The 140805-nt window shown below is 42.0% G+C and overlaps 11 protein-coding genes and 1 long non-coding RNA gene across 25 annotated transcripts; all 12 read right to left on the reverse strand.

Moving 5' to 3' along the window:
- Positions 1-7583: 7583 nt before the first annotated feature.
- On the reverse strand, positions 7584-11895 carry LOC115175885 (zinc fingers and homeoboxes protein 1-like). The gene is made up of 3 exons (XM_029735496.1): positions 11545-11895; positions 8072-10857; positions 7584-7806 (listed from the first exon to the last, which is right to left on the reverse strand). The coding sequence occupies exon 2, from the start codon at positions 10729-10731 to the stop codon at positions 8086-8088; it is 2646 nt and encodes an 881-aa protein (XP_029591356.1). The 5' UTR covers positions 10732-10857; positions 11545-11895; the 3' UTR covers positions 7584-7806; positions 8072-8085.
- Positions 11896-12509: 614 nt separating this feature from the next.
- Positions 12510-28267, reverse strand: LOC115175886 (ATPase family AAA domain-containing protein 2). 7 transcript variants are annotated; one of them, XM_029735497.1, is made up of 29 exons: positions 27872-28266; positions 27530-27624; positions 27205-27254; positions 26888-26987; positions 26498-26570; positions 25347-25422; positions 25128-25253; positions 23807-23924; positions 23506-23523; positions 23276-23368; positions 22556-22664; positions 22306-22421; positions 21827-22001; positions 21482-21570; positions 21209-21368; positions 20983-21073; positions 20459-20773; positions 20123-20240; positions 19835-20021; positions 19387-19572; positions 19050-19185; positions 18739-18935; positions 18260-18419; positions 17818-17940; positions 17050-17190; positions 15983-16546; positions 15321-15445; positions 15018-15146; positions 12510-13243 (listed from the first exon to the last, which is right to left on the reverse strand). In XM_029735497.1, the coding sequence occupies exons 1-29, from the start codon at positions 27983-27985 to the stop codon at positions 13211-13213; spliced, it is 4017 nt and encodes a 1338-aa protein (XP_029591357.1). In that variant the 5' UTR covers positions 27986-28266; the 3' UTR covers positions 12510-13210. The 7 variants fall into 7 exon arrangements, 6 of the variants coding, with proteins under 6 accessions (XP_029591357.1, XP_029591360.1, XP_029591358.1 ...); XM_029735500.1 differs by lacking the exon at positions 15983-16546 and having other exon boundaries at positions 27872-28267; XM_029735498.1 differs by lacking the exon at positions 23506-23523.
- A 3782-nt stretch (positions 28268-32049) lies between these two features.
- LOC115175888 (zinc finger protein 239) lies at positions 32050-35870 on the reverse strand. 2 transcript variants are annotated; one of them, XM_029735504.1, is made up of 2 exons: positions 35568-35870; positions 32050-34314 (listed from the first exon to the last, which is right to left on the reverse strand). In XM_029735504.1, exons 1-2 carry the CDS (start codon positions 35752-35754, stop codon positions 33425-33427), a joined length of 1077 nt encoding a protein of 358 aa, XP_029591364.1. In that variant the 5' UTR covers positions 35755-35870; the 3' UTR covers positions 32050-33424. The 2 variants fall into 2 exon arrangements, with proteins under 2 accessions (XP_029591364.1, XP_029591365.1); XM_029735505.1 differs by lacking the exon at positions 35568-35870 and adding an exon at positions 34622-34725.
- Positions 35871-37264: 1394 nt separating this feature from the next.
- LOC115175889 (uncharacterized) lies at positions 37265-38584 on the reverse strand. The gene is made up of 2 exons (XR_003872118.1): positions 38460-38584; positions 37265-38252 (listed from the first exon to the last, which is right to left on the reverse strand). It is a non-coding gene; the product is annotated as an uncharacterized LOC115175889 (long non-coding RNA).
- An 11367-nt stretch (positions 38585-49951) lies between these two features.
- LOC115176126 (class I histocompatibility antigen, F10 alpha chain-like) lies at positions 49952-51351 on the reverse strand. The gene is made up of 3 exons (XM_029735960.1): positions 51344-51351; positions 50572-50780; positions 49952-50391 (listed from the first exon to the last, which is right to left on the reverse strand). The coding sequence occupies exons 1-3, from the start codon at positions 51349-51351 to the stop codon at positions 50093-50095; spliced, it is 516 nt and encodes a 171-aa protein (XP_029591820.1). The 3' UTR covers positions 49952-50092.
- A 995-nt stretch (positions 51352-52346) lies between these two features.
- Positions 52347-63712, reverse strand: LOC115175891 (major histocompatibility complex class I-related gene protein). Of its 2 annotated transcripts, XM_029735510.1 has the most exons (12): positions 63362-63711; positions 61321-61593; positions 60879-61172; positions 60434-60718; positions 60098-60217; positions 59762-59815; positions 57765-57800; positions 57081-57119; positions 56477-56527; positions 55634-55672; positions 55476-55526; positions 52347-52810 (listed from the first exon to the last, which is right to left on the reverse strand). In XM_029735510.1, the coding sequence occupies exons 1-12, from the start codon at positions 63414-63416 to the stop codon at positions 52797-52799; spliced, it is 1311 nt and encodes a 436-aa protein (XP_029591370.1). In that variant the 5' UTR covers positions 63417-63711; the 3' UTR covers positions 52347-52796. The 2 variants fall into 2 exon arrangements, with proteins under 2 accessions (XP_029591370.1, XP_029591372.1); XM_029735512.1 differs by lacking the exons at positions 55634-55672; positions 56477-56527 and having other exon boundaries at positions 63362-63712.
- A 1518-nt stretch (positions 63713-65230) lies between these two features.
- On the reverse strand, positions 65231-79405 carry LOC115175890 (H-2 class I histocompatibility antigen, Q10 alpha chain). Of its 4 annotated transcripts, none has more exons than XM_029735507.1 (14): positions 79217-79405; positions 77575-77847; positions 77172-77465; positions 76784-77068; positions 75974-76093; positions 75693-75746; positions 75308-75352; positions 72965-73009; positions 71991-72041; positions 69474-69512; positions 67877-67927; positions 66822-66857; positions 66552-66629; positions 65231-66060 (listed from the first exon to the last, which is right to left on the reverse strand). In XM_029735507.1, exons 1-13 carry the CDS (start codon positions 79278-79280, stop codon positions 66553-66555), a joined length of 1434 nt encoding a protein of 477 aa, XP_029591367.1. In that variant the 5' UTR covers positions 79281-79405; the 3' UTR covers positions 65231-66060; position 66552. The 4 variants fall into 4 exon arrangements, with proteins under 4 accessions (XP_029591367.1, XP_029591366.1, XP_029591368.1 ...); XM_029735506.1 differs by having other exon boundaries at positions 66822-66860; positions 79217-79404; XM_029735508.1 differs by having other exon boundaries at positions 66822-66860; positions 71991-72035; positions 79217-79403.
- A 3148-nt stretch (positions 79406-82553) lies between these two features.
- Positions 82554-87861, reverse strand: LOC115175892 (LIM/homeobox protein Lhx9). 2 transcript variants are annotated; one of them, XM_029735513.1, is made up of 7 exons: positions 87274-87861; positions 86854-86986; positions 85768-85970; positions 85365-85473; positions 84229-84358; positions 83937-84151; positions 82554-83753 (listed from the first exon to the last, which is right to left on the reverse strand). In XM_029735513.1, the coding sequence occupies exons 2-7, from the start codon at positions 86977-86979 to the stop codon at positions 83382-83384; spliced, it is 1155 nt and encodes a 384-aa protein (XP_029591373.1). In that variant the 5' UTR covers positions 86980-86986; positions 87274-87861; the 3' UTR covers positions 82554-83381. The 2 variants fall into 2 exon arrangements, with proteins under 2 accessions (XP_029591373.1, XP_029591374.1); XM_029735514.1 differs by lacking the exon at positions 87274-87861 and having other exon boundaries at positions 86854-87167.
- Positions 87862-87924: 63 nt separating this feature from the next.
- LOC115175894 (histone H3-like centromeric protein A) lies at positions 87925-90723 on the reverse strand. The gene is made up of 5 exons (XM_029735516.1): positions 90663-90723; positions 89651-89818; positions 89331-89461; positions 88599-88673; positions 87925-88371 (listed from the first exon to the last, which is right to left on the reverse strand). Exons 2-5 carry the CDS (start codon positions 89775-89777, stop codon positions 88243-88245), a joined length of 462 nt encoding a protein of 153 aa, XP_029591376.1. The 5' UTR covers positions 89778-89818; positions 90663-90723; the 3' UTR covers positions 87925-88242.
- Positions 90724-93231: 2508 nt separating this feature from the next.
- Positions 93232-99353, reverse strand: LOC115175893 (proteasome subunit beta type-7). Its single transcript, XM_029735515.1, has 8 exons — positions 99088-99353; positions 95134-95227; positions 94921-95018; positions 94614-94754; positions 94248-94363; positions 93939-93997; positions 93704-93855; positions 93232-93580 (listed from the first exon to the last, which is right to left on the reverse strand). The coding sequence occupies exons 1-8, from the start codon at positions 99150-99152 to the stop codon at positions 93469-93471; spliced, it is 837 nt and encodes a 278-aa protein (XP_029591375.1). The 5' UTR covers positions 99153-99353; the 3' UTR covers positions 93232-93468.
- Positions 99354-108302: 8949 nt separating this feature from the next.
- LOC115175895 (tenascin-X) lies at positions 108303-136397 on the reverse strand. Of its 2 annotated transcripts, none has more exons than XM_029735518.1 (17): positions 136318-136397; positions 132920-133578; positions 131260-132348; positions 130675-130790; positions 122186-122339; positions 121791-122069; positions 113344-113466; positions 113101-113244; positions 112518-112637; positions 112086-112232; positions 111798-111940; positions 111546-111678; positions 111295-111446; positions 110737-110833; positions 110013-110174; positions 109653-109816; positions 108303-109523 (listed from the first exon to the last, which is right to left on the reverse strand). In XM_029735518.1, the coding sequence occupies exons 2-17, from the start codon at positions 133311-133313 to the stop codon at positions 109425-109427; spliced, it is 3516 nt and encodes a 1171-aa protein (XP_029591378.1). In that variant the 5' UTR covers positions 133314-133578; positions 136318-136397; the 3' UTR covers positions 108303-109424. The 2 variants fall into 2 exon arrangements, with proteins under 2 accessions (XP_029591378.1, XP_029591377.1); XM_029735517.1 differs by having other exon boundaries at positions 112086-112238.
- LOC115175896 (lisH domain-containing protein C1711.05-like) lies at positions 118140-121533 on the reverse strand. The gene has a single exon (XM_029735520.1). It carries the CDS (start codon positions 120304-120306, stop codon positions 118930-118932), a length of 1377 nt encoding a protein of 458 aa, XP_029591380.1. The 5' UTR covers positions 120307-121533; the 3' UTR covers positions 118140-118929.
- Positions 136398-140805: the final 4408 nt, after the last annotated feature.

Below are 140805 nucleotides of genomic sequence, written 5' to 3' on the forward strand. Positions count from 1 at the left end.
AAATTTACCTGGAGGTAACTCTGCAAATAGCACTGCTGGGTGATTTGAAAAGTCATAATCAGTCGATCAATAATATAATAATACTCTTAGCAAAAAAGATTTTTTTTATTTACAATCTGTAGAAACTATGAGAATAGAAAGGTTCAGAACTTTTGTGAAACATCACAGCACAGTTGAAAAATATATGGCAAATAGAAGTCAAAACTGGATGGTGTTCTGAGACAGATGGGAGTGGTTGAGGGTAGCTGAAGGATGGGACTAAAAACAAACAAGAGATAACTATTGTAAAATATACTGTGTCCGTAAAATGTATATAGTATGTATAAACTGGAAGTAGAAGCCTAAAGTGTTGTTGGCCATAAGTTTACTCTAATTAGGGGAGGGGTGGTAGGGTTAGGAGAAAATAATAAAGGAAAATATCTAAAAACACATATATATACTGCTCAAAAAAATAAAGGGAACACTTAAACAACACATCCTAGATCTGAATGAAAGAAATAATCTTATTAAATACTTTTTTCTTTACATAGTTGAATGTGCTGACAACAAAATCACACAAAAATAATCAATGGAAATCCAATTTATCAACCCATGGAGGTCTGGATTTGGAGTCACACTCAAAATTAAAGTGGAAAACCACACTACAGGCTGATCCAACTTTGATGTAATGTCCTTAAAACAAGTCAAAATGAGGCTCAGTAGGGTGTGTGGCCTCCACGTGCCTGTATGACCTCCCTACAATGCCTGGGCATGCTCCTGATGAGGTGGCGGATGGTCTCCTGAGGGATCTCCTCCCAGACCTGGACTAAAGCATCCGCCAACTCCTGGACAGTCTGTGGTGCAACGTGACGTTGGTGGATGGAGCGAGACATGATGTCCCAGATGTGCTCAATTGGATTCAGGTCTGGGGAACGGGCGGGCCAATCCATAGCATCAATGCCTTCCCTCTTGCAGGAACTGCTGACACACTCCAGCCACATGAGGTCTAGCATTGTCTTGCATTAGGAGAAACCCAGGGCCAACCGCACCAGCATATGGTCTCACAAGGGGTCTGAGGATCTCATCTCGGTACCTAATGGCAGTCAGGCTACCTCTGGCGAGCACATGAAGGGCTGTGCGGCCCCCCAAAGAAATGCCACCCCACACCATGACTGACCCACCACCAAACCGGTCATGCTGGAGGATGTTGCAGGCAGCAGAACGTTCTCCACGGCGTCTCCAGACTCTGTCACGTCTGTCACGTGCTCAGTGTGAACCTGCTTTCATCTGTGAAGAGCACAGGGCGCCAGTGGCGAATTTGCCAATCTTGGTGTTCTCTGGCAAATGCCAAACGTCCTGCACGGTGTTGGGCTGTAAGCACAACCCCCACCTGTGGACGTCGGGCCCTCATACCACCCTCATGGAGTCTGTTTCTGACCGTTTGAGCAGACACATGCACATTTGTGGCCTGCTGGAAGTCATTTTGCAAGGCTCTGGCAGTGCTTCTCCTGCTCCTCCTTGCACAAAGGCGGAGGTAGCGGTCCTGCTGCTGGGTTGTTGCCCTCCTACGGCCTCCTCCACGTCTCCTGATGTACTGGCCTGTCTCCTGGTAGCGCCTCCATGCTCTGGACACTACGCTGACAGACACAGCAAACCTTCTTGCCACAGCTCGCATTGATGTGCCATCCTGGATGAGCTGCACTACCTGAGCCACTTGTGTGGGTTGTAGACTCCGTCTCATGCTACCACTAGAGTGAAAGCACCGCCAGCATTCAAAAGTGACCAAAACATCAGCCAGGAAGCATAGGAACTGAGAAGTGGTCTGTGGTCCCCACCTGCAGAACCACTCCTTTATTGGGGGTGTCTTGCTAATTGCTTATAATTTCCACCTGTTGTCTATTCCATTTGCACAACAGCATGTGAAATGTATTGTCAATCAGTGTTGCTTCCTAAGTGGACAGTTTGATTTCACAGAAGTGTGATTGACTTGGAGTTACATTGTGTTGTTTAAGTGTTCCCTTTATTTTTTTGAGCAGTGTATATATATTAGGTTTTTCTTTCATTTTACTATTTTCTACATTGTAGAATAATAGTGAATCATTCAAAACTATGAAATAACACACACGTAATTATGTAGTAACCAAAAAAGTGTTAAACAAATCAATATGTATTTTATATTTGAGATTCTTCAAAGTTTCTACATGTGTTATTTCATAGTTTTGATGTCTTCACTATTATTCTGCAATGTTGAAAATAGTAAAAAATGTGTTAAAACCTTTGACTGGTACTGTATATATATATATATATATTCACCCAAAAATATATATGTGGGATTAGAAATGTAGACAATTACATTGATGGAAGCCATAATCTATCTGCAATATTTAAGCTGATCTACCCCCTGAAAAAAAGTAAGAAAAAAAAGAACTCTGTGTTCTGTATTCGTAACATATAGGCTACATCCCAGGTGGGGGCGATAGGGGATTAACTGGATAAAAAAACTGTGTGCACTGCAGACCGCTGTGCGACAGACGTTGGGAATGCTTTATTTGCAGCGTGCCGCATCATGGGAGCAGGCAGCCAGGCGTTTTGATATGTAGGCGGACGTAGTGAGCAGCGACCTCAGGCTGCAGCAGCAGACGCGTGGGGTAGGGAGGGGAGACCGGGGGGAGAGTCGTCCTTAGCATGACCCAGTGAGCACCAGAGACTGGTTTGCGCTCTCCTCGCACACCCTCTGCTACGTAATCGCTGGGGAAAAAAGCAGGGCTGCGGCTGACACAGATGCCGCTGCTGCCAAGACGAGAGCGTGCAGCCATACGTATTTACGTAGCACTGCCTGGGTATGTATATCTGGGTCAGTAGAGAAAGGGTACTGTATTCTTGTCTGTCTCATTGCTGGTCGTTGATACCGTTTAACAACAAAAAATCTTGAATATCTACTTTTCTTTTCCCTCTCTTCCTCTCTCTCTGATTAGGATGGAAGCCCACAGCTGGTCACACCCTTGATTTGGATGGTTCTCTTTAACATTAACTATTCATTGGACAAATATCAAGCAGGCTCCCACTGAGCAAGGCAATACATATTAGTGGGGATTTTCAGCCTGCCAACTTATTTTTGTAGTGAGTTTCAGCACTGCGGGACATTTCTCTTTGGGTAAATGTATCTCCAGTGAGGCCCAATACCACACATACAGTACTGTACTACATGAAAATGTTGCTGTTCCAATTCACAGTTTTCAGTTATGCCTACTTAATCTAATTTAGCCCCCCCCCCCCAATTACACTGGACTTGTTACAGTGTAAAGCCATAATATAATGAATTACATGAAGATAATATAAGTTCACCGCAAAATGTACTTTAGTTTTACCAATCCAGTCTCCTACACCAGGGTTTTCCAAAGTCTGTCCTGGGGCCTCCCCTGGTGCACATTTTGGTTTTTGCCCTAACACTGCACAGCTGATTCAAAGAGCCAAAGTTTGATGAAACAACTGTGTAGGGCTAGGCAAAAAACTAAACATGCACCCAGGGGGGGCCCAGGACTGACTTTGGAAAACCCTGCCCTACTCCATCTCCATCATTTTAACACTGGTAGGACGGAGGATAACAATTGAAATTATAGTCAAAGCTACTTCAAATTTTATACCATCCCATTCTGGCTTACCTTATTCAATGTTGGCTTAGAAAAACAATAACATTGCAAATAGCTCCACCTCCTGGAATAAAAAGACATCCATACCAGAAGAATGAACCATACAGTTTACCTCAGCATGGCTTATTTTTAATAAACCTACCTCAGTATGGCTTATTCTTAATCAACCTACCTCAGCATGGCTTATTCTGAATCAACCTACCTCAGCATGGCTTATTCTTAATAAACCTACCTCAGTATTGCTTATTCTTAATCAACCTACCTCAGCATGGCTTATTCTTAATCAACCTACCTCAGCATGGCTTATTCTTAATAAACCTACCTCAGCATGGCTTATTCTTAATAAACCTACCTCGGCATGGCTTATTCTTAATAAACCTACCTCGGCATGGCTTATTCTTAATCAACCTACCTCAGCATGGCTTATTCTTAATCAACCTACCTCAGCATGGCTTATTCTTAATAAACCTACCTCAGCATGGCTTATTCTTAATAAACCTACCTCGGCATGGCTTATTCTTAATAAACCTACCTCGGCATGGCTTATTCTTAATAAACCTACCTCAGCATGGCTTATTCTTAATAAATCTACCTCAGCATGGCTTATTCTTAATAAACCTACCTCAGCATGGCTTATTCTTAATAAACCTACCTCAGCATGGCTTATTCTTAATAAACCTACCTCAGCATGGCTTATTCTTAATAAACCTACCTCAGCATGGCTTATTCTTAATAAACCTACCTCAGCATGGCTTATTCTTAATAAACCTACCTCAGCATGGTGGTATAAATACAACTGGATTGACAAATATTGCCATTTAATGATGTAAGGTTCAAATAATGACATTCAATCATATTAAATCATATTTCCCACAGACAAGTATTTTTTGCTGCGTAATGTCTATATTAAAAGACTTCTGAAATGGCATGTCAGTTATGATACATTGTTGAACGCAAATGCATCATGACTCAAGTTGAGTTTCTAGTAGATAGAACAACAATTGTACAGAAGTGAAAAATCAGGTGGCAGTGTTCTCCATTGGCAATGGATTTCCACACTTCTAATAACAAGCATGTCACAAACAAATGTATTGTCCAACTGTAAAACGTGGTAAATTTAGTATTGTGGTTGATTTCAATGGCTAACAGTTAGTTGCAGTTTTCCATTAGCTTGACAATGACTACTGAAAATCTGTTTCTTACCTGCAAAAGCACTGGTCTGAAACTAAATACATTTTCTTGCCAAAGTATTCACGAAAGTAAGATATAATAAATAAATTAACTAATAATACTAATCAACTAATCATCATATTACAGCAATTAACGATGGCAAAAGGCTTATACCCTATTACAGAATTCATAAGGGTCCTTGTCATTACTGAAAACATAAGAGAAGCAAAACAATCATTTATAATTCACCATCCCCTCATTGACTGTTCTTTGATGTATAGTTGCATATAAAAACCTGTACATCCAGATTTGAGTATAGACCTACAAGATAAGAGGAAGATTAGCAGAGGAAGAAAAGTTAAAAGGTTGACTAAAGTCTCGTTTAAAGGGGAACCGTACCAAGTTCTTGTGGTATCTTCACCCTATATCGTTGTCATTGTACACCTGAAAAATTTTAACCCGTAATTTTTTTTGAAAAAGTACAACTATGCATTGAAAGTTACTTACTTTAGAAAAAAACTGCCATCTCAAGCAAATTGTGAATGAACCTGTATCATGTGTATTTTTAAAACCCATTTAAATTGTCACTGTCTTTCACTCATAGCTTAAAAGACTGAGGTAATGTTTACTAAATCCTGAATGACAGCACACATGCCTTTTTCATTTGGAAAACCAACATATAAAGAAACCCACCCCAAAAAACTGAGCAGAATATTAACCTGGATTACTCCATATTTTGTAATTTAAGACTAACAAATAATTTGAACACATATAGAAACTGTTTTGTAGAACCAAAGCACTGGTTCCATTTAAAACATAATCCAAAAACAGATGGCACTGATTTAAGTAATATTCACAAAACTGTGAGATTTAAAAAAAATGTTTTGTCAGTACATCAAAGAAAAAACATTGGGAAATTCCCTTCAACCTGGACACAATTTCACGATTTAAAAACGGTTCAAAGTTATTACATAACCTACAAGAAAAAGATGACGATTTACCAAATCGAAATGTCTTGGATTTAGTTAAGATAGCAAGGTAAAATATTACTAAAATGTCCCAGAAAAACAAAAAGTATTTTCAACAAAGGTAATGTAAGATATATATATATATATATATATATATACTGAACAAAAAATATAAACCCAACAGGCAACAATTTCAATGTTTTTACTGAGTTACAGTACATTTAAGGAAATCAGTCAATTCATTCATTAGGTCCTAATCTATGGATTTCACATGACTGGGCAGCCATGGGTAGAACCTGGGAGGGCATAGGCCCAGCCACTGGGGAGCCAGGCCCAGCCACTGGGGAGCCAGGCCCAGCCAATCAGAAGTACTTTTCCCCACAAGAGAAAAGGGTTTTATTACAGACAGAAATACTGCTCAGTTTCATCAACTGTCTGGGTGGCTGGTCTCAGACGATCGTGCAGGTGAAGAAGCCAGATGTGGAGGTCCTGGGCTGGCGTGGTTACACGCGGTCTGTGGTTGTGAGGCCGGTTGAACGTACTGCCAAATTCTCTAAAACGAGGTGGCTTCTGGTCGAGAAATGAACATTCAATTATCAGCCAACAGCTCTGGTGGACATTCTTGCAATTAGCATGTCAATTGCACGCTCCCTCAAAACTTGAGACATCTGTGGCATTGTGTTGTGTGATAAAACTGCACATTTTAGTGCCCTTTTATTTTCCCCAGCACAAGGTGCACCTGTGTAATGATCATGCTGTTTAATCAGCTTCTTGATATGCCACACCTATCAGATGATGGATTATCTTGGCAAAAGAGAAATGGTCACTAACAGGGATGTCAATAAATTTGCCAAAAATTTGAAAGAATAAGCCAGTTTTGCGCCCCCTCTCAGGCTTGTGCGGTGGAAGAGATCTTTGTGCGCTATACTCAGCCTTGTCTCAGGGTAGTACGTTGGTTGTCTGTTTATCTCTCTAGTGTTGGTGGGCTGTGCTTTGGCAAAGTGGGTGGGGTTATATCCTGGCTGGTTGGCCCTGTCCGGGGGTATCGTCGGACAGGCCCACAGTGTCCCCCGACCCCCTGGTCTCAACCTCCAGCAGTATCTATGCTGCAATAGTCTATGTGCCGGGGGGGGGGGGGTCTATGTGCCGGGCTAAGGTCACTATTTCGTATCTGGTCAAATTCTCCTGTCTTATCTGGTGTCCTGTGTGAACTTAAGTATGCTCCCATCTCTCTCTCTCTCTGAGGACCTGAGCCCTAGGACCATGACTCAGGACTACCTGGCCTGATGACTCCTGGCTGTCCCCAGTCCACCTGGTCGTGCTGCTGATCCAGTTTCAACCCTGGTTATGGAACTCTGACCTGTTCACCGGACGTGCTACCTTGTCCCGGACCTGCTGTTTTCGACCCTCTCCCTCACCTGCTGTTGCGACCTCTGAACGAGCCATGAAAAGCCAACTGACATTAACTCCTGAGGTGCTGACCTGTTGCACCCTCTACAACCACTGTGATTATTATTTGACCCTGCTCGTCATCTATGAACATTTGAACATCTTGTTGAACAATCTGACCTTAATGGCCATGTACTCTTATAATCTCCACCCGGCACAGCCAGAAGAGAACTGGCCACCCCTCAGAGCCTGGTTCCTCCCTAGGTCCCTGCCTTTCTAGGGAGTTTTTCCTAGCCACCATGCTTCTACATGTGCATTGCTTGCTGTTTGGCATTTTAGGCTGGGTTTCTGTATAAGCACTTTGTAACATCTGCTGATTTAAAAAGGGCTTTATAAACAACATTTGATTTGATGATTTGTGCATATGGAAAATTTCAGGGATCTTTTATTTCCGCTCATGAAACATGGGACCAACACTTTACATGTTGCGTTTATATTTTTGTTCAGTATATTATCCCTTGCTAAAATTATTTGGCATCATACATCTTCTCACTTCTTTGTGCCTGGTTGGTCCACACAGTATAACACCAAAACACTTGGTACATTTCACCTGTGTTTTCCATCTCTTCTGTAGGCAAACAATGAGAATTCTGTGGGAGCAAAACACAATGTCATAATTAAGAAAACATGATTAGTGTGCACATTTCCTCACTGACTATATAAAGAGGAAATCAAGGTCAAAAGTCATTTAATTTGTATTAGGCTAATTTATATTAAATTCAGAGGAAAGAACTTGGGATGTTAAACATTTAATAATAATAACAATAATAATAATAATTCAGGACACACAAGTAACAAATGCCTTTACAATTAGAAAATGTACTCATTCTACCCATCCTTGTCATCATCACTCACCTGGATCTTTGAAATCACTGATCTTCTGATTCTGACTGTGATTGCTTGAAACATTGAGGCTCTGCCGTGGTTTCATTGTCATTCGTTTCATCTTCATCATTGTTATTTTCATCATCTTTGTTGTCAATGTCGTTTTCTTCATCATCCCCTTTCTCTTTCACTTCCATCTCCCCCTCACTGTCACCATGTGTCTCCTCTTTACCATCACTGAAAGGGTCAAGGCCCTTCTCTTCCCTCCTGCTGATCTCCGCAAACCAGTCCCGCACCTGCTCATAGCTCATACTGGACTTGGCCACCAGTTCATCCAAATCTTTCTCATTTAAGAACTTATGCTTGAGGTAGTGCTCCTTTAAAATATCTTTACCCGTCTTGACTTTGATGGTAGGGGGTGTTTGTTTGCAGGGGTATGGCCGCCTCGTCCTCCTGGACCAACCACGAAAGCGTTTCCGTGGCTTCTTCTTAAGTTCACCTCCGTTCATTGCCTCGTTAACCTTCCCACTCTGGTACAAGTAGTACCACTTCAGGTTGCTGTTCTTGCAGGCATACCGGGTGTCTCCAAACCAGTTGACAATGTAGGTTCTGGGTAACCCGCTCTCCTTGGCCATCTTGTCGTACTCTTCAGCAGAGGGCCACTGGGTACGAACAAAGGCGCGTTTCAGAACGTGGAGCTGTTCTGGGGTTTTCTTCATTATCTTCCGGCCGCTGGATGGCGTCCGAGCTTCTTGCCCAGAGGAAGGCACTTTGACCATTTCACTCTCTAGCTCCTCTGTGCCATCAGAGTCCACTGGCATTTTTCTCCTCTCAGAGAACCAGGCGTCCACCTCTCGCCTGGTCAGTTTAGTCTCCATCCTCAACCTACTTAGCTCCTCATCGCCAGGCGTGTCAGACTTCTGGTAGCTGGCCTCCAAAAGCAGAAGCTGCTCCGGAGTCTTTTCCTTGAACTTCTGAGGTGTGAAGTCAGGAAAGGCGTGGCGGAACTTGATTCGTGGATCATAGATGGGCCCTTGGGTTGTGAGAGAGGATTCACTGGCTTCGTCGCTGGAGTCGATCACAATGGCTGTGCTGCTGCTGCCGTCGTTACTGTTGGCGTTGACTGAAATGTCATTTAAGGCAAGGCCTTGGTGGTCCTTTGAGTTGCGTTGGTTGTAACGTGTGTCGCTGAACCACTTCTTTATTGCTCTTTTGGTGAGGTTAGTGACCTTCATCAGCCGAGAGATTTCTGCCTCAGTGGCAAACTGTCTCCTTAAGTAACTGGCCTTCAGCTCTGCTAGCTGCTCCTTGGATTTTTTGGGTCGCGCTCCCAGGGAATCGGTACTGAGTGGAGAAGCAGTTTCAGAGGTGGAGGGTTCTGGCACCTTACTGACACTGGTTCTGGGGTTGGGGACCCCAGCGACAGCTAACGTGATGGGTGAGGCCACAGGGACAGCGTTGCCACCCCCTACATGAGTCAAAACCATCCCTGGTTGCCCTACAATCTGACAAGTCTGAAAGATGGACTGCAGGCCATTGGCTGCCGTAGCAAAATTGGCTGGGATGACAGTGATGGTCTGTGGCACCGCCTGCACTGAGCCGTTGAACTTCTTCCTCCTGGCCTCCTCCACCTCCTCCGGGGTCCAGCTCACACCGTGCTTCAGCCGCTGGGCAGAGAACCACACCTTTATCTGCTCCTCTGTGAACTTGGTTTGTGCTGCTAGACCCATGATCTCTGACACAGATGGGTAAGGGAACCTATTATAGGCGCTGACCAGCAGGACATTATTGTCCATGGCCCCATTGTACGTGGGGATACTACTGACCGGGATGAGGAGCTGGGTCTGGGAGGTCTGCTGATTCTGTAAGGCAGACAGAACTTGAGCCAATGTCCCTGGAGGGAGCATTGTGGTGGAGTTGGTGGTCTTTATTTGGAGCACGTTTGGGCTGTTGACCATTATGCTTTGCTGAATAGGTTGAATGGTCAGAGGGGTCGACACAGCCACTACAGTGGGGGTGAGAGGAGGGGGGGGCACCTCCTCTGTCTCTTCTTCCCCATCACTCTCCACTTTAATGACACTGTAATCTGCCATTTTGTGCGACCCTGTAAACTTCTTGGCCTCAGCCCTACTCTTGAGCTTCATGATTGGGGTCTTGCTTAGGGCAATACCCTTACAGGATGTGTCCTCATCCTCCTCAACAAAACTGCCATCAAAGGTCAAGTCATTGACTCTCTGCTCAAAGATGGTTTGATTGTTGCTCTTCACCATGGTCCTGGTGAAACCGTCTTCTCCAGGGTGGTGGCGTGCATTATGCTCCAACAATGCATCATACCTCTTGGTGTGAAAGTCACATTCAACACACACATAAGATGAGTTTAGAACTATATTTGGGTGCTCAGTGTCCACATGCAAGGTAAACATATTGAGCTGTGATGTCTGGAAGCTGCAGTACTTGCACTCGTAACCTCCTTCTGCCGTACTCGAGTCCATCGTTTTAATGAAGTGGTCCATGGCCTGTGTGTCTTCCTCACTCGGGTTGCTTTCAGTTGAGTTTTCCACAGGACAGTTAGCTGCCCCCTCGTCGGTCTGTTCGTCTCCCTCTGTAACGACCTCCATGTCAGGGTCTGAATTCACCATTTCAATGGGAGGAAACATGCAAGGCGTTGTTGTTTTTCTTCTGCTCGCCATTGTGTCTTATTGGCGCTTGTGTTGAATATATAGATTTTTTTTTAATCAAGATTTTAGTTCAGCCCTTATTGATCCATGCAGATTACTTCAGGAGTTCAAACTTGAAAGTTGACTTATCCTTAAATCCTGCAAGAGATAGATCCATATTATATGCACATAATTGAGAGAAACATTCAAGGTCTAAACATGAATGCCTATCAACTAGAATATTTAACAGGGGGGCCTCTACTGCAGTGTACTTTAACGGTTTGTTCTAGGTATGGTGGGACATGTATAGAAAGTTTCACTTCACTAATACATTTGCAAGTCGCTACATTGTTTCCACTGCCAATACTAAAAACTCTCACAACTGAAGTCATCAAATAGCGCAAGCGCTCCACAGAAACACCCTTAATGAGTGGCTGTTTATATGCATTCTAGCCCAAAGCAAAATGATTTGAGAAAACTGCAGGACAATACATTTTATTCCTAAATCGATGTAGTATTACTAATGCAGAAGCATTAGTAATACTACATCGATTTAGGAATAAAATGTATTGTCCTGCAGTTTTCTCAAATCATTTTGCTATCGTTTCGTATCGTTTCATTAGTCTGCTAACTACCAGTTTGTTTACCAACTTGTCAGTCAGTCACACTGCAAATAATATTCATCCGTCACTTGTCCCTTGTGCCGGTCACGAGTGTACGGTATTTTTCTGTTTTGGGGGGGATGGGAGTATTTAGCAAAAAGTGGGAAATGATAGTCAAATCTTATTCATTTGAACTATTACGTGTGTAAAACTAACTTCACGTGGTGTTCATTTTATTACCTACCCGTGCAGAGAACTGTCGCTTACAAGCATCTTGCAACAACCAGTTCGCTTCCAATCTGACTGCTGATGCGCCGTCTTCCGCCTTTCCCCAGTCGTTCCCTCCCCAACAAATACACTGTCGACTCCGGCAGTGGCCCACAGGAGCAACGAGTCCATCTGTTGTTAACATAGACGCAGAGCAGAATAGTGAATGTGCCGAGATTCGGTTGGTTTTTCACTCCCTTTCCCTACAAAACATCACCTTGTTTGGTTTGTTCATACATTTAAACCGGCCTAAATGTAGACACCGATGGTTCAGCGAATCTAACGATAGTCATTTTTTATTTCCTTCTTCCTCTTCTTCGGTGGGGTTTATCGGTGGTTGGCATTCAACGTTATGGTGCATTACCGCCACCTACTGTACTGGAGTGTGGGCCAGCCTTGTTGCTTTTAAATAAGATAAAATATTTGAAACTATATCTAATGACGTTCTACTCAATATACTCTTTAAATGAATGTCCTGTATCCCATTCTCCCTCTGATACTGCCCATAATGTAGCAATACATGGTCCACGGTCTCTGTTTCGTGGCAGTAATCGCACATTCCTGTTGAATGCTTTCCTATCACATTTAAAGTCTTATTTCAACCGGCTGTGTCCCACCCTTAATCTTGTAAAAATAGCCTATCCTCCCCTCACCAACTTTCCTCTGCCCTTAGTATCTCTGCTCCTGCCATCTCTGCACCATCACTGTCCATATCAGGCTTTTTGCCTCTGCCTTGCTCATTGAAACTGCAACATCCCAACTACTAAGTGCTTATTTAGCCAGTACATCAACTACCTCGTTCCCCTCCACCCCCACATGGGCTGGGACCCAACTAAATCTTATCTGTATACCCATCTGTCTAATCCTGCCATGGGTTTGTAGTACATCATAAAGCAGGTATTGTCTGCTACGTGAGCTAAAGGACTGCAGACTCATCAACACTTCACATGAATCAGAGCAATTTAATTATGTTTATTTCCAGAGCATCATTACAAATGTTATACATCATCATGAAGCGACTTCCTCTATGAAAAGAAAAGCACCAGCGAGGAGGCTCATTATGTAGATAATCTTAAGAAGAACTGACCCCTTCTCAAATATCCTAAAGGCCCATAATAATGTTGATGTGAAATGTTGGAAAAGGAGGATAAAATTGCCCCATAAATAAATCAAAGTCATACAAAAGATATAAATACTTTAATAATATTCAATTAAAAAGGTAGACTCAGTGATATGACAGATTCAGAAAGTAAACCGCATAGTGGGTCAATTTCCACAACAACTAAGAGTGTTGAAGCGCGAGTTTCAACTTCTCCACTGTTTTGGTCCCGTGGCCCCCACACTGTAAAGAGCATGAAGTGAACCTCAGCATATGCACACATACTGTGTGTGACTGTGATTTCAGACATATTTCAAATGCATACATAAAAATACACACTGTGTTAGAGTCAGTCACAAGTAAGAAAAATATACAAGTCTCAAGTCAATTCTGACTCAAGTCCGTGCCTCTGAAATACTATAAATTATGGTAACCACATTTCTGACCAATGTAATGCATGATTAGGCCCATTGTAATAAGTAAAAAAGAGAAAATCTCAAAATGCATCATTTTATTACAATATGGAAAATATCAAGCGAAGAAGTTAGGAAAAGTTGTCGATTTCTCTCTTCATTTCCTAAAATGAGAGGAAGGAAAATAAAACGTACGTCAAAGTATAAATCACTTATCAAGATTTGAAGTCATTCAAGTGACTCACATGCACATACAACAGTTAACTAATTATGCACACATTTCAATGTAGGGAATGGTTTGTTTCCATACTCATCAATATATACTGCTCATAAAAATAAACAACACATCCTAGATCTGAATGAAATAAATAATCTTATTAAATACTTTTTTCTTTACATAGTTGAATGTGCTGACAACAAAATCACACAAAAATAATCAATGGAAATCCAATTTATCAACCCATGGAGGTCTGGATTTGGAGTCACACTCAAAATTAAAGTGGAAAACCACACTACAGGCTGATCCAACTTTGATGTAATGTTCTTAAAACAAGTCAAAATGAGGCTCAGTAGTGTGTGTGGCCTCCACGTGCCTGTATGACCTCCCTACAACGCCTGGGCATGCTCCTGATGAGGTGGCGGATGGTCTCCTGAGGGATCTCCTCCCAGAACTGGACTAAAGCATCCGCCAACTCCTGGACAGTCTGTGGTACAACGTGGCATTGGTGGATGGAGCGAGACATGATGTCCCAGATGTGCTCAATTGGATTCAGGTCTGGGGAACGGGCGGGCCAGTCCATAGCATCAATGCCTTCCTCTTGCAGGAACTGCTGACACACTCCAGCCACATGAGGTCTAGCATTGTCTTGCATTCGGAGGAACCCAGGGCCAACCGCACCAGCATATGGTCTCACAAGGGGTCTGAGGATCTCATCTCGGTACCTAATGGCAGTCAGGCTACCTCTGGCGAGCACATGGAGGGCTGTGCGGCCCCCCAAAGAAATGCCACCCCACACCATGACTGACCCACCGCCAAACCGGTCATGCTGGAGGATGTTGCAGGCAGCAGAACGTTCTGCACGGCGTCTCCAGACTCTGTCACGTCTGTCACGTGCTCAGTGTGAACCTGCTTTCATCTGTGAAGAGCACAGGGCGCCAATGGCGAATCTGCCAATCTTGGTGTTCTCTGGCAAACGCCAAACGTCCTGCACGGTGTTGGGCTGTAAGCACAACGCCCACCTGTGGACGTCGGGCCCTCATACCACCCTCATGGAGTCTGTTTCTGACCGTTTGAGCAGACACATGCACATTTGTGGTCTGCTGGAGGTCATTTTGCAAGGCTCTGGCAGTGCTTCTCCTGCTCCTCCTTGCACAAAGGCGGAGGTAGCGGTCCTGCTGCTGGGTTGTTGCCCTCCTACGGCCTCCTCCACATCTCCTGATGTACTGGCCTGTCTCCTGGTAGCGCCTCCATGCTCTGGACACTACACTGACAGACACAGCAAACCTTCTTGCCACAGCTCGCATTGATGTGCCATCCTGGATGAGCTGCACTACCTGAGCCACTTGTGTGGGTTGTAGACTCCGTCTCATGCTACCACTAGAGTGAAAGCACCGCCAGCATTCAAAAGTGACCAAAACATCAGCTTGTAAGCATAGGAACTGACAAGTGGTCTGTGGTCCCCACCTGCAGAACCACTCCTTTATTGGGGGTGTCTTGCTAATTGCCTATAATTTCCACCTGTTGTCTATTCCATTTGCACAACAGCATGTGAAATTTATTGTCAATCAGTGTTGCTTCCTAAGTGGCCAGTTTGATTTCACAGAAGTGTGATTGACTTGGAGTTACATTGTGTTGTTTAAGTTTTCCCTTTATTTTTTTGAGCAGTGTATTTCCTACAACAAGTGACGTAAAAGAGGGATAAGTTGTAAGCCACATACCTGTAAGAGCTCTGTCTTATCAAAGTTGTTGCGGTGTCTGTAGATGCTCTGACACAACAACGCATACAGCTTCTCCAGCTCATGCACCTCATAGCCCTCAGTCTTGGACACAACTCTTCTGAGCAATTCCTGGACAATAAATGATACACAAATCAATGCATGAATTTAGGATGAATGAATAAGTGTTTGGCTGTGACTTGCAATGACCATATTTCGGGTCTACAATTTTCTGGGTGTAGTTCTGATACAACTACATTGTAAGCATGGCCTAACCTAAAAAAAAAAAACTGGTCAGGAGGTTACCTTGAGTTTGTCGTGGTCCACGACCAGCTGAGGGGTCTTCTGGGTCAGGATCTCCAGGGCCTTGTCCACGTCGATCAACTGCTGCTGCTGCACCAGAGTCCTGGTGGCACGGGTCACACGCCTCACTGTTGGAAGGAAACACAGGAAGCAATCAGGAGGGTGTGACGGGGAGCTGATAAGCTCAAGTCCCTTTAATCAGTGCTGGCTGAACAGGCTAATGCTAACACAATGGGCTATTGGTGTTGATATGCACATCTTCTAACATGCAAATTAGGTTCCTACCCAGTAACATTGGATCTCAAGCATTAAGTAGGGGGGCATGGTTTCCTATTCTAGAACTAAGGCAAACTAAGGCACAGAAGAAGACACAATTACAAGCATTTGCACTATTAATGTAGTTTGATTTTCTACAACAAAGTCAACCTTTTTGCATGCGTTCATGCTGTGGTGAACACATTTACAACCAAAGGAACTCATTCTTACAGAGTATTTAAATCAGTGGAGCGATGGATGTATCCCTTTAACTGATGTGCTGTGTTGAGTTAGAGCTCCCCAACAGCTGGAGCCCAAGAGGTCAAAGGTCAGTGAAAATGAATGAGCTGTTCCCTGAGGCCAGAAGAAGTAGCTTGCTTGCGGCCCGGGTCCGGGACCCTAATACAGACCTATGTCCCAGTCATCCTCCAACCTTTCAGGCTCTTTGGTCTTTGAGGTGTGTTTCTCCCCCTGATCTACCTCCTTTGTAGGGGTGTTGTTGACTGGACTTGGGTCACGTTCCACTGGAGGGCTGGCAGGCTGGTAGTTGTCTCCATTGACTGCCACCACTGGACTGGCTTGGATCCCAGATTGGACCTGTGTGAGGCCTGGCTGGTGTGAGTCATCTGTGGGGTCTGGAGCTTGCTGTTGCCAGTCACCATTGGGGATTGGAGTGGTGGTGGGCTGCTCTGCAACACAGGCCTCTTCCACATCCTCTGCAGGCTTAGTGGTCTTCTCTGAGGTACACTCCATAGGGGAGTTCTCTAGAATAGTCTCCAAAGCCTTAGCTTGTTTCTCTTCGCCCTCCTCTATGCCATCCCTCACATCCGCTTCTTCCTCCCCTGAGTTTGTGAGCTCCTTGTTCGAAGAAAAGGAAGAAGTAGGTTTCTTTTTATTCTTCTTTATGATGCCGGAGCTCCATTTGCTTTCGCGTCGTGTTTTGGGCGGTTTCTTTTTACGGGCTAGAGGACAGGCTAGGAAAGTTAAATAGAGAAGAGAAGGTCATTTAACATGATAGAGAACGGGACAGACAGAAAGAGACTTCTCTATTTCAATGAATATCATCTTCCTCTCCTCCCTAGCTCTCAATTTCTGCTCTTGCCTGTCATCGTGGTTTTCTAACTCTGGTCTCGTCTTTTGACTGGTTCACTCAACTGGAAAGAATCCTCCTCCTTCCTCCTCCTCCTCTTTCACTGTGGCTACACTTACTTCTGTTCTTGTCCTGATCCTTGGCACTTCCACTTTCTTTCTATCACTCGTAACACATCTGGGAGGTATTAGTTTTTTGCCCTTAAACGTTGAAACACTGATAATATTAACTGCTTACGCACTGCAAATCAAGCAGGAAAAAACTAAATCCTGAGTGCTGTCCCTTGGTGGTTGACCAGCCTCTACCATCATTTCCACTGGCTGCTCCTCTGCTCTGTAACAAATAACCTACCAATAAACAGTTAAGGTGTAGAGTGGTGAGACTTACGTGCGGGCCGTGGGGTGTTGGCAGTGAACGGGGTGCTGGCGTCTTTGCCAGTGTTACCGCCTAGCCTCTTGGACTCGGCAAATCCTTCCTCTCTGGGCAAGGTCTGGTAGTAGGAGGGGGCAAACTTTGATGACGTGCACCCTGTTAGTAGGCATAAACATGTTGTTAGCATTGTCAATGAAAACGAAGATGTTTTAAGGAAAATAAGAGAGGGTTCATCTAATCATTGGACAAACAGTTAAAGAAGCCGACACGAGACACTGAAACTAAAACAATAGCTAGCTGAACTCACATTTTTTTATATTTAACTAGGCAAGTCAGTTAAGAACAAATTCTTATTTACAATGACGGCCAACCAAAAAGCAAAAAAGCCTCCTGTGGGGACAGGGGTTGGGATTAAAAATGTAAAAAAATATAGGACAAAACACACAACACGACAAGAGAGACAACAACTGGAGACAGGTTGCGCACACTTTATTTGGATAATCCGGATTTCCATCTGTAGATGCTCTACAGATGGTCATTCTATCAACAAACTAGCTGTTTATAAGCAACTGCTTGCTAAGGAATGGTTAGATTTAGAGTAAGGGTTAAGGTTAGGATTAAGTTTAGGGCTAGTACATAGTTAGTTGAAATGTTGTCCATCTGTAGATGCTCTACAGACTATCCAAATAAAGTGTTACCAAGAGGTTTTACCATGTAGGCTAGGTCACTACTTTAGCGTTTAAATCACAGCAATATGTCAACGTTATAAGCAGCAGCAGTTACCTCTCTTGTTGCGCGACTCTCTGATCTGCTCACAGATTCTGTTAAAGTCCTCGTCTAGTTCGTCGCGGATGATGGCGTGGGTCGTGTCCTTCAGGGCACAAGCCCGGTGACGAATCTGACGATCTGGAAACACAAAGAGAGAGACAATGATGACAGAGGTACACAGTAGGGGGCCTCGTCATCCATGGGACCTACTAACGGCAGCAGAACGAGAACGGACAAAAATACCTTCAGAGAGATACCAAACAAAACGAATGTAGCATACTCATTGGAGTAAGATTAGCCAGGTCCCAGATCTGTTTGTGATGTCTTGCTAACTCCTATGGTTGTTGGCAAGACAGCGCAAACAGATCTGGAACCAGGCTAGAATTACACATCAATTATAATAACAACAACAACAGCAGCACTCGGTTTAGTGAGGTGGAGACGGTTGTAGGTATACCAGATGGGTCGCTGTCAGGGTTGTACTCCAGGGCGTTCTTCCAGATCAAGTCCACGTCGTTGACAAACTCCCTGACGGTCATGTACTTGTGGAGGTCGACCTTGGACAGTACAGTGGAGAGGTCCATGGGATGCCTGATCACCTTAATATAGTCAGGAACCTGGTGAGAGAAGAAGACAAACCCTTGATAAGATGGGGGATACAATACCACTCTGGTTGTTTCTGATGAGAGTGTCGGTAAAGGAGCGAAGCTACAGAAATCTGGAGGTGACTACAGGGCATCCCCCTAAGGGGCCAGAGCTCACTTAGAATGCATGTACTTGTATTCAGACTTGCTAGTTAAGTATTGACTAAGTTTGGATCAGTCAACATTCAGCTTCCATTAGAGTAATCTTGACTGGCACCTTGGACTACAACAATGCAAAAACACCTCTTTCCTTCCTTGTTCCTCTCTTTTTTCCCCAGTGTTTTCTCCCTACCTCTTCGATGTCCACAGGCTTAGTGAAGGCCTTGAAGCGTTTGTCCTGGGAGAGGCGGTCAGTGACGTTGCGCAGGAACAGCCTCAGCTCCCTGAGTGTGTCCTCCTCCTGCTCCTCCAGACGCAGACGCTCCCTCTCACTCATCTGCCTGGGGGGAGGAGGGGGGGCAAGGGGGAGCACCTCCATGGCATGCATCACTGAGGCAGGGGAGGGGGAGGAAGAGGGGGGTAAAGAAGGAGGGTTAAAATGGAGATGGGACACAAACAGCAATACCAAGTGATTATCAAAAGTCATAAATATCTAGTAGGTACAGGCTTTCTTCTTGGATGCGGGTGCCTTGGCAGTCTGGCTAAGGATGAGATTCTCAAAGAACTTCCTTCTCTCCTGCTGGTTGGGAATTTGGATAGAGTGAACCTCTCCATACTCCATCCGGAACAGAGTCTGGATCTGAGAGAGACAAAGTGTGGAATAGTTACCTCACTTAGGGTCTTCACTTCTACAAAGAGTATTTACTGAAGTGTAAAAGAAAAAAAAAGAACCTGGTTACAAATCTACTCATGGGTTGAGTAGCCCAGTAAGGTCCAGGGATCACTTCTCTACAGTACTTGTAGTGTAATGTATGGTGGGGGAGGCCCAGGTATGACCTACCTCGTCGGCCAGGTCGTGGTGAGACACGTTGCTGGTGGCCAGCAGCATGATGGGGGAGAAGGAGGGGATGTCCTGCAGCAGGCTGAGAAAGGTGGCCTTCAGGGCCGAGCCCACCGTGTCCCACCACTGCTGGATGTGGGGGATGTACATTATGCTGGGGGAGGTCCGCTTGGCCTCGCAGAACACCTGGGGCAGGCAGGGCGAGAGGGGCTAAGAGGTCAATGACTGTATCACTCGCCAACCTAGCACTTAGGTCGGGATTCAAACTATCAGCACTGCACCGACATCTTGCTGCATTTGACTTAGTAATTATTTGCTTGATGGAGTTAGCCTTCCTACAATGAAGTCAACTCTGGGGCTATAATTCTCTGCACCACAAATGAGTGGAGCAGGTCGGTGTGCATTTTAACATTTCACTTCTAAAGGCTACATTCGTTCCAGCCAGTACCTGTGCACAGGCCTCCTCGGGTGAGGTACAGCTGACTCCAAACAGCACAGCCATGTCCAGGGTGTAGACGGTGAACTTCTCCAGGGCATGGAGCACGGCGGGGGCCAGGTGGGAGCTCTGACCCGCCCCGGGACGCCCAGCCAGCAGCAGCCTCGGCCGGTAGGTGGTGGGGTGGCAGATCGCACTCCTGGAATAGAGGCGAGCGGAGAGGTGAAGTGAATGGAGACTCAGGGATGTGATTATGAATGGAAACGTATCTACATAGGGCAGAACGTATCTACATATTACCTGGCAAAATGGAGGAAGCTCCCTTTGGTGGTGGTCTGTTTGGTGATGGAATTATTGGATGAGGGGCCCTCGTCCCCACTGTACATGATTTCATCCTCCAGAATGCTGTCTGTCAGATCTGACCGAAGGAAAAACTTGATCAAGTAATTGCATCAATTGAACTTAACCAATGATCCTCTCTAATAGTGACCTAGCTTGGTCCCACATCTGTTTGTGTTGTATAGCCAACATTGGCATGACATTGGCCATAGGATTCGGCAAGACAGCACAAATCAATCTGGGACCAGATAACAATGGCAGTGACTTAGTTCTCAGACAAAACTGAACCCGACCCACCTGCATCCCTCTTCCTCTTGAGGCCCTGTTCGGCGTGGGGGAAGAGCTTCTGCACTGCGTCCAGCACGTTGGTGAGGGCAGGGCCCAGCAGGGGCGTAACCACAGGGGTCAGGGCCTTGGCAGGGGACGACACAGCCCTCTGAGACGCTGGCACCATCTTCCTCATGGCGGCCACAAAGTCCCGGCTGTTGATGTTGATGGAGCCCACGTCCAGCAGGAGCTTCTGGGACGTGCCGTAGATCTGGGGGTAGCGCCGGCGCAGCGCGCACAGGGCCGCCTCGGCGCACACCGCCTTGATGTCGGCGCCGCAGTAGCCTGGGGTGCAGAGGGGGAAGATGTTGCGGTTAATACTTGGCATGTGTCGGATTGACTGTGGAACTGTGTTAAATCGATAGATGAATTGTGGTGATCTGTCTGAATATTATGAGACAACAAAACGACATAGTTATTTTTGTTCTTACAATTATTGTACAATCTTGACTTGCCCAACGCTAGAGTTGACTTGGTATACATTAATCACTTACCGACACATTTATCAGCCAATTCTTCCAGGAAAGGATCGGATGGTGTAGGATTCCACTGTCTGGTGTGTATCTTCAGGATATCTTTCCGGGACTGAAGTTGTCCACAGAAATGAAAGGTAAGTGCACGAATGAAACATAACTGCATGTAGGTCTCTCAAGTTAAAAGGAAGATTTGGATGGACATTTGAGTTTTGCACGCACACATATTAACTCAAATGAGTCTTACCTCGCGATCAGGGAGGCCAAAGAGAAACTCCCTGTCGAAGCGTCCGGGGCGTCTGAGGGCGGGGTCGATGGAGTCCAGTCGGTTGGTGGCTCCGATCACCACCACTTCTCCTCGGCTATCCAGGCCATCCATTAGGGCCAGCAGGGTGGACACGATGGAACTGCAGGAAGGAACCACGAGTTGGGAGTATACAATGTTTAGTATGCAGGCACAATCAATGGTAAGTCTCTGTAATCAGTGGAGTGAGAAATGAGAGTGGCTGAAATGTCTTACCTGTGGATCTGGTCTTGACGACTGGAGCGAACCGGAGCCAACCCATCGATTTCGTCAAAGAAGATAATGGCTGGCCGCATCTGGTAAGCCTGTGGGTACAAATAATGAGTCATCCTTATCAATGCAAGTATGTCCCTATATAATAGACATGACCGTCAAACACAGTATAGCCAGCCACCCTTACATTTCACTTTACAGAGTTACAACAAGAGACCAATAGTGACTTGAGCAGGAAATGCTGATAGATAGGCAAATACTAGACCCAATGGTCTCACTAAGACTGAATGCACCAGTGATAACTATATTAATGATCTTTAGTGTGTTGTATGAGGGACTGTACTGTACCTGGTCAAAGAGCAGCCTGAGCTGGCGTTCCGACTCTCCCACCCACTTGCTCAAGCAGTCGGCCCCCTTCCTCATGAAGAAGGCCACCTTCCTCTCCCCCTGGCTGCACTCGTTGGCCAGCGCCCTGGCCACCAGGGTCTTCCCCGTACCAGGGGGACCGTAGAACAGGCAGCCCCTGCAACAGACGGGGAATTTTCTTAGAATGGATCCTTGCAAAGGACTCAAATGATTCAAGAGCCAATGAAATGAAGAGTGGATGAGGCTGTGATTAGAGTTAGGGTTGGGGTGGGGCTTAAGTCCATTGACAGGATCCATTCTAGTTGCTCACCCAAGTAAGTTCCTCATCCTGCTGTAGGCTATTTCCTCACAATGTCATTATGGTAAGCTACCCCGAAGACAATGTAAATCAATAGTCAAAATAACTGCAAGTTACCCACAACAAAATATGTTAGCTATTCAACTCTAAAACAATTGCTCACCTTGGGGGCTGGATCCTGAATTTCTCAAACACCTCTGGGTAGAGCAGAGGGAAGACTACCATCTCCTTCAGGGCGGAAATGTGGCTTGTCAGACCGCCAACGGTGTCAAAGCGCACCTTTGGAGGGAAGAGAGGGGGTTGGATCTTTACATGGGAGATGCAGTCTGATAACTTAGACCATATAATGTAAGCAAACCAAACTTTGAGATTAAAACGGCTTCAAATAATTTAATTGTGATGTTAGAGCTTACCGACTGGTCAATCGCCATGGGGTCGACATCCGCAAGACTCGCACCCATCTTCATTCTGTCCTTATGGATTCCCCAAATGCCCTCTTTGCGCAAATTCAGAGGCAGACACCTGAGAGGGATCCCAAATGAAAGAGATTGTGGTTTTGGCAAGCTTATTCTGAGCAGAAGCTCAAAACCACACCGGATTCCACTGGTGTGAAATATTGGACAGATTTTGCTTTAAATCCAAAATAATGATATTCTGTTCGTGGTGTCAAGTCTCATACAGAGAAACTCTTGAGCTACATCATGTTTTCACTACAAAGGTCTGACACCCAATGAAGCTCACCAAGGAGATATCACCAGAATAACCAAGATGGAACCTTTGTCTATTATTATTACATCATCGACCACCACCACCACTACTCATGATGTCATAGACACAGTTCAAAAACATTCCGGAATGGGGAATCATTGCTCTGCTTACCCATGTTCATTATCCTTTAAATATGATTTAATCGTGTCCAAGATAATATGCCATGGCAAATAACAGATGATCAGTAAACAAATATAAAAAACAATCAAGTAATATGTAATAAAACATTGTTTTCTCCTTTCTTTAATACTACTTTCTAGGGTAGATTTCAACTGTGAACTAAATTAAACATGTTATCGTTATAGGGACAAGTCAAACTGTTGAAGTGTATCAGATTGGTTGCTCATGATGACATGTTCACTGACCTGTTCTTGGCTTCTTGCTCTGTGTCTTCCTCATCAGAGGAGTCTTCCTCATCAGAGGAGCTGGCTTTGTAGGTGTGCCAAGCATGCTTTCTCCTGTGGGTCAAAGCAAACCATAAGGAGACAGAGAAAGGACAAACTTCACTACTTTACTGTACTGCTCTCTCCCAACGTTGTCAGTCCCCAATAACAAATGGGAGACTTAAGTTGTTTAAATTGTGCCAGAGACTCACCTGCCTATGGACCCAATCCTGTTGTTTGAAACAGTGAGAATTTTTTTTTATTAAACATCACAATGAAAAAGTAATATATATTGACAAGACCCTACAAGAATAGCCCATAGTCATATATAGCCATAACCATGTATAAGGACCCAACCCATGAAACACAGCATTAATGGACCCTACAACATATTTTGGTCAAAACAAAGATTTTTTGGGTCAAAACAAATAACTGGACACTATGAAACCAATGTACGGGCTAAGAATATTGGTAAAGTGCCAGTACTGTGAAGTACAGTACTGTGGGAGGGACCTGCCACTCCTTCGGCTGGTGGTGTGGACACTCCTGGGCACTGAGGCACTGATGCGGTAGCTCTCTCTAGTGGAAGATGCCTGGCGGTCAAAAAACATGGGCGGCTGCTTCCTGGATTCTACAGATGAAACAGTGAGAGAGGCATAACATCACGATAAGCATTGATCTTGGCCACTAGTCAATAATTTCAGAGTGGGAGTGCTGATCTAGGATCAGTTTTGCTTTTTAGATCAGAATATTTTGTGGAGATGTGCTCTGATGAAAGTCGACTGATCGAAAGCTTACCTACTATTAAAATACATTTGCATCTGACTTGAGGTGTGCATAGACTTTTTCCTGTTTTTCCAGTTTCATATTTTGCCTCCAGCACACTTTACTTATTGGTTTTGGGTGTGCGGTAGACTCTTATTATATACGAGATCATCATGAATAACATGGACTGGGGACCTGATCCCAATCAGCACTGCGGCATTGTTCCACGAAATGGGTGCCTTTTGATATTTTAAGCAGAAATTGTGCACCAATATTGAATATTAAAAGCCTGTTATATTAAATTAAGTGCCCTTCAATAAAAACCACATGGAGAATTTAATCTAATTATTTATGTAAAGACTTGCTAAAGTGCCAAAATTCAGCATGTCCCTCCGTGCACCCTCTGCAGATTTTAACTAACTCAACCCCAAAATTCCTCCAAGTTTTCACCGTAATTGGACAGCCCTAGTTATGTTGTTGCTTTGACAAAGTCATTTCTGAAGATTACTTTTTATTTAATGTGATTAATTGACATCTTTCCCTCATTTTAAGGTCAAACCTGTTATGTGAAACATTTCCTTAAAACATTTTTTGAAAGAAATGGAACATTGAATAGTCAAACCATAGTGTAAAAGCTTGTTCTACTTTTTGACCATTTGCTGGTGTTTTGTGGTGGAAAACACATCAAACCTGTTACCCATAGATAGATAGGCTCTAAAATGTTTTAACAATTTCATTTTTGGGGTGAAAAAGGGGGTTTTATGGTTGAGTTAAGAGGAAATCGTCAACCCTTTACAGTCAACCCTGCTACTATATTTGGCACTTACGATAGTCATTTTTTCATTTAACCTCTTGAGATGGGAAAACGTGTTTTTTTATGAAGTAGTTGAACATGTTCTCTTTATGACAGAATGTTTCAATTAGATTAAATAAAGTTAACTGTTTTTTTGGACCAACTTCTCAAAAGGAATTGGTGGGACGACCCTGCTACGCTCATTAATTGAGATGAATAGTTAAGTAAATTACGGAGAACATTTTTCAGAAGACTAGTTCAGCAAAGAGTAATAACCATCCAGAGGGGCCTGGTAGCGAACCACTGCTTTTTTCTGTCGAGGTTCATAGCGCTTGCTGTTATTGTCGTCTTCCTCATCTCCTTCGTCCTCATCATCCTCCTCACTATCATCATCAGAGTACTCTGGAAATAGGTATTGGACAAAAAGTTAATGAATTCATGTTTAGAGAGTTATGGTCAAACATGACTTTGACCTAAACTACAATAGAAACAGACCTTCCGTTTGTTTGGAAACTGCTTTTACAGTTGGACAATCAGTAGTCGTCTTTCGCTGGGCTTTAGAAGAGATCCTCTGAAATTCAAACAACTTCATAGATACAACTGGTATGGTATTGCCATTTCCTTTCATCAGTGGCCTGCATGACACAATGGTACATATTTCAGTGAGACTTCAATCTCAAAAGGTATTATTGGTCATTTCCTTCCACTAGTCTTATTTCCCATATCTCAAGGTTAATTTGGTGAAATTCAAATGAACGTTCACTGAATATACTAAACATTAAGAACATCTGCTCTTTCCATGACATAGACTGACCAGGTGAATCCAGCTGGAAGCTATGATCCCTTACTAATGTCACTTGTTAAATCCACTTCAGAAATCAGTGTAGATGAAGGGGAGACAGGTTAAAGAAGGGTTTTTAAGCCCTTGAGACAAATGAGACACGGATTGTGTATGTGTGCCATTCAGAGGGTGAATGGGAAAGATAAAAAATGTAAGTGCCTTTGAACGGGGTATGGTAGTTGGTATTAGGCACACCGGTTTGTCAAGAACTGCAACGTTGCTGGGGTTTTCACACTCAACAGTTTCCTGCATTTATCAAGAATGGCCCACCACCCAAAGGACATCCAGACAACTTGACACAACTGTGGGAAACATTGGAGTCAACATGGGCCAGCATCCCTGTGGAACGCTACCGACACCATGTAGAGTTTTTTCAGTCAGCTGCTGGTGAATGAGGCAACAATATGACAACAGTGTGAATTCTGTTCCTAAATACACAGCACAGAGGGCTGCTGAGGGCAGAGAGAGAGAGCAAGAGAGAGATAGGGGGTGGTGGACCACAGATGGGTGCAACACCCTTACAATGGCCTGATAAGAGATTGTGTGTGGCAGCAGAAGATATAGAGCCTAGAAAAAGTGGCCGGTTATTATGTAAACACATTTCTACAGAGCAACAAGCCCTTGTGTTTGGGTAGAGTTAGTGTGAGTCTTTAATGCCAATCTCAAAGGGGGAACATGTCAATGAATGGTTTCTTATTATTTGCAAATTATACGGCATAAATATAGCCCTGTATTGTATTTCATCCCAGTCTTTGTGGATGGCTGAATGACAAAATTCTATTTTACGGAATGGAAAAAGCCTCACTGTTTGTTCTGAGTTTAAGTGGCGGCGCATCTTATTCATGTCATCAATCTTGTGGAGGACTGCCTCAGCAGTGCTATGGAGAAAAACAAGTAACAATATAACTTCTGATAGTATCTTTCTTTAGCATGATTTCATGGAGGTTTTGGGTCCCAATGCAATAAGAATTAAAATGGTGTACTTATCATTTTGGGGGAGAAGTAGAGGAATTAGTAATATACCTATAATAACCAACATGTCTGACATCTGTAATAACCCTCACAAATTTGTTCTTAACTGGCTTGCCTAGTTAATAAAGGTTAAATAAAAATATATTTTTAAATACTTCCTGTATTAGGACTATCCCCATGTTACACACTCTACATGGGGGGGTTATGTGGTGACGCTCCTTACTTAGGGATGAGGCGGTCGTAAATCATGGGCTGTTGGTATCTGGTGGTTCTGGTGCTGCGTCGCACAACCCCCTGGGGTCCTTCTGGTCTAGGAGACCCCTCTAGAACAGGTATTCAAAACACAATTCATGACATTCACAATTCCATGTAGGTAAATGAGTCTGTGAATGAGAATGATTGTTTAAATGGAGTAAGTTGTGTGACATCCTCTTAAAAAGTGTTTTGTAGTTGCGTGTGTTTTTATGACATGCATGTCTAAATAGATGTTCTAGGAAAGATCTTGTTTGCATCATAATGTGAAACATGCTTTAGGCTGACCAGTTTGGTCATCTTCACAGGCCCCATTGACCTGAAACCTGGGTGATTTCCTGTGAAGGAATAAAAAATGTACTTAAAAAAAATAACATTAAAATATTATAAGAATGCTTGATGGTATCTGAATCAAAATGGTCTGTAGGACTAGCCTGGGTAACATTATGTTGAGTTAACATCCCACTCCCTGTAATCTGGCAAACACACAAAGTAGGCCTACAAGGACTGGAAAGTTAGATAAACAGATGACAAATACGCATCTTGACTTTATATCTGGCTTATGGATAGAAACATTAGCCTACCAATATTTAATTATTGAGAACTGACTTACCTTGTTATCTTTCTGACAGGTCTCCCATTCTCTGGTGTTTGTCCATTTAGCTCTTCCAAGAGGATAATATGCCGATCATTCTGACCAACATATCCCTGAGAAAGAACAGCAGAACTCAAATAAACATGTATTGGTCAACCTTGAAGGCATTGACGATCAATTGTCTTCCATCTGTTGAATATAAATTAAGTTTGTTTTGACAAAGTTTAGAAATGTTCTGCATAGCTAACCTACAATCAAGATTTTTAAAATTCGGTGACATTATTTACAGATTGCCGTTTGCAAAGAGGTGACAGACAATATTTTCAAATGAGGACACCGTAGAACGTTTGTTCAACTCACGTTAGTCAAGCGTGCGGACTTTCTCCGTGAAGTCTGCAGTGATGGAACGTCGGCGTCTGGTTGTGAATGAAGTGTTGATTGGTGTTCTTCCGAAATGCTATGTATGATCACCATCGTGTTGAATAAACTGCGCGTTTAATGAGTTTACTAGCTAATACTACGGTCAATTATTCACAATTGCAATGTTAACAATGATATGTATCGATCTATCCATCTCCATTTAATTGCAGATTGTTAACGACCTCCTAGCAAAATTGAGATGTCAAAACTACTGTGCGTGTATAATTTCAAAACACAGCATTATGGCACCATCCCACGTCACAAACCGTATGCCTGGCTGCGTTCGTTTTACATCGCCCGGGGTGGAAAGGATAATATGGGGATTCCCTTGCAAATGTTTTTTAAATGGAAGCAAACGGAACGAAACGGGGAGGGACTGACCTGGATTTGTCCAATAGAAACTCGTTTTAGTTGCAAACGTTCAACTGGACTAATAATTACCAGTGGTGTGAAGTACTTAAGTAAAAATACTTTAAAGTACTACTTAAGTAGTTTTTTGGGGTATCTGTACTTTACTTTTTATATTTTTGCCAACTTTTACTTCACTACATTCCTAAAGAAAATAATGTACTTTTTACTCCATATATTTTCCCTGACACACAAAAGTACTTACATTTTGCCAGGAAAATGGTCCAATTCACACACTTTTCAAGAGCACATCACTGGTCATCCCTACTGCCTCTGATCTGGCAGATTCATTATACACAAATGCTTTGTTTGTAAATTATGTCTGAGTATTGGCTAGTATTGGCTACCCCTGGCTATCCATCAATAAAAATAAAAAATAAACAGTTGTGCAGTCTGGTTTGCTTAATATAGCGAATTTGAAATGATTAATAGTTTTACTTTTGATAATTAAGTACATTTTAGCAATTCCATTTACTTTTGATACTTAAGTATATTTAAAACCAAATAGTTTTAGACTTTTAATCAAGTAGTATTTTACTGGGTGACTTTTACTTTTAGTTGAGTCATTAAAAAAAACAAAAAAAAATTACCTTTATTTAACTAGACAAGTCAGTTAAGAACAAATTCTTATTTACAATGACAGCCTACATTGTCTGTGTGGTATGACAAGTTCTTAATAAACATCCTTCTGCCCACGACACCATCCACCAATGAGGAGTTGACCAGAACAGAGGAAGAGCATCCATTCAGTACAGTTACGTTGAGCTAACGTTAGCGAGGCAGACTAGCTAGCTCAAATGGTTCCTAAACTGGGGGGGAGGGGGTCGCCGGATATGAAAATGGGGTCGGAGAATTTCCACAATCCTGGTAAAAAAAAAAGTTATATTATAATATAATCTTTGTCTCTCAATCACTGTAATGTGCTTAACCTTAAAAATCAAAAATTTTCAAATCTAAGTTCAAATTCAACCAGAGCGCCCTTAGATCATGGGAAAAGGCCGAACTTGAATCATTCCCACGGTGAATGGCTAAGCACGCTACACTATGAAACTACACACTATTGCAGAGACTTTGATATTAACGGCCGCAATTCATATGGTGAAAACAATGTGTGGGGAGGCAGAGGTACAGACACTCACATCAATACCTTTGTCAGATAACTCTGTGAAACTAAGAATTGAGGCTATAGCCAGCAATCAAGAGAAAACTGACTGAACGACTCAAACTCCCCACCTTATGCTCTCCAAATGGACATTAGCTGTGAGGGCCGAGATGCATTGACCTTTGTTCGCTACATGTCGGGGGGTGGTATTCACGAGGATATTTTGTTCTGTCTCACGATTCCCGAGCATGAACTGGCACAGCGAATGTTCAGTGTGCTGCATAGCTATATTGACAAAAAAACAGATTCCATGGGATCGAATTGTGTGCTTTTGAACAGATGGGGCTCCATCTATGGCAGGACGACGGGCAGGCCTCTGCACTCTAGTTATGAATGTGTCTCCTTCTGCCATATGGACGCATTGTATGAGTCACCCACTGAGCAATAATGGATACACCGAGTGCAACTGGCAGCAAAAGAGCTGAGTGCAGAACTCTGAGCTATGCAGCAGGTAACTTCGATTGTAGGCTAAACAACTATACATAGTTTTGCGAACAGGCGTGTTCGAGCAGAGGAGGAGGACCAATGATTTACAACAAAACATTTTGGTAAAACATTAAAAGTTATCCTCTTTAGATAAAACTATACTAAATACAATCCCGTCACCAAATCATTGATTAAAACATACTATTTTGCAATGGTCTACAGTAGCCCCAACAGCACTCTGTAGGGTAGCACCATGGTGTAGCCAGAGGACAGCTAGCTTCCATCTTCCTCTGGCTACATTGACTTCAATACAAAACCTAAGAGGCTCATGGTTCTCACCCCCTTCTACAGACTTACACAGTAATTATGACAACTTCCGGAGGACGTCCTCCAACCTATCAGAGCTCTTGCAGCATGAACTGACATGTTGCCCACCCAATCAAAGGATCAGAGAATGAATAGAGTAAGATAGAGTAGTTGACTCAGAGAGAGAGAAAGACAATAGTTGAACAGTTTTGAACAAATTAATTTCTTCCAAAATGGAGAAGCAATAGTGTTTTTTTTTCTCACTTTCGGTTTCACTTAGCTAGCAAATGCAGCTAGCTAGTTTAGCCTTCTCAAACAGAGGGATGCTATATTAGCTAGCTGTCTATGACTATTCAACAACACTGGAACTCTTGCAAGTCAAGGTAAGCTTTCGGGTTTAAAAATGTATTTGCCCCCGGGGCCCGCCTGTGTAAGAGCTAAACTGCTTACTGACTGTACACTAACGTTACTGCATGATTGTAGCAGGTTTACTAATGCATTAGTTCTATTAGCTATGTTGACTATGTCGTTACTTTATGATATGGTTTAGCTTGGAAAGGTTGTCTCGCCTGGTCACATACAGCTGATGTGTTGTGCATTGACGTCCACAAGCAACGAAGGGAAAAGGTGAGAGGAGTAGAGCACATAGATGCGAGAAGGAATACAACGTGGCTGTTATGAAAATGAACTGTGTTTACGTGTGATCAGGGGTGTATTCATTCTGCCTATTCTGTTGAAAATAAATCTTAAAACAGAACATAACAGGGATAAACATACATGATTTTGTCCAATAGAAACTCTAATTTGCAACTGTTGGATTAATGATTACACCCTATATCAGCTAGATGCAGGCAAGGCAGTATTGAATGTGTATTGACCTGTGTGCACCTACAGTACCAGTTTGATGTCTTCACTATTATTCTACAATGTAGAAAATAGTAAAAATAAAGAAAAACCCTTGAATGAGGAGGTGTCCAAACTTTTGACTCGTACTGTACATTATAAACGTTCATTCATAGGCTAGGTTGTAGAAACCTCATGATGGGTATAGGTAAAATTAGAAGAATTATATAGTAGCCTAAACCCATCGCTGTTACATTGAACTAGGTGAATGGAATATGAATTACCTATTTTCCTGGTTAAATAAATAATACAATATGCTGTAATATAAATAAGGCCATGCTCATGAAGAAAAATAAATTGTCCTCCCTCATATTAAATGGCACTGACCGCCACTGATGTGGAGATATTTAACAATAACATGACAATGTTCTATTTCACACCGAGGGTTGGTGATTATCGAGGGGGAGTGTTGAAAATATGTTTTTAATTGAGAGAGGAGCTGTTGTTATTCGCAATAGATGTAAAAAAAAAAACAAAAAAAAAACATTTATTTAAGACTTGACTTTCTGTGTAATGAAAATAAAATATGTCTCCTTGCCCATGTAACAGACATATTTGGGAAACTGAACAAACTGAACGCAAGCATGCAGGGGAAATACCAAACAATTATACAGATGAGTGACCGAATCAGCAAAATCTGATCAGCAAAATGTTTGACTGTGATCCTGGCTTAGTTGACATGCCGGTATTTGAAATCGAACAGCTGATCGAGCTGTCATGTGACCGAATGCTGCAGACAATGCATTCACGGGTCACTGTGGGGGAGTTTTGGTTCATGACTCAAAGGGAATACTGTGCCGTCTCCCTCTGAGCATTAAAACTCATGGTACGCTGATTCAGTGCTCTCATCTGCATTAAACAAATATCGATCCAGGTTGGATGTGACAGGAGAGATGAGGTGCACACTGCATCATTCGTGGGGATGACATGTTTACTTTTGCCTTGTTTCCTTATTGATTTATCTGCTTAATATAAACCCAAAAAATGTGTATTAGCATATTTAAAATAATTTCATAAAGAATTGACATTATCATATATTAAGATCATAAGAAAACAATTATTAGTCATAAACACCATTATTTCCAACACATTTCAGAACCAGTATCCAAACCAGAATAATCATGATAATGACTTCAACATTACATAATTGCAGTGAGATTCATCATCATTATATAAAACCTATTAGTCATAATTCTCATACTTCTTAAACCATAATTAACTCAAAAACATGTACAAAATATATCCACCATAATTTTATGATTAGATGATTTCAATGCATATCCAAACAATATCCTCAGTGGCAACATTCCTTTGCCACTGAACCAAAAGACAAAGAAACCCAGGGGTGTATTCATTAAGCCGATTCTGTTGCAAAACGTTTTGCAACAGACCGTTTCCTACAAACTGAAAACATTTTGCAACAAAAACAAGAGTTTATTGGACACATTTAGATAGGTCCCTCCCCGTTTTGTTCCCTTTGCTCTGTTTGGTTCTTAAAATGGTAAACGGTTTCCACTACAAGACATAATAAATAGAACCAGGTATTTAACAAGGGAACCGGTTTTAGGTGCTCTCAGGAAGTGCACGCCCCAGGAGTGTACAGTTAAAGGGACAGAGCCTTTGCTACACAATGATACTCGAACTGGGGTCTAGCGACTGTCAAGCCAACACCTTAACTGTTACGCCGAGAGGTCCCAATCTCGTGACGAGGTTGCTAGGTGTTGGGTTAAAGCTGAGATCCGCGAAAGTTGAAACAGTGCCACTGGTTGCTCCAGGCGCATGTTATTGTTTTGTTTATTTATTTATTTAAATCGTGGTACATACACTCTGCTGTTCTATCAAGTGTGCAACGATGTCCGAGAAAAAAATAAGCAGTGTTATTCATTGAAGTAACATCTGTAATATCACCCACGGACGTGGCAGTTTCACCGCAAAAGTATTCCAACTACAATATATCGCTACAATATCATGGATGAGCAGCATTAGGACAGAATGGACCATTGGGTCAAGATAAATACTCAAATTCAAGGATACCATTTTCTGGAAAGTTCAATGTTTTAATGTATAAACAGTCTGAAAATTCTCTCTTCACCCTGACTGAGACATTCCAAAACAAACAACCTAATTGTTAATTGGCTAATGTTTCAACGGGGTAGGTCTATTCATTTGAAACCTACAGCATGAATGATCCAGTGTGGCGTTGTCCACATCCTGCCTTTTTATTCCCCTCTTCTGATAGATGTCTGTGTCCTGATTGTCTTCTCCATTCGGTTTTGATCCTGGTTTTGTTATTTGTGGACTTTATCCACATGCTTCAGCAGGTCAGCATTCTCAGCGAATCTTCTACCACACACAGAACAGCTGTGCTGTTTCTCACCTGTGTGAGTCAGGATATGCCGGTTCAGGTGTGTTTTTCGACTGAAGTTTTTTCCACAGTTACCACAGCTAAATGGTTTCTCTCCTGTGTGAGTCCGTAAATGTTGGTTTAGATTCCCCTTCTGATAGAAGCTTTTCCCGCAGTATCCACAGATGAATGGTTTCTCTCCTTTATGAGTCTGTATATGCACGTTCAGCAGCCCCTTGCTATAGAAGCTTTTTCCGCAGTCACCACAGCTAAATGGCCTGTCCCGTATATGAATCCTCATGTGCTGGGATAGATGGTCTTTGTTTTTAAAGGTCTTGCCACAAACAGGGCAGGGTTTCCCACCGTGACAGAGTGGGACATGGGCCTTCATTTTACATGTGGCGTTGTAGGGGCATTCAATGGGTCTCTCCCTGGCGAGAGTCACATGCCTCTGAAGGTCAGCTTTCAGAGCAAATACTTTGTAGTGAGATTTTTTAGACATGGTGCTGAGTTCAGAACAGTGTGCCCCCAATGGTGGTTTGGGATCCAATGGTGGTCTATTTACTTGGTCACTAATTACAGTTGAGCTGCGGCTTAAGGCCTCATGATCCCCTTCACTTTTCACACAGGGACCACTAAATATAAACTCTATGGTTTTACCCTCCAGTCCTTGAAACTGCTCTTCCTCCTGGCTGGTCCTCAGTTCCTCCTGTTCCTCTTTTATCTGTGATGGCCCTGGTTCCTCCTGTCCCCGAGTGGGGCACCACTCTTGCTCACAGTGTTGTTGCTCAAGGGGAACCTCTTCAGAGACTGGGAGAGAGAGCTGCTGGGAGTCTGGAGGGGGGGAAAAGACAGTCGCAGACAAGCATGATTACTATGGAACGCTGTTTGGTCTTTGCGTGTCAAAAAAAAACAACAAAAAAAACACTATTTCACGTGTCAAATAACATTATTTGACGTGTCAAATAAGCGTGTTGACCAATCAGGACGTGGATATGACTGCACGTCACATAATAATTTAACGCGTTTATACATTTTTTACGTAGTTATTACACATTGATAACAATATCACACGTATTTCATATGTCAGAACGATTCATCGATACGTGTGCTATGATGCTGGTAAAGTTGTCTCGCGCACCTACAGTGCTGGTCATAAAAAAAAGCTAGCTAGCTGATAGATGCAAACAATGTTCTTCCCCAAAAACATAGCGAAACGACATAATCTAGCTAACCATATAGCCAGGTGTCATCATCTAAAATAACCCTAATTTATAAGAGTTCTTATTTGATTAATGGTGGTCGGACCCATCTATGTGAAACTAGCCACAATAGGGATTAGCCACAATAGTGGACTTTCCGGTTAGCCTTCAAAATAAAAGTATGTTATTGACAGTGATGCAAATGAATACAAATAGTAGAATTATGCCATAATTGAATAGATCATGCTAAACGAGAATGTTGTTGTATAAAAATTAACAAAAGACAATCATTTGTTAATTTGACAAAAATCTGTTGAAAAAACTGTTGAAATCACACTGGATGTATTAGACTTTAGAATTGCATTGGGGGCATACTTATTTTACTGTAGAGCCTTACCTATGGATTGTGGTTCAATGACATGGGACTGTGTGAAATCACCTCCCCATTGTGTGTATTGACATTCATATTGCACAGCTTTACCTAAGGATTGGGAATCAATGAAATGGGGTATCAGTCTAGTCAATACCCAATATATTTTCAGTGACACACAGAGAACATTAGCATCGTAGCTCTTATTGCAGAGCTCTGAAACAACTGAATTGAGCCACATGTATTGTCAACCTGCTATGTGTATTGAACACTATTTCTGAGGAAAAACAGTTCTGCATGGATGTTTTGAAGTCTGATAACTCTGAGGAGGACGTTGGGAAAAAATATATTAGGTATTGACTAGACTGATACCATTTCATTGATTCCCAATCCTTAGGTAAAGCATATGCATGTCAGTGCAATATGAATGTCAATACACACAATGGGGAGGTGATTTCACACAGTCAGTCCCGCGATAAGAGCTACAAAACTAATACTTGCATAAACACACAAACCTGATCTATATAGTTTTATCTCCGGTGTAATCCTTAGCTGTCTCCGTAGACTATCAATCTCCTCTTTAGATCGGGATATCTCCTCCTGGTACTCAGCTACTACTTTCTCAATTGCCCCCAAAATCTCCACTGCCGCCGCCGTTAAACACTCAGAAAGAAACGAATTCAAAGACTGTAATTTATACATTTTTTTGTAGACTTGTAGTAGTGGTATTATTGTCAAAAGAACCTCTTAATCTCTGGTTTTATTCGCCTAACTAGAATTCGTCCACGAAGAAGGAATGTAATATATTTATATATATTTTTTTTTACTTGCTCTCCCCGTTCTACATCCGTGTTGTCTTCTTCTTATGTGTGGGTATGGCGAACCCAGAAACAAAAGTTGGCGCCCCGGGTGGATCGGGTTTTGCTACAGATAACTACATAGGGGGCAAAAAGTCATACTGTAACAGGGTGATGAATGCTTTAAGAGAGAACAGGCAACAACAAAAAAAGTTGTTACCTCCCTATTGATGAGATGATGCATTTTGTTTTTATGATATAATCTTGCGTATATATTGTTTTTTTCATCAATAGGGACAAAATGGAAATACATTTGTTACTGTGTCATCCTCAATGATTTTAAATGCATTGTATCCACGTGTGGTTGTATTGTGTTTTTAAATTGTCAAATAAATCAAACAAATATAGGATGATACTTTTTTTGCATGAACTTTAATAATGAATGGATGTTTATCAGAAGGAATTAAAATGAATGTAATCGAATTGGGACTGAACAACTGCAGTGCACATGCATATAAAAATAGTTTGCACTTTACAGGAGTCTATTGTATATCATGAATGAGCAGCATCAGGTGAAAATGGAAGATAAATACAAGGAGACCTCTTCTGGAATGTATATAATATTCTTTAATGTTATCGATAGCATCAGTCTGACCATTTTCTCATCGCCCTGAGAGACATTCCAAAACATTCGACCAGGAATTGTTCATTGGCTAATGTTGTGTGAGTCAGTATCGTCAGATGCCCCTTGTGATTGAAGCGTTTTCAGCAGTCACCACAGCTAAATGTTTTTTTCTCTTGTGTGAGTTCGTATATGTTGGGTTAGGTTCCCCTTCTGATTGAAACTTTATCTGCAGTCAACACAGCTTAATGATTTATCTCCCGGACCCAGTTCTTATTTGCAAAAAATGACTGGCCAAGTTGCCAAAACGCAGCAATAGGCTACAATAAAAAAGAGACACGGACAAAACAAAAGGTTTAAAAAAAGGTTCAAACATATGTGCTAATTTTATGAGAAAACAAGTAAATTTGGTGACATAAATATTGAGTTTTTCACTGCTGCTGCCTGCACATTGTCTCCAGCCACTCCTCTTTGGAGAAAGTCTCTGCTTGTGGGCAGTAAACAGTCCCTTTTAAAATATATATATTTTACCTTTATTTAACTAGGCAAGTCAGTTAAGAACAAATTCTTATTTTCAATGACGGCCTAGGAACAGTGGATTAACTGCCTTGTTCAGGGGCAGCACGGCAGATTTTTTTACCTTGTCAGCTCTGGGATTCAATCTTGCAACCTTTCAGTTACTAGTCCAATGCTCTAACCAATAGGCTACCTGCCACCCCTTTACATTGGCTGTGCCCAGTCTGCTTGGTTCTGAACTGCCCACATTTTTGGCATGTGTTGCTACCGACCTTCCTTTTGTAGGCACGGCCCTTTCTGTGGGTGGGTATGGTCACAGATGAAGCTGTTGTAGTAACAGTGGGTGCCGTCTGGAACGTCACACGGGGAACAAATTGCATGAAGCACTGTCCAGAGACAGATGGGACTTGAACAACCAGACCACCACTGGTGCTACAGACAGCTGGTGCTTTGGTGAATAGCTGCCTCTGTGCAGGTATCTTTGGCATGATTAGATGTGGTCCAACCAGTGCCCGGTATTTAGTTTTGGCCAGCACTGCTGTGTTCGGAGGTAGTTGATGTACATACTCTTCTTAGTTGTACTGAAGAGCTGTAGCACGGCAGGTTTCTGCAGGCTGACAGAGTTGGACATGAGCCTTCAGTTGACAGGTGAAATTGTAGCAGTTTTTGCAGATGGGGCATTCGCTGGGTCTCTCCCTTGCAAGAGCGACGTGTCTCTGTAGGCCAGCTTTCAGAGCAAATGCTCCGCCACAATCACAGCAGCAGTGAGATTTATTAGACGTGGTGCTACATTCTGAACAGTGTTCTCCCACTGGTGGGTCGGGATCCAATGGTGCACTGCTGTAAAGTCCTACTGAGTTGCTGCTTACGGCTGAGCTGTAGCTGGAGGCATTGTTTTGATTATCTGGAGGGTCACAGGGAACGTCGAAACACTTTAGCTGGGTCACAGTGCCAAAATATTTTCGATCCACTAGTTTTGAGTCACTCTCTTTGTTCTCCACAGTCTGAGTTTTGGGAAGAAACAAGGACTGAAGTGGGTCCTCTTGATCCCACTCACCTTTCACACAGCAAGAAATTAACTATTTCGTATTAGCCTCTTGTCCTTGAAGTTGCACTTCCTCAGGGCTGGTCTTGAGTTCCTCCTGTGCCTCTTTAATCTGTGTGGGCTCTGGGTCCTCCTGCCCCAGACTGGAACACCACTGCTCACAGTGCTGCTGCTCAGGGCCAACCTCCCCTTCAAAGACGGGGAGAGAGCTGCTGGGAGTCTGGTGGGAATAAGATAGAAGCTGAGTTATAGCTAGCTAAAGCCTTTAGACATGACTAAGTGGCTACTAGTACAAGGTTTTCGAGATAGCACTAGCTAGCTATTTAATGGTGAAAGTTAAACTTGAAAGTTGTTGATAGGTGAATCGATGTTAGTCAGCCATAAACAATGTATTAATTGAGTAGATAATATCTACATAGCTACAAACCTATTGTACATCGTTTTATCTCCGGTGTGATCCATACTAGTGTAGCGGGTTTCTTATGCACCACAGGAGAACCCAGAATTGAAGAGCGACACCACGGCTGTCTTTAAGGCTTTTATGTTGATCTGCTGCAATAGTATTATGAAAAGACAGGACAGGAACACATCAGTCTCCAATGCAACGCCTGACAAGTTGTTCTTTCTCTCGCAGTGTTTTCTCAGACTCTCACAATCACACTCATACATAAAGCCATAATGTATAGTATAAAATAATAACCAGTCCTTAATACAAAGAATGTATAATCTTAATTCTTAGACAATAGAACCATACCTGCAATAGTATTATGAAAAGACAGGACAGGAACACATCAGTCTCCAATGCAACGCCTGACAAGTTGTTCTACACAGGAGCATGAAGAAAGGTAAAACACATATCCTGTCTCACATCCCCAATACATTGCTAGGTACTTTCAGTGTTGATAGTAGCAAAATACAACAACTCATGTACAAAACCACTGCAACACAAACAAGTTACAACGTAAAATCGCCTTAGAGGGCAAAAACTACATCCCCCATAATGCACCACCATCACTAGTCGGCAGCTCAACTAGCCTTCTACATCACAGAAAGTCATGCTAGCTAGCAACACTTTTAGCACTCTGTAACTATATTAATAACAACAATAAAACTCTGAAAGTTACGTGTTTCGATAGTCTCACATCCCCTTATAACAATATCTACAGCATTAACCTTGGGACGTTTTATTTATTTCACGTTACGGACTTCTACAAAGGAGTAATCTGCAACCCGTACCTTTCTCTCTCAGTGTTTTCTCAGACTGAGGAGAGCGGGAGCTAAGGGTAGTACCAGGGTGTTAGTAGGTGACGTAAGCACCCAGATAAAATAAAATACATTTAATGAAACAAAACCTGAAGATGTTAACATCATTCAGCTACTGTAGCTGCTTACCTAACATCAACAGGCATCACCAGTAGCGCAACAATTAAAATTAGAAACCAAAAGTAAAGTTCCTGGCGATCTGACTCCCCCCTTCTGTCTGAACTTGGAATATTCCTGTTCGCGGGCTTTGGCCACTGACCCTCAACCTGATTGTTCTGTTCTGCGTTGTGTACTATTCTAATAATTTGAAGTTTGCTGGAATAACCATTTTAAATCTACTACACTAGCAGTCTTCGTAGCCAATCATTCTCCTGTTTAGATCGGGGGATCTGGTACTCAACTCCCACTTTCTCAACTGCCCCAAACATCCGTTAAACGCTCAGAAAGAAACGCATTCAAATACAGTAATTGTTTTGTGGTTATTCAAAAAAAGCAAGATTGGTCAGATGTCAGTGATATAGGGAAACTGGTTGACAATTCCTGTGCGCCCACTATCTGGGTCCTTGGATCCATCTGTGAAAAGCGGTAAAAATGCATAAAAACTTCTACCAATGTAATTGTCAACCAGTTTCCCTATATCACTGACTTCTGACCAATCTTTCCTTTTCCCTACCAAGGTTAGATCAACAACAGGATCTGGGAGGAACCATAGAGGACATCCCTATCTACAGTCATGGCCAAAAGTTTAGAGAATGACACAAATATTCATTTTCACAAAGTCTGCTGCCTCAGATTGTATGATGGCAATTTGCATATACTCCAGAATGTTATGAAGAGTGATCAGATGAATTGCAATTAATTGCAAAGTCCCTCTTTGCCATGCAAATGAACTGAATCTGCGTCAAAAACCTCCAGCCAAAAGGCAAATGTGCAAAGCGTGAAAAAACACTCACCAAAGCTAATGTACCAAATAAACATTCAACGTGCACAAGCACGGAACATGGAAACATAGCCTGGCGCGTCACAATAACCACATAACAATAAACAATTTCACACAAAGACATGGAGGGGAACAGAGGAATAAATACATGCAGGGAACAAGACAAAACAAATGGAACAATGAAAAAATGGAGCGGCGATGGCTAGAAAGCCGGTGACGTCGACCGCCAAACGCCGCCCAAACAAGGAGAAGTCGTGACAGTACCCCCCCCCCCCCCCCTTGACGCGCAGCTCCAGCGGCGTGCCGACACCGGCCTCGGGGACGACCCGGAGGGCGAGGCGCAGGGCTATCCGACCGCCGATGGTGGAACTCCCGCAGCAGTTCAGGGTCCAATACAACCGTCACCGGAACCCAGCACCTCTCCTCTGGACCGTACCCCTCCCACCCAACGAGGTACTGAAGGCCCCTCGCCCGATGCCTCGAATCCAGGATGGAACGAACGGAGTACGCCGGGGCCCCCTCGATGTCCAGAGGGGGCGGAGGAAACTTCCGTACCTCAGATTCCTGGAGCGGACCAACCACCACCGGCCTGAAGAGAGACACATGGAACGAGGGGTTAATACGGTAATCGGGGGGAAGCTGTAACCTGTAACACACCTCATTCACTCTCCTCAGGACTTTGAATGGCCCCTCAAACCGCGGACCCAGCTTCCGGCAGGGCAGGCGGAGGGGCAGGATGTACGAGTCAAAGGCTCATATGAAATCTTTCATATGTAATTTATTGGGTTATCAAATGCTTTACTACTGTTTTCTAAGTATTTTCTAAGTTTGTGTAGCGACAAATCCCCTTAAATGTATGAGGTAAAATAACCACAAAGAAGCCCATTCTGTTGAAGTATAAAAAAGGCTAGCAACAATATACACCCAAGATTATGTAAACCATTAAATAAACCATACCCCATTATATCTATGTTTTTTGTTTATTTCAGTACTTACTTCAGTAGTTAAAGTAATAGTGATTGTAACAATCCACAGTAATGGAATTTCCCTTAAATTCTTTGTTCCATTCTATATTATTTGTCTATACTATGCTAGCCTGGTGGTCCAGTCTATTTGTGATTTAGCCAACTCACATCTGTGTTCGCTCATCATCATGCCCCTTTGATATTTCATTTGGACAACTAATGTCTACAGTATATATTGTAAACATATCCCTTTAGTGATAGAAGGTGAACCAAACAGTTACAAGACAACACTAACGGTTACGCTTTTGCAAATACTCATGTAGCATACATCACAGGATATATAATAGGATAATTATAATAGAATGTTAAATATAATAGTATGATATTGTAAGGTTCTGTATTTATTTTCTTAGTCAACCTTGTGTTCTGTTTTGTTGTGTTCTTGAACAGTAGCCCTGTCTTTCATTTTTGTTCACTGATTTTACCTGTGTTACCTGGTCTCATCAGCTTATTTAGTTCAGTTCATTCTGTTTGTGCCTTTGTGAGGTATTGTTCGTTTTGACTCTACTAAGCCTGTTCCTAGCTCGTTTGTGAGAACCAGTTATAGCCTTCAGTCCTAGTTTTGATTCACCTGCCTGTTTGCCTACCTGTGTATGACCATTGCCTGCCTGTGACCACGATTCCTGCCTTCTGTGAAGGCGAAATAAACACCTGCCGCGCTCTGCGTGTGAATCTACACCTATTTCTCCCTGAGTATTCATTACAGATATATTAGGATCATGTAGTTAAATATCCAGAATACAAATAATCAAATATGTGGGGGAAAGCGTATCTAGGTTTACATTATTGATAGCTGATACAATAATCTATTTAAAAGCAGCATAAAACACACATTAGCTCCATCCTTTCCCAGCAGAGGGTTCTGGGTCGCTTGTTCTTCACTGGAGTTGGATGCCCATCTCGCTCCCTTAAGATTAAAAGATGGGGATACTCATTAGGATATGTACGACACTGACTCTACACTACGGGGGACGCATCCGGTCTTCAATGAGGTCCGTAGGGCAGCACCGAAAATTGGTTATATTTTCTCGTTGGCAAAATTGGCAAAACAGTCCTCTATCCATCGTTTTTGGAATTTACGATGCTCCCTGACTGTCTAGCTTTCATTTCTGTGATTATGCAGTCAATAAATGAATGTAGGTCCATTATCATTTATACACAGTTCCGATTTGGTTTTAGTCATTTTTAAGTATATTGAGTTAGTTTCACTGCCCCCCAAAAAATATTTACACCTTTTGTTTTTACACAAACCACCTGCAGGACGGATTTGACCAGCGGTTCATTGTTAGACACCCCTGCTGTAGTCCACACGGTATAAAACTATCAGTATACATACAATATTTTTATACTATGAATAGGTCACAAAGAGCCCCTGCATTTGTGCTAGAGATTAAATAGAGGCCTTAATATATACTGCTCAAAAAAATAAAGGGAACGCTAAAATAACACATCCTAGATCTGAATGAATGAAATAATCTTATTAAATACTTTTCTTTACATAGTTGAATGTGCTGACAACAAAATCACACAAAAATAATCAATGGAAATCCAATTTATCAACCCATGGAGGTCTGGATTTGGAGTTACACTCAAAATTAAAGTGGAAAACCACACTACAGGCTGATCCAACTTTGATGTAATGTCCTTAAAACAAGTCAAAATGAGGCTCAGTAGTGTGTGTGGCCTCCACGTGCCTGTATGACCTCCCTACAATGCCTGGGCATGCTCCTGATGAGGTGGCGGATGGTCCCCCGAGGGATCTCCTCCCAGACCTGGACTAAAGCATCCGCCAACTCCTGGACAGTCTGTGGAGCAATGTGGCGTTGGTGGATGGAGCGAGACATGATGTCCCAGATGTGCTCAATTGGATTCAGGTCTGGGGAACGGGCGGGCCAGTCCATAGCATCAATGCCTTCCTCTTGCAGGAACTGCTGACACACTCCAGCCACATGAGGTCTAGCATTGTCTTGCATTAGGAAGAACCCAGGGCCAACCGCATCAGCATATGGTCTCACAAGGGGTCTGAGGAGCTCATCTCGGTACCTAATGGCAGTCAGGCTACCTCTGGCGAGCACATGGAGGGCTGTGCGGCCTCCCAAAGAAATGCCACCCCACACCATGACTGACCCACCACCAAACCGGTCATGCTGGAGGATGTTGCAGGCAGCAGAACGTTCTCCACGGCGTCTCCAGACTCTGTCACGTCTGTCACATGTGCTCAGTGTGAACCTGCTTTCATCTGTGAAGAGCACAGGGCACCAGTGGCGAATTTGCCAATCTTGGGGTTCTCTGGCAAATGCCAAACGTCCTGCACGGTGTTGGGCTGTAAGCACAACCCCCACCTGTGGACGTCGGGACCTCATACCACCCTCATGGAGTCTGTTTCTGACCATTTTAGCAGACACATGCACATTTGTGGCCTGCTGGAGGTCATTTTGCAAGGCTCTGGCAGTGCTCCTCCTGCTCCTCCTTGCACAAAGGCGGAGGTAGCGGTCCTGCTGCTGGGTTGTTGCCCTCCTACGGCCTCCTCCACGTCTCCTGATGTACTGACCTGTCTCCTGGTAGCGCCTCCATGCTCTGGACACTACGCTGACAGACACAGCAAACCTTCTTGCCACAGATCACATTGATGTGCCATCCTGGATGAGCTGCACTACCTGAGCCACTTGTGTGGGTTGTAGACTCCGTCTCATGCTACCACTAGAGTGAAAGCACCGCCAGCATTCAAAAGTGACCAAAACATCAGCCAGGAAGCATAGGAACTGAGAAGTGGTCTGTGGTCCCCACCTGCAGAACCACTCCTTTATTGGGGGTGTCTTGCTAATTGCCTATAATTTCCACCTGTTGTCTATTCCATTTGCACAACAGCATGTGAAATTTATTGTCAATCAGTGTTGCTTCCTAAGTGGACAGTTTGATTTCACAGAAATGTGATTGACTTGGAGTTACATTGTGTTGTTTAAGTGTTCCCTTTATTTTTTTGAGCAGTGTATATACTTGTATTGTAATTCCAATTCATATTTACTTTTGAATGAAAAAAATCGAATTTTAGTTACTCATTTAGATGACCCAAACCTGAAAGGGTGTAATTGATATCATCACGGCTTCTGATTGGTTATCCCTCCCGACTGGAACCTTCACTAGAATGTTCCCTAGAACCTTCACTAGAACCCTGACCTGAAAAAATAACAGTCAAACCCCATCACCTACAGAGTATACCTGTTACATCTAGTCTAAACCAAATCTTATAAAAAATGGATGTAAAAGAAGAGGGGTTGTCATTGGTCTTCTTTGAACAAGAGTGATTGTGGCCTTCAGAGATATCTTTTGTTCTTTAAATGTTTATATTATCACAAATAATAAAGCAAAATATGACATTACTGTCATGTCTACGGTGTTGGAATCCAGCCTACTGCTCTTTGACACAACCTCTATCATTCTCCACTGTCATCGTCTCTCTATTCTGTTTATTAAAGTCAGAAATTACCTTTAAAAGATATATTTAAAAAAAGATATATATATATATATATAAAAAGATAAGTCAACTGACGTTGAACTTAAACAAAGTTTGGGCTTTTTTTCAAAGTCATTGTATTCTGCCACAGTAATGCTCCTCTTTGTGGCTCTTGTGTGGGAACATGACAACATTTATCAGTAAGTTGATTTCACCTCGAAGGATGATGATCTTATCCTTGTCGATCTTCATACTAAAGCTGAAAGTATGTGAAGTATCATAGGTTCATTGTGTCAAACAGCATGCTTGTTATTCTAGTGTTTTACTTTCTTGACAAAGCTGTTCTTGATCATAACTACAGTAACTGATCTGTCTCTCCTGTTTATGAGTAATGTACCACATGATTTACGATAAGTGATAAAAGCAACCTTTGCAATGAAAACAAGCATGAGTTTGTCGTGGACATTTTTACACAGGGACACTCGGAGTCAATCTTAAATGAATCATCATTTATTGTAAGTGTGCTGGAGAGGTTTCAACCAACTCCAATGCACCTATCACGTTTTAGGGAAGACCCAGATGCAGACAGCGTCAAAGTAAGAACATTTTATTACTAGAACAGGGGGCAGGCAAAACGACAGGTCAAGGGCAGGCAGAGGTCAGTAATCCAGAGAGTCCAAAAGGTACAGAACGGCAGGCAGTCTCAGGGTCAGGGTCAGGGCAGGCAGAGGTCAATAATCCAGTGTGGTGGGGCAAGGTACAGGATGGCAGGCAGGGTCAGGGCAGGCAGAATGGTCAAAACCGGGAAAACTGGGAAACCAGGAACTATAGAAAAGACATGCGCAAGAGGTAAACCACTGGTAGGCTTGACGTACAAAACAACCTGGCAACAGAAAACAGAGAACACAGGTATAAATACATAGGGGATAATGAGGGGAGATGGGAGACACCTGGTGTGGGGTGGAGACAAGCACAAAGACAGGTGAAACAGATAAGGGTGTGACAGCACCATAGAACACATGTCAATCACAAGCTCTTCCTGGGCAGTTCCAGCAGTTGTCTTATATATGGCTATACACAGACAAGTTATATTTGCATGATTTAGCATAATTAATTCATCATTACCGGTTTGTTTCATTCATGTTACCGACCAATACTGGTTCATAACATGTGACAGACCAACACCTCACGAGGCTTCTTCTCTCTAAGCTGAGACCTTGAAACTGAAATATCTTTTGTTCTTTCTCAAAACAAGGTCTGGGTGTACTGCCAAATTGCAGATACTGATAAGTGAGGATTCGTTAAATCAGTCACTTGCATGAACACAGAAATGGGTTATTAGAACAGCACCTGACTAGAACACAGAAATTAGTTATCAGAAAAGAACAAACATAAAAATTCCCATTTCAAGTTATTTGTAATCGTTCCTCATATAATATTTTCGTAAACCCTGCTGTCTTTTTTGTATAATTTTTTGGTAAACCCAAGTCTTTTTCATCTAAACGTTACCTAATAGTATCACTATACTATACATGCTCAGCTATAATCAACTACATTGACCCTGTTATGCTCAATGTGCAAAAGTGCAATTACAAAGTCTTTGAGAGCGGTTACATTAGCTATATATCCTGTAGTTTATCTGTTGACACTTTGAATGTCATGGCGTCACTTTCGAACTTGTCTCTGAATATGGTGGACACAGCCACCTTGTGTTCAATGTAGGTGTTCATGTTACCCTTCATTTGCATCTTCACCATGCAGAGGGAGAAAGAGGGAGAAAATAAAAGAGAGAGAGAGAGATTCAGTAAGCAACAGGGAAAACACATTGAAGACTGGTTTGGAAGAGGTTAACTAACAGACCAAGATCAACATACAGACAGAAAACCTGACAGACAGACAGACTTCTTTAGTGTCTCCTCCTCTGGTTGGGATCCAGAACAGTCTGTAGAGGACCACGTGTTGGGCTGAGTGTTCCCAGGTGACCCTGAAGCTCTCTGTGGAGACTTCACTGCTCCTCAGGTTCAGATGCTCTGTGACCGTCTCTGGGTTAGACACAAAGGGTGAGTCATTTAAAGAGAATACACATGACATACATTTTCCATCTAAATTGCATCCTAAAAACATTCATAATGCGTTGCACACAGGTAGTTCATAGAGAGTGTAACCAATTGAAATAGCTGCATAGGTTGGATGTAAGGTGGCAATAAGTGTTACGAATTCCCTGCCAGTGACTCTTTTTAGCACCTCAGAACCCTACCTGTCGTCTGCGGGAACATGAGTCAATCAAAATGACATATTTTTACACTAAATCCTATTATTAAATTCCCAGGATAAAGAAAAGCAGCTCAGGACCGCAACACAGAAGAGCAATACAGTACAGTACAGTAGAGTAGAGGAATATTTTGGACTAGCAACTATCTGGCCATCAGTCTTCCTCCTTCAGTACCACTGTACCATACAGCTCTCCAACACTAACAACTGGGGAGAATAGAGGGGAGAAGAGAGGCAGTCTTACTGGTGATAAATCTGCCAGTCAGGGGCTTGGCAACCCCCGTCATACAAAGCCAAGATGGTCACAGTGTACTCTGTCAGTGACATCAGGTTGCTAAGCAACACTGGGGTTTCGTTGCATTCGCATTTGCCCTATGGTCAAAGAAGAAGTAAGTGTAAAGGTGAGTATTAATTAATCTCATCTCAAAGATGAGTAGATGGAATTATTGTCCTTTGACAGTCTTTACATCCTGGTCAATATTGAAAACATTCATTCATTTTAAGAATAACAACAAACAACAATAACGGTACTGGGATGTCTGTGCTTCCTGGATTAGGCTTTTTTTACTGTAGTAATTTTCCCTTTTCATTTCAGAAGGGGGTAACATTGAGCACGGTTACATGCACACATTAATGCAATTATTGTGGATAGACAGGTTAATATAATAGTTTGTTTAAAACATTTACATGCTTTGCAAGAAGAACAATTTCCCTAATAATCCTGTTTACATGCACACTTCTGAAATCAGGCTACTGGTGGGATTTAGATAAATGCAGAAAATCGTCAATCAAAATAAACGTTTTACCACAGTGACCATGTTATTTTTGCGAAGACTATTTGATTTGTGAAAACTATATACTGAACAAAAGTATTAATGTAAATGCAACAATTTCAAAGATTTTATTGAGTTACAGTTCATAGAAGGTAATCAGTCAATTGAAATAAAATCTTTAGGCACTAATCTATGGATTTCACATCACTGGGCAGGGGCGCAGCCATAGGTGGGTCTAGGAGGGCATAGCCCCACCCACTTGGGAGCTAGGCCCACCCAGCCAGGACCAGCCAATCAGAAATTACCCCCTCCCCCCCACACACAAGTGATCTGCAGTTGTGAGGACAGTTGGTTGTATTGCCAAATTCTCTAAAACGACATTGGTAAAGAAATTAACATTCAATTCTCTGTTTGACATTCCTGCAGTCAGCATGCCAATTGCACGCTCCCTGAAAACTTGAGAGATCTGTGGCATTATAGATTGGCCTTTTATTGTTCCCAGCAGAAGGTGCACTTGTGTCATGATCATGCTGTTTAGTCAGCTTCTTGATATGCCACCCATGTCAGGTGGACAGATTACCTTGGCAAAAGAGAAATGCTCACTAACAGGGATGTAAACTAATTTGTGCACAACATTTGAGAGAAATCAACTTTTTGTGTGCATGTATAACATGGACGCAGGGAGTCAGGAAGCAAGTGCAGTTAATGAATTTAATTAGAAGAACATGGAACGATACAAAACAAGGGACACGTCTAAAATGGAAAACATAACAAATACTGCCTGAGGCATGAATACAATGGAGTGTAAATAAAGAAGGATTAATCAGGGAAGTGATGAAGTCCAGGTGTCTGATGAGGCGCAGGAATGCGTAATGATGGTTGCCAGTACCGGTGAATAGTAGACCGGCGGGGCAGAGAGCTGGAGACGGGGAGCGGGGGTAGATGTGACAGCATTTCTGGGATCTTTTATTTCATCTGATGAAATATGGGACCAACACTTTACATGTTGCGTTTATATTTTTGTTCAGTATATTTAAGACGCATACTTTTTCCGAACACACTTCACTCGCGCATAACAGAGGGTGGCTTGTGCTACCCAGTTCTGCACATGCGCAGATCAAATACACAGCTGGAAAAACAAATTAAGCCGTTTACATGTTCTAATAATTCAAAATATTGTTCAGAAAACCAGGTGTTTTAATTGTCGTGTGCTTACTTCGATTATGACCTTATGCCAATTAAGATGAGCAGAGTAATGTGTTTACATGACTAATGTCATAATCGGCAAACTGCCATTATGGAACAATTAGTGTGCATGTAAACGTACTCATTGTGTTGATGTAAGAACTAAGATTCACATGTTATCAAGTTTACCATGTGATTTGTTGAGGTAAAGAAAATGTCTTTGGAAAGCGCAAAGCATTATTAGACACTTTTTTAAACATGAACACTAAGGGCTCAATTCAATGCATAGCGCAGAATATCAGCGTTGTCGAGCGGTTCATTAAAGGGGCAATCTGCAGTTGCTACATACATTTTTGGTCTTATAAATTAATGATATACAGTGCATTCGAAAAGCATTCAGACCCCTTGACTTTTCCCAAAAAATGTACGTTACAGCCTTATTCTAAAATTCATTAAATCGTTTTTTTCCTTCATCAATCTACACACAAAACCCCAAAATGACAAAGCAAAAACAGGCCATAGAAATGTTTGCAAATATATTACAAATAAAAACATTTACATAAGTATTCAGACTCTTTACTCAGTACTTTGTTAAAGCACCTTTTGCAGCGATTACAGCCTCGTGTCTTCTTGGATATGATGCTACAAGCTTGGCACACCTGTATTTGTGGAGTTTCTCCCATTCTTCTCTGCAGATCCTCTCAAGCTCTGTCAGGGTGGATGGGGACTGTCGCTGCATAGCTTTTTTCAGGTCTCTCCAGAGATGTTCAATCGGGTTCAAGTCTGGGCTCTAGCTGGGCCACTCAAGGACATTCAGAGACTTGTCCCGAAGCCACTCCTGTGTTGTCTTGGCTGTGTGCTTAGGGTTGTTGTCCTGTTGGAAGGTGAACCTTCGCCCCAGTCTGAGGTCTGAGAGCTCTGGAGCGGGTTTTCATCAAGTATCTCTCTGTACTTTGCTCCGTTCATCTTTCCCTTGATCCTGACTAGTCTCCTCGATCCTGACTAGAATATTAAATACTGATGAATGGGGTGAATTATATTATTATGTCACATTTTTTATAGATGGCTAACCGAAATAGAATCTATATTCATGACCTCATTGCGGTGAGAGCGAAGAAACATCAGATTTTACTGCCATTGATACTAATACTAGAATACTTTACCCCATTTTCCCACAATTGGCTTCAGCAATGTTCCATGGAGAACATAGCATTTATAATTGGATGTGTCTGCCTCTTGGATCTCCACACTCTTCCTGATTTGGTAGGCGTCATCATCATTGGGTATGACTACTGAAGACTGCACTCCATCTTTATCAGTCAAATGGACCCCATTCTTCTTAATATGAATTATCACATCTTTGGGATAGAAACCTGTTGCCATGCAGGTCAGGTGGACATTTCCTGCAGTTTTGGCCTTATTAGCAAAAACATAGATCTTTGGAGGGGCTAGAGAGGGAATAAACCAGGAACATGAGTGTTTTATTTCTGATCTCACAGGTAGAAATATGCCTTTCTGTAATCCACATTTTCACTATTTGAAGTTCAGATGACCATTCAGTTGTTAGCTTGTTTGTTTAAATACTCAGTCCTTATTAGCCTCTTTCATAAGTACTCAGTCAGCTCTACAGAATTCTTTGTCCCCATATACCATGAATTTGGAAACCCAGTCCACACACTCCTTCTCCAGGTAGCCCTTGGTGTACTGGTTGAGGATCTGCACCCTGTCCCACTTCCACTTAGTCGGCAGAGCTTGATCAACTGGTGCCACCCACTGCATAGTGGCATCGTCAAAGGCCAGGAAGTCGTCACCATCATAGCTGTTGTTGGTCAGTGCCCTTCATGAATGTCAATGTACCATCACTCTGTTGGTCAATCTTACATCCATGTTCTTCTGTGGAAGCATGGCTATCTGAGAAGAAAAACAAGTTGAAGAAGAGAGGGAATATATTACCTATGGTATGATATTGTTCTTAGAGTCAAGTAAATTGTCATTTGTATTGTACTTAGAAGATTTACTAAAATATCTACAGTAGGCTATGTAGAGTGATAAAAATGCATTTACTGTTTTAAAATGACAATTCCACCCCAAATCTACATTTTGGTATTTGTTTCATTAGTCCATTGTTGACATAGTCTCAAAATGTTTTGCTTGTCAGCACTCAAGATTTCAACATGCATCATATGGGGATGATTTCTGTATTTTGAAAGTTACATATCTTGAAAACTTGATTGCTGACAAGCAAAACATTTTCAAACTATGTCAATGGAACAAATACCAAGTTTTCCTTTAATAATCCTTACATTTTTGTTCACCACCTAGCCTGCAATGGTTATTGAAAGAGACCAAACTAAAACTGATCCTGGCTCAACGAAATTCGACTCTATAGGCTAGTCGCACCATAGCATCTCCAAACAATCAAACTGTCCTTTTATGTTTCCAGGTGAGATGGTTTTCACAGGTCTACAGTCAGGTACAGTCAATGGCACTTGGCAGCAACAGGTACAAAATAAACATTGTAGCCCAATTACCTTTACAGTTTTAAGAACTACATTGTAGTTACTAAGTCTTTGTGATTGTCTCCAACCCCCCCAGGTGTCGCCCATCTTCCCCATTATCCCCTGTGTATTTATACCTGTGTTCTTTGTTTGTCTGTTGCCAGTTCGTTTTGTTTCGTCAAGCCTACCAGCGGTTTTCCCTCTGCTCCTGTCTCTCGTTTGTTCCTGGTTTCCTGGTGTTGACCACTCTGTTGACCCTGAACCTGCCTGCTGTCCTGTACCTTTGCCCCACCTATCTGGATTACTGACCCCTGCCTGACCTTGACCTGTCTTTTGCCTGCCCCTGTTGGATTAAATAACTGTTGTTACTTCGACGTTGTCTGCATCTGGGTCTTACCTGAAACGTGATATAAATAACACATTCAGAATAATGATATAATTCAACAGAATAATAAATAATTTAACAAAACATTCCATTTTCACATGACACAATTCAACATGAATCCATGAAATGTGCCTCTATAATAATAATCATTTCTCCAGATGAAAACAAAAAGAAAACGTAGCAACTTGGCCCAAACAACATTTTACTTTCACTTTTAGCAACAATAATGACAACAATAATAAGAATAATAGGGCTAGCTTAAATAAGGTCTGGGTCAAATTCCCCCGTGAGATGCAGTCCGACAACAGTGCAGCTTGACTTTCTCTGTCAAGTGAACCCCCAGTCTTTCCGCATGGAACGTGGTCAAACAAGTTTGGTTGGTTGTGTAAACTGTAATTGTAGCTAGGCCTACATCATGCAATATGCGCATAATCTTACCTTTATTCATTGGTATCTTTTATTATTATAACGACTCAAAAGCACAACAGGGGTCCAATAATTATTGGAACAGTCAAATGTGGAATGTATTGTTGGTTCAAAGCAGTCCTTTATTAATTATTTATTTATTATACTTTCCATAAAAAACAAAAACAAAACATATTTTAAAAGCAGTTCAGTGTGTGTGTGTGTGTGTGTGTGTGTCATTTTTATTTATTTTAAACTAGAAACCAATCATTTCAATCTACAATAGAAATAGACTAATGGTTCCAATACCAATAAATTAAAATGTTCAACATGTTTATGGATTTACCAATCTATTTGTTGAAAAATAATTTGGTACATTTTATTCAAACAAGGAATTCCACTACGATATTCAAAAGATCAAAATGTTAATAAATACGTTTTTCATATCCAAGCCAATCTGATCAAAATTATTAATGCTTGGGAATGGCCACATCTAGATTGACAATATTTGTTGATTAACAAAACAAAATCACACGTTCTTTGCTGGATTTGAATGCGTTGTCAGTCACTCCCCAATGGCTGAAAGAATAGAGAGAGATAGTCATTATGGGAATGGGTGCTTGCTTTTTATTCTCCGGCTACAGCTGCACTAACAGTATGAATGCTTACTGACAATAATATACTGAACAAAAATATAAATGCAACATGCAACAATTGTAAAGATTTTGAAGTGTTAAAGTTCATATAAGAAAATCAGTCAGTTTAAATAAAAATAAATACATTTGGTCCTAATCTATGGATTTCCCATGACTGGGCAGGGAATGCCATACACGTGATCTGCGGTTGTGAGGCCGCTTGGACGTACTGACAAATTCTCTAAAACAACGTTGGAGGTGGCTTATGGTAAAGAAATTAACATTCAATTCTCTGACAACAGCTCTGGCGGACATTTCTGAAGTCAGCATGCCGACTGCACGCTCCCTCAAAACTTGAGACATCTGTGGCATTGTGTTGTGTGACAAAACTGCACATTTTAGAGTGGCTTTTTATTGTCCCCAGCACAAGGTCCACCTGTGAAATGATCATGTTGTTTCATCCGCTTCTTGATATGGCACACCTGTCAGGTGAATGGATTATCTTGACAAAGGATAACATTCTCACTAACAGGGATGTAAGCACATTGTGCACAACATTTGAGAAAAATTATAATTTTGTGAGTAAGGAAAATGTCAGTTCATGAAACATGGGACCAGCACTTTACATGTTGCGTTTACAGTACATTTTTGTTCAGTGTACAATAATTTAGATAACTAAGAATTACACCTAAGCAAACATATTAACGGAGCAGTTAGTATTACACAGTGGTGGAAAAAGTACCCAATCGTCATACATGAGTAAAAGTAAAGATACCTTAATAGAAAATGACTAAAGTAAAAGTGAAAGTCACCCAGTAAAATCCTACTTGAGTAAAAGTCTAAAAGTATTTGGTTTTAAATATTGTGGCGTACAGCAGGTGGAGGGGGGAGACTCGTCAGGGGGGAGGGGGAGACTCGTTGAGGCCTGGTGATAGATGGAGTATACATCACGAGGCGATGGCTCTATCTGCTGGACGTGCCAGGTCTCGACGGACTCTCTGCCCAGGACTAATTGGGGAGTTGGTGAGTAATCAAGGGCTGATTGCTCACCAGCTGTACAAGCCCCATAAAGCTGCCAGAAGGGCAGCACACAGGGGAGGACTGGGGGAAGTAAGGTGATTTCCGTGTAGTTGGAGACGGTGCCCGAGCTGAAACGAGGGAGTTTGAGTGCGAAACAGGATACAGCAAGACCCGGAGCCCAGAAGACGGTATCCAGGAGAGGGTCTCATGGGGGAGACCTATCCTTTTCTTTTGATTTATTATTTAATAAACACCCTTGAAACCGAGCTAGTCATACTCTGTCTGTGTAAACGTCTTGACCAAACCCCCTGGTCTGCCACAATATACTAATAAGTATCAAAAGTAAATGTAATTTCTAAAATATACTTAAGGATCAAAAGTAAAAGTATAAATCATTTTAAATTCCTTATATTAACAAACCCACCAGGCACCATTTAAAAACATTTTTTTTTTACGGATAGCCAGGGGCATGCTCCAACCCTCAAGTGAGTCTGCCAGATAAGAGGCAGTAGGGATGACCAGGGATGTTCTCTTGATAAGTGTGTGAATTAGACAATTTTCCTGTCCTGCTTAGCATTCATAATGTAACAAGTACTTTTGGGTGTCAGGGAAAATGTATGGAGTAAAAAGTATATTATTTTCTTTAGGAATGTAGTGGAGTAAAAGTATAAAGTTGTCAAATATAAATAGTAAAGTACAGATATCACAAAAAATGACTTAAGTAGTACTTTAAAGTATATTACATCACTGGCATTACATGTCCATGTAGTCTCATGATGCTGATATTTGTAAAAGGATGTTAGTTAATATATGGGTTATACTTTCATTGGACATGTTAGTTAATATGGGTTGTAATTTCACTGGACATGTTAGTTAATATGGGTTGTACTTTCACTGGACATGTTAGTTAATATGGATGGTACTGTCAATTAGCAGGAGCCAGTAGCCTAGTTGGATGCAGGGTGGTATGGCTGGAGGCACCAAATCTGTTAAGTGCTCAGATACATAATAATACACTCAACAACAATTAACACCAGAAAAAAAACAGTAACTTTCAAGAATGAGATTGTATTACATTATATATACAGTACCAGTCAAAAGTTTGTACACACCTACTCATTCAAGGGTGTTTCCTCAATTTTTACTATTTTCTACATTGTAAAATAATAGTGAAGACATCAAAACTATGAAATAACACATGGAATCATGTAGTAACCAAAAAAGTGTTAACAAATCAAAATTTATTTTAGATTTTAGATTCTTCAAAGTAGCCACCCTTTGCATTGATGACAGCTTTGCACACTCTTGGCATTCTCTCAACCAGCTTCATGAGGTAGTCACCTGGAATTGCTACTTTTTTGGTTACTACATGATTCCATATGTATTATCTCAGTTTTGATGTCTTCACTTTTATTCTATAATGTAGAAAATAGTAAAAATAAAGTAAAACACTTGAATGAGTAGGTGTGTCCAAACTATTGACTGGTACTGTGTGTGTATATATATATATATATATATATATATATATATATATATATATATATTATATATATATACATCTTATTTTTTTGAAGGACAAATTATATTACCTTCATTTGTCAGCATTGCCTCCCTCTCTAGACGTTCATTGCTGCCTTGACCTGGAACAGCAGAACTAACATCAGCACTTCCATAGTTTCAGCTGCATTCACTGTCTATGTAAGTAATACAAGATAAAATAACTGGCAATACATTTGAAGAACATTACCAGAGTCAGAGGAAGTGCTGCTAGCGCCATCCGTTGTCACTGGGAAAAGAGAATATAATCCCTCTTTAGCTAGATGCAGATATACAGTTATCATCATTGGTCGTCTATAGGCATGCATATTCCCAATTGAAATTAGATTAATGAACTGAAAAATCCATCCTCATAACAAACAATGGGCTATTTCTAGTTCATAGGTTGAATTCACTTCCTGATTTGACAGAATTGAAAACTACCCTGGTAGATAGATGTGACTTCTAAAATATGTTCTATTTACTTTCCTACCTTTTTACATTTCACGTCAGTATCATAATATTCCTACTCAGTACAGATCATTCATTAGTTAGTTAGAATTCATTTGTCATGTTGTTCACAGTGTCTAACGGCTTTTAACTCCTTGAGAAGCCTGTTCTTGATTATGACTCACAGTCCTCCTCTCATGTTATAAGTGTATAATTATTCCACATGATTTGTGATAAAGGTGATGAAAGCAACCTTTACACTGAAAAGTCAACATGACAGGCCTTGTTGTATTGTTCTTGCCTTCAGAAAACACCATGAAGACGTATTTTATATTAATGCCAGTAATTCATGTTATAATTCAAATGATGTTAGGGGATGTTGGTTAATATACTGTACGTGGTTTGTACTGTCAATGGGCAAGCGCCAGTAGTTGGATGCAGGATTGTATGGCTGCTGGCACCCAATCCGTTAAGTGCTCAGATATGTAATATTACATACAACAACAATTAACACCAGAAAAAACAGAAACTTTCAAGAATGTGATTGGGAGGCCATGATTGTTAGATCATTTAACGAAATGTCAAAAAGGATCAATTATATTACCTCCATTTGTCAGCATTGCCTCCCTCTCTAGACGTTCATTGCTGCCTTGACCTGGAACAGCAGAACTAACATCAGCACTTCCCTAGTTTCAGCTGCATTCACTGTCTATGTAAGTAATTGTCACGTCCTGACCAGTAAAAGGGGTTATTTGTTATTGTAGTTTGGTCAGGACGTGGCAGGGGGTATTTGTTTTATGTGGTTCGGGCTGGTTGTGTTAGTAGTTGGGTGTTCGATTTATTATTCTGGGTTTTGGGAACTGTTCTATGTTAATGTATTTCTATGTTTAGTCTAGTCATTTGTATTTCTATGTTAAGGTAATTGGGGGTTGGACTCTCAATTGGAGGCAGGTGTTTTCTAGTTGCCTCTGATTGAGGGTCCTATAAATAGGTATGTGTTTGTGTTAGTATTTTGTGGGAGATTGTTCTTGTTTAGCTATGTGTGCCTGACAAGACTGTCAAGTTCGTTTTGTATACGTTTTTTCCTTCTTCACTTAAATAAAAGAAGATGAGTGTACATTTTCCCGCTGTGTCTTGGTCACAACCCTATGACATCCGTGACAGTAATACAAGATAAAATAACTGGCAATACATTTGAAGAACATTACCAGAGTCAGAGGAAGTGCTGCTAGCGCTATCCATTGTCACTAAAATAGAATATAATCAATTAGTTAGATACAGATATACAGTATTCAGTGATGATCATTGGTCATCTATAGGCATGCATATTCCCAATTGAAATTAAAATAATTAACTGAAAAATCCTCATAGCACACAATGGGCAATTTAAAAAGTATGAATTTAATTCACTTCCTAATTTGACTGATTCGAAAAATACCCGCCTAGTACATAGAAGATGTGACTTTAAATTTCACGTCAGTGTCATAATACTCCAATTCAGTACAGATTATTAATTAGTTAGTTAGAATTCATTTGTCATGTTGTTCCCCAAATTGTTCAGTGTCTAACTGCTAGTTGTTCTTTAGGTGTTCCCTTCCTTGAGAAACCTTTTATTGACTATGACTCACAGTCCTCATTTTACAAGTCTATATACCACATGACTTGTGATAAAGGTGATTAAAGCAACTTTTGCACCGAAAAGCAAACATGACAGGCCCTGTTGTATTGTTCCTTGTAAAACTCACCGTTAACTCCATGAAGGTATTTTTTTTTTTACAATACCAGGAATCAATGTTCTCAGTCAGTCATTCTTAATTGTAATTATAATCTACACTCTGTTGTATGAAATAAATTGGAGCCTTAACTGTAAAACATAATATGACCAGTCTTACCAGGCATGCTCAAAATGGCCGCTCCATTTCCATTGCCTGAAAGTAACAGAGTCATGTGAACAGAATAACTCTGCAAGTCTATAGTTAAGTCTGTTTGATTAACATTTTGCTATATACTGATTGGCATTGTCCAAAACAACAAATAGACAATATGGGGCCACACTACTCATCAGAATGTGATTAATAAACATGATTGATGTGTAAAAACAAGGATTAGGGGGGCTGTCATTAATCCTCACAAGACATAATTCAATCATTACAATTAACTCTCATAAGATGCCCCATCATTATACACATCCCTACCAGACCTTTGATATTGCTGTGCTACTGATATACAGTTGAAGTCGGAAGTTTACATACACCTTAGCGAAATACATTTAAACTCAGTTTTTCACAATTCCTGACATTTAATCCTAGTAAATATTCCCTGTCTTAGGTCAGTTAGGATCACCACTTTATTTTAAAAATGTGAAATGTCAGAATAATAGTAGAGAGAATGATTTATTTCAGCTTTTATTTCTTTCATCACATTCCCAGTGGGTCAGAAGTTTACATACACTCAATTAGTATTTGGTAGCATTGCCTTAATTGTTTAACTTGGGCCAAACGTTTCGGTTAGCCTTCCACAAGCTTCCCACAATAAGTTGGGTGAATTTTGGCCCATTCCTCCTGACAGAGCTGGTGTAACTGAGTCAGGTTTGTAGGCCTCCTTGCTTGCACACACTTTTTCAGTTCTGCCCACAAAATATCTATGGGATTGAGGTCAGGGCTTAGTGATTGCCACTCCAATAGCTTGACTTTGTTGTCCTTAAGCAATTTTGCCACAACTTTGGAAGTATGTTTGGGGTCATTGTCCATTTGGAAGACCCATTTGCGATCAAGCTTTAACTTCCTGACTGATGTCTTGAGATGTTGCTTTAATATGTCCACATCATTTTCCTACCTCATGATGCCATCTATTTTGTGAAGTGCACCAGTCCCTCCTGCAGCAAAGCACCCCACAACATGATGCTGCCACCCGCGTGCTTCACGGTTGGGATGGTATTCTTCGGCTTGCAAGCCTCCCCCTTTTTCCTCCAAACACAACAATGGTCATTATGGCCAAACAGTTCTATTTTCGTTTCATCAGACCAAAAGTACGATCTTTGTCCCCATGTGCAGTTGCAAACCGTAGTCTGGCTTTTTTTATGCCGGTTTTGGAGTAGTGGCTTCTTCCTTGCTGAGCGGCCTTTCAGGTTATGTCGATATAGGACTCGTTTTACTGTGGATATAGATACTTTTGTACCTGTTTCCTCCAGCATCTTCACAAGGTCCTTTGCTGTTGTTCTGGGATTGATTTGCACTTTTCGCACCAAAGTACGTTCATCTCTAGGAGACAGAACGCGTCTCCTTCCTCAGCGGTATGACATCTGGTCCCATGGTGTTTATACTTGCGTACTATTGTTTGTACAGATGAACTTGGTACCTTCAGCCATTTGGAAATTGCTCCCAAGGATGAACCAGACTCGTGGAGGTCTACAGTTTTCTTTCTGAGGTCTTGGCTGATTACTTTTGATTTTCCCATGATGTCAAGCAAAGAGGCACTGAGTTTGAAGGTAGGCCTTGAAATCATTCCACAGGTACACCTCCAATTGACTCAAATTATGTCAATTAGCCTGTCAGATGCTTCTAATGTCGACATAATTTTCTGGAATTTTCCAAGCTGTTTAAAGGCACAGTCAACTTAGTGTATGTAAACTTTTGACCCACTGGAATTGTGATACAGTTAATTATAACTTCAATAATCTGTCTGTAAACAATTGTTGGAAAAATGACTCGTGTCATGCACAAAGTAGATGTCCTAACCGACTTGCCAAAACTATAGTTTGTTAACAAGAAATTTGTGGAGTGGATGAAAAATGAGTTTTAATGACTCCAACTTAAGTGTATGTAAACGTACAACTTCAACTGTACATGTAATTGTTAAAGAAAGGAAAATGACATTGTATCAACAGTACCATTTAGAGGGGCCTGGATCTCAGTAGGTGGTAGAGCTCCTGTATTACCAGCACCTAAAACAATGGTGCAAGGTGTTAATGCCAAATATAACAGGTTTTTATGAAATGAGTATCAGAAACACTGGGAAGAAACAGTGGAAACACGTGGGTACAACACTTAACTTTGTTTGACCTCCTGACTTGAGATTTAATTAAAGTAATGCCCTGATGTCAAAAAAGGTTGCAACATGCCTACTCTCTTCAGAAATGACCATAATCGCTTCAGTTTATCTCACAGAACAATAAGAAGAAGAAAAATAACAGACTTGAAATTAATTCACAATGTGAGCAACTTACATATTTTGCCTTTCTTCCGAAGAACCAACAGTGAGGTAACCAAGGCTAACAGGAGGACCACCACAACAACAGCAACAATGACAACAACTGTGACTTGGCTACAATCACAGCATTTTCCATCTGCATGGAAGACAAGATAAGAGTACATATTCACCATTAACAATAACATCTTATACAATGAGCTTGAAAAAACAGGAGTCACATTTTAATAATCTGCATTCATGATCTCATAAGAGACTCATAAGCGTCTGATTTTACCACAATTGATAACAGCTAATAACGTGTTTGTTGAAAATATGTACAGCACCGGTATATTAAATATAAGGACTACTTTACCCCATTTGACCTCAATTGGCTCCTTCAACATTCTATGGCTGACATAGCATTCATAAGTTTCCTTGTCAGCCTCTGGAATCTGCACACTCATCCTGATCTGGTAGGTCTTGTCATCATTGGGTAAGACTCCATCAGACAGCACTCCATCTTGTTTGGTCAATTGGACGCCATTCTTCTTAATATGCATTAGTACATCTTTGGGATAGAAACCTGTGGCCATGCAGGTCAGTCGGATATGTCCTGCAGTTTTAGCTTTTTTAGCAAATGCATAGACCTTTGGAGGGGCTAAAGAGGGAAGAAAGAGTGATTTATTTCTGATTTCACATGTACAAATATGCCTTTTCTGTAACCCACATTTACACTATTTGAAGTTCAGATCACCATTCAAATGCTAGCTTTTTTTAAATACTCACAGTGCTTTTTAGCCTCTTTCATCAGTACTCACAGTCAGCTCTAATTAATTCTTTGTCCCCATATGCCATGAATTTGGACAGCCAGTCCACACACTCCTTCTCCAGGTAGCCCTTGGTGTACTGGTTGAGGATCTGCACCCCGTCCCACTTCCTCTTAGTCGGCAGAGCTTGATCAACTGGTGCCACCCACTGCATAGTGACATCATCAAAGGCCAGGAAGTCGTCACCATCGTAGCTGTATTGGTCAGTGCCCTTTATGAATTTCAATGTGCCGTCTGGCTGTGTGTCAACCTCACATCCATGCCTCCACTGAAGGATATGGACACCTGAGAGGAAAAACAAGTAGAACAGGAGGGAATGACTTACCTATGGTATGGTCAAGTCACGTCTTTTATACATTTTTTGGCATTATACTTAGAAGTTAATCTACGGTAGGCTATGTAGAGTGATACAAATGCAGGTGTGGTTTCTCACCAGTGTCGTTGTGCCTCATGCGTTCCATCAGGATGTTGACGTTGACTTTGAACCACTGCTCCTTGCTCTTGCGTGACTGAGTGCCTTTTTCCCAGTAGTCTGCTGGCAGCTTCTCCCTCATCCAGTCCTGTTTGGGAATCTTCTTTTTATCCACACTGTCATAGTAGTCGATCTGTTTGTCATTCATCAGACCCATGGCAGTGAACTCATGGATACCAGGCAATTCAACTGGCTTTGAGAGGGCAGTGTAGATGTAATTCAGCGAGTGGATCTCTAATGGTTACAAAGGGGAGCAAATGGGTTAGTCAGAACTCCTGAGTAGAGATGGAAAAGAATTGAGGAAGTGATGGGAATTCAAAAAAAAAGGTAGGGGCATGGATCATAAAACCAGTCAGTATCTGGTGTGACCACCATTTGCCTCATGCAACGCGACACATGTCCTTTGCATAAAGTTGATCAAGCTGGTGATTGTGGCCTGTGAAATGTTGTCCCACTCCTCTTCAATGGCTGTGCAAAGTTGCAGGATATTGGCGGGAACTGCAACACGCTGTCGTACACGTCAATCCAGAGCATCCCAAACATGTCTGGTGAGTATGCAGGCTATGGAAGAACTGGGACATGTTCAGCTTCCAAGAATTGTGTACAGATCCTTGCAACATGGGGCTGTGCATTATCATGCTGAAACATGAGGTGATGGCAGCGGATGAATGGCACGACAATGGGCCTCAGGATCTCGTCACGGTATCTTTGTGCATTCAAATTGCCATCGATAAAATGCAATTGTGTTTGTTATCCGTAGCTTATGCCTGCCCATACCATAACCCCACCGCCCCCATGGGGCACTCTGTTCACAACGTTGACGTCAGCAGAACATCTCGCCCACACGATGCCATACACTGCTGATGCTCTAACCACTAGGCTACCTACCTGGGGCGGCATGGGCCTAGTGGTTAGAGCGTTGGACTAGTAACCGAAAGGTTGCTAGCTCAAATCCCTGAGCTGACAAGGTAAAAATCTGTCGTTCTGCCTCTGAACAAGGCAGTTAACCCTCTGTTCCTAGGCTGTCATTGTAAATAAGAATTTGTTCTTAACTGACTTGCCTAGTTAAATAAAGGTAAAATAAAACATATATAATAATACACAGGGTCTGCGGTTGTGAGGCCGGTTGGACGTACTGTCATATTTTTCTAAAACGACGTTGGAGGCGGCTTTTGGTCAAGAAATTAACATGAAATTCTCTGGCAACAGCTCTGGTGGACAGTCCTGCAGTCAGTATGCCAATTGTACCCTCAACGTGAGACATCTGTGGCATTGTGTTGTGTGACAAAGCTGCACATTGTAAAGTGGCCTTTTATTGTCCCCAGCACCAGGTGCACCTGTGTAATGATCATGCTGTTTAATCAGCTTCTAGATATGCCCGATCGATCAGGTAGATGGATTATCTTGGCAAAGTAGAAATGCTCACTAACAGGGATGTAAACACATTTGTGTCAACATTTTTGAGAAATAACCTTTTTGTGCATATTGAACTTTTCTGGGATCTTTTATTTCAGCTCATGAAACATGGGACTAAGACTTTACATGTTGTCTTTATATTTTTGTTGAGTGTGTATAGCCTTATCACCTGACACCTGGCAGTTCCAACCAATCAAACTGTCTTATCATGTTGCTGGGTAAAAAACATTTTCTCAGGTGTGCAATCAATGGAACTTGTCAGCGGCAACAAGGAAACATCACAATATAAGGGCTGACATAACTAGCCTACCATTAAACAAAAAGTTGGAGTCGTCATCAATAACATGAACATAACATAAAAAAATATATATATTTTGAAAGTTGGTGAATAATCCTTTTTTTATATATATTTAAGGAGCAACATATCAAAACATCAACTTCAGTCCACCAACATAATAGGCTAGTCACTGAAATGTTCTTTTTAAGTTTATTATTGACTTGAAAAATAATGTAGGCTATATATGGCTCTTCCAAGAGCTTTTACTTTAACTTATGACACATTTTCTAGAAGTAAAATCATTCTTACCACTGTTCACCGTTGAAAGTGTCCCAAACAAGAGCAAAACTACGACAAAATACATTTCGAATCCTCATGTATTGTAAATTGCCCAAAAATATACAAATATCCTAAATTCTGTGTCAAATTCAGAATCCCCCACAGTGCTACGACTGCGCGCTCTTAGCTTTTTCTAACAAGGAAACTCCTGTGTTGAGCCTGATCATAAAGTGGAACAGGTGTTGGTACAAAGTCCAAAGTCTTTTCTTTGATATGACTGTACTTCATAAGCAATTGTCAGTCATATCCTTTACCTTTTCCACATTTTGTTACGTTATAGCCTTATTCTAAAATTGATTAAATCATTCCCCCCATGACTCTACACACACAACACCCGATAATGACAGTGAAATCGTTATTTTTTTTTATTCTTGCAAATGTATAAAAAAAATCGAAACAGAAATATCTTATGTACGTAAGTATTCAGACCCTTTGCTATGAGACTCGAAATTGAGCTCATGTGCCATTGATCATCCTTGAGATGTTTCTACAACTTGAGAGGAGTCCACCTGCGGTAAATTCAATTGATTGGACATGATTTGGAAAGGCACACACCTGTCTATATAAGGTCTCAAAGTTGACAGTGCATGTCAGAGCAAAAACCAAGTCATGAGGTTGAAGGAATTGTCCGTAGAGCTCCGAGACAGGATTATGTCGAGGCACAAATGACATTTTTTATTTAACCTTTATTTAACTAGGTAAGTCAGTTAAGAACAAATTCTTATTTACAATGACGGCCTACCACGGCCAAACCCGGACGATGCTGGGCCAATTGTGCGCCGCCTATTGGACTCCCAATCACGGCCAGATTGTGATACAGATCTGGGGAACAGTACCAAAACATTTCTGCAGCATTGAAGGTCCTCAATAACACAGTGGCCTCCATCGTTCTTAAATGGAAGAAGTTTGGAACCACCAAAACTCTTCCTAGAGCTGGCCGCCCGGGCCAAACTGAGCAATCAGGGGAGAAGGGCACCAGAGTTCCTCTATGGAGATGGTAGAAACTTCCAGAAGGACAACCATTTCTGCAGCAATCCACCAATCAGGCCGTTATGGTAGAGTGGTCAGACAGAAGCTACTTCTCAGTAAAAGGCACATGACAGCCCACTTGGGAGTTTGCCAAAAGGCACCTAAAGGCTAAAAGGCTTCGGGACAAGTCTCTGAATGTATTTGAGTGGCCCAGCCAGACCCCAACTTGAACCCGATCGAGCATCTCTGGAGAGACCTGAAAATAGCTGTGCAGCGACAGAGCTTGAGAGGATCTGCAGAGAAGAATGGAAGAAACTCCCCAAATACAGGTGTGCCAAGTTTGTAGCATCATACCCAAGACTCGAGGATGTAATCACTGCCAAAGGTGCTTCAACAAAGTACTGATTAAAGGGTCTGAATACTTATGTAAATGTGATATTTCAGTTTTTTATTTGTAATACATTTTTGCTTCATCATTATGGGGTATTGTGTATAGATTGATGAGGGGGAAAAAACTATTTAATCAATTTTAAAATAAGGCTGTAAAGTAACAAAATGTGGAAAAAGTGAAGGGGTCTGAATATTTTCCAAATCCACTGTACATATATGGTAGACCCTATTTTGAATGATAGAATGTTCAAAAAACAAGGTATTTTATCATTATTTTTCGGTCATAAAAAAAAAATCATACAGGAGATTTCAAAAGCATGTACAGGTTATAACCATTGTGTGTGTGTGTGTGTTTCTGCGTGCATCCGTGGGCATGTAATAAGTGATGTAACATACTGATCAGTACATAGTAACAGAGCAATGCCATGCAAAATTATTGAAATAAAACAAGAGCCCCTTTAAAAAAAAACGCTGACCAGGTTTCTGGGATAAGAGAAACTATTTAAATCCTGCGGTTCAAGACGACATGTTGGGATTATTTGTGTCCTCGATAAAACAATGTTTACAATGTGATATTAACAGAAATTCCACTACATATTAATTCAAGCGTGTAGCTTTGTCTTAGCTTAGCAACCCAAAAATGTTTTGAAATGGCCCTAGGTTGAAATAAACAATCTTAAAATATTATATTGCAAATACCCAAAGTATTAACAATACTCTACAATATTAAACATATTTTTATATATATATTTGCAGGAACTTAAAACAAGATATACAATATGGTAAAAACAGTCATGAAACACAGTAAATGTGTTGTAGAGCTTTTTTGTTACTCAAAATATTAAATATTTTTCTATAACTCTTTTGAAATGTTATTTAAAAGAAAAGTTTGTCACCGATTGGACAGAGACCAGAGGTATGAAAACATACCAACATACAGTATACTTCTAGGCCTATATAACCCTGATCTAGTACAGGTCTAGTTACAATCCATGAAGACTGATACAAATACCGTAAAGATGCCTTTTCATTGTGTGTTAACCTCTCTCCATACAGTAACATCCAGTGTAACAGTAAAACATGAAATGTACGATAGAATAAATTCATTGAAGAGAAATGTACACATCAAACACTATTAAATGCAGCACTTTTCAGCACATACTAACTGTAACTATAAGTAACTATCATTTCCATCACAAGCTTATAAGAATTGAGCAGTGTAACTGAATAACAAGCATTATCAATAGCCATAATATGAAATGAATTGACCGGTCCGGTCAGGAAGTTAGGCCACCAAGTCATCTAGCCACCTGCACATAAATACACAACATGGAAAAGATGTGCATTATTAGATTGAACACATATGTTACAGCGCAATGTTGTAAAACTTTTTCTTATGTATTACAATAAATGACATGAATAACACATAAGTGAGCTCTAATTACAAATAGATGGTGTCAAATACTGCCGATGGCTTGGCCTCACATGAACCAATCAGTTAGGATCTTTAACTTTCTCTTTTAGTGACAAAACATAAGTGTTGCCCGTTGACATTTTAAAACAAACCGATGTTCCTTATGTTCAAAACGGTCTATTTATCGAACATGCCAACTTTGTAGGATAAACAGAGGGAATACATTTTTTACATAAAAGTAACCAATTCTATGGAGGCTAACTAAATCAGCATGTAATTCCTTCTTATTTTATGCTATCTTCATAATTACCTCAGTAAATCATTTCTGTATTAAACTGGGGTCAGTTGGAGAAGAGGTGAAAGAAGGGTTGATATCCATCCACTTACTTCAATTAGGCAGCATCGGCGTCTTAACTTCCTCCTCACTGGCTCCGTCTGAAGACCTTTCCTTCTGGCTGCCTTTACCTGAAATAGTGGCAGAGGGAAACTGTCTTTCTACAGTCTCAAAATCATTTGTAAACAAATACAATCTAAAGTCTTTGATTGATATTATGTATGCACACGACTGACTGAATGTCGCTTTATATAAAATGTCTGTCTGCTAAATGTATTTATATTTGTTATTTATTATTATGGGTCAAGGGAATATTAGATTACCAGAGTCTGATGAGTTGCTACTTCCACCATCTTCGCCTACTAAAAAGGAGAAAACAGTCAATAATTTCACTCTAAACATTACATAATCATAAAAAAGAAAAACAAAAGCTAACAAAAACAACCATAAACAAGATATGCCATTCTTCCATATTTTTGTTCATAGTGCCGCATACAACATACTGTATGTGTGCCTTACAAAGCATGTGATGTTTCTTTGTACTGTCTTATTTATTTTACAAACCTCTTCTCTGGCATACTGGCATACTGAAACTAACAGATCTGTTGCCCTGCATGTTTATTATCACAGTGCATCAGACACACAGCTCATAAAATAGACTACAATCACACTAAAAGGGCTTGTTTCTGAGAGTAAGGAAATAAACCTTTAGACCTTTGTGTTTGGTCCATGGTCTGATGTCTTTCTATTCGATTCTCCCCGAGAATCTTGTCACTTGAACACTTATCGCACCGTTCTAATTTGTGTGCCGGCCGTGTGGGGAAAAATGTGAAGGTATCACGAGCTGGGACAAAAGCAACTTTCACATAACTGTGGATATATGTTGCCCTTACCGAGTTGTGCAAAGTGGTAGAATCTTATTCACATCTGTAATGGCTGCCAAAGGTGCTTCCAACAAGTATTAAATCAGAGGTGTGAAGACATAAGCAATCAAGACATCTTCGTTTTAAATGTTTAACTAATTAAGACCCCCCCAAAAAATTTGAAATTGAAAATGTGGAGTTCCGCTAGGTTGTGTAGGAAATAAATCCAGTTTAATCCCTTTTTAGAATTAATTTAAGGCAGAAAAATGTGAAATCTGTGCAAGGGGTTTGTAAACTTTCACTAGACACTGTATATGGTTTGTACTGTCAATGGGCAGGCACCAGTAGCATAGCTGGATGCAGGGCGGTATGGCTGCTGGCACCAAATCCGTTAAGTGCTTAGATGCATAATAATACACTCAACAACAATTAACACAAGAAAAACATGTAACTTTGAAGAATGAGACTGGGAGGACATGATTATATTAATAAAAAAATAATATTGATTATATTACCTCCATTTGTCAGCATTGCCTCTCTCTCTGGATGTTCATTGCTGCCTTGACCTGGAACAGCAGAACTAACATCAGCACTTCCATAGTTTCAGCTGCATTCAATGTCCATGTAAGTAATACAGTGCATTCGGAGAGTATTCAGACCCCTTGACTTGTTCCACATTTTGTTACAGCCTTATTCTAGAATTGATTAAATAAATGTTTTCCTCAATCTACACACAATACCCCATAATGACAAAGCGAAAATAGTTTTTTTGTGTGCAAATGTATTGAAAATAAAAAACAGAAATACCTTATTTACATAAGTATTCAGACTCTTTGCTAAGAGAATAAAAATTGAGCTCAGGTGAATCCTGTTTCCATTGATCACCCTGCGGTAAATTTAAATGATTGGACATGACTTGGAAAGGCACAAACCAGTCTATATATGGTCCCACAGTTGACAGCGCATGCCAGGGCAAAAACCAAGCCATGAGGTCGAAGGAAATGTCCGTAGAGCTCCGAGACAGGATTAAGTAAGAACACAGATCTGGGGAAGGGTACCAAAACATTTCTGCAGCATCGAAGGTCGTCAAGAACACAGTGTCTTCCATCATTCTTAAATAGAAGTTTGGAACCACCAAGACTCTTCTTAGAGCTGGCCGCCCGGCCAAACTGAGCAATCGGGGGAGAAGGGCTTTGGTCAGGGAGGTGACCAAGAACCCAATGGTCACTTTGACAGAGCTACAGAGTTCCTCTGTGGAGATGGGAGAACCTTCCAGAATGACAATCATCTCTGCAGCACTCCATCAATTAGGCCTTTATGGTAGAGTGGCCAGATGGAAGCCACTCCTCTGTAAAAGGCAAATGACAGCCAGGTTGGAGTTTGCCAAAAGGCACCTAAAGGACTCTCAGACCATGAGAAACAAGATTCTCTGGTCTGATGATAACAAGATTGAACTGTTTGGCCTGAATGCCAAGCGTCATGTCTGGAGCAAACCTGGCACCATCCCTACGGTGAAGCATGGTGGTGGCAGCATCATGCTGTTGGGATGTTTTTCAGCGGCAGGGACTGGGAGACTAGTCAAAATCAAGGGAAAGATGAACAGAGCAAAATACAGAGAGATCTTTGATGAAAACCCGCTCCATCGCGTTCAGGACCTCAAGCCAAGACAGCACAGGAGTGGCTTCGGGACAAAACTCTGAATGTCCTTGAGTGGCCCAGCCAGAGCCCGGACTTGAACCCAATCTAACATCTCTGGAGAGACCTGAAAATAGCTGTGCAGCAACACTCCCCATCCAACCTGACAGAGCTTGAGAATATCTTCAGAGAAGAATGGGAGAAACTCCGCAAATACAAGTAAAGGGTCTGAATAATGATGTAATGGTGATATTTCTGGGGGTGGGGGTTATACATTTGCAAAAATGTCTAAAAACCTGTTTTTGCTCTGTCGTTATGGGGTATTGTGTGTATATTGATGAGGGGGAAAAAACGATTGAATCAATTTTAAAATAAGGCTGTAACTTAACAATATGTGGAAAAAGTCAAGGGGTCTGAATCATTTCCGAATGCACTGTATAAGATAAAATAACTGGCAATACATTTGATGAACATTACCAGAGTCAGAGGAAGTGCTGCTAGCGCCATCCGTTGTCACTGGGAAAAGAGAATCAATCTTTAGTTAGATACAGCTATATAGTGATGATCATTGGTCCTCTATAGGCATGCATATTCCAAAACGAACTGAAAAATCCTCATAGCAAACAATGGCCAGTTTCCAGATCATTAATTTAAATGAACTTCCTGAATGGAAAAGTACCCTAGTACATAGAATAGTTTTCCCCCTTTTGACATTTAACTTCAGTGTTATAATAATCATACTCAGTACAGATAATATATTGGTTAGAGTTCATGTGTCATGTTGTTCCCCACTAGGTTGTTGAGTGTGTAAGGGCTTTTAACACTAGAACTGCCTGGCCTTTCATCATATAAGTACCCGATAGAGAACGTTGCCGGGAGTCCCGTTTAGCATATGCATAAGATGCATTTCAACCTGCAAGGTGCGCAAACATGCTTGATAAATGGTGCATTAACTATTGTAAAGGATTAATTGCATGAAGAAGTATTCATGGTAATATATATTAAAAAAAGAACAATAGTTTTGTTTGGGTAGAGTCAAGGATATATGTTGTATAAGTCATAGAAAAAAAAGGTAGGCCTATCGTCCATTTTTGTTTCCCTTACAATAAAAACAGTGTAATCCATTTGATCACCTTTATTTGTAGATTTTATTAGTAATAAAGACCAGTTACAGCTTCTTTTGACAAAGTAGAAACTAAAAATATGATAATAATATAACCAGCCAGGTGTGCAGGTGAATTATCTGCTGCATTTCTAAACAAAAGCACCAGTGCATGAACAATAGTAAATTATTAATTGCATAAATAAATATTAGTGGAAATATATTCATGACAAGATATAAAAACAGTAATTTGTTGATTGTATCAGACACTGTATTGTGCCCTTATATCTGTGCCTTTACACACAAATCAATCGTGTCTTCTCTTTATGCTTCGGGGCTTTGTGTGAGCAAGCCCCACAAACAAATTGGTTGCACTGCAGTTTTCATGGGCCTTGTTTCGTGTGCACCTGACGACTTGACATTGTGTCTTATTCTTCCCGAGTGGGAACTGTGGTGCTTGGGGAAAAGAGCAGGATTTGTTGCCTTGGCGGCCTGCTTGGCTGCTGTAGCTTCTATCTTGCCGTTTATATGGTTCTCACGAAGCTCACACGCCAGATCCAGTGGGATGCATGGTGCTGAGATGCATGGTGCTGAGATGCATGGTGCTGAGGATGCAAACACTCTTATTACATCGTGTTGCTTTACCACTCTCCATCACAGATGTGGACTACAGCTCTGCTGGTATGTTGTTTTGCGCAGAGGGGGGCAGCTCCCGACTTTGCTTGTTCACTGTTCCGAGCGGGCTAGTCTTCTTTACAATCAACTTATCTGCCAGGGAAATTGATGTGAACATGGTCACATTTCTGCCTTTGCCCATGTTAAGGCTCCATGAGTCTCAAAACCAGTCTCAGACAGTCGCTCACCCGCTAGCCTGGTTTCATCTTTCCTCAGATATGGAAAGCCATTGAGCAAGGACTTGGTTTTGACATCGGTGGCTAACCAGAACTTAACTGAAGTCAAATGCACCATTATCGCTTTCTATCGGGTTTCTATCACCCATTCACGACAGAATAGCATATTTTAATTTTATGTTAATTATGTTACTAGTTTTTGCTTAGTAGCCAGAGGAATGATGCCAGACAAGTGGTCATATGCTGAATGCATGGACAGCACAGATATTCTTGTAAAAAGTGACATTTGGAAAAAGAGCTGCACCTCTTGAATTTTGAGAGTTATTTGAAAAAGGAAAGTGTCATAGAAACTGCAGAACATGCTCTTTCAGATACTTTATAAAAATCAATGTTTTACCTGCATGTGACTCTGAAGGACAATTTGATAAAGCGATGCTCCGTTTCCTGTATCTGTCAATTACAAGATGCGCCCATCTCTTCATGTACAATTTCATAGGCCTAATATTCTCTCTCCTCAAGATATTGTCAACTGAATCTTGTCCGTAGGCTAACTCTTATTATGTATGAAATTAGTTTTGGTATAGTTTAGGTGTAGTTTCGATGAGCTTGGTTGGAGCTTTACTAATCGTCCGTGAGTTTTACTCGGTTAATTTAGAACCTAACAAACTCAAAAGGGTTCTATCTGGAACCAAAAAGGATTCTACTTGGAACTCAAAAGGGTTCTACCTGGAACCATAAAGGGTTCTCCTATGGGGACAGTTGAAGAACCATTTTTCTAAGAGTGTACCACATGATTTGTGATAAAGGTGATAAAAGCAAACATGACAGGCCTTATTGTATTGTTCCTTAACCTGCCTCTGGAAAACACCATGAAGCCGTATTTGCTTAAATGCCAGGAATTCATGTTATAAGTCAATCATTCTTATTTGTAATCATAATCTTCTCGGAAAAAATAAAGAAATGGAACCTTTTCTGCTTATAGCAACTGTTATAACAGTAAAACATAATATGTCCTCTACAAGTATTGAAATAATGTCTTACTTGGTGGGGTGGTCAAGATCAAATTGGTCGCTCCATTCCCATTGCCTGAAAGTAACAGAGTCATGTGAACACAATAACTTTGCAAGTACATGGTTAGGTTTGATTCATTGATATTGTGCTATATACTGATCGGTATTGTCCAGAGCAACATGTAGACAATATGGGGCTATTCATCAGTATGGGAACATGATTGATGTGTAAAAACATGGATTAGACGGGCTGTCACTAATTGAATCCTCACAAGACATTGTTAAAAAATTGCAAATGACAATCATGAGATGGCCCATCATTACACACATCTCTACCAGATCATTGGTATTTCTGTGCTACTGCTATACATGTCAGACTTCTAGGGGTAAAACGCATGATATTGTATCAACAGTACCATTTAGAGAGGCCTGGATCACAGCAGGCGGTATAGCTTCTTGTCCCCATAGGAGAGAGAACCCTTTGAAGAAACCTTCTTGGTTCCAGGTAGAACCCAATTGGGTTCCATGTAGAAACCTTTTCACAAAGAGTTCTACACAGAACTCAAACGGGTTCTACCTGGAACCAAAAAGGGTTCTCCTATGAGGGTTCTACACAAATTAAAAAGGGTTCTACCTGGAACCAAAAAGGGTTCTCCTATGAGGGTTCTACACAAATTAAACAGGGTTCTACCTGGAACCATAAAGGGTTCTCCTATGGGGACAGTCGAATAACCCATTTTTCTAAGAATGTAATACATAATTTATGATAAAGGTGATAAAAGCAAACATGACAAGTCTTATTGTATTGTTCCTTAACCTGCCTTTGGAAAACACCTTGAAGCTGTATTTGCTTAAATGCCAGGAATTCATGTTATAAGTCAATCATTCTTATTTGTAATTATAATCTTCTCAGAAAATAAAGAAATGGAACCTTTTCTGCTTATAGCAACTGTTATAACAGTAAAACATAATATGTCCTCTACAAGTTTTGAAATAATGTCTTACTTGGTGTGTGGATCATGTTATAATAGGTCGCTCCATTCCCATTGCCTGAAAGTAACAGTCATATGAACACAATAACTTTGCAAGTACATGGTTAGGTTTGATTCATTGATGTTGTGCTATATACTGATCGGTATTGTCCAGAACAACAAGTAGACAATATGAGGCCAAATTATTCATCAGTATGGGAACATGATTGATGTGTAAAAACATGGATTAGATGGGCTGTCATTAATTTAATCCTCACAAGACGTTATTAAATCAATGCAAATGACCATCATGAGTTGGCCCATCATTACACACATCTCTACCAGATCAATGGTATTGCTGTGCTACTGATATACATGTCAGACTTCTAAGGGTAAAACGCATGATATTGTATCAACAGTACCATTTAGAGGGGCCTGGATCCCAGCAGGCGGTATAGCTTCTTGTCCCCATAGGAGAACCCTTTGAAGAAACCTTCTTGGTTCAAGGTAGAACCCTTTTGGTTCCAGGTTGAACCCAATTGGGTTCCATGTAGTAACCTTTCCACAGAGTTCTAAAAAGGGTTCTCCTATGAGGGTTCTACACGGAATTCAAAAGGGGTCTACCTGGAACCAAAAAGGGTTCTCCCATGGGGACATTTTTCTAAGAGTGTAACACATGATTTGTGATAAAGGTGATAAAAGCAAACATGACAGGTCTTATTGTATTGTTCCTTAACTTCACTAGGGTAGGAGGCACTATTTTCACCTCCGGATGAAAAGCGTGCCCAAAGTAAACTGCCTGCTACTCAGGCCCAGAAGCTAGGATATGCATATAATTGGTAGATTTGGATAGAAAACACTCTAAAGTTTCCAAAACTGTTAACATAACGTCTGTGATTATAACAGAACTGATATGGCAGGCGAAAACCTGAGGAAAATCCATCCAGGAAGTGCTGTTATTTTGAAATGGCTGTTTTTCCATTGAAAGCCTATCCACCATACAAAGACTTATGACCCAGTTCACGATCCCTATGGCTTCCACTACATGTCGCCAGTCTTTCGGCATTGTTTCAGGCTTTTACTCTGAAAAATGAGGGAGAAACACCACTTTCAATGAGAGGACAGTGGAAATTTCCAGACATGAGTCCTGCGCATGACCGGGAGCATGCCTTTCTTGTTTTCCCTTTTCGATTGACGAAGCTATTGTCCGGTTCAAAGACGATCGATTATTTATGACAAAAACAATCTGAGGATTGATTATAAACATCGTTTGACATGTTTCTACGAACTTTTATGGTACTTTTTAATTTTTCGTCTGCCTGCTGTGACCGCGCTTTGTTCCAATGGATTACTGAACAAAATGCACCAACAAAACGGAGGTTTTTGAATATAAAGAGGGACTTTATCGAACAAAACAAACATTTATTATGTAACATGAAGTCTTGGGAGTGCAACCATATGAAGATTATCAAAGGTAAGTGATAAATGTTATCGCTATTTCTGACTTTTGTTACTCCTCTACTTGGCTGGTTACTGTTTGTAATGATTTGTCTGCTGGGCGCTGTTCTTAGATAATCGCATGGTTTGCTTTCGCCGTAAAGCCTTTTTGAAATCTGACACAGCGGTTGGATTAACAAGAAGTTTATCTTTAAGCTGGTGTATAACATTTGTATCTTTTATGTATGTTTATTATGAGAATTTCTGTTTTGTTGAGTTTCACGCTCTGCAATTTCACCAGATGTTGTTGGAGACAGTGGATTACTGAACAAAACGCGCTAACAAAATGGAGGTTTTTGGATACAAAGAGGGACTTTATCGAACAAAACTAACATTTATTGGGTAACTGGGAGTCTTGTGAGTGTAACCATATGAAGATCATCAGAGGTAAGTGATTAATTTTATCGCTATTTCTGACTTTTGTTACTCCTCTACTTGTCTGGTTACTGTTTGTAATGATTTGTCTGCTGGGCGCTGTACTCAGATAATTGCATTGTTTGCTTTCGCCGTGAAGTCTTCTTGAAATCTGACACGGCGGCTGGATTAACAACAAGATAAGCTTTATTTTGATGTATTGCACTTGTGATTTTATGAAAGTTAAATATTTATAGTAATTTAATTTCAATTTGGCCCTCTGCAATTTCACCAGATGTTGGCCAGGTGGTAGCATCCCACACCCCTACAGAGGTTAACCGCCTTTGGAAAACACCTTGAAGCCGTATTTGCTTAAATGCCAGGAATTCATGTTATAAGTCAATCATTCTTATTTGTAATTAGAATCTTCTTGGAAAATAAAGAAATTGAACGTTTTCTGCTTATAGCAACTGTTATAACAGTAAAACATAATATGTCCTCTACAAGTTTTGAAATAATGTCTTACTTGGTGTGGTGGTCAAGATCAAATTGGTCGCTCCATTCCCATTGCCTGAAAGTAACAGAGTCATGTGAACACAATAACTTTGCAAGTACATGGTTAGGTTTGATTCATTGATATTGTGCTATATACTGATCGGTATTGTCCAGAACAACATGTAGACAATATGGGGCTATTCATCAGTATGGGAACATGATTGATGTGTAAAAACATGGATTAGACGGGCTGTCACTAATTGAATCCTCACAAGACATTGTTAAAAAATTGCAAATGACAATCATGAGATGGCCCATCATTACACACATCTCTACCAGATCATTGGTATTGCTGTGCTACTGCTATACATGTCAGACTTCTATGGGTAAAACGCATGATATTGTATCAACAGTACCAATTAGAGAGGCCTGGATCCCAGTAGGTGGTGGAGCTCCTGTATTACCAGCACCTAAAACAATGGAGCAAGGTGTTAAAACCAATTATGAGAGTGGACAAAATCAGTGGAAACACATGGGTAGGAAAAATAATGATACAATACTTCACTTTGTTTGACCTCCTGACTTGAGATTTACTAAAGTCATGCACTAATGCCAAAAAGGGCACTGACAAACCGACTCTGTACAGAAATTACCATAATTGCTCCAGTTTCTCTCATACACAATATAAGAAACTTACATATTTTGCCCTTCTTCCAAAGAAACAGCAGGATAATTATGCCAATGGCAACAGAACCACCAATGATGATGATAGCAATGATAGGAACTGTGGATTGGCTAAAATCACGGCATGTTCCATCTGTATGGAAGACAAGAGGACATATTAAGCATTCACTGGGTACAGAACACACCTTCAACATAATAGTTTGAAGGATTTTATTGTAATGGAATGGGGGGTAGTTGATGTAGTGAAAATGGAGCGTGATGCTCGAGGTAGGTAGAGGTTTGTCTGTCCGCAGAAACAATAACAAAGTGGTCACACCGCCTGTATTTTGGTAAAAAGCTGTGCGATGGGCTTGGAGAAATGTAACCACTCCCAAATTCATAGACAGAGCTATGGATGCAAGGACTGACCATCTATGTTATTCAAATGACAGTTTTAACCATGTTCTGAAGCCATACAGTGTTTGTTTACATTTACATTATTTACAAAACACTGGAATAAAACAAGCCTGTATCTTGGGTTCTGATGGAGTACGACAGTAGAACTAAGCTCATGAGGCATTCATAAGTTATATTCTTCAAGATGCAATGGGTATATATCATTCATTTAAGTCCAAAAATGGATGTAGCAACTAAGGATTACAGCTCCAACAACAAAATCCTATACAATGAGCTTGAAACAACTGTTGATTCACATTTAAATCTACATTCGTGACCTTGTAACAGACAAACATTTTACTAATTGATTTTACCATAATTGATAACCATGCAAATAACTGGTTTGTTGAAAATATATAAAGTATATTAAATACTAGGACAACCTTACCCCATTTTACCACAATTTGCTCCTTCAATGTTATATGGTTGACAAAGCATTCATAGGTTTGCTTGTCTGCCTCTGGGATCTGCACACTAATCCTGATCTGGTAGGTGTCATCATTATTGGGTCGGGCTCCTGTCGACAGTACTCCATCATCTTCGGTCAGTTGGACCCCATTCTTCTTAAAATGAATTATCACATCTTTGGGATAGAAACCTGTTGCCATGCAGGTCAGGTGGACATTTCCTGCAGTTTTGGCCTTATTAGCAAAAACATTGATAATTGGAGGGGCTAAAGAGGGAATAAACAGAGAACATTCATATTTCATTTCAGATCTCACAGGTTAATTGTTAAGCTACACTATTTAAGGAGATTAATATTCATAAGTACTCACAGTCAGCGCTACTGAAATGTTTCTCCCCATATTCCATGAATTTGGACAGCCAGTCCACACACTCCTTCTCCAGGTAGCCCTTGGTGTACTGGTTGAGGATCTGCACCCCGTCCCACTTCCTCTTAGTCGGCAGAGCTTGATCAACTGGTGCCACCCACTGCATAGTGACATCATCAAAGGCCAGGAAGTCGTCACCATCGTAGCTGTATTGGTCAGTGCCCTTTATGAATTTCAATGTGCCGTCTGGCTGTTTGTCAACCTCACATCCATGCTTCCACTGAAGGATACGGACACCTGAAACAAAAAACTAATAATGAAAAAGAAGGTAGACAACTAACTTACACACAATTTAAGAAAAATCTAAATGTTGAGCGTAGGACAAAATGCAAGTGTAGTTTCTCACCAGTGTTGTTGTGCCTCATGCGCTCCATCAGGATGTTGACGTTGACTTTGAACCACTGTTCCTTGCTCTTGCGTGACTGAGTGCCTTTTTCCCAGTAGTCTGCTGGCAGCTTCTCCCTCATCCAGTCCTGTTTGGGAATCTTCTTTTTATCCACACTGTCATAGTAGTCAATCTGTCTGTTATTCATCAGACCCATGGCAGTGAACTCATGGATACCAGGCAATTCAACTGGCTTTGAGAGGGCAGTGTAGATGTAATTCAGAGAGTAGATCTCTGTTGGGGAAAAATAAAGATAATTTGTCTCAATTTGCCTTCTCTCCATGTTAATCAGCCATGCTGTAAAACATTCAAATTTCACTATGCATAAATAGCTCTGCCATTTCCTGGTTGCTAAACCTCTAATAGTTAACCTAATTGCAGTTTGTGCCAAAATAAGCTAGTATAGTGTGTAGAGAATCATTGTACCATCTAAACCGCTGTTAAAAATATATTTTCCACAACAAAAATGATTGTATTTTCAGCTGTTTGACTGGTATACAAAAACAAAAGTAAAAGACGCAAAAACAAAAAACAAAAGTAATACGCAAAAACAAAACTTAACAACGGAAGCATAGAAATAGAGTACATTGAACATATCTACTGCTTCTTAGAAGTGCTTTCAATTAGAATGATAAATCTATAACTCACATGTCTATGCGAATTTGGTCATGTCGCCCAGAAAGTTACATATTGCCACTAGGAAATCACTATCAAATACTTAGGTCTATTGTCTCTGTAAGGAGCCAACTAGTCAAAAAAAGAAACTTCTATGAAATATCATAGCAGAGAAGTCATACTATGGCCTTGCATCATGATGTCTAAATGGTAGTTTAGGTTACATTGAAGTAGACCTTACATGCCTATTAAAAATAAAATAAAATGTAATTTGTCACATACAACAAGGATAGACCTTACCGTGAAATACTTACTTACAAGTTAGGTCTACAACTGTTGTATTCGGCGCATGTGACAAATAGAATTTCATTAGATTTTTAATAGGCCTATAAGGAAAACATCAATGTAACCTAAACTACCATTTGGACATCATGATGCAAATAGCAGACTGCCCTCTGCTATTACATTCATTGCCTATTGAAGTAGTGAAGTGGAACACATTCTGCAATTTATCAAAAACAAATGTATTAACCTAATCATTAATAAATTAACACTATTGATTAAGTTAAACTATTTTCGGAACTTGTTGATTAGCCATGAGTCGTACAACTATTAAGAAAACAATGCATTTCCTGTTTCTTGTGTGAGCGTTTCATATTTTTGTTAAACAGCAGAAGTAATTTAGCTACAATGTAAAATGTCAAACATACCAGCTAGCAATATGATCAGGCAGCATATGTGTTTTACAAAAGGTTGATCATGGGGGCCTGTAAGTGCGCATTAGCGAGTAACGGTAATCAATAAAGTGGAATAACGCACATAAGGTTGACTACATAGCCTATAAAACGCAATAAATCAAATATATTGTAGACTATGCTACAACAGACCGCTCATATCAATTGGTAAACGATTTTTATTATGCGTTTTATTTTTATCCAGCAGTCAACTTTTACTTTCACTTTTGACATTCGAGTGGTATACAACTTACCGCTTTGGCTCTGAACAATACATTCCGTCGATAAATAAAAAACAAATAACATAAACGTATACATCTTGTGAACTACGTTTTTACAGTTTCTTTGAAAGGTACAGCAACGGAATACCTCCACCTTCCACAAAGTCCGGTCTGCTACAACTAATTACTGCCGCGTTCAAGTACTATTCGGAAATGGGACATTTCTGACTTGCTAACTGGTTGTAGTGATAAACGTGCCGTGTTCAACGTTAGCAAATTGGACATTTCAGTTACCAACTAGCGTGTGAACGCGGCATAATTCGTTGCCTAAAGTGCTTTTATTCATCCAATGATTTTTGAGGACTGAAAAACGTGACCTGTTATCAGGTAGAATAGACGAATGAACGTTTCAGTGGCTGTGAAGCGATAGAACTGGAGTTACACTCCGGTAACTATGAGTGGAGCGGAGCCCCATAGGGGAGCTCTGCTCCTAATTTGTTTCCCTTATTGGTGTCAAATCAAACTTTGTCATATGCGCCGAATATAACAAGTGTATACCATACCGTGAAATGCTTACTTACAAGCTCATAACCCACAGTGCAGTTCAAGAAAGAGTTAAGAAAAATATTTTCCAAATAAACTAAAGTAAAAAATAAAAGTAACACAATAAAATAACAATAAGGAGGTAATATACAGGGGGTACCGGTACCGAGTCAATGTGCGCTCAGGGTACAGGTTAGTCGAGGTAATTTGTACATGTAGATACGGGTGAAGTGACTGCATAGATAATAAACAGCGAGTAGCAGCAGTGTTCAAAACCAACGGGGGTCAATGTAAATAGGTAGAAGCTGTTAAGGAGCCTTTTGGTCCTAGACTTGGTGCTCTGGTACCGCTTGCCGTGTGGTAGCAGAGAAAACAGTCTATGACTTGGGTGACTGGAGTCTGACAATCTTTTGGACTTTCCTCTGACACCGCCTAGTATATAGGTCCTGGATGGTAGGAAGCTTGGCCCCAGTGATGTACTGAGCCCTACGCACTACCCTCTGTAGTGCTGCATGTTCTATTCCTATTCATTAATTGTGCAGACCTGGAGAAAATATAAACACCTTGACAATACTGTTTTCACTGTAGGCTTGCATTGATAAATTCAATCATAGACATGAAATACATCAGATTCATTCACATACCCTCAATAATTGTATTATGTAACAATTATGTTAGACTGGATTTTACATTTTGTTTAACTGTTTGGAAGTCTCTTTCATGATACATATCTAATCATAATCTCAAAATTGATTGCTCTGACAACTCATCCCTCTGCCTCACCCATTTCCTAGTTCCCCACCCTCCACAAGTCTTAGTCCCTCCTCCTTTTTTACTTCCTTCCAAACGGAACCCAAAGCCTCCCTTCTCTCTGCTGAAAGCCTGAAGCTGGCGTGCAGAGTGTCCATGGGGTGGCCGGGGAAGGGACCCAGGGGCCTCCTCTCCAGATCCCCCCTCTGGCCCCTCCTCATGCCCTCTTGTCTCCAGCTGTTCTCAGCCACCAGCTCCCTGAGCAGGCCCGGGCGTGGGTCCTCTGGCCCAAACTCCAGAAGTGGACCCCTGGGGCAGAAGCCCGCCGCAGCTACAGCCCTCGGGGACATCCAGGGAGTCCTGGAGCTGGAGTAAGGCCGCCTCCCACTCAGGGTTATCCAACGTGGGCAGGATGGCTAGGGAGAAGTGGGGGTGCCCGTGTGCCCCCGGGATGGGAACCAGAAGAGCCAGGGAGAAAAGAGTGAGCATCGGCTGAGAGGCACAGAGAAGGAACGAGGATAATCTCATCTATAGGTTGTTGGAAATATATAGTAGTTGTGAAATAAATCACAAAATTGAAAAATAGACTGTCAATGCATCAAAGATTGCCAATCTATCCAGATATTCACAAAGCCCTGATTCTTAGGGCCACATTCAAGAAAAAGGCAAAATTAACTGTGTGGAGCAACAAACAAGCATTCCTCCTTCCCACAAATACCCTGAAATAACACCAAGTGGGTTAAGATAGGTGTGCAGCTAGACACCATGTCCTAACATGCATATTTCTACAAGTATATGGTTCTATTTACTATGTAAGTACTGAATCATATGTACCTGCTGTACACAGACAAACTGAATATCAACGTCCACACCTGATACCACACACATTAGCATTGATGGATCCATTGGCTTACCTTGTAGAATGTGTTTCTGCCTTGACCCTTTAAATACCCCCATAAATGTAAAGAATTTCAGCTGACAGCATCATGTCCTCTGTCCCCGATTGGTTAATCGGGCCCTTGATGCACATGTAATGCAACATCTAAATTCTTCTGACTTGGAAACAGGCCTCACTTAACTGATGGACTCTAAAGTGTCCAATTATTGTGAAGTGATTCTTTAGGACTTTCGAAGAAACCTTGTCAAGGTCTCAGTCATTATGATCATCTCACGGGGAGGAAACACACCTGAAGGAATTCCATTGTCTGATTTCCTGACATAATCATTATAGACATTCATAAATACTCTGGATCAGTCACTTTTCTCAATTGAACGATTCAAGTAAAAACATCATATAACCATTGAGGTCACACTATAGATTAAATGAATTACTAAACAGAGCGGTCATCTTCATAGAGGACTGTCGTGTGTGCTTTGCAAATTGAAATTTTAAGAAGATTGCTAAACAACCAAAATGTAAAATGGCTACAGAGTCACTCAGAGTGACTTACAGATGTGAGTGCGTACATTTTGCTGGTCCTCCCTGGGAATCGAACCCACAACCCTGGCATTGCAAGTGTCATGCTCTAACAACTGAGTCACACAGGACCTCTTCCTATTCATCCTTAACCTGGTCTGTTAAAACCAATACAGGGTGCCTCCTGAGTGGCGATAAGAAACCCTGCCTCCCGAGTGGTGCAGTGGTCTAAGGCATTGCATCGCAGTGCTAGCTGTGCCACTTGAGATCCTGGTTTGAGTCCAGGCTCTGTCGCAGCCGGTCGTGACCGGGAGACCCATGGGGCGGCGCACAATTGGCACGGCGTCGTTAGGTTTGACACATTGGTGCGGCTGGCTTCCGTGTCAGGCGGGCATTGTGTCAAGAAGCAGTGCGGCTTGGCTGGGTTTCAGAGGACGCACGGCTCTCGAACTTCGCCTCTCCTGAGTCCGTACAGGAGTTGCAGCGATGGGACAAGACTGTAACTACCAATTGGATACCACGAAATTGAGGAGATAACGGGGTTAAAAATAATCTAGCAAGGTATGAATTATCAGATTTGACCGATTGATCGCTAAAGAACTGTATTATCTTATCTGTTGAAAAATGCTTTTAGACAATGAGTAAACAGACAACCTATACTTCCATCAGTTAATACAGCCCATTTATTAAAGTACAAAGAGCTCGTAGTCATTTGTGGTGGGATTCAGATACATGATCTTACACACATTCCCTGGCACTCAGTGTGTACAATATCATAACAAACACAAGCATCTATACATCTCTAAACTACTTGCGCATATTGATACCATAACAGCCATGACAAACCGTGGAGCGAGGAATAATCATAAAATGCTTAATTTACCATAGCATTACTATAACTAAAATTCTATCAGTTCACAGAGCTGAACCGTCAACATGCCTAACATTGACCACGTTTACATGCACACCAATATCCACTTATTATTCAGGATACTCAAGTATTCTGTTTTTGAGTTGACTCATATAAACATCATATCCCGATTACAATATCCCGGTTATGAGATACCCGGATAAGAACGCTGGGACATGCTGATCTTGGACGGGATACTGTAGCATGTAAACATCGAATCCCGTTTACTGTTGTTTTTCGCGGTCTGCGCAGGCTCAGTTTCGCATATCATGGGTGAAATTTTTATCTGATTGTCAAACTCACCTGAAAAAAAATAGGCTACCTGTGCAGTTTGATCCATCATAATTCCATAGTAATTTGTTTTGCTGATACTCTGTACCGGACTATATAGCCTACTGGCTTAGGCTACTTTCACCCATAATTTAGATACATTTCTGCAGGCCATATTATAATTTCTGACATTTGGTAGGCCATTTGTTTGTCAACTATAGTTAGATACTTGCAGCTTCTCTTCTGTCATAACTTGTTGTCCTGGAAGACTAAATAGCGTAGTGCTCACCAGAATAATGTAAACATGGTCAATAATATGGTTGAAGTACCGTGTCAGAATTGCCTTCTCTCCCCAATCCAGACTCCCCAAAATCATAGGTCATCAAAGGGGAGAGCCTTGGTGCACCCTGGGAATTGTAGTCCAGGAAGAACGAGTCTTTAAAGCCTGCTGATTGGTCGGCGGGGCTTTGGGGCGGGTCACTGAGAGGGGCGGTGAGCAGAGAGAGCTCCAGTTGGTCGATGGTGCTGGTCTGGAAGGACTGGGACTGGTGGGAGGAGGTCACTAGGGATGGGGAGGCTGTAGCCATGGTGTCGAACCTCTGGGGGGCGGGTGAGTTGCTCTGCGACTCGTCGGCTGAGAGGGAACGCCTGAGCTTGGCCCTTGCATTCTGGAACCACACCTGAGAGTGTGTGTGTGTGAATGTATAAGAGAGAGATAGAGATGAGAAATCACAATAATTTTAAGCATGACCTAAATGTCCATTGGCGACAGTTTGTCCGCATAATCCTGTACTGATTTTTTGGGGGATCTACTCCGGTCAAAATTTGTTCACAGTTAAAATCCTATGTTCTATGTCTCAAACCTGAAGCACTCTCTTGGGCAGACCGGTCCTGTGAGACAGACAGCTCCAATCCTTGCCATCAGGGTTGTGTTTCAGGGTAAAATAGGACTCCATGGCTCTCAACTGTTCGCTGCGGAAACATGTTCTTATTCGCTTAGTCCGCCTGCGGGCCCGGCCACCTGTAACGCCATCCTCCAGTCGTGGCTCAGGGCTGCTGACAGACTCCTCCCCTTCTCCTGTATCAAGGTAGGTTGATATAGCAGACTGTCCATTTGTAAACGTGAATATCATCTGTCATCTTTGAATAACTCACCTTCTCTCTGCTTGAGGTGGAGCTTGTGAGAGGGTGGAGCACTGCAGTCATCATGGTAATGTGATTGACAGTACAGGCTCTGCCCCTGTTGACTGTATAGGTTTCCAGGCATCAAGGTGACATCACACTCCTATGAAATATAGAATTACCACCATTGATGTAATTAAAAACGGTGCCTGGAGAGAGTGACTTCAATAGCCTCCTATTATGTTCCTATTAAAGTGTATTCAAGCTTACGTTTGGGCCTCTTGGCCTTCGTCAGAGCTTTTAAAAGTGAAAGTGTACCCAGGTTGACAAATACAGAATTATTTGATTTTATGCATTTCACATCACCATTACCACAGGTTTCAGTAATAAACAAGAATTCTCCCCCCTAGCTTATGGTGGGGGTAATTGCTCCACCTTATACTCGGAAAGGCTAGGGCAGGGTTTCTTTATTTTCACCCCTTTTTCTCCCCAATTTCGTGGTATCCAATTGGTAGTTACAGTCTTGTCTCGTCGCTGCAACTCCCGTACGGACTCGGGAGAGGCGAAGGTCGAGAGCCATGCGTCCTCCGAAAACACAACCCAGCCAAGCCACACTGCTTCTTGACAATGCCCGCTTAACCCGGAAGCCAGCCGCACCAATGCGTCGGAGGAAACGCCATACACCTGGCAACCGTGTCAGCGTGCATTGCGCCTGGCCCGCCGTAGGAGTCGCTAGTGCGCGATGGGACAAGAACATCCCTGCCGGCCAAACCCTCCCCTAACCCGGACGATGCTGGGCCAATTGTGCGCCGCCCCATGGGTCTCCCGGTCGCAGTCGAGCTGTGACAGAGCCTGGACTCAAACCAGGATCTCTAGGTGGCGCAGCTAGCCTTGCGATGTAGTGCCTTATAGACCACTGCACCACTCGGGAGGCAGGATTTCTTAAACTATGGGTCGGCATGTGAGAGGTGGATCGCGAGTTATGAAAAGACATCCAAAATCTCACACCATTTCTTCTTAATTTGGGTCATTGGAGGATGCAAATTTCTCATTTGGGCCTTGAGCTGAAAAAGTTATACAGAAGTGTCTAGGAGGTAGGTAGGGGCTAGTGGTCAAAGTAGAATTGGACAGGTACTGTAAGTGCTAATTATAGATCCAAAATAGCTAACCTGGCAGGAAAAGCATTCAGGGTGAAAGGTCAGATCACCAGACCTCATGACCATTGCTGACGACGGGATTGGCTGGGAGCAGCGGGCACATCGTCCCACACTGAATAACCTGGCCAGTTGGAGAAATAAGATCTCTGTTAGCACTCATCATTCTTAAACAATATGAGGACTGAGCATGTCTTTTACAACATTAACATGCTCCACTAAAGGAAATCCTCTTAGACAGAAGAGAAAAGTGTACAAATAGAATACCGTCATCAGTAGCCTACAGAGTATTACCGTACAAGAAAATGAAGATGGGACCAAAACAACCAAATGAGTAGTCTGGTGCAGATAAGTAGGTAGAGGCAGAATCAAAGCAACCAGAACATAAGTGTCTAAAGTGGGTGAAGGCTGTAGTCACCTGCAGTAGTCCTGCTGACAGTAGATGCTGCCGTCACGGCAGAAGAGTGTGAGGTGCGTCTGGAGCTCACACTGGCATTGGCTACAGCGGAGACATGCCTCATGCCACGCCCGCCCTGCAGCCAATAGGACAAAGCGGTCGCAAACACGTCCCTCGCAGCCGGCACACACCAACGGCTCCTCTACTAAGCCTGTAGCTGGAGACTGCAAAGCAAGAATAGAAAAAGGTCATTCCAGGTCACAAGGGCTCCGTTGTAATACTTTACAAATGCATCCCTCCTTCCTCCGTTACTTGAGGTAATCACTAATTTGACATGACTGGAGAGGTGTAAACGGACTCATGTCAGATCAATCATTAACGCTAGATAATTTAACAGGGTCACGAAGAGACATTTTAGGGGATCGTGGAGGCCACCACTGTGTATAAAAATAGAGCCACATTTCCTGGTTTCCCTGCAATCGCCATTACCTCCATCAAACAAGACAACTCAGAATGTAGGTCATAGATTTCCTGCTTATTTTGTGTACATAGTGGTTTTGTGGTTGGTCTAACGCACAAACTGAAGCCTGTTAGCTGAAGCCTGTTAGCCGAAGCGCGCACATGCACGTGCATTATGTTGGACCCAGTTTATACCGGGAACAGTTCTCAGACATGTGCTACTGGAGCGGTGCAAAAAAGGAGCAAAGCTTCTCTTTATGGGAAGTCATGAACTATTCATAAAAACCCATAGAAGATAAATGGAGTGTAGGGCCCTTGGACATGCATTGAGACTGTTCTCACAGGACTACATTGTAAAAAATACTATCAAAATGTGAAGATATTTAGTCAAGAATTTATCCAATTCCATATTATTATTATTATTATTATTATTTGTTTTACAGATACAATGCCCGTTTAGGAATGTTAACAACAAAAATATTGGGCATATGCTATTATTATAGTCCACATATACAGTACTGTATGGGTTTTCGCCAACTCCTCTATTGTTGTCATAACAAGTATGTATGGACGTCAGAACAGTCTGGGACCAGGCTACAGACATGCATAGTTCATATCTATCCTTGGTTCAGGCTAGCTGGGGCTTACACTGGCTGTTGAATTATCCTCTCCTAATCGTCTGCTCCCCTGGTTCACTGACTCCTCCCCCTCGTCACCATGGAGGCTGCCATACAATAAGCCCTCCATGGTGCTGCTGTCCTCTGGTGACATCATGATTGCCCTTGTGACAGAGGGGAAAAGGAGGGATATGGATCAAATCAAATAACATTAAGTTCTTGCTGATTCATTACACGACTTCATTATGTTTATTTCTAACACTATCCTTGCAGTTGATACTTCCATCTCCAATCCTAAAATGCACCTTTTACAAACATGTACAATACATGCAAGTAGACAATGTGGAATTAGAACTGATTTAGATTATCTTGGCAAACAAATACATTGCTCTTTAACATAACTATTCAATGAATTGGCTTGACTAGACCCATGAGCATAAAATGATCTTACCTGACGTGTTGATGTCCTGAAAGAATGCACTTCTTCTGGATCCCTGAACAATATCCCCTTTAAAAGGACAACTTAATGTGCATTATGGCACTTGAATAAACCGTACTATTCTCTGTCCAACCCTTTCTCTGACTCCAAAAATCCTCATGTCCACACCATTATTGTGATAATACGCTAAAACAGTGTTCCCGCTCCTCTGTAGTCGTTCAACTGGTGTGCCGTTAACTTTAAACATCTAACTCCCTAAATGTTGCCTGGTGTGTTTCTCGGTCCCAAGTGAAGCCTCAGCACACCTGTAAACAGGACCATCAGGAGCTGTTTCAGGCAGGTGCGAGAAGATCGGATTGGCTGCGCTGCCTGCTGGGAAAGCGGGTAGATCAGGGGCCATGAGGCAGCAGAAAGCTGTCCCAAGAGACCAATTAAAAAATTAAAAAATAAAAGAGAGCCAAAAGGGGCATCTGGGAACACCACACCATAGGCTGAAAATACAATGAGACAAAGGCGGTGGATAAAACCACATGCACACAAACACCACAGATGCATGTTAAATTTGGGCATGAAATATAACATGAATTTCCAGGTTCTAAGTATGGATCTGTAATCCTACAATAGCTGTATGGGAACAGGTAGACAAATGTGAGGAATTTCTAATTGTTTTTCCTACCGAATAAAAACATTTATTGAAATCCAAAATTAAAACATTATTTACAGTAAATCTTATATTTGACCACTATACTAACTTGTCTTAGGTGGTATGAGGACCAAAACACAGATGAACTAAAGCAGTATACCCAACAGTGTTTTTCCTTCAATGTATAAAAATACTTTTTTCTAAAATCAAAACATTGGTCAAAAGTCCTTGCCTGGGTGAGAATTTTGTTATAGAATATACTGAGGTTATAAAAATAGGCTATAACAGGCCCACCCCAAGCCACACTGCTCGCTCCTCAATGGCTCATGTGAGTGTTCTCAGAGATTATCCACTCCTCGAATTCGCCGGGCAAGCTGAATGTCACGGGGGAATAGCGTTACACGCTTGGCGTGGATGGTACACAGGTAGGCGTCGGAAAACAGTAAAACGAGGAAAGCCTCTGCAGCCTGGAAGAGAAAGAATGGTGTCAAAAATTGATGACCCGGAAACGTTCATATTGACAACAGTTAATAGGGATACGATTTTATTTTTATTGCAGATATGTAAATACAACTTTTTTCAAAATAAGTGTACTGTTGTTATTATAATCAAACATTTTAAAACTGTAAGAGAAAGGTTTAGAGTATTGATATAACAGTTCTTCAAATAAGCACAGGAGTGGGAACCAAACTACCTCCTGCAATGCCAGAAGAGCATACACCTGCCATCTCATGAAGTCCCTGCTATACGTCTGGCACACCTCCCGAACCTAAGTAGACAACCTGAGTAAACAACCTTGAAATTCGCTGAAGATAAATAATCACTAATAGGAAATATTTACTCGGGGTAGTAACTTTAAGTGTAAAAACAAGTATTTTAGTTAATCTTTATTTTATTTATTCCAAACTAAGACACCACCAGTTTACCAGTCCCTCCAGGATTTTGCAGCATTTTATTTATATATATATATGGAAAAACACTCGATTTTGCTGACATGTCAAAATGCACTGACGTGTGGCTTCATTAGTCTAAATAGCAAGACCCATTTTGAAGTGCGTGATTGGTCATTTTTATGTGATAATGTTGAGATTATTTGACTATTGTATGCAGTAATAGTGCCGTGATAGGTCAAATATGCAAGCTCTCGCATAATATGTGGGGAATTGTCGATTTTGCAAAGAAATATGGAATCGCAAAATCCTGGAGAGACTGGTTTACCCACATACATAGCAGAGTTCACAGTGCTTTACAGGATGAACTATGCATCATCAACAACAAGTAATGTATTGTTAGAGTGGCAGCATCCATCTAAGAATGTAAGGTGCCTATACACAAAATGGTGGTTGTAAATCGGTCCACAGGAGCCATGTGCTAATCAACCTCTACGAGGCAAGACAGTGAGGCGACAAAGCCAGTGGTATTGTACCAGGCGCGCAAACGGTCCCTTGCGCAAAAGCAAGTCAGTGCTCTTCTGGTACTTGCGAATTTCCATCAGAGCTCGGGTGCCAGGGCGAAACCTCCTCTTATCTTTCAGGGAGGGAGCTGGACCTGCAGGGGCTAGAGAGATCCAAATCATCTTTAAAAACAATGAGAACCTTTTTATTATTATTATTATTATTATAATACTTATTCATTGCAACGCTTTCAACTAGTGGTCACATACATAGCTAAACAAAAAGTTTGCTTCAGTGTCAGGATTGAGAAGGCATGAGTCAACCCACATTCCCCCCCTCCCATCTTCCTCACCTGATGGTCCGCTCAGCCGTGCTGCCGGTGATGTTGAAACAGGCGCGGTTGGGGCTGGAGGCCGACGCTTGGGTGTTGCACCCTTGCGCCGGCTTGCAGAAGAGCTGTCAGGATCTCGACGAGGCATCCTCCAATACTAGTTCACAACACTGCGTTAAAGCCACACGCCTGATGGCAAAGAGAATATGGAGAAAAGATGCATTTAGTGACTTGATCCAGTATTGACCATATAAGTTCTTGGACTTCATCATTAATCTTGCATGTCATCATCACACACCTGACCTGTTAGCCAATAAGTAAAAAGGGTTGGTAAAAGGGTTGGACTCAAACTGGATAAAAAAATAAAAGGCATAATTTCCCTTTATGACAAGGGCGTCAAACTCATTCCATGGAGGGCCTGAGTGTCTGCTGGTTTTTGTTATTTCCTTTCAAAATTGTATCCAATTAAGACCTAGACAACCAGGTGCGGGGAGTTCCTAACTAATTCATGATATTACATTAATTAATCAGATACAAGGGAGGAGTGAAAACCTGCAGACACTCGGCCCTCCATGGAATGAGTGAGGGGTTTCAATTCATCTCGGGCGGGCGCAAGTGTAGGTGTGTTTTGCACTGGCTGAAAGTTGATTTCATTCGATTTGAAGTCAGCCAGGTGCCCCGCTCTGCTGAGGCGAAGTCAGCAAAACTAAAAGTTCCATAAGTAAGCACTTGTAGTAATGAGTAGGATTTCACATGCAAAAAGTGATTGATTTGATGAAGGTTTTCTATCTGCCTTCCCAATAAAAAAATACTTTTTGGGATGGAAAAACACTTTCAGTGTAAACTTAAAACAACTAAAACCAAATATAAAGCATTTGTAACAAAAATATAAATGCAACAATTTCAAAGATTTTACTGAGTTACAGAAATCAATGAATTTAAATAAATTAATTAGCCAGGCCCAACCAATCAGAATGAGTTTTTCCCGTCAAAAGGGCTTTATTACAGTCAATACTCCTCAGCACCCCCTCACCCTCAGATGATCCCGCAGGTAAAGAAGCCGGATGTGGAAGTCCTGGGCTGGCGTGGTTGCACGTGGTCTGCGGTTGTGAGGCCAGTTGGACGCGTTGCCAAATTCTCTGAAACGACGTTGGCGGCAGTTTATGGTTGAGAAATTAACATTAAAATGATCTGGTAACAGCTCTGATGGACATTCCTGCAGTCAGCACGACAATTGCGCACTCCCTCAACTTGAAACATCTGTGACATTGTGTTAGAAAACTGCACATTTTAAAGTGGCATTTAAATTTGAGAAAAATAAGTTTTTGTGCATATGGAAAGTTCGATGAAACTTGGGACCAACACTTGACATGTTTATATTATTGTTCAGTGTATGTAGAAAAGATAATACATTTTTTTTTTTAACTAATCTTTCACAACTAACAATCACCAAAATAAAAGCCAAACGGTAAAGGGAATTAAATTCCAAAACCAATGCAATTAACAGTATTGATTGTATTTATTAAATTTGGAGCAAAATAACACAGCATTAGCCATGGAGAAATTCTGAGAATAGCAGGAAATTCTTACAAAATGCTAAAATTGCGCACACAAAAATACACAAAGATGGAGGTGTCTGGACAATGCACCATGCTGCCTTGTTGACAAAATGACAGAGGCGCAGATTGATGTTCTATTTGAGACGCCAAGCCTCTCCCCCCACTTTCTCCCCCCACTTTCCGCTCGATAACGTGACCGGCTATACTCCGGTGTACCCATAGGCCAGATTAATCGAACCCCCTCATTGACACATGCTACCTTTGAATGAATGTTGTTTTGCCGGGGGCAAACTGGAATCAATATAAAAGATAGCTTGTTGTGTGGCCAGTTCGCTAGCTAACTAGTAAACGGGCATCGGTATGAAAGCAAAGATCTTGGCAAATCAAGAATAACAAAAGTTAGCTAGCTAACTGACAAGTTCATTTAAGGGAGGAAAGAAAGCTAGCGATAGTTCTTCAGAGAGCTTTGGGCATCTAATTAGGTAGCTCACGTTATATTGAGCAAGCATGCCATATCTAACATAGCAAACAATGCAGAGCTAGCATAACTTTAGAACATGCAAAAATTACACACTTACCAGCCGATACAAAATATTATGTTAAGAACTTTTTGACACTCATATTTTCCGTGAGCCAAAGACAAGCTCAAAATTCAAACGACCTCGTTGTGTCCTTCTCTTTGCAGAGCCAATGAGATTCATGATGGGCTTGTAAAAACGCCCTGTTTACCGTTACACCAATGGGTGGTGTTAGAGTTTGTGGACATGTAACCATCCGTCATATCGAGCATCTGCTTTTCCATGAGGTAAACGAATGTATGGTCACGCTGCTGTGTGTTTTGGACATACAGCATTTACTGCGACCCGAGCCTCTGCAGAAGTCAGAGCTTCGCTCAGCAGCGCAGGGCCACCAACCAATTATGTCAATGCGGAGCTATACAGAGCCCTCTGCATTGTAAACGTTTTTTGGGGAAGCAATGACGATGTGGTATGGAGCTTGATTTGGCCTATGCAAGCCTCCCGAGGCTCCGCAACTGCGTGTCACACCCTCCATACGGGGCTTCCGGTGCACATTGCCAGATCAAGCATAAATCGGGTTCAAATAACAGTAGTAACAGCATATCTAGCAGTAATATGTAATAACTCTACTAATACAAATTATAGAGACAGAAATATTCAACATTATTCGATTCAGATATGTGTGTGGTTTTGGGGTGGGGGTTATCACAGTGAGTGCGGTTACATGCACACAATAATGTGATTATTGTGGATAGTCAGATTAATATAATAGTTTGATGAAAACGTTTACATGCTTTGCAAGAAGAACGATTTCCCTAATAATCCTGTTTACATAGACACATCTGAAATCAGGCTACCTGATGGAACTCTGATAAATGCAGAAAATCACCAATCAAAATAAACATTGTACCACTTTATTTTTCAGAAGCATATTTGATTCTGAGTTTGGACATATAAAGGATATATGTGAAAACTAATTCTAAGCAGGGGCGAAGGCATGGGTGGGCCTGGGTGGACACACTGGGGAGCCAGGCACTGCCAGGCCCACCCAATCAGATTGGGCAAAAACTTTTTTTTTTTAAATACTCCTCTGCATAAATCGGTGTTCAGAAGTAGTTTTCACATTAAAACTTTATATGTCCGAACTCAGAATCAAATATTCTTCCCAAAAATAACATGGTAGAATAACATGGTTGAACGTTTATTTTGATTGGCAATTTTTTCACATTTATCAGAGTTCCGTCAGCTAGCCTGATTTCAAATGTGACCAAATCGGTCTTCTTGCAAAGCATGTGAACATTTTAATCAAACTATTACATTAATCTGACTAGCCACAATAGTCACATTATTGTGTGCATGGAACCGTACTCAGTGATGTACTATTGCATGCATGTTCTTGTAGAACCTGCTAATACATGTAGGTCTAATAAAAATGTCTAAATGCATTCATTGTATTTTGGTATTACGTACCAGTAAGGCGATCGCAATGCAAATTACCAATGCTTGTTGCTGATACTTAATGCCATTATCGCATGTAAGAAATATTTTATTGCCTTTTAATGTTTCATACACTGCAATACTGTTTTGAAAGTAAATTATTTAATAACAAAAGCTGCCAAGTATGTGTAATAAGCTATGCAAAAACCAATGCCATTATAAATTCACAAGTTCATCTTAGCTATTTAGAATTAAAGTAGATACTTTTGCTAATGAGTGTTGGAATTCACAAGTGTGTTTGATGATGCCTGCAGCAGCATACATTTCACTGAGTGTCCATGAGCTGAATTGATTCATCAACGACATGCAGAGGCAGGGGTGTGACAGTCTTTGTCAAAACTGCAGTGGTGCCAGGCTTGTACTTGTACTGTCCTTCCCTGGAAACAGACAGAGAAAGGAAAGAGAGCGAGAGAGCATATTGTAAATTCCCGTTATGAATAATCAAGTAATATTCACAAAATGTTGTTGGTTGTAGCCCAGTAGAAACTTGTATAGCTCACTTTTTCCCCTTCTGGGCAGGTTGGTCATAGCTCCTAAGGTACTGAACCCCTGCCTGGGTGATGACACACAGGTCCACGTTACTGCCAGAGCCCAGGTCACAGAAAATCCCAGCAGCAATGGCATCCCGCACCAGCTTTTTAGCCTCTTCCAGCTGAGCAAGATAGACAGTTAAGACCGGTGAGCAATACATTTTATGAAATGAACAACTGTTCAATGAGAATAACTGCATCTCACCTCCATGTTTGGTCTGTATCTGTCCTCAAATATTGAAATCGCTGCCCCTGCTCCTGAACCTGCAAAAACAACGGCAGTAATGTCACCTTATCTAATGTTTCAATATTCAATACAACTTCACACCATTAGAAGCTCTTCACACGGCCCAGATGAATTATTTGATGGCAATAGACGATTACCAAAGACAAACAATACAGACAACACTACCTGTGATTAGGATGAACTGAAACACATGGACAGATGGTTAAAACAAAATCTCCATCAATGACAGAGTCAAGAATTGACTAGATAAACTAATGGAGAGCATACCCATGGTAAGGAATGGTAGTTTGTCGTAGGAGCCGTGTGGGTAGACGCTGTAGAGGTGAGCGCCAGTCACATCCACACCCCCAACAATCAGAGAGGAGCCAATATGTCCCTGGTACCTGGAGCGGAAGTCACAATTCAGGTGTAGAGCGCTACAATGTAACAGCATCATCAAAATGTTCTTGATAAAAACTGGATGTTGTAATCAAATGAGGGATGTGCTATCAACGAAGGCACTGCTGTGTCTGTTATTTTATATTATGGTCTGGAAAGTAACTGGATTGTCAGCATTCAAACCTTGTTATGAGAGTGGCCACTGTAGTGGTCTTATTTTCCCATCGTCACAGACTCATTCATGCTCTCGCTCACCTGAAGAGCATCTGTTTCAGTTGTCGGGTAACCGTGACAACAAGGGGAGGGCGTCCTGTGCTAAGTGAGTGCAGCTCCACATTGGATGACATCATCTGAGTGGTGACTTCTGCGTCTGCAGCCACACCTGCTCCACAACAGCTACAATAAAAACTGAGATTAGTTGGTGAAGCATGGTGGCTAAAATAGACTTCAACAAAAGCCCCAGTCTGTGCCTACCATTGTGCAGGGGCTGATGCTGATCTACATAGGGGTTACACAAGCTACACTATTATACTGTACGTGGTGTATTCTTTGTGGCACTTACTAAATGTTAGGTGCAATGTAGTGAATCTTCATGCAATTCTTGTCAGCTACCACCATGTCATCAGTGGCTCTTGTGTCAGCTCCAAGTATCACCCCATCCTGTGGAGGGAGGATACCCAAACTATAATCACACTTAGGGTATTGATTGTGCTGAGCTCAACCCTGAAACAACTACATCACAGTAAGCGGAAAATGTGTAATGACTGATTCTCACCTTGAAGACTATGCCAGCGATGGTGGTTCCAGTCTTCCTTGCCTTAGGAGAACTGTAACCAAGCTCAGACAAATTCCCCTCCAACACAGCATTCCTGCAAAGTGAGCACTTTTTATGCAATGTTGGGAGTATTTAGAGGAACTGGCATTGTGTTAGCCTATGTAGAGCCAGAACGATATATCGATTCACTGATATTATCTGCTGATTATTGGCCTTTTAATGCTATATCGGTCGATAACTCCACCGATAACCGATATTCAATAAATTGAACAAAAAAAAGGGAATTTCATGCTCATCTGAACACTTGCGGCCATTCTTATGATGTGTCATTATTGTCACAAAGTATGAAATCAACATTTTAAGCATAGTTATTGGATAATTGCTCTTTTGGATGGCAATTTATGAAAAATTCAGTGTGGAAAAATGGCACTTTTTAATTTCCCTGCTGTAAAATAGTATGTCAGGAGATATATTGGTATCATAAGTTATGCCCCCCCCCCCCCAAAAAAAACATATTGGTTGGGCGCTAAACCTAAGCCTACTAAAAGCAGAGATTATTCAGGAAAGCTTCCTCTACAGTCTCTGCTAAAACTATGCATTTACATGGTAACAATATGTAGGCTTGCAGTAATTAACCTGTTTTAAACTGTGCTATATTCTTAGTAATCCGTCTGTAGGTTCACAATTTTACAAAAATGTGTCATATTCAGAATAAATGACATTTTATATCAGTTTCTTTAACAATTTCAGACAGGCACAGTAATTAAAGGACAATTCCGCCACTTTTCAACCTCATTCATCTCCTGCACCAAACCAGTGTCTACATACAGTACCAGTCAAAAGTTTGGACACACATACTCATTCAAAGGTTTTTCTTTATTTGTAATATTTTCTACATTGCAGAATAATAGTGAAGACATCAAAACTATGAAATAACACATATGGAATCATGTAGTAACCCACATTTTTTTCAACAAATCAAAATATATTTTATATTTGAGATTCTTCAAAGTATCCACCCTTTGCCTTGATGACAGCTTTGCACACTCTTCTCTCAACCAGCTTCATGAGGTAGTCACTGTATGTGAAAACAGCACGTTTCTATGATATGTGGTTAAAAAGATAAGGTCCTAAAGCATTGTTAATCACAGGGCAGGGTTAAAAGTAAAAAAGTGATTTTCAAAACCTGCAATGAGTTTCTAGCCCAAGGGAGAGTGTTCTTGCTCCCCACGGCACCGTGAATCTCTGTTTTAACTTTTGATGTCATCGGGTAGAACTTAACGTTTTCACATATGTTGACAATCCAGAGGCGGCTGGTGGGAGAAGCTATAGGAGGACGGGCTCATTGTAATGTCTGGAATAGACTAAATGGAACTGGGTCAAACATGTGGTTGAGATATGTTTGATACAGTTCTATTCATGCCATTCCAGGCATTACAATGAGCCAGTAGTCCTATAGCGCCTCCCACTAGCCTCCTCTGGTTGACACTTGTATTGCGCTGGAGATAATGAAAATTAGGTTGAAAAGTGGTGGAGTAGCCCTTTAATTGTGCATGAATTGGGTCTTGACTCGAGCCCCTCACATCCACCTCAAGATCTTTCACAACACTGTGGTACAAACATAACATCTTATTAAACAGAGCTGCCAACTCTCCCGCATTGGCCGTGTGACGCATTTGACCCTCCTCTCATGCTCAGACGCCACACCTCATATCTCACGCATTGAAAAGTACTGCTTTTATTTTTATAGTCACGCCCTGACTAGTTAGTGCCTAGTCAGTGCGTTGACTTTTCAACTGTGCTCCAAATCGTTTTGAAATCGGAGCATCTGCACCTGCAATTTAACATCACGAGCGGAACCTCTATCATTGTCCTATCACAGCACTGTGCGCCACGGCACTTTGAAGCAGATGATTGGTCTAGTTATGTAAGGGATCAAGAGGATTAATCAAGATCAGAGTGGAGCCGGATGGAGAGAGCAGCACAGCAGCAATGTTTTATGTACAATGCCAACAAAATTAGGTTGCTGTTACGCCTCGATCACACCGACAGCGTCATTGCGCTAAATGGTACGCAGCATCATCTGGATATGTGTGCAACAAAAGTTCAACATTCACCTTTAACTACCTTTTGTGTCAAGCCGTCTATGCATACGGTTTTATGTATATGTTCAATATATCCAACGTACGCACCACACAGAATGCACCGCAACTGCCTCTGCAATGCAATGCCGCAAGGCAAACGCAGCGTTCCATTGGAAATAAATTTACTTCTGGTGTACCAAAATGCAATAACGCTATCGGTGTAATGGAGGCGTTACTCCCATGCCTATTGCAGAATGCATCTGTTTGACAGTGTTTACTAAAGTCGATTTAATCCACACTTGCATTTGTCCCCTCGTTTGGTGATTGGCATTAAGGCTGTGACAACGATAGGGCAGTAGACAGAGACCTACAGTATGTTTTAGCAGGGAAAGTTTGTTAAGGGGACTTGATGTGTAACTATGCCAGTGTAATCACATATTTGAAATCTGATATGCCTACTTGAGCATTTGAAAATGAAGTATATGAGGCTGTGTATTTTTTGCAGCCATTCATGGACAGTTTTGGATAAGTCCTACAAATAAGCATCGGATATTAAATGCTCCAGGCCTCAAATATAACTTGACATTTTGGTATTGTGCACATGCTAAGCAGAGATGGTAGGGGGACTCACAACACATAAACACGTCATATTTTGTGTATGTAGAGTACGATGATGGCAAGGATCTTAAACTAGTAGGCATAAACCTGAATAGTGATATTCATTCGATTTTTCTTGAAGGTTTGTGATTGAGATATTAATTGTCATAATAAGAACATTTTGAAAAACCCAGCACTTGGGAAACATAGATTGGGGTGGTGAACCCTCCTGGAGAGCAAGCAGGATTTTCTTCCAGACCTATTTTAAAGAAAGTTCACCCAAATTACAAAATGTATGTCCTTAGCTTGAAAGCAGTCTATTGACAAAGAGACTGAAATCTATGATTTGGTTACCCCCTGCCATCACCCATTAATATTAATATTTCCTGTGCAGAGGCTTGGTGTAGTGCAGGGATAATCAACTAGCAGCCGCAGGCCGATATTTGTCTGGAGCGGATGGTCGAGGGGCCGAAAATAATTACAAATAACTTGTAGACTGCGAAATGGCAGCAAGGAGCCCAAACAGATTTGTTTGACTAAAACATAATTTCAAACCTTGCTTACATTTGTATACGATCACGTGTCTCTCGATTAAGCGTGGGAATACTTGGGAACAGACTTCTTAAATTAAGATTACTTGGAGATGATTTCCTGATCTTTTTACAGTCTTTTATGTCCTACAATGAAAAATCCACACAAATATTTTATTTCTTTTTGCGCCGAAAACTTTGGGGGGGCCAAATAAAACCACCCGCGGGCCAAATTTAGCCCACCAATTGTGGAACCCTGGTGTAGTAACACTCCCTGGCACTACTTTCCACCAGAGAACAGACAGTCCCTGCTTCCAACCTTCCCACGGTTTCTCCCATTTGCCTGTCTCCTCATCTCATTTCATTACTGTCTGAATAATGTGCCAAACAACCTACATTTTTTTTAGCATACGTTAAATGTAACCCCAAAGATCTCAAAGTAACAAAGTTGTACAATTGAGTGTTTATTTAATGTTTAAAGCATCTTGAATACACCTGACCTGTGGTTTTATTTTATTTTCCACCCTGGTCCTACAGTAGGCCTAAGCCATGTCAAAATATGTAGAATTGCAGGAAATTAGTTTTAAAACTGTAAAACCTGTCTAGGGGTTGTGCCAGAGGGCAATGAAAGTCACTCCAAGCTTTCTTAAAAAGTTGACAGCCCTGATTATTATAAAGATGTTTTCGTTGTTGGAGTAAATGTTTATCAAATGACCATGTGGGCCTCAGAGAAATGAACTCACCTGCGAGTGTTTTCGAAGGAAAAACCAGCGCTTTGAGGTTGGCAAGGTCGAGAATTATTGAGCATCTTCAATCAAGATGGGCGAACGAATCCACAAACCGAGACCCCTTGTGAAAGGTGAGACAGCTTACTGCACTTTACTTTTCTACCCCTATTACTTTGTTAAACGCTGTCAAGGTAAACTGTGTTAGCTAAATGTGTCAGCGTTTAGTGGGGAGAACTCTTTCACTTTCAATTTTAACACATCATAGCCTCAGACGAATCAAAATACCGTATAGGCCAGGGAGAACAAAGGGTCATGGCTAGAAGGGATACAGCTTTTGTTAAGTTAACGTCAAAAGTCGTTTTTTTGTGTGCATTTTAGCAAACCCTAACCCATTTCCTAACATTAACCAAATTCTCCTAAACTGCTGCGTAAGTTCTAACCTGCTACGAAAAGTCAAATCTGACAAACTGTATACCATCTTGTTAAAACCGAACAAAATGGATTCTCAATGGCTGGTTGGCTGATAGGAACGGGATCCTTAGGCCGTCACAACTCGGATGTTTTAAAATGGTTAAGGTTAGTTAAGGGTTTATGGTTAAGGTTAGGTAAGGGTTACGGCTAGGGTACGGCTTAAGTTTAGAGATGTCCGAAGGAAACCAAATAGCACTACCGTTGTAGGTTCACAACCAGCTGTTTGGAAAATGAACAGCTGCATAATTGGTGCAAAAGGTATTGAATTATAGAAAATAAAACGAAAGAAGCAATGAATACGGGTGAAGTGTGAATAGGCATACTTTTATATGCATGTCTATGGCGTGTAAAAAAAATTATGTCCTCTACGGTCATACTTTAAGTAGGCTATCAATGGCATATCTTAGGCCATTTGCACCATTATCAGTTTGTGGAGTGTGGAACATGTTATGGAAATGACAAGGCCAGTATAAATATGCTATGTTTAGTATTAGTTTAAAATACAAAACAGTTTCTCAACATAATTATATGTAGGGTAAAGTGAACTTTCATTCTATTTTCTCGCACTTGGTCTTCATGTTGCTCAGGGGAGGATGGACGCTTGGTAGCAGAAACACATGGGAAACAACATCCTGTGCAGGGAGAAGTCTGCCACCAAGGAAGTCTGCCACCAAGCCCCATATTTCAGGAGACTTGGATTCATAGCAGGTATACAGTCCCTTTAGAAAGTATTCACACCCGTTGACTTTTTCCGCATTTTGTTGTGTTACAGCCTGAATTTAAAATGGATTCAATTGAGTTTTTTTCCTCACTTGCCTCGCTCTGTGCAATAAGTGTTTAACATGATTTTTGAATGACTACCTCTTCTCTGTACTCCACTCATACAATAATCTGTAAGGTCCCTCAGTCAAGCAGTGAATTTCAAACAGATTCAACCACAAAAACCAGGGATGTTTTCCAATGCCTCGCAAAGAGTATGTATTGGTAGATGGGTTAAAAAAAATACAAAAGTAAACATTGAATAACCTTTTGAGCATGGGAAAGTTATTAATTACACTTTGAATGGTGTATCAATACACCCAGTCACTACAAATATACAGGTGTCCTTCTGTACTCAGTTGCCAGAGAGGAAGGAAACCGCTCAGGGATTTCAGCATGAGGCAAATGGTGACTTTAAAACACATACAGAGTTTAATGGCTGTGATAGGAGAAAACTGAGGATGGATCAACAACATTGTCGTTATTCCACAATACTAACCTAATTAACAGAGTGAAAAGGAGGAAACCTGTACAGAATAAAAAATATTCCAAAACATGCATCCTGTTTGCAACAAGGCACTAAGGTAATACTGCAAAAAAAATTGTCATGTTTGGGGCAAATTCAATACAACACATTAGAGTACCATTCTCCATATTTTCATGCAGAGTGGTGGATTCATCAATGGAAAGGGATAGGGGGATACCTAGTCAGTTGTACAACTGAATGCATTCAATTGAAATGCGTCTTCCGCATTTAACCCAACCCCTCTGAATCTTTTATGGGTGAGCTTGTAATCATTAAGGACTGGAGAGTTCTTCAAGCTAAAAAAAAGAAACAGAATTGAGCTAATCTCAGGCAAAATCATAGAGGAAAACCTGGTTCAGTCTGCTTTCCAACAGACACTGGGAGAACAATTCACCCGTCAGCAGGACAACAACCTAAAACACAACGCCAAATCTACACTGGATTTGCTTACCAAGAAGACGGTGAATGTCCCAGAGTGGCCTTGTTACAGTTTTGACTTAAATCTATGGCAAGACTTAAATGTTTGTCTAGCAATGATCAACCAATTTGACAGCACTTTAAGAATTTTGAAAATAATGGGAAAATATTGTACAATCCAAGTGTGCAAAGCTCTTAGAGACATCCCCAGAAAGACTCATGTCGCTGCCAAAGATTTAGTCACTGCCAAAGGTGATTCTAACATGTATTGGCTCAGGGGTGTGAATACTTATGTAAATTAGATATCTGTATTTCATTTTCAATACATTTACAAAAATATGGGGTATTGTGTGTAGATGGTTGAGAAAGAAATCAATTTAATCCATTTTGAATTCTGTCTAACACGTGTAATAAGTCAAGGGATATGAACACTTTCTGAAGGCACTGTACGCGTAGCTAGGGTGTGGTTTCTGATGGTGTGGTTTATTTGTGTGGTCAGGACAGTACCCCACTACTGGTCAAATGGGAAATAGTGTCCCCCTCTGGCTGCGTTTAGACAGGTAACCAAATGCTGATATTTTTCCACAAATTGGTCTTTTGACCAATCACATCAGATATTATTCAGAGCTGATCTGATTGGTCAAAAGACCAATTGCTAAAAAAAAGATCAAAATTGTCTGCTTGTGCTTCAAGAGGCTAGTCAAAGACCACCTCACCTTCTCCCTCCCTGACACACTAGACCATCTCCAATTCGCCTACCGCCCCGACAGATCCACGGTATCGCCATTGCACTGCACACTACCCTCACACTACCCTCAAAAGGAATGCATGTGAGGATGCTGTTCATAAACTACAGCTTCAATACCATAGTGCCCTCTAAGCTCACCACAAAGCTTGCGGGACTAAACTCCTCCCTATGCAACTGGGTCCTAGACTTCATGACGGGCCGTCCCAGGTGGTGAAGGAAGGCAACATTACCTCCTCGACACTGATCCTCAACACAGGGGCCCCACAGGGGTGCGTCCTCAGTCCCCTCCTGTATATCCATGACTCCGTGGCCTAACGCAGTTCCAACTCCACCCTCAAGTTCGCTGATGACACGACAGTAGTAGGCCTGATTACCAACGAGATTGCCTACAGAGAGAATGTAGACACTGATGGCGTGGTGCCAGGTAAACAACCCCTCCCTCAACGTCAGCAAAACAAAGGAGCTGATTGTGGACTTCAGGAGGAACCAGGCTGGGCGCGCACCATTCTCATCAGAGGGGCTACCGTGGAGAATGTCAAAAACTTAAAGTTCCTCAGCGTACACATCTGCTGGGAGCTGAAATGGTCAAACCACAAAGACACCGTGGTGAAGGCACGGCAGCAACTCTTCAACCTCAGGTGGCTGAAGAAATTCAGCCTGTCCCCTAAGGGTCCACAGGACGTCCATCGAGAGCATGCTGTACCACAGTGCCAATAAAGGACGATATCCATCCAGACATTTGTCACGTAGGAAATGTGTATCACTGGACCTTCTCAAGTAGTAGTTGAGGACCCCTGCTCTAGGGGCTTGATAAGGAACGTCAAGCAAAAGACACCACACTGATGTATGTCTCTTTATGTTCAGTTCCTTCCCCTGCTCCAGAATTACAATTAGTAGCTCATTAATGTTGAAGCAGGCCTACATTCTGAGTTTGGCAATTCAGCACTGGGAGCTATCCATGTGCAACAGTGTCCACAGTGTTCATAGGCTAACATATGAAAGAGGGATTCCACTAGGCCATTGTGCAACTACATTGAGGGCAACAGTTTCCAATCAACACAAAATACCACATTTTTCTAATGTAGTAATATAACAGTAGCATGACAAAGAGTTTCCAGAAAGGACAATTTGCAATATTTAGGCCTTCTGCAAATCTTAACACCCATACTGTTAATAATTGGACATACTAATAATAATGTATGCGGGACTAATTGGTAAAGGAACCATAAACCTGTGATCTCTTTCTGTCCGTGCTGCAGTTTGGGGCATCTCTGTGTGCTACTGGCTACCTGACTGTGGCTCTTGGAGACTAAGGGCCCCAAGGACTCCTCTAAACCTCTTTGTGGATGTGAGAGCACTCTCAGGTGACGGCGTTGGTCGTCGACGGCGCTTTGGCCAACAGGCAGTGGTCCCGGAGTGTGACTGATCTGTCCGTTTACTACGGTCATGCTAACTACGAAATTCGCCCATCCACAAAGAAAATTGCAAACGTCCATGTTGAAACCCAGGTCTGTCAGACACTCGTGCTTACTAATGTCCCCCTGCACTCCTTCATGAAATTATCCATGAGGTTATTGAGGACGAGCCCAGTCAGACGGCCAACAATCAAGGTAAACCCGTCCGATGTGTAGTCCTCCCACTGCTTAAAGCCTCTCTGATCGCCAGCATCTTGAATTGAAGCGAAATCAGAGAGATCTACAGGGATCCTGTTAGACTTGTAATCCTGCATACATCATTGATGAATCTCTCTGCCACATTGAGCCAGAAGGGTGTTATGCCAGTTACTTGTTCTAATTTATCCACGTTGTAGCCATGTCGCCTAGCAGCTTCAAATGGGTTGGCAACGGCTTGCTGCAATGAATTAAATAACTGACAGGGATTTTGAAAGTACATGGTTGTTGTCGATTGCTATACAAATGAATATCCTATGTCACTCTATTAACATATTATTCTTATGTAGCACATTAGACTCTTAAATGACCTAATACGATACGTTACAGACTTATTCTAAAATGGATTAAATAGTTATTTTTTTTTCACACAATGCCCCATAATTACAAAACAAAAACAAGGTATATAAAAAAACATAAGTATGCAGACCCTTTACTCAGTACTTTGTTGAAGCACCTTTGGCAGCGATTACATCCTAGAGTCTTCTTGGACAGGATGCTACAAGCTTGGCAAACCTGTATTTGGGAAGTTTCTCTCATTCTTCTCTGCAGCTCCTCTCAAGGTCTGTCAGGTTGGATGGGGAGCGTCGCTGCACAGCTATTTTCAGGTCTCTCCAGAGATGTTCACTCGGGTTCAAGTCCGGGCTCTGGCTGGTCCACTCAAGGACATTCAGAGACTTGTCCCAAAGTCTCTCCTGTATTGTCTTGGCTGTGTGCTTAGGGTCGTTGTCCTGTTGGAATGTGAACCTTCGCCCCAGTCTGAGGTCCTGAGTGCTCTGGAGCAGGTTTTCATCAAGGATCTCTGTACTTTGTTCTGTTCATATTTCTCTCGATCCTGACTAGTCTCCCTGCCCCTGCCCCTGCCACTGAAAAACATCCCCACAGCATGGGATGGTGCCAGGTTTCCTCCAGACGTGACACTTGGCATTCAGGCCAAAAGTGTTCAATCTTGGTTTCATCAGCAGATAATCTTGTCCTTTAGGTGCCCTTTGTCAAACTCCTAGCGGGCTGTCATGTGCCTTTTACTGAGGCGTGGCTTCTGTCTGGCCACTCTACCATAAAGGCCCAATTGGTGGAGTGCTGCAGAGATGGTTGTCAATCTGGAAGGTTCTCCCATCTCCACAGAGGAAATCTGGAGATCTGTTAGAGTGACCATCGGGTTCTTGGTCACCTCCCTGACCAAGACCCTTCTCCCCCGATTGCTCAGTTTGGCTTTGCGGCCAGCTCTAGGAAGTGTCTTGGTGCTTCCAAACTTCTTCCATTTAAGAATGATGGGGACCACTGTGTTCTTGGGGACCTTCAATGCTGCAGAAATGTTTTGGTACCCTTCCCCAGATCTGTGCCTCAACACTATCCTGTCTCTGAGCTCATGCACTGTCAACTGTGGGACCTTATATAGACAGGTGTGTGCCTTTCCAAATCATGACCAATCAATTGAATTTACCACAGGTGGACTCTAATCAAGTTGTAGAAACATCTCAAGGATGATCAATGGAAACAGGATGCACCTGAGTAACATGTCGAGTATTTCAATATTTCTGTTTTACATTTTTGTACATTTGCAAAAGTGGGGTATTGTGTGTAGATTGATGAGAATTATTTTTTTAATCCATTTTAGAATAAGGCTGTAACATAACAAAATGTGGATACCGTTTACCTTTTGCAATAGGTTCACCACAGGGTTCACCACTGGCCTGACTTGAACTTACTGATCAGAAACCTGGTTTGAAACAGGAACCTCCACCTGGGGTGTTACAGCATCCATGTGAAGAGTTGACCATATAACGAGGTAATATGAACTCTGTCTGTGTGTGTGTTAGGTAGAAATAGAGGTCATTACCTGGGAGCCTCAGTAGATTTAGCCAGGATTCTTGTTCTCTTCTGTGTATTGTGAGAAATGTGTACACATTGTGAACACACGCTTATCGTATTTACATTAGCAGTACATGAATAAACGAATGAATACCTTTCTCCCCCTCCTCAGCATGGTGGATATGAAGTAAATGTGTACCTGTTTGAGGAAATGTGTGTGCTTGGAACATTGCATGTAGTGATCCATGAAGTGAACAATGGAAGGTCTATGTCATAATGGTATCAATCCGATAGAATGAAATAATAAAACTGTCTACAGAATTAAATGGAACACAGAACATACAGTTGAAGTCGGAAGTTTACATACACTTAGGTTGGAGTCATTAAAACTCGTTTTTCAACCACTCCACAAATTTCTTGTTAACAAACTATAGTTTTGGCAAGTCGGTTAGGACATCTACTTTGTGCATGACACAAGTCATTTTTCCAACAATTGTTTACAGACTGTATCACAATTCCAGTGGGTCAGAAGTTTACATACACTAAGTTGACTGTGCCATTAAACAGCTTGGAAAATTCCAGAAAATAATGTCATGGCTATAGAAGCTTCTAATAGGCTAATTGACAACATTTGAGTCAATTGGAGGTGTACCTGTGGATTTATTTCAAGGCCTACCTTCACACTCAGTGCCTCTTTGCTTGACATCATGGGAAATTGGAAAGAAATCAGTCAAGACCTCAAAAAAAAATTGTAGACCTCCACAAGTCTTGTTCATCCTTGGGAGCAATTTCCAAACGCCTGAAGGTACCATGTTCATCTGTACAAACAATAGTACACAAGTATAAACACCATGGGACCACGCAGCCGTCATACCGCTCAGGAAGGAGACGCGTTCTGTCTCCTAGAGATGAACGTACTTTGGTGCAAAAAGTGGAAATCAATCCCAGAACAACAGCAAAGGACCTTGTGAAGATGCTGGAGGAAACAGGTACAAAAGTATCTATATCCACAGTAAAACGAGTCCTATATCGACATAACCTGAAAGGCCACTCAGCAAGGAAGAAGCCACTGCTCCAAAACTGCCATAAAAAAGCAAGGCTACGGTTTGCAACTGCGCATGGGGACAAAGATCGTACTTTTTGGAGAAATGTCCTCTGGTCTGATGAAACAAAAATATAACTGTTTGGCCATAATGACCATCGTTATGTTTGGAGGAAAAAGGGGGAGGCTTGCAAGCCGAAGAACACCATCCCAAACGTGAAGCACGGGGGTGGCAACATCATGTTGTGGGGGTGCTTTGCTGCAGGAGGGACTGGTGCACTTCACAAAGTAGATGGCATCATAAGGTAGGAAAATTATGTGGATATATTGAAGCAACACCTCAAGACATCAGTCAGGAAGTTAAAGCTTGGTCGCAAATGGCTCTTCCAAATGGACAATGACCCCAAGCATACTTCCAAAGTTGTGGCAAAATGGCTTAAGGACAACAAAGTCAAGGTATTGGAGTGGCCATCACAAAGCCCTGACCTCAATCCTATAGAAAAGCGTGTGCGAGCAAGGAGGCCTACAAACCTGACTCAGTTACACCAGCTCTGTCAGGAGGAATGGGCCAAAATTCACCCAACTTATTGTTGGAAGCTTGCGGAAGGCTACCCGAAATGTTTGACCCAAGTTAAACAATTTAAAGGCAATGCTACCAAATACTAATTGAGTGTATGTAAACTTCTGACCCACTGGGAATGTGATGAAAGAAGTAAAAGCTGAAATAAATCATTCTCTCTACTATTATTCTGACATTTCACATTCTTAAAATAAAGTGGTGATCCTAACTGACCTGAGACAGGGAATTCTTACGAGGATTAAATGTCAGGAGTTGTGAAAAACTGAGTTTAAATGTATTTGGCAAAGGTGTATGTAGACTTACGACTTCAACTGTATACACAATGAGTGTACAAAACATTAAGAACACCTTCCTAATTGCGTTGCATTTAGCATCAAGTTGGCTGGATGTCTTTTTTTGGTGGTGGACCATTCTTGATACACACGGGAAACTGTTGAGTGTGAAAAACCCAGCAGCGTTGCAGTTCTTGCAGTTCACACTCAAACCAGTGCGCCTGGCACCTACTACATTTACGTCATTTAGCAGACGCTCTTATCCAGAGCGACTTACAGTACAGTGCATACATTTTTACATACTGGTCCCCCGTGGGAATCGAACCCACAACCCTGACGTTGCAAGCGCCATGCTCTACCAACTGAGCTACAGTGGGACTAACAGGGTCCCACCATACCCTGTTCAAAGGCAGTTAAATATTTTGTCTCTCCCATTCACCCTCTGAATAGCACACATACACAATCCATGTCTCAATTGTCTCAAGGCTTAAAAATCCTTCTTTAACCTGTCTCCTCCCCTTCATCTACACTGATTGAAGTGGATTTAACAAGTGACCTGGTAAGTCTATGTCATGGAAAGAGCAGGCGTACCTAATATTTTGTACACTCAGTGAATATGTATTAGTAGAATGTTCAAATAGATCTGATTGTGGACATGAATTGCCTTGTAGTAGTGGTACTGTTTCATTTGAGTAAAAGTGCAGTAGGTGTTATCTTTGGCGATGAGTAATGACCAGTGGGAATGCATTGGGACTATTTGGGGAGTTTGGTAGAATGTTGGGTATTCAACATCAAAAATAACTCTGTATTGTCACGCCTTGTCATTGCACAGTTTATCTTCAAGGCCTCCAAGTCTATCACCTAGCTTATATCAGTGAAAACCTCCCTTACATACAGTACTTGATCATACAAAGGAACACCCAGTGCTTCTGCTGCCCATGTTCCACCATTATTTTATTATTGTAGCAACTACAATTTGAGAATTGGGGCAACCCGAAAATACAGGACATATAACCACAAATAAGACAAACAAAGGACAATCACCAAAACTCGATAATTGCCAGTCAAGTACAAACAGAAATCTCCATTATTCACCGCTCATTTCCACGGTTGTACCGTCATAGCCAGGGGACAGTGCATACATTTTTACAGCTTACGCAAGGGGTGCCATAACACGTAGAGTAAAAAAGAAAAGGGAAATCTCAAAGATAATCTAGAAACTGTACAATATAACATACAGATAACTGTCCTCTATACATTTTGAAAAAATCTAATTGCTTTAGTCTGGAGAGCAAGGCATTGGGAGATTTTCAAACTTGCTAATAGGTGCATGTACTGTGTATACATGCATGACACTGTGTGTGGTTGCTTGTGTGCTTATGTACAGGTAACTACCAAAATAAAGCAAACACTTGAGTAAATGAGGGATACAAAGTATATTGAAAGCAAGTACTTCCACACAGGTATGGTTCCTGAGGTAATTAAGCAATTAACATTCTATCATGCTTAGGGTATAAAAATGGCCAGTTGCCCATTATTTTGGCTACCATTGCTAGAAGAAGAGATCTCAGTGACTTTGAAAGAGGGGTCTCAAAGGAGTATAGTGTTTATTTTTTTATATATATATTTTTAACTAGGCAAGTCAGTTAAGAACAAATTCTTATTTTCAATGATGGCCTAGGAACAGTGGGTTAACTGCCTTGGTTTAAAGGGTGTGTGTTTATGTCTCAGTCACCAGATCTCAACCCAATTGAACACTTATGGGAGATTCTGGGGCGGCGCCTGAGACAGCGTTTTCCACCACCATCAACATAACACCAAATTATGGAATTTCTCATGGAAGAATGGTGTCACATCCCTCCAATAGAGTTTCAGACACTTGTGGAATCTACGCGAAGGTGCATTGAAGCTGTTCTGACTTGTGGTGACCCCAACGCCCTATCGAGACACTTCATGTTGGTGTTTCCTTTATTTCGGCAGTTACCTGGATGTGTGTGTGTGTGTTCATAAACTGTGCCTCTCCCCCCTTCTCATTTTCTGTCCACCACTTTGTCATTATCCCTGAGTTGGAGGGGTGAAAGATGTTGGTCTGAGCTTCATCTCGGTGAAAGGGATGGACAAGTCCTTGCCTTTCCAGGCAGTCCAGATCACACCCTGAGACACAGAGACGATTCAGTTAGCAAACCACCCTGTAATTGATTGTTCTGGAATAGTTGCCTTGGATTACTTTGGTGATATAGACTCTTAAATAGTGAAATAAGGTATGAAGTCGGCTGGCATTACCTGGTGATTGACACTGGTGTCGTAGAGGCCATTAAGGTTGGCCTCGTGGCAGTTCTTGTACCACCAACCCCCCTTATAGGACATGGCGCAGCGGGTGATGAAAGGCATGGGGTCTCTGTCTCTGGTAGAGAACATGCGCCCGTTGTGGTAACTCATAGAGTCACCTACCGGGACGGAAAAGTCGAGAGGGAAGGGGAAAAGGGAGGTAGAGTGGAAAGACAGATGGCAGGCGTGAGGAGGGAAACAGTAGGTGTGGAATAGAGGGATAATGAGAAGACAATAAGCCACGGGTTTAATGATTATGTGGAAGTATGCACAATAAGAGGTCAATCATTTTCACTGGACAGATTCTGTTCATACCTGCTGTACCGCTGTACCCAGACACTTTGAGAGCATAGTTCCTTCTAACAGTGTCCACTGTGAATGCAGAGTACTTGGCAAACACTGACTCGTCCCCTGCACGGAGGTCCACACGTAGGGTCATTGGTGCCATGCTGGTTAGATTGTGTAGGTTCTCATTACCTATAGATGGACAGAGATGAGTGGGAAACAAGCTGTTATAGCACACAAAAAACTGCTCACTGCCGAGCTCCTGAAGTAAACTATATGTGTTTCCTCTAGGGGGCGCTGAAGACTTATTTTCATCAGATCTACACAGTAGAAATGAGCATGATGCCCCTCAATGTTAGAATGAATAGTGGATAGTGTGCTACCAGTGTTAATGCTCAGCCAATCGCTCCAAAAAAGTTAAAGGGTTTTGAAGAGTGATAGGCCCTCTGCTACTGCTCTTGGCTGTCCTTCTGTTTGTGCACCAATAGTGCCAGTAGTCACTTTCTTTCTACCGTCTTGCCATACATTTCCACATTAAATTGATCCTTCTCATCTGGCGTTATACTGTTTAATTTATCTGCCCAGCAACAGGTCTATTTACAGAGTTGATCTGTCATGAGGGCTTGCACTGTTTACGTAAAAGTGACATAGTTTAGCTTTTGCGTCGTCAATATAACAGTTCTGTTTGACGTAACGCTGGTGCACTGCTGCTGAAGTGGGTGAAAACAAACTTAGCGTGACGAATGACTCTCACCCAGCCAAAATTCCCCACTCAGTTCTCCAAAACCTTTGCTGTAGTTTTTCCAGCCTCTGAAGAAGTCAGTTTTCCCATCCATCCTTCTCTGGAAAACCTGTAAAGCACACACGCTCATACAGCGGACATATACCATCCTAAACCAACCGTTAACTCCCTCTCATGTCCGTTAAAGGAAAATACCACTCCAAAACTATTTTGGTATTTGGTATTTGATTAGTCCACTATTGATCCAGTCCCAAATTGTTTGGCATGTCAGCAATAATGTCTTCAAGATAAACTTATTTTGAAAGTTCGATATCTTGAAAACTTGATTGCTGACATGCAAAACATTTTGGGACTGTGTCAATTGTGGACTAATGAAATACCAAATAGCAAAAGATAGTTTCTGAGTGTTATTTTCCTTTAAGGGACATAGTCATTATGTAGTCAAATATATTGCATTTGTCACTACTTAAGCTAAATCTATTGTCTACATCTGAATACATTTTAAATAGCAATCTCTCTCTTCACCAACAGTATAGACACATGGTCCCTCACACAATCATCTTCTCTTACCGTCCAGCCGCCTCCATCAGTCACCTGGTCGCAGTAGACCAACACTGGTTTTCCCTGCCTTCCCTTTGGGAAGATCTCCACCTCTCCAGACTCACGTATCCCGTTTAGCAGCTCCTGGGAACAGTCACTTGGGAAGGGGTATCGGAGATTCCCTGACAGACAAAATCAAAGAGAGAGCCTAACTTTATGAAACTGTGCTTTCGATGTTTTGTTAAGTTTCTTTATAAAGTCAAATATATTTGACCACTTACCTGTGGTGAACTCAGTGGAAATAGTAGCAGTGTAGCTCCCTCCCCTCTCCCCCTGTAGCTGCACGGTGTACTTGGACATGGGATGCAGCCTGGTCAATTTAAACTCTGTTACTGTGGAGTCAATGGTAACCTCCTGTTGAGAAGAAAAAGGCCATCTGTCTAGACCAGAGTTTGTTGCATTGTGTCCTAATTTACTGTCCTGAATAAAACAGAACGTGTGTCTGTCTCCACCTTTTAATCAGTGTTCCTCACCTGCTTCTCCTGTCCCTCCGTCTGATAGGTCAGCTTGTAGCTTCCCACGGCGGCAGAGGGTGCTTTCCACGTCAACAGCGCTGAGCGAGGAGTCACCTGACTGGCCTTCAGGTCACGCGGGACTTCCCCGTCTCCCCTGGATCCTGCCAGATGGACATGGACACAATCACAAGAAGCTCAGTTGTAAAAATGAAATGAAAACATCAGCCTTCCTTTTCTTCTCGGTCTCGGGTGAGTTGATTGGTTTAAGCATTAGGGTAGTTTGAGAAGGTGCGTGTGCGGACTGACCACCGGTGGTGGTGAAGGCGGTGATGGCGGCAGAGCTGTCCAGGTTGCCCAGCTGACTGGTGACTGTGACGGTGTACATAGTGGAGCCCTGTAGGCCTTTCAGCTGCTGCTCCGCCGCATTGCCCGACACAGTGATCTTGGCATCATCTGACCCTTGGTTGACACAGAAACAAGTAAGCAGCGGAGAGAGAGCAGGTGAGTAGCAGGGGAGAGAGGTAGGCAGCAGGATTTAATTTATTTCTCAGTGTTTATATTGTAATGCTGTTAAGGTGGTCATAAACTGACTGTCCAATACAAATACTATGATCTCATCTTGCCTGTGGCCTGTGTGAAAGCTCCAACTGGAAAGGAAAGGCTCTAATACGGCTCAGGCTTTTAAAAGCCCCACGGGGTATTGTTGTAATGGATATCCAACTTCTGATACCCCTTTACCTTTTACAGTGCCATAAACTATGACGTAACGGTCGACTGTTGCCAGTGCTGGTCGCCATAGCAGCAAGGCCTTGGTGTCTGTGACATTAATGGCCCGGAGATCCCTCGGAGGGTCAGGGACTGAGATCGGTTTGGGTTTGAAAAAAATGAAGGCAAGAGAAAGGGAGCGTTAGTTATCACAATGTGAAATCAAATCCTTTCGATACATCATTACATTCGAATCTCATTCTTGCTAAAAAAGTATTTTGAAATTGAAGTTGAATCAGCTCCAGAATAGACCCTTTGAGAAAATGTGAAAATGCACAGATCTTTCCCAGATCCTGCACCTGCTAGAACAATTATGAACACAGACCCCATATAAAATGCAGAGAAAACACCATACACACGAAAGTAAGAAACAAAAACAAAAAATACATGTGGTTTTTAATGCTTAACTTAAATTCGTTGACCAAGACACCACCAAGGACCAAAAAAAAGTTGCTGTTGATAGTCTAATTTCCTATAATTTATAATCTGACATCTTCCTGTAAATTAGCATTAATCCTAAAACTGAAAGTCAACAGGATGACTGAAGTAAACGTACGTGTCATAACCAGGTCTTTGATTGCATCGCTCTCGTCCAGTCCAAGGATGGATATCACACTGACCTCATAGGAGGACCCTGGAGAGAGCTTTGACAGTGCCAGAGTGGAATCCCCAGAGTCCACCGCTGCGGAGAGAGGCTCCCCTGGAATAGAACGGGCAACTTCCGATGTGAATACACAACGAACTGACGTGACTCAACAGCCAGGATTCTGACCCCCAGAACGTTAGTGTAAGCACCTACCTTCCTGTGTGTGAGTGTAGGTGACCTTGAAGCCACTCACTGGACTTTTTGGCTTGGTCCAGGACACAGAGAGAGACGTCTCAGTCACTTCACTGAAGACAAGACCTGAGGGAGGCTCTGGACCTGGGCATGACACGGGAATATTAAGTGTGATTGAGAGCGAAAAAGAGAAACAAAAGATAGAAAGACGAACACAGACAGAAAGACGCATGAAAACAAATAAAAACGGTAGGAAAGAAAGAAAGAAAAGTATCAAGAGAGAAACATGATGGACATGGAAACAGAGCTAGAATATATTTGAGAAAGAGAAAATGGAGACTTGAGGTAAGTCATACTACATGTGAGGAGAAGAAAGATCAATATACCTTAAAATGTAGGTGCACTCATACTTTTCTTGTTTACTCACGCTGTTATTATTAGTGCTCCATTGAGTTTGGGTATATATGTACAGTGCAAACATATATACAGTATACACAGTACAGCATATACTAAAACAGACAAAGGTGTCACTGTTAAATGCAGATGTTGGACCCTGGAAAGCAGCAAGGGAAAAGGATGAGATATTAATGTTGAGCTGGTCTTTTGATCCTGAAAAAAAAAAAGAAGTTGGCAGGAAAGAGAAAACGCTTAAATGGTTATAACAGAAGACAGGAAAAATCGAAGAGATGTTGATAACAAATACATATCCCAAATTATTTTAATACAAGAATAGGAGAGATAAAGCAAGAGAAAATATAATTTCTAAGGAATAAGAAATGTGTTGACCAACAGATTTTCAACCATGAGTGAGCAGAATCCTGCCATAATGATTCCAAATACCATTTGAGACCTCACCCTCTGAAAAAAAACTAAAAAACTAGCTAATCGTTAAAACCTTGTCGAATTTTGTTCTTTTTTTTATTTTTACAAATACATTTAAAAAAGACTCATAGGATTAAAATCTGTACATTTCACGCTTAAGATCAGGAAAAACCATAGGGACCAACCATGGTCTTACCCTGAGTTTTGTGAGTGATGAAGGGAGCCAATGAAGGTTGCTGACTTAAAGCTTACCCTAAGTGAGAGAAGATCAGACCAGCAGTGAATGGCGGTTGTAGCTGAATGGTCTCATGAATATCAGAGTAATTTTCATTAGTACAGTGCCTTCAGAAAGTTTTTTTGTTGTGTTACAGCATGGATTTGAATTGATTAAATAGAGATTTTGTGTCAATGATCCACACACTACCCCATAATGTCAAAGTGGAATTTTGTTTGTAGAAAATCTTTGAAATTAATAAAAAATAAATCATCTGAAATGCCTTGAGTTAATAAATATTCAACCCCGTTATGGCAAGCTTAAATAAATTCAGGAGTAAAAATGTGCTTAACACATCACATAAAATGTTGCATGGACTCATTCCGTGTTCAATAATAGTGGTTAACATGATTTTTGTATAACTACCCCAGTTCCTGTACCCCACACATACAATTATCTATAAGGTCCCTCAATCAAGTAGTGCATTTTAAGCACAGATTCAACCACAAAGACAAGAGAGGTTTTTTAATTGCTCACAAAGCAGGGTCTTTGATTGGTAGATGTGTAAAAAATATATATACAGTGTCTTCGGAAAGTATTTGACTTTTTCCACATTTTGTTACGTTACAGCCTTATTCTAAAATTGATTAAATAAAAGAAATATCAGCAATCTACTCACAATAACCCATAATGACCAAGCGAATAACAGGTTTTTAGAAATGTTTGTAAATGTATAAAATATGTAAATATATATAAGTATTCAGACCCTTTGTTATGAGACTCAGATGCATCATGTTTCCATTGATCATCCTTGAGATGTTTCTACAACTTGATTGGAGTCCACCTGTGGTACATTCAATTGATTGGACATTATTTGGAAAGGCACACACCTGTCTATATAAGGTCCCACAGTTGACAGTGCACGTCAGAGCAAAAACCAAGCAATGAGGTCAAAGGAATTGTCCGTAGAGCTCCAAGACAGGATGGTGTCGAGGCACAGATATGGAGAAGGGTACCAAAACATTTCTGCAGCCCTGAAGGTCCCCAAGAACACAGTGGCCTCCATCATTCTTAAATGGAAGAAGTTTGGAACCACCAAGACCCTTCCTAGAGCTGGCCACCCGGCCAAACTGAGCAACTGGGGGAGAAGGGCAGGGAGGTGACCAAGAACCCAATGGTTACTCTGACAAAGCTCTAGAGTTCCTCTTTGGAGATGGGAGAACCTTCCAGAAGGACAACAATCTCTGCAGCACTCCACCTATCAGGCCTTTATGGTGGAGTGGCCAGACAGAAGACACTCCTCAGTAAAAGGCACATGACAGCTCGCTTGGAATTTTCCAAAAAGGCACCTAAAGGACTCTCAGACCATGAGAAACAAGATTCTCTGGTCTGATGAAACCAAGATTAAACTCATTGTCCTGAATGCCAAGCATCATGTCTGGAGGAAACCTGGCACCATCCCTACAGTGAAGCATGGTGGTGGCAGCATCATGCTGTGGGGATGTTTTTCAGCGGCAGGGACTGGGAGACTAGTCAGGATCGAGGGAAAGATGAACGTAGCAAAGTACAGGGAGATCCTTGATGAAAACCTGCTCCAGAGCTCAGACTGGGGCGAAGGTTCACCTTCCAACAGGACAACGACCCTAAGCACACAGCCAAGACAACACAGGAGTGGCTTCGGGACAAGTCCCTGAATGTCCTTGAGTGGCCCAGTCAGAGCCCGGACTTAAACTTAATCGAACATCTCTGGAGAGACCTGAAAATAGCTATGTACCAACGCTCTCCATTCAATCTGACAGAGCTTGAGAGGATCTGCAGAGAAGAATGGGAGAAACTCCCCAAATACAGGTGTGCCAAGCTTGTAGCATCATACCCAAGAAGACTCATGGCTGTAATCACTGCCAAAGGTACTTCAACAAAGTACTGAATAGAGGGTCTGAATACTTATATACATTTTATATTTCAGTTTTTTATTTTAAATAAATTAGAAAAAAAATCTAAAAACCTGTTTTTGCTTTGTCATTATGGGGTATTGTGTGTTGATTGATGAGGGACCAAAATTCTTTCATAAATTCCAGAATAAGGCTGTAATCTAACAAAATGTGGAAAAAGTCAAGCGGTCTGAATACATTCCAAAGGCACTGTATAGGCCCTTTGAGCATGGTGGCATTATTAATTAGGCTTTGGATGGAGTATCAATACACCCATTCACCACAAAGATACAGGCGTCCTTCCTAACTCAGTTGCCGGAGAGGACTGAAACTGCTCAGGGATTTGATCATGAGGCCAATGGTGATTTTAAAACAGTTAGAGGTTAATGGTTGCGATATGAGAAAACTGAGGTTGGATCAACAACATTGTAGTTACTCCACAATACTAACCTAAATGACAGAGTGAAAAGAAGGAAGCCTGTACAAATTCCAAAACATGCACCCTGTTTGCAACTAGACACTGAAGTAATACTGCAAAAAATGTGGCAAAGATAGTAACCTTTTGTTTGGGGCAAATCCAACACATTATTGACTACCACTCTTCATATTTTCAAGCTGAGTGGTGGCTGCTTTTCAACGGCAAGGACTAGGAATACAGCAGTAAGAACAGGCAAAATCCTAGAGGAAAACCTGGTTGTCTGCTTTCCAACAGACACTGGGAGACAAAATCACCTTTCAGTAGGACAATAACCAAAAACACAAGGCCAAATCTACACTGGAGTTGCTTACCAAGACGAATGTGAATATTGAGTGGCCTAGTTACCATTTTGACTTAAATCGGCTTGAAAATCTATGGCAAGACTTGAAAATGTCAGTCTACTGTAGCAATGATCCACAATCAACTTGACAGAGCTTGAAGAATTTTTTCAAGAATAATTGGCAAATATTGTACAATCCAGGTGCTGGACAAAAAGACTCAGTTGTAATCGCCGCCAAAGGTGCTTCTGCAAAGTATTGATTCAGGGGTGTGAATACTTATGTAAAAGAGATTTCTGTATTTAATTTCCAATAAATTTGGTCAAATTCCTAAAAACATATATTTAATCCATTTTGAATTCAGGCTGTAACACAACGTGGAATAAGTCAAGGGGTAGGAATACTTTCTGAAGGCACTGTATATGCTTAGCACATGGATGTGTTTGGGTTGACATACTGTCCATGTACAAAATGGAAAACACAGGCTGTATATGACATGTCGTATATGGACCCGGGAGGCTATGTAATCACGTGTTTATTGTGTAAGATTTAGCACTGTAATGATTATATATTAGAGAGTATCCCTCAACATAACCTACATTTTGAAGATTATGAACTCATGCTCACATTTTTTTGATGGGATGCGCTTCAGATAGTTTCCCAGTTAGCACCAGCCCATTTCCTCTGGGTGTTTTGGCAATCATACCTGTTTTTCCACAATGCACCCAGTATGAACAACACACATCACATTTGCACTAATCACTGCACAACATGGTATAAACAAGGGGTTAACACGAAATACAAATGATTAGCACAGATGCATGTTTATTTGGTCATTGCATATTTAAGCAATAAGGCCCGAGGAGGTGTGGTGCATATGGCCAATATACCACGGCTAAGGGCTGTTCTTTGGCACGACGCAACGCGGAGTGTCTGTATACAGCCATTAGCCGTGGTATATTGGCCATATACCACAAACCCCAGAGGTGCCTTATTGCTATTATAAACTGGTTACCAACATAATTCCAACAGTAAAAATCAATATTTTGTCATACCCATGGTATACGGTCTGATATACCATGGCTTTCAGCCAATCAGCATTCAGGGCTCAAACAACCCAGTTTATAATTTGTAATTAAAGTTTTGGATTTATTTACCATTCCTTTAATTAAAAGCTCTTGGTTGTCAAGGACCAACCAAAAGAAACACAGCTCACGGTATCAATAAGCAGATGATGAAAATTAACGACAGACATGATGAAGTACTGTAATTCAGGAAGTTACAGTATCAAGAGTGTGACAGCTCTTGAAATGGATATGGATCAAGCAGCTGTGCAAGTATACCTCACCTAAAATGGTGTGAGGATGTACCGGCATCTAACTTGGGTGTCTTGAATAACTTGCATAGTTCAAGAAAAGAGAAGTCCTGTGCTTGAACAATGAGCTAATGAACCCTTGTAGTAGTTGGTAGAGATTTAACTATGGCCAGTACCTGTGCTTACGATGAGTCTGTGAATTTTGGAGCGTAGTCCGGGACCCTTCCCAAATACGGACAGGGAATAGCGTGTCTGTGGATGGAGATTCTGGAATGGGAATGAGCGAGCCGACCCTGGAAGGACTTTGGAGAACTCGATTGTACCCCCGTCACCAACTTTAGCCGTAGTATTACTGTTGCTGTTCTGTCTCTGGTTATCACTTTTGCTATTGGTAACAGGGTTCTCCTCCCCTCCCTCCTTACCTTGACTCACCCCATTTCACTTTCCTCCTCACTATCCTCCTCTGACTCACACTCCCCCTCCTCCACTTCCTCTTCCTCCGCCTCGTTCGTACTTCCATGCTCTTCCCGGGTTACTATGACATTTCTGTACATCCCCTCTGGTGCTCCTCAAACAATTACGAACCCTCCTGAGGTTACGCTTTGAACCCCCACTGAGTTTAGAGTCTGGCCTGTTTTTCCAGTAGTAGTGGCATCTGATCCATTTATCTGGTTTGGTCTGTCTGTTGAATCAGCAGTCTTACTCACTTGGCTCCCTTTGTCATGATGACCTGTTTTTGAATCTTGGCTCCTTTGGCTCAAGCTACCGTTATTTCTAATATACGTACGACCTTCTGCTATTTTACCAGCTGTGGTATTTGTTCTCTTGCTGAGAGTTTGGGGCTTAAGGTCTGTGTTTGTGTCATTCTGGCTGGTGCAGTAGGTGCCCTGCTCCTCCGGTTGAGTGGTGTGAACGATGATGCCGTTGTCCCTGTTTGTCAGTTTAGGTTGGAAAGGACTGCGTATGGGACCTCGTGATGGATGCTGAGGGGGTCTCAGGTTTGTTGGTGTCCTGTTTTGGAATGGTCCCATATTTGGGTGTGAGCGGCGTTGTTGGGTCCCCTTTGGAGGTAGATGGCGTAAGGGTGGTGTGCTGCCCACTGTCAGAGTCTTTGACTTGTTTCGTTCAGTTCCAGACGACACTATGTCAGTTGCCTTGTCTGCGCCTGTGCTCATACCGTCCTCTGTTACTGCAATACCATTCTCTGCCACTGCAGCATTTTCTTTAGTAGAGTCTGATTCCTCTGAAGTGGAGGACGATGATGAATACCCTTCTTTGCCACTCTGTTCTGATTCACTGGATGATTTTGACGCCCTCTCTGGCTGAGCATCTGGATGGAGGGTTGAGGATTGGGAAACAGGCAATGCCTTTGCAAACACCACTTGTCTGTCAGTCATGGGTTGACCCATACCAGTCTTTGATTCATTTCGTTTTGTGGGAGCTAAAGAAGGTGAACGTGTCCTGTTTCGGAATGGTCTCATATTTAGGTTTGGCCGGTGTTGGTAGGGCCGCTTTGGAGGTAGGCTGCGAAAAGGTGGTGTGCCGCCAACTCTCAGAGTCTTTGTCTCGTTTTGTTTGGTTCCAAACAATCTCAAGTCAGTTGTTTTCTCTCCATCTCTGCTGATACCCACTTCTGCAACATTATCTTTATCTGAGTATGAGTATGTTGTTTTTGATTGTCCTGTTTCAGACACTTTTAGGGCACTGTCCTCTTTTTCAGCAAAACCCTGCTCTGTTGTGGGTTTACTTTGAACTATTGTGCCATTCACCCTCCCCCCAATGACTCTCTCTCTACAGGTCACAATGACTTTCCTGTGTGTCAATTTAATCTTGTTGAGACATTTCTTCCCGTTCAGGTGAACAGTAGTATTTGTTTCTGATGTGGTTGTAGGCTCCAAGCCATCTGTCCCTTGCCCTGGTTTGTTTGTTTCAGTCTCTGTACCCATTTTTCTATCAGGTAGGTCCTTTAAGCCGGGAATCACTGTTGGTTGTTCAGAACCAGAACTCAGAGTGGCATTTTCAGGAAGGATTCCAACAGGATTTGTCTTTGCCGAAGTTCCATCTTTTTCTCCAAGAGGACTTGTCTTCAGCTTAGTGTTTTTCACAGTTATAGCTATAGTCCTGTCCCCAACAATGGGATTTTCTGTTTTAGTGTCAGTTTTTAAGGTCTTCTTGACCTTTGGCCCCACCAATGGATTTCTGCTTGAAGGCTTTTTCAGAAGACTGTGACCCACTCTCCTCCCACCCTGGCTTACACTTGTACCATTAAAACGGATAGAGTCTCCAATGTATGGCTTCCTGGGCAAGGTTATTCTATAACCTGGTTTATGTACGACCCTGTATTTTGTGTTGACAAGTGGTCTTTTACTGGTTGTAACAGATGGGTCCTCTTTGGTTCCATTGGTGCCTTTGACTGTTACAGAGCCTGGTCCACTCCTATTCTTTCCACTCTCTGGTTCTTCACCCTTGGCTTTTGAGTAGTAGATGGCCTTCACAGGCTTTGTATTCCCTGCTGGGTCTTCGTGGCTTTCTACTCCTGGTCATACCTGCATGGTCACCGTGTCCATAGTCACCCTGGATATTGTCTTTGTGGATTTTCCTAAAGGCATGAAGCGATCATTTGGAACCAAAGATAACAATGTGTTTTTTTTGGATCCGACTACAAGAGGGAAGCACTGTTTGATCGAAATGGGAAAATCAAAAATAATATCTTTGAACTGAACACTTTGAATTATCCTGTTTTCCAACAACACCTGCATTGACATTAGTGCAATAAATAGTTGGCCTATGTGCTGTCCAAACCTGCAGGGAGAAGTGGAAAGAGTATTACATTTGGTCATCAAAACAACCTTGCCATTCATTGTTCGGGTGCTGAAATATTCAATGTTGTGAGTTAAGTGTGTGCCGCTACTGTCGGGAAAGAGAGAATGAATAATGAAAATGAAAATATATTTTACAAAGAGAGATCAGGTTAGCTCCAGGAGCAGTTTTTATATTGTACCTCTATTCATTTCAAGCTATTTTAATTTCACTTCCAATGATCTGCTCTATTGAATAATGATGTGTCTAGACATGTTAACTTTAGTGGGATAACAGTTCACAGGAGCAGGACTGGCCTCTCTTGCATATTCATTCACATTGCCAGGGAATCCAATTCGTTTCAGAGATTTCTCTCTCTTTTAAACATAATGATGACTTTCTCTTTCTCTCCTGCTTCTTCTGCTTAGTTCACAATTTATTTGTTGTTTCATGACTGTATAACTCTTATCTTAAAATATTGTATTATTTTTATGGTCTTCATTTCCAAATAAACTAATAAAGAATATGGCCTAATGAATCAAGATTGCTTCTTATACAATCTAGTCCCTGGATTTTTTCCTATGCAATGTAGTAATTAAAGTAAGCAACCCCCTCATCCAATAAAACTCACCAGGAGTGACTTGGACTGTTGCTGGCTTGCTCTTGATCCCGCCCTTTTCAGCCACTAACGTGATGTCATACAAATGTCCCGGGTCCAAACTGTCAATCTGGGCAGAGTCCCTCTCAGGGGGCAGGGTTAGGTCTTGTCTTCCCTTGGCAGTTCCGTCTGTCTGATTGGGTGCAACAGTTAAGCGATACCTATCGATGTCTCCTTGCGATTGATCCCATTGGACAACGGCAGATGTTGTGGTTGTCTTCACAACTCGAAGGTTTGTGGGTCCAGAGATAACTGGGTGGTGGGATGGGGAAAAGCAGTGGGGGTAAAAAATGACTTAGCATTTATATCTATTGATAACCAAAGTAACATGCTAATAAGGGGATACAAAATGTGGTTTCCTGACTCACGGGTTGTGAATTCTACTGTGCTCTCAGTGCCCATTCTCCTATTTATTTCTCCCCTGATCGTCACCGTGTACTCCTGCCCGGCCGCCAGTCCTGTTTGGGTGAAGGCCGTGAGCTTCCCTCCAACTTGAGATGTTATCTGTTGATCGCCCTCTTTCTGTGTGGCACAGAAAACGATAAAGTTAATGTTAAAACGGACATCAGCAGGATTATTAATAATTATGATGAAATGGCCTACTGGTATTTCAGTTAATTTTCTAAAGTAATGGTAGTCAGAACCTGTGTTGAAGATTATTTTGAATGGGTGCATGTACCGTATGCTTACCAGCAGGGGGAGAAGGCTAATTTACAAATTCTGTCATGCCGAAGCCTATATTCAGATATTTTGGAAACGTCAACCAAGCCAAGGCTAAATTAGCAACTGGACACAAATGTATTGTCCACAATGGGGCCTCACAATCACATTAGTACAGAACTCAACAGCTATACAGTACAACATCATCAGACAAAATAGAATGATGTCTCTGTTGGGAATTATAACTTGGGTGGGCAGCTTTTCTTTATATTATTATTTTCTTGGCAATGAGATAAACAGCCTCATATTCCAATGATGTAATAGTAGTATTGTGAAAGTATTTCAGTATTAACATATATGGGAAATCCAGTAGCTCACAAAGCTTTGAGAAATGGTGTCACACCAAAAAAACATTACAGTATACACAGCATCTGGCAACCCCACTCAACTATAGTCAACCGTTCGCGTTCCAACTTTCACAATATCCTTTATTGGTATGTGATCATTTGAAAAACCAACTTATAAAAGATGCTATTAAAACAAAAACAGTATCAGGTTGTTATTCTTCAATCTATGTATTGGAAAGCGCCAGTATTTCCATTCATTTAAAAGCAGTAGTTTAAGGGTTTACCCAATTACTCCAATGTGGGGGTGTTCTCCAAGTTTTTCTCCATTGTGTAATATATTCTCTCATATGGGAAATCGGACCCAGCTGGGTTGCCAGGTTGCCCAGCATTGATCTTCAGTGTCCATGTGTCATATGCCTCTAATTCTTTCAGCAGTTATTTCAAGAGATGAGTGTGTTGTTGTGCTTTAATCTTGCACAATGTGGGGTTTGCTCCCCGTTTTGTGTACGTGTGTTGTTATCTGTAAACATGAGATGAATGTGTATCTCTGCCTTATTCATTCTCTTCTGCTATGTGTCACAGCTGCCGACCAATGAAGTCATTTCTCTGGTCAAGGCTATGTTTTTGACAGTGTTTATGGCTGCCCTGGCAACAAGCATCCCACATCTGCATCTTTTCTTCTTCCTTGCTGCCCACTCGCTCTTTCTCCCATTAACCTTCCCTTGACTTTCTCCTTTGCTCATTGTCCTCAGCCCTAATTTTCTCTCCTCTGTTCAGTTTTTATGAATTCCCTGTACAAGGATGTTCTCCCTTCCGCCATATTTCTTCACACACCTACCCCTGTCATGTATGGAAAAATAGGCTGTTTCCCCTGTTGTTGTTTTGCGATGAGTTTAGGGAATGCGTCCTGGTGCTGATGCTGTGGCCAAACGTCACTCTACTAACCTACAATAGACTCTATTTACTGTTTTTCTCTCTCTTTTTCATCTGGAACCCTTTTATGAAGAACAATAATCTCATTCACACGTTGAAAGAGTTACATTAAGTAGGAAAAAGAGGGGAGTGGGATTTGTGCTAGGTTGTTTAATCTTGGTACCTTTTCCCTACCTTTTCCTCTGGTACTTTTGGTTGTCATTAAGGTGTTTCTCTTTGTTACAGTGTTGTAGATGTGTCTTTTAATGACATAGATACGGCTTCTCGAGAGTGTTTGTGTCTGCTCTAATAGCAAGGTCCAACAACATGTGCATGATGAGTACCAATCCAGTTTGTCATTGTGTAAGTCTGACATCACCTCTCTGTGCAGATTGGGAGCATATGTTTTATTAAAGCTTCAATGCAGCCATTTTTTTATATTTTTTTTTATCTCAAATCAAATCATTTCTGGGTATCAATTAAGTACCTTTCAGTGATTCTTTTCAATTTAAATGGTTAAAAATACACAAAATTTGCTTCTTAGCAAAGAGCAATTTCTCAAGCAAGAATTTTGCTAGTACTGTCTGGGAGTGGTCTGAGGAGAATTGAGAACTAGCTGTTATTGCCAGAGAGGTTTGGAACTCTTTCTTATTGGTCTATTAACTAATTTACCGCCAGGTGATATCTCAAACTCCATCCCACATTTGAGTAATTTAGCAGACGCTCTTACCCAGAGCGACTTCCAGTAAGTAGTGAGCGCATATATTTTTATACTTTTTCATGCTGGTCCCCCGTTGGAATCAAAACCACGACCTTAGCATTGCAAGCTCCATGCTCTACCAACTGAGCCACACACGAGGACCAAAAACAAGTTGAAATTTAAGGCAGTTTTTTCAAACAGCTCTTACACTAAAAGAGCATTATCATCATTATTATTATTCCAACTGCATAGTGTGGAGATATATATAAAACACAGGAAAATCACGTTTTTGACTACACTAGGCCTTTAAGGGACAATTACTGTGGGACATTTGCACACATGTCCCGGATATTGTATTAGATCATAAGAATGTACGCTTTTTTTTAATACATAGTGTCCAGGCTACTGTCTGTTAACTGAACTGGAACTCAATAGGAAGTTAAGCGTCCAGTACTACATTACATCATTCATGTAGTGCAAATCATTGAAACACTAAAAACATCCTATACTCAAAATAAAGAGTACAAAGGCAGCTTTGAATGCAATTGGTAGCATATGTCTCTGTGAATTCACTGGAATTCATTTACTTCATCCATTAGCTACCTTTGATATTGGAAACTGGATTTGATCTCTTCAATCCACTTATTGATACCATGAGCTGCTGAACAAATTGAATACAACAACACACTTAAAATAGGATCTCCTCCATTCTGTGGTTACTATGGCTGTGAATCCAACCATTTACAGTTGAACCAGTATATAATGATATAAGTTGAACCAGTAAAAGCAAACCAGTATTTACTGAGGTGACCGTTTGTTAACGCCAAACGTCATTAAGTAGAAACTGGCAAAATGGCCGCTGCTAATTCTTTTGGCAAAGCGTTTGAATATCTGCACATTTACAGCATCTATAAACCATGTTATGTACTCCAATAGTCCACTAATGGGTTTTGCTCAGTGAAACTCGTGTTTTGCCATTTGAAAGCCTTCAAAGGCTTAGTGAAATGAATGACTGAAGTGAAATTGAAAAACATAATCATCTGTTTCTGACATGGCCTGAGGCTCCCCTGCCAGTAAGTGTTGCGTATGGACTCACCTTTCATTTGTGTGATGGACCTCTGCTGCTCAGCTGTCAAACTGTGGTGTGCTACTGTTCTCAAGATCAGTCTTTTTGGATTTATTTATTTTGGCATGATTTCCACTCTTTGGTATAGAAAATGAAGGGCTCTATTGAATCCGTATCGTGGAGGTTCAAGGTAACAACATGATTATCATTTCAAGGCAATGTTCCGGAGTTAGCGGAGACTGCATTTACGGTAAACGCGGCACACACTGACATAGCTCTGTCCATGACACGGACTGACCAGGTGAATCCACTTCAATCAGTGTAGATGAAGGGGAGGAGACAGGTTAAAGAAGGATTTTTAAGCCTTGAGACAATTGAGACACGGATTGTGTATGTGTGCCATTCAGAGGGTGAATGGGCAAGACAAAAGAAGTGGCTTTGAGCGGGGTATGATAGTAGGTGTCTGGTGCACTGGTTGGTGTCAAGAACTGCAACGCTGCTGAGTTTTTCACGCTCAACAGTTTCTCTTGTGTATGAAGAATGTCCACCACCCAAAGGACATCCAGCCAACTTGACAACTGTGGGAAGCATTGGAGTCAACATGGACCAGCATCCCTGTGGAATGCTTTCGACATCTTGTAGAGTCCATGCCCCAATGAATTGGAAGGTGTATTAGGAAGGTGTTCTTAATGTTTTGTAAATTCGGAAAGTATTCAGACCCTTTGATTTTTTCAACATTTTATGTTGCAGCCTTATTCTAAAATGGATTAAATTGTTTGTTTTTCTCATCAATCTACACACAATACACCATAATGAAATATCACATTTACATTAGTATTCAGACCCTTTACTCTGTACTTTGTTGAAGCACCTTTGGCAGCGATTACAGCCTCAAGTCTTCTTGGGTATCACGCTACAAGCTCTGTCAGGTTGGATGGAGAGCGTCGCTGCACAGCTATTTTTAGGTCTCTCCAGAGATGTTTGATCAAGTTCAAGTCCGGGCTCTGGCTGGGCCATTCAAGGACATTCAGGGACCTGTCCGGGAAGCCACTCCTGCTTTGTCTTGGTTGTGTGCTTAGGGTCATTGTCCTGTTGGAAGATGAACCTTCGCCCCATTCTGAGGTCCTGAGCACTCTGGAGCAGGTTTTCATCAAGGATCTCTCTGTACTTTGCTCCGTTCATCTTTCCCTCGATCCTGCCTAGTCTCCCAGTCCCTGCCGCTGAAAAACATCCCCACAGCATGATGCTGCCACCACCATGCTTCACTGTAGGGATGGTGCCAGGTTATCTCCAGATGTGACGCTTGGCATTCAGGCCAAAGAGTTCAATCTTGGTTTCATCAGACTAGAGAATCTTGTTTCTCATGGTCTGAGTCCTTTAGGTGCCTTTTGGCAAAGTCCAAGTGGGCTGTCATGTGCCTTTTACTGAGGAGTGGCTTCCGTCTGACCACTCTACCATAAAGGTCTGATTGGTGGAGTGCTGCAGAGATGGTTGTCCTTCTGGAAGGTTCTCCCATCTCCAAAGAGGAACTCTGGAGCTCTGTCAGAGTGACCATTGGGTTCTTGGTCACCTCCTTGACCAAGGCCTTTCTCCCCAGCGATTGCTCAGTTTGGTCGGGCGGCCAGCTCTAGGAAGCATCTTGGTGGTTCCAAACTTCTTCCATTTAAGAATGATGGAAGCCACTGTGTTCTTGGGGACCTTTAATGCTGCAGAAATGTTTTGGTACCCTTCCCCAGATCTGTGCCTTGACACAATCCTGTCTCGGAGCTCTATGAACAATTCCTTCGACGTCATGGCTTGGTTTTTGCTCTGATATGCACTGTCAACTATGGGACCTTATATAGACAGGTGTGTGCCTTTCCAAATCATGTCCAATCAATTGAATTTACAACAGGGGGACTCCAATGAAGTTGTAGAAACATCTCAAGGATGATCAATAGAAACAGGATGCACCTGAGCTCAATTTCGAGTCTCATAGCAAAGGGTATTTCATTTTATTTATTTTTTTATACTATATATTTGCTATATATTTGCTAAAATGTGTAAAAACATGTTTTCGCTTGGTCATTATAGGGTATTGTGTGTAGATTGATGAGAAAAATGTTTTATTTAATATATTTTAGAATAAGGCTGTAATGTAACAAAATGTGTAAAAGTCAAGGGGTATGAATACTTTCCAAATGCACTGTATACGTACAGTGAGGGAAAAAAATATTTGATCCCCTTCTGATTTTGTACGTTTGCCCACTGAAAAAGAAATGATCAGTCTATAATTTTAATGGTAGGTTTATTTGAACAGTGAGAGACAGAATAACAACAAAAGAATCCAGTAAAACGCATGTCAAAAATGTTATAAATTGATTTGCATTTTAATGAGGGAAATTAGTATTTGACCCCCTCTCAATCAGAAAGATTTCTGGCTCCCAGGTGTCTTTTATACAGGTAACGAGCTGAGATTAGGAGCACACTCTTAAAGGTTGTGCTCCTAATCTCAGTTTGTTACCTGTAAAAAAGACACCTGTCCACAGAAGCAATCAATCAATCAGATTCCAAACTCTCCACCATGGCCAAGACCAAAGAGCTCTCCAAGGATGTCAGGGACAAGATTGTAGACCTACACAAGGCTGGAATGGGCTACAAGACCATCGCCAAGCAGCTTGGTGAGAAGGTGACAACAGTTGGTGCGATTATTCGCAAATGGAAGAAACACAAAAGAACTGTCAATCTCCCTCGGCCTGGGGCTCCATGCAAGATCTCACCTCGTGGAGTTGCAATGATCATGAGAACGGTGAGGAATCAGCCCAGAACTACACGGAAGGATCTTGTCCATGATCTCAAGGCAGCTGGGACCATAGTCACCAAGAAAACAAGTTGGTGACACACTACGCCGTGAAGGACTGAAATCCTGCAGCGCCCGCAAGGTCCCCCTGCTCAAGAAAGCACATATACATGCCCGTCGGAAGTTTGCCAATGAACATCTGAATGATTCAGAGGACAACTGGGTGAAAGTGTTGTGGTCAGATGAGACAAAAATGGAGCTCTTTGGCATCAATTCAACTCGCTGTGTTTGGAGGAGGAGGAATGCTGCCTATGACCCCAAGAATACCATCCCCACCGTCAAACATGGAAGTGGAAACATTATGCTTTGGGGGTGTTTTTCTGCTAAGGGGACAGGTCAACTTCACCGCATCAAAGGGACAATGGACGGGGCCATGTACCGTCAAATCTTGGGTGAGAACCTCCTTCCCTCAGCCAGGGCATTGAAAATGGGTTGTGGACGGGTATTCCAGCATGTCAATGACCCAAAACACACGGCCAAGGCAACAAAGGAGTGGCTCAAGAAGAAGCACATTAAGGTCCTGGAGTGGCCTAGCCAGTCTCCAGACCTTAATCCCATAGAAAATCTGTGGAGGGAGCTGAAGGTTCGAGTTGCCAAACGTCAGCCTCGAAACCTTAATGACTTGGAGAAGATCTGCAAAGAGGAGTGGGACAAAATCCCTCCTGAGATGTGTGCAAACCTGGTGGCCAACTACAAGAAACGTCTGACCTCTGTGATTGCCAACAAGGGTTTTGCCACCAAGTACGAAGTCATGTTTTGCAGAGGGGTCAAATACTTATTTCCCTCATTAAAATGCAAATCAATTTAGAACATTTTTGACATGCGTTTTTCTGGATTTTTTTGTTGTTATTCTGTCTCTCACTGTTCAAATAAACCTACCATTAAAATTATAGACTGATCATTTCTTTGTCAGTGGGCAAACATACAAAATCAGCAGGGGATCAAATACTTTTTTCCCTCACTGTACATATCTACCTCAATTACCTCATACCCCTGCACATCGACTCGGTACTGGTAGCACATGTGTGTATATAGCAAAGATAACATTACTCATTGTGTATTTATTCCTTGTGTTATTTTTTCTATGATTTTTATTTTCTTCTCTCTGCATTGTTGGGAAGCCCGCACAGGTTAGCATTTCACTGTTAGTCTACACCTGTTGTTTATGAAGCATGTGACAAATACATTTGATTTGTTTTGAAGGCAAAGGAGTCAATGTTTTTTTCCATGGCATGTTTTAATCTACTGTATGTCATCATTGAATTCCCTTGGGCTCTCAGGGAAAAGTTAGGCAAACATTTTGGGGATTTGTAATGGAAATAACGCAGCACCATGACTTTTCAACATGACCTTAAATTTGCCCCCAAAACAAGTCTTAAAACCTGGAATGAGAACTGGGCTTCGTGCCATGAGACCATTCTCAGCTAATACAGTGAGCTCCAAAAGTATTGGAACAGTGACACATTTGTTGTTGTTTTGGCTCTGTACTCCAGCACTTTTGAGGGTATTTTCATCCGTATCGGGTGAACCGTTTAGAAATGACATTACTTTTTGTACACAGTCCCCCCCATTTTGGGGGAGTTGGGGTGGAATGTAGCCTAGTGGTTAGAGCGTTGGACCAGTAACTGTTGCTAGATCGAATCCCTGAGCTGACAAGGTAAAGATCTGTCATTCTGCCCCTGAACAAGGCAGTTAACCCACCGTTCCTAGGCCGTTGTAAATAAGAATTCCCGATTAATTCAGGACTAGCCGCAATCATGGTAGCATCCACATGAATGTAGAAGGGCTTAAAAACATATTATATTCTTATTTACAATAGAATTGACTCTAAAATGACACACAATACATTATTTACCATTCATTTCTATTGGGCACAAAATCATCTGAAACACAACCGAAAGAAACAGCAAATGGATCCAACAAGTGCGTAGAGTCACAAGCTTCATGTAATCATTGCGTGCTAGGAATTTAAAAAATTCACTTGTGTTTATTAAAGTAGTCAATATGTGTGTGAATTTATCCCAATTCCTTTGATCCCCTAATATCGGGGGACTATGTACAAAAAGTGCTGTAATTTCTAAACGGTTCACGCGATATGGATGACAGCTGAAAGTCTGTACTTTAACGTCCATAGTCATTGTATCATTTCAAATCCAAAGTGCTTGAGAACAGAGCCAAAACCAACAAAACATATGTCACTGTCCCGATAATGTACATCTGTAGTCTAAGAGTTGTTTCTCAAGTTCAGTTTACTTTGTGCTTTAGTCAGGACCCAGATTCACAACTCACAACTTCTGAAGAACTTGTGAGTAGGGCGTGTAGCGTGTTGTTACCTGGCTGGTGAAGGTGATGTGGTAGGTGTCATACTGGACTGGAGGTGGGGTCCAGTAGAGGGTAACAGAGGATTCAGTGATGTCCTTGGTGTTGAGCTGGGACACACCAGACATGGCTAGAGACAGGGGAGGGGTTAGATGCTTACTTCCAGTCATTCAAGCCAGCAATGCCATACAATGTTTCCTTGCATTAGCTAAAGGGATTTACCGTGGAATTGATTTGAAAAGCAATAAGGCATCTTTTTGTGCAGCTGGCACATTCTCCCCCATTTAACTTTAAAGTCAATGTAAAATACAGAGTCCTATTTTCCTAAAAGGTACAGGTCCATTAGTCAACTTGTGTCAGCGTCTCAAGCTGCAACATATGGTAGTGGTCTACACACTGTATGTCCATACAGTACTTGAAAGCATAGCGTGGCAAATATAACCGTACGTGGAATTGGATAGAAGGGAATACTATATTCCACACTATGATATATTAACACTGCCCTGTGGCTAATACAGTACGCACTCTTTTTCACTGGACAATATAAAAGGCTATTGCAGCCTTGAGAGAGTTTTATAGAGAATATTTGGATGACTCACCGGTGCCACAGTCAGCTCCAGTGAACCCAGCTTCACACTGGCTGCAGTCCGGGGGGGCGAAACCACGGCGACACACACACCTCCCCTTCACGCAGCGCCCTTTGTTGCTGCAGTTATCGGGACAGCCCTTAGCGGCGCAGTCCTGTCCGCTGAAGCCCACTTCACACACGCACTTCCCGTTCACGCACCTTCCCTTGTTGCTGCAGTTATTGGGACATGCTTTGGCGGAACAGTCCGGCCCCGTAAAGCCGCGATCGCAGACACATTGGCCGTTCACACACTTTCCACGGTTGCTGCAGTTGCCAGGGCAGGACTTGGTGGAACAGTCTGGGCCTGTAAAACCGCTATCACACACACACTTACCGTTCACACACTTCCCCCCGTTTTTGCAGTTTCCAGGACATGCCTTGGTGGAGCAGTCTGGGCCTGTGAAGCCAGTGTTGCACACACACTGCCCGTTCACACATCTTCCCTTGTTGTTACAGTTTCCAGGACATGACTCTGAAGAGCAGTCTGGCCCTGTGAAACCTGGGTCACACACACACTGCCCGTTCAGACATCTTCCCTTGTTGTTACAGTTTCCAGGACAGGACTCTGAAGAGCAGTCTGGCCCTGTGAAACCTGGGTCACACACACACTGGCCGTTCACACATCGCCCCTTGTTGTTACAGTTTCCAGGACAGGACTCTGAAGAGCAGTCTGGCCCTGTGAAACCTGGGTCACACACACACTGCCCGTTCAGACATCTTCCCTTGTTGTTACAGTTTCCAGGACAGGACTCTGAAGAGCAGTCTGGCCCTGTGAAACCTGGGTCACACACACACTGGCCGTTCACACATCGCCCCTTGTTGTTACAGTTTCCAGGACAGGACTCTGAAGAGCAGTCTGGCCCTGTGAAACCTGGGTCACACACACACTGGCCGTTCACACACGTCCCCTTGTCATTGCAGTTGCCGGGGCAGTCAGACAAACTGCAGTCGGGTCCACTGAATCCTGGGAAGCAGACACACTTGCCGTCCTCACAGCGTCCCTGGTCACTGCACTCATTAGGACACTCGTCTCCCTCCGGCTTGATGGAGCACTCTGCACCTAGAGAGGTGGTTCGGACAGACACAGAGTAAAGCAGTAAGACACTACAGCATATTGATATTTTGAACCGGTTAGTGGACACACTATTGGGGCTGTCGCTGAAAGTGTCCCACATTGAGAGAAGGGTGGAGAGCTAGATAAGGAGGATTGTCTTGAGATCACATTGGGCAACAAGTTAGAGCTGGACCTTGTCCTCTACTTGCTTTGATTGGTCGAGCCCGTTAGCAGAGTCCTCATTACTCAGGTTAGTTAGATCATTTGAGCATGGCTGTAGTCTGCCAGTTCAAAACGTGATCATGATTGAGGTAAGTGATGGATAGTTTGTTATATTCATGTGAGAGCTGTGTGTGTGTGTGCAACCTGCGTGTGTGTGTATGTGTATGTGTATATGTGTGTGTGTGTGTGTGTGTGTGTGTGTGTGTGTGTGTGTGTGTGTGTGTGTGTGTGTGTGCTCAAATGAGAAGCAGTTGGGTGATTCAGTGAGATGGGAGGAGCTATGAGGGGATGCCGTGTGATGGTCAAAACCAGACCCAGTTGATCAGTGAGTCACCTGGCAGCAGTCCTACTGTACCTTTGCTCTGCTGGGATGTGCAGCAGCCCCCCTCTGGGCCTCCACACTTCTCCCTCAATGACGACACCTCCTTCTCCAGCCTCTCCAGACGGTCTCGCAGGGCAGCAAACTCGGCCTCGCACCCGCCTGCGCACGACCCCGGAACCAGTCGGATCCGATGGGTAAGGACTAGATCAGAACCAGGCTCAAGGTCCAGTTCCTTGCCCTGGGTCTGACTGGAGTCCCCCTGAACACACGCCTCAGAGATCACTACTTTGATTGGCTGCCCGCCACCCTCTGGCTTTGTGTCCCTGGGTGCCCTTTGACCCCCAGGCTGCAGGCTCTGGGAACCTGATGGGGTCAGGAGGGCAGGGCAGGTGAGGAGCAGGATGAGGAAGGATGGGACAAGAGGCATTTTTGGCGGGAAGCTGCCTTCAGGTGGAGGGGGAGAGCAATTGTCTTTGTTCGTTGAAGAGAAACTGATAGTAGATCACTTCAAAAAAATGACAGTTTTCAAGGAAAGGCCGGGGCAGACGGATGAACTCTCTGCTGTGGCGGTGCCTACAGGTCAAGCGGTTTTCTCATCAAGAGGTTGTCTTATTCATGGGAATCTGTAGAACCGTTGCCTCAAAGTGAAGGATATTCAAAGACTCCCTTGCCACTGTATCCCAAGAATTTCCCTAGGAAACAAGACGGTTAAGAATAAACATTCCCCTGAATTGATGTAAGAACAACAACTATCACAGTGGCTACAGTGAGCTGGAATATAATTGTAGTTGTTTATGGCCCTGTCAAGACGGGGCTTGGAAAAAACATGTTTGTCTTGAAGAGTAATTCAATATACTCTGCGACCAGCGTTCCTATTTTCCTACAGCAACGTGGTTGTGGCACATGTCGAACCACGGACTGGTTCTGAACAGTTTGCCATTCACTAACAGCCCATTATAAGGATGGGATTCATCCCAAGGCCCAGTTGGTGTGGGTTAGGCTTGTGATTGGACAAGGTACAGCCATGCAGGATAATGTGATTTACTGGTGGGACCCAATAAGGTCACTATCCTCATTCCAGTAGGGGGTTTGGATGCAATGGTCTGACCTGGAGCCAGAGTCTCAATCCGTGCCACGTAGGCCAGAGGCAGTGTACCCACAATCCCTCCCTCTCTCACCTGACTGAACCCTAACCAGCCTATCCTCAGTCCTCTCAGCAATGGCATTTTTCATACCTTCTGTGTATCACAATAAGGGATGCGATGGCTGCCCTATCACCAGCCTAATGCCTCGACCTACTATATGTCCAGTAACCTGTACAATGTATTTTCTAAATTAACCAGGTTGTCACAACCTACCTACATTCCCCAGAATTGATAAGCACAAATGTGGATCCTGTTCAAATGATCTATGTGCACAAACAGTACAGCTCAAATGACATTCCTCTCAATGCATAAACCAGGTCCTGCCTTTCCCAACCTGGAAATGCAGGACCATTCAAGAGCAGCATAACGTCATAGCACCTAGAGAGTTGAGTGAGGGATAAAGATAAATATATAGAGATAGAAAAATGAGGGGGTGAAATGGTAGTAAAGGAGAATAGGAAACAAAGTAGCAGCGGGAAACGACAACAGGTAATTCCATTTTCGGCAGCCTGCAAAAAGCTCATAAATCGAGGCCCTCGGAGGGCAAGTATCTTGTCAGCATGAGGAGACTCACAGACACTCATCACTCAGGGATAGATTCACTCAGTCCCTCAGAGCTACACTGCCTCCAATCCCGCGAGGCTATGAATCTCAGGGTTTACAATCGTATAATATCTTTGGCACGGGAATACCAAAACTTCACAACAGCCTTACTCACAGTCACAACATATGGCTAACATCACAGAGGGAGGGAGGAAGGAAGGTAGGAAGAAGAGGATTAGGCAGAGGAAAAAACACTGAAGTGCACCTAGCTTCTACAGTGATGGTTGCTACTGCGCTAGTTGACTAAACTCAACTCCATGGTGAAGGAAGTTCTGATGAACTCCACCAACGGAGTGGAGCAGAGAACAGGTTTTGTTGAATTAATCTCCGACTACATCACCCCAAGGTCAATACTTCAAAACATTTCAATTATGAAACGCTTACCTTGTTCCTATGTTTGTCTTCCGTAGTTTTGTGCCTTTCTTTGTTTGCTGAAATCCATACTTTTTCAATATACGTTAATCAAATACAACCACCGACTGTTTGCTTGTTTCTGTTTCTAGAAGATGGCAACTCAGCGCGAATGCCTAGGTCTCCAAATACCCATTGTCCAATCAAATCACACAATCTAGGCCTAAATCATCTGAGATTAAATTGGCACATGCACATTTGCACTGAGTTGCCATCTTCGAGAAACAGAAACGCGCAAACAGTCGGTGGTTGTATTTGATGAACGTTTATTGAAAAAATATGGATTTCAGCAAACAAAGAGAGGCGCAAAACTAAAGAGGACAAACATAGGTACAAGGTAAGCGTATCATCATTTTCATAATTTGACGGTGGCGAATCGATGTAGCCGGAGCTGAATTCCATAATGCCTCGTCACTGCTCAACTCCATTGGTGGAGTTCATCAGAAACTTCCTTCACCATGGAGTTGAGTTTAGTCAGCTACAACTGCGCCTACTGCCACCTCTCTGAGTGATAGGTAGCATGGTGATGTTAACAGTGAAGCTGCTGTTTCCAACTCTCTGGGATTTCCATCCTGGTCTGAAACTCAGTAATAGACTCAAAATACTGACATCAGCCAACAGTTTCCTTATTAATACCTGTCACAGCTGGTAATAACACTATAGTCACAAAATAAAGCAATATATTTTACAGGACTTCTGTCTGCAGAAATCTTAGTCAAATGCACTGTGAAGTGTTTTCCAGTTGCTTTGCGTCCTTTTTGGGCTTTTGCACCATCTTCCCACAACCTACCTCCCTCCCCTCTCCAGCTCTGTCACATTCAAGCACACTCATACACACATAAAAATGTACAATGAAATATATATTTTTAAATGCCTGTCAATACACCTGTGTAGAGTGGTTTTGGATTGTATAACGGATGGGGATTGCATGATTTTGTATATTGGCACTAGTCCCGCACAATCTTCCATTGATGTCTACATAGACACTGTGAAATACAGTACATATATATAAAACGTTTACAGGCCAAGGTCATTTGGATTCTATCCTACCTATAACATATTTACAACCATTATTCAGTGCTTACACGAATATGCATCGCTTACAACTGTACAAATGTACATATAGGATGATCAGATAATAATGTACTCTGCTCTACTTTTATTAATATAACTAATTATTTCGTGATTTATTGTTATTGATAGGCATTTATTGTCAATATTCATTTTAGAATAAAAGAACTGGTAAGGAAAATACAAATGCATAGGGCTTACCTGGATAGACTGTACCTCTCTCCCTGACCAATGTCTGTCAGTCAGTCCAAAGCTCCCTCTCCCTGCTCTTGGAAAGCTCTGATTGACTGACCAAGAGAAAGGGAGGGGGGATAGGAGAGCGGGAGAGAGAAGGAAGGAGAGAGGGGAGGAGAGCAGTAACATTTTCTCATACTTGAAGAATTTTTCCTCCCTCTCTCACTTTCCTCTCTTTCTCTCTCTTCTACCTCTTTCTCTCTGATGTAATTCTATGTGCTTTACGGGTCCCTTTTGGGCGGTGGATTTCGATGGAAAACATCTGAATTTTTTTGATGTTTTGAACAACTGGGACCAATCTTCAATATCTTTTGAACTCATCTTTGTCCTCTCCTTAGACACTTTATGATGTTAGTGAGACATTCCTCATTATCTTCCCATTGTTATTTTTTGACAGTTGACAAAACCTACATTTTCATATCAGTCATATTTGCTTCTTTGGACACCACATTTGCACATAGGGCTTGTGAGTGCATCTTTTCTCAGACTTTTGCAATATGCATCCTCTCTGTATTCTCTGTACTCTGTATGGCCGTAATAAAAACAGTCGTAATATATTACATTTGTGCTGTGGATGAAGTGTGGTTTTAGGCTTTTGGGGTATTGAGGGATTCTGGGTGAAAATATGGAATTGTCTGATATCTGTCGTGAGAAAAGGGAAGCCATCTCTAACTTTATGTATTTTATAGATGCATTGTTAAATGTATGAAAAGCTCACGGTAAAGTCAAGTCAGATGGTATAAACAGATAGCACCATGAAGCGTCTATCTACCAACCCATAGCACATCCCCAACTTCCTTCTGTTATTCTCATTGTAAGCACTCTCGTCTTCCAAAAGTATCTCACCCTAGCTGGGCTAGTATCCAGCCCTACCCTCGCATAGTAGACTACCCTCTTTTCCAACTCCGAAACCATAGAAACGCATCTTTAGTCTCACAATAGGCCTTACCGTCGCACTCACTTCTGTCACCATGAAGTGCTTTGAGAGGCTGGTTAAGGATCAGATCAACTCTACTTTACCTGACAAACTAGACCCACTTCAATTTGCTTACCGCCCCAATAGATCCACAGACGATGCAATCGCACTGCCCTATCCCATCTGGACAAGAGGAATACCTATGTAAGAATGCTGTTCATTGACTACAGCTCAGCCTTCAATGCCATAGTACCCTCAAAGCTCATCATTAAGCTTAGGGCCCTGGGTCTGAACCCTGCCCTGTGCAACTGGGTCCTGGACTTCCTGACAGGCCGCCTCCAGGTGGTGAAGGTAGGAAACAACATCTCCACTTCGCTGATCCTCAACACAGGGGCCCCACAAGGGTGTGTGCTCAGCCCCCTCCTGTACTCCCTGTTCACCCATGACTGCATGGCCACGCACGCCTCCAACTCATTCATCAAGTTTGCAGATGACACAACAGTAGTATGCCTGACTATCAACAATGATGAGACAGCCTACAAGGAGGTGGTGAGGGCCCTGGCGGAGTGTTGCCAGGAAAATAACCTCTCCCTCAACAAAACAAAGGAGCTGATCGTGGACTTCAGGAAACAGCAGAGGGCGCATGCCCCTATCCACATCGACGGGACCACAATGGAGAAGGCAGAAAGCTTCAAGTTCCTCGGTGTACACATCACTGACAATTTGAAATGATCCGCCCACACAGACAGTGTGGTGAAGAAGGCGCAACAGGAGGCTGAAGAAATTCAGCTTGGCCCCTAAGACAGATGCACAATTGAGAGCATCTTGTTGAACTGTATCACCGCCTGGTATGGTAACTGCCCTGCCCGCAACCGCAGGGCTCTCCAGAGGGTGGTTCGGTCTGCCCAACGCATCACCGGGTGCACACTGCCTGCCCTCCAGGACACCTACAGCACCCGATGTCACAGGAAGGCAAAAAAGATAATCAAGGACAACAACCACCCGAGCTACAGCCTGTTCACCCCGCTATCATCCAGAAGGCGAGGTCAGTACTCTTTAATAAATGGAACACTAGTTACTTTAATAATGCCACTTTAAGAATGTTTACAAATCTCGCATTACTTATCTCATATGTATATTATCATGTAGAGTAGGCCAGAAGGCTAAACTGGAAAAACTAACCTCTATCAAAATAAAAAAAGTTCTTCAGTGCAATAGTGTTTATTTATATAGTGATTCCGGAAGAAAAACAACAGTACTACCATCAAAAGTATACCTTATGGGGACAGCTTAAAACAATGCTGCACCATCCACAGCTCAATCCAAAATGCCTCTTTGAACTGAAAGAGAGGCTCCTTTTCTAGGGGAAGCCCCTCCCATCAGAACATAATTAACACTAATTAATTAAGCAATTACCTATTCAAAGCCTACATTTTCCATTCAGCTAAACATAATTAACTATATACATTGCAACATGTTGTTTCAAGACACAATAGACCAATATAACATTTACAAAATCACATCACTACTGACATGGTGTCTTTCAATATTCCCATTTACATTAACCAGTCATTCGGGACAGGCACTACAAAGTCAGCCCAATTCCCTTAGCTCGGGTCCTTATCCAGAATACCCGGAAGCTACAGAGATGGAGCGACAGAGAGGAACAGAACAAACAAACAACGTGCTCATCCATAACATCGATAAGTATAATAAACATTGCTTACATTAAACATGAATGCTTATCTGTATACTCTTTATACCATAACCGGTTACTGACGGGAGGTAAGTGTGAAATGTATGTACTAAGATAGGGATGTTAACTTGTGTGTTGACCCACATTATTAACGGAGCTGATAACGGAGCAGGGAGGCGCGATGGATGTGTGTGTGTTAGTGTACCAAATGCTGCCCGCGGCCAGTGACGGACTTCTCCGTCACATTACCTTCCTCCTCTCCAGAAGCGACCAGGTTCGGGAGCCGGGATAGGTAGTCCGCCGTGATGTTTTCTTTTCCTGCCTTGTGACGGACAGAGAACCTGAAGGGCTGGAGCTCCAGATACCACCTGGTCACAAGAGAATTCTGGTCCTTCATGGTCTGGATCCAGGTCAGGGCTCTGTGGTCTGTGTGCAGGTCAAAGAAGCTACCCAAGAAGGTAGTAACAGAGGCAATCTAGGGTCCACTTTATAGCCAGGCACTCCTTCTCGATTGTCGAATACCTGGTTTCCCTGGGCAACAGCTTCCAACTCAGGTACAGCATGGGAAGCTCTTCTCCTGGCTCCCCTTGGGCCAGTACAGCTCCAAATCCCACAGCCGAAGTGTCCACCTGCACGAGAAACCTCTTCTGAAAATCAGGGGTCTGGAGAACAGCATCCTGAAGGCTTCCTCACACTCCTCAGTCCACTTCACAGGGTTGCTGGCCACCTTTTGAAGTGAGGTTGGTCAGAGGGACAGCGATGGTCGAAAACTGCGGAATTAATCTTCGGTACCATCCTGCCAGACCTAGGAAGGACTTCGCCCGTGTCTTGGTTCTGGGTTGAGGGCTGTTCCTGATGGACTCCAATTTGTCCACCTGAGGCCGAACTTCACCTTTACCCAGCTGGTAGCCCAGGTACTTTGCCTCCTGTTTCGTCCACTCACACTTCAGGAGATTAAGCGTGAGGCCTGCATCATGGATCTTCCCCAGGACTCTGCTAAGATGCTGTATCTGCTCCTCCCAGGAGTGTCTGTAGATCCCCACATCGTCCAAGTAAGCAGCACAGCAATCGTCACAGTCCTGGAGGACCTTGTCCATCAAGGGGCCCCATGAAGGCCAAACGGCATAACCTTGAACTGGAACAGGCCCATTGGCGTCCGGAACGCAGTGTAGGCCTTGGATTGTTCGTCCAGGTGCACCTGCCAGTACCCTTTGCAGAGATCCAATGTGGTGATGTAATGAGCTCTACCTATTCTCTCCAGTAAGTTGTCAATGCAGGGCATGGGGTAGGCATCAAACTGGGAGATGGCATTCACCTTACGGAAGTCCATGCAGACGCGCAAAGAACAATCCTTCTTTGGGACAATGACAATAGGGCTGCTCCATTCACTTGAAGATGGCTCGACAACATCCATCTCTATCATGGTGTGGACCTCTTCCTTGAGGGCTACCACCAGCCTCTCAGGCACATATAATAATGTATATATATAATGGGCTACCATGGTTGGGTGTGGTTCTGGTCCCCCAACTGCTCCTTCAATCAGCTGCTCTTATGACTTTATCTGCTGGTTCAACCGGTAGCTCAAGCGTTTCTGGTTGTGTTTGGCCCCCTGTTCGGGCTCCTAGTTTCTCATAATTGACCTCTTCTTCACCAAACGATTCCATGGTACCTTTTCTGACAGTTGATGCTGCTGCTGAGAACACAATCCTGTACGCATTCCTTTACCTCTCTTTTTGGAATTCACTGATTTGCGGTGCGCCATCCCACCGCTTCCACCATATGTCACGTAGACTAGGCCAGAAGGCTCAGAAGAGAGGGTATGAGGGTATGGAACACTAGTCAC

Source organism: Salmo trutta, chromosome 36 (assembly GCF_901001165.1).
Source record: "Salmo trutta chromosome 36, fSalTru1.1, whole genome shotgun sequence".
NCBI classification, from domain to species: Eukaryota; Metazoa; Chordata; class Actinopteri; order Salmoniformes; family Salmonidae; genus Salmo; species Salmo trutta.

What these genes read in the sequence shown, in the direction of transcription:
- LOC115175893 (XM_029735515.1), bottom strand. Translation starts at nt 99,152, where the DNA reads ATGCTCAATAATTCTCGACCTTGCCAACCTCAAAGCGCTGGTTTTTCC. An exon ending in TACATTGCACCTAACATTTA is followed by an intron (nt 94,755 to 94,920) that starts GTAAGTGCCACA and finishes TTTTTATTGTAG; the next exon opens with CTGTTGTGGAGCAGGTGTGG. An exon ending in ACTACCATTCCTTACCATGG is followed by an intron (nt 93,998 to 94,247) that starts GTATGCTCTCCA and finishes TTGTTTTTGCAG; the next exon opens with GTTCAGGAGCAGGGGCAGCG.
- LOC115175896 (XM_029735520.1), bottom strand. Translation starts at nt 120,306, where the DNA reads ATGGGTACAGAGACTGAAACAAACAAACCAGGGCAAGGGACAGATGGC.
- LOC115175894 (XM_029735516.1), bottom strand. Translation starts at nt 89,777, where the DNA reads ATGCCTCGTCGAGATCCTGACAGCTCTTCTGCAAGCCGGCGCAAGGGT. An exon ending in ACGGCTGAGCGGACCATCAG is followed by an intron (nt 89,462 to 89,650) that starts GTGAGGAAGATG and finishes GGATCTCTCTAG; the next exon opens with CCCCTGCAGGTCCAGCTCCC. An exon ending in CTCTTCTGGCATTGCAGGAG is followed by an intron (nt 88,372 to 88,598) that starts GTAGTTTGGTTC and finishes TTTCTCTTCCAG; the next exon opens with GCTGCAGAGGCTTTCCTCGT.
- LOC115175885 (XM_029735496.1), bottom strand. Translation starts at nt 10,731, where the DNA reads ATGGCGAGCAGAAGAAAAACAACAACGCCTTGCATGTTTCCTCCCATT.
- LOC115175895 (XM_029735517.1), bottom strand. Translation starts at nt 133,313, where the DNA reads ATGCCTCTTGTCCCATCCTTCCTCATCCTGCTCCTCACCTGCCCTGCC. An exon ending in AGTTTATGGCACTGTAAAAG is followed by an intron (nt 112,239 to 112,517) that starts GTAAAGGGGTAT and finishes GTGTCAACCAAG; the next exon opens with GGTCAGATGATGCCAAGATC. An exon ending in TTCCACTGAGTTCACCACAG is followed by an intron (nt 111,447 to 111,545) that starts GTAAGTGGTCAA and finishes TTTGTCTGTCAG; the next exon opens with GGAATCTCCGATACCCCTTC.
- LOC115176126 (XM_029735960.1), bottom strand. An exon ending in ATATGGGGACAAAGAATTCT is followed by an intron (nt 50,392 to 50,571) that starts GTAGAGCTGACT and finishes TTCCCTCTCTAG; the next exon opens with CCCCTCCAAAGATCTATGTT.
- LOC115175891 (XM_029735510.1), bottom strand. Translation starts at nt 63,416, where the DNA reads ATGTATTTTGTCGTAGTTTTGCTCTTGTTTGGGACACTTTCAACGGTG. An exon ending in CATGAGGCACAACGACACTG is followed by an intron (nt 61,173 to 61,320) that starts GTGAGAAACCAC and finishes TTTTCCTCTCAG; the next exon opens with GTGTCCATATCCTTCAGTGG. An exon ending in GATCCAGGCCCCTCTAAATG is followed by an intron (nt 57,801 to 59,761) that starts GTACTGTTGATA and finishes TGTTACTTTCAG; the next exon opens with GCAATGGAAATGGAGCGGCC.
- LOC115175890 (XM_029735506.1), bottom strand. Translation starts at nt 79,280, where the DNA reads ATGTATACGTTTATGTTATTTGTTTTTTATTTATCGACGGAATGTATT. An exon ending in GATCCAGGCCTCTCTAATTG is followed by an intron (nt 75,353 to 75,692) that starts GTACTGTTGATA and finishes TGTTACTTTCAG; the next exon opens with GCAATGGGAATGGAGCGACC. An exon ending in GATCTTGACCACCCCACCAA is followed by an intron (nt 69,513 to 71,990) that starts GTAAGACATTAT and finishes CTCTTTTCCCAG; the next exon opens with TGACAACGGATGGCGCTAGC.
- LOC115175888 (XM_029735504.1), bottom strand. Translation starts at nt 35,754, where the DNA reads ATGTATAAATTACAGTCTTTGAATTCGTTTCTTTCTGAGTGTTTAACG. An exon ending in GATAAAACTATATAGATCAG is followed by an intron (nt 34,315 to 35,567) that starts GTTTGTGTGTTT and finishes CCCCCCCTCCAG; the next exon opens with ACTCCCAGCAGCTCTCTCTC.
- LOC115175886 (XM_029735497.1), bottom strand. Translation starts at nt 27,985, where the DNA reads ATGGTGATCATACATAGCATTTCGGAAGAACACCAATCAACACTTCAT. An exon ending in AGTCCGCACGCTTGACTAAC is followed by an intron (nt 27,625 to 27,871) that starts GTGAGTTGAACA and finishes GTTCTTTCTCAG; the next exon opens with GGATATGTTGGTCAGAATGA. An exon ending in ATAAGACAGAGCTCTTACAG is followed by an intron (nt 13,244 to 15,017) that starts GTATGTGGCTTA and finishes CTCTCATTTTAG; the next exon opens with GAAATGAAGAGAGAAATCGA.
- LOC115175892 (XM_029735513.1), bottom strand. Translation starts at nt 86,979, where the DNA reads ATGATGTCACCAGAGGACAGCAGCACCATGGAGGGCTTATTGTATGGC. An exon ending in TGTCAGCAGGACTACTGCAG is followed by an intron (nt 85,474 to 85,767) that starts GTGACTACAGCC and finishes CCAACTGGCCAG; the next exon opens with GTTATTCAGTGTGGGACGAT. An exon ending in CTGAATGCTTTTCCTGCCAG is followed by an intron (nt 84,359 to 85,364) that starts GTTAGCTATTTT and finishes TATATTTCATAG; the next exon opens with GAGTGTGATGTCACCTTGAT.